The sequence below is a fragment of the Oryctolagus cuniculus genome, chromosome 6 (assembly GCF_051225735.1).
Source record: "Oryctolagus cuniculus isolate XC-2025 breed Fujian yellow rabbit chromosome 6, ASM5122573v1, whole genome shotgun sequence".
NCBI classification, from domain to species: Eukaryota; Metazoa; Chordata; class Mammalia; order Lagomorpha; family Leporidae; genus Oryctolagus; species Oryctolagus cuniculus.
This window is the reverse complement of record NC_142872.1, coordinates 122,363,134-122,506,239: the sequence shown is the minus strand read 5'-3', so window position 1 is coordinate 122,506,239 and position 143,106 is coordinate 122,363,134. Positions and strand designations below refer to the sequence as shown.

The following is a 143,106-nucleotide window of genomic DNA, read 5'->3' as shown; positions in this document are numbered from 1 at the left end:
TGGTTGCCCTTACATTGGCGACCCTAGGACAGTTCATGTGAGATCTCTCCCAGTGAATTCCCAAAGCATTTATTCCAATACCTAAACCCCTGCCCCTAGGTAGCCAGCCAGCCGTCTGATCCATTGGTCTTAGACTGAGCAGACCATCTTAAAGCTTTTGTAGAGAAGTGGAAGTGATTTGACTAAGTCCAGGAATGTTAAAGATGAAAGTAGAGGCAGGACTGCAGAATAGATTGGAGGTGGTAGAAGCGGAGGCCACACTCCAGGCTTTCTGTTAGTAGCAATGACTACAGCAAAGGAACAGAAGTAAATGAACACACAGAAGCTCTACCAGCAGGGAGGTTATGGGACAGGGGGTAGCAATGAATGGATATAACAGAAAAGAGAACGAAGAGTCTGAGATGACCTTGGGCAATAGCACAGTGGTGAATAAAGAGTCAGGAGGCTCAGAGGAGAGGCATTTGGAGAAGGAAGATAACACGTGCATTGTTCACAGTAATTCAGGACTCTGTCCTTCCTTTCCTGTGTTCTTCTTGCTGTATCCCTGTTGGCTTCTCTTCTCTACACTCAGTCCTCCAGCCTACCCTTCTCACTGGCTTTCTAAAAGTCGAGTTTTATTGGATCATTCCGTACATCCAGCCTCAGAGTGGTTTGGGAAATGAACCAGTGGATGGAAGATCTCTCTCTGTCTCTCCTCCTCTCTCTGTAACCCTGCCTTTCAAATAAAATAAACAAATCTTCTAAAAAAACAACTTAATAAAGAGGTCAATTCTTCCCAAATTTATACACAGATTTAATACAATTTGCATCAGAATCCCAGCAAGATTTGTTGGTGAGTCCAGACAAATTTATTCTAAAATTTACTTGGAAATGCAAAGGAGCTGGAACAACTAAAATAATCTTATAAAAGAATAATAATAAAGTGGGAGAAGTCAATCTATTTCATTTCAAGACTTATTATAGAGCTGTGTTGTTTACAGAGTGATTGACACATAGAGCAAAGGAACAGAATACGGAACTCAGAAGCCCACAAAAATATGCCAATTGATTTTCAAGAAAGATGCAAAAGCAATTCAGTAAAGGAAGGATAGTCTTTTCAATGAAGCTCAACTTAAATCTCACATTTTATAAAGAATTATCTCAAATGCATCATGGGCTTAAACATAAAACCACAAAACTTACAAAGCACAAAAGAAAATCATCAGGATCAAGAGTTAGGCAAAGAGTTCTTAGATTTGTCACCAAAAGTATAATACATAAAAAACAAACTAATAATTGGATTTCATCAAAATTTGAAACTTTTTCTATGTTAAATTGCCCTATTATAAGGGTAAAAAGACAAGCTTTAGAAACTGAGAAGATATTTACAACCACATATTTGACAGAGAGCTGATAGCTCAAAGACATAAATCTCTTAAAATTCAACACAGAAAAACAAAACAAAATTAATCTATTTGTTGGCAAATAATCATGTGACAAGATGTTCAACATCATTAGCCGCTAGGGAAGTGCAAACTAAAAACCACAATGAAGTATCACTACACACTCATCAGAATGGCTAAAATAAAATAGAGTGACAACACTAAAAGCTGGTGAGGCTGTAGAGAAACTAAATCACTCCAATAGTGTTTGTGCAGTCACTTTGGAAAATAATTATGCATCTTGTAACTAAAACACAGTGACCAGTGACCATTTCATCCAGAACTGCACTTCCAGGCATGTATCTCAGAGAAATGGGAGCATATTCACATTCATAGCAGCTTTCCTAATAGTAGCCAAAAACTGTAAACAACCTAGATGTCCTTCAGCAAGTGAATGGCTAAATACATACTGCAGAATGGTTTGTATTGAATTAACAGACTACTGATGCACACAACAACTTGAATGAGTCTCCAAGGAATTATGCTAAGTGAAAAAAGCCAAACCCACAATATTACGACTTGAAATGGTACAATTATCTGAATGTAGAACAGGCCAGTGTTTGCCAGAGGTGAAAGGTGAGGGTTGGAAGGAGGAGATGCAGGGGATGAGGCTGTCACTGTAAAGAAACAATAGGAGGGATCTTTGCGATGACGGCATTTTTATACCTTTTGTCCATATCCTGGCACTGATGATGAATGATTATACAGGATGTCACCAGTGGGAGAAACTGGTAAGAGGATACCTTGAGTCTCTCTGTATTGTTTCTTACAACTGCATGCCAATCTCCAATGCTCTCAAAATAAAAAGCTTACTTAAAAGTGAAGCTTTAATTAAAAAAATTAAGCTACTCTTCTGAGGGTCAGAAGTCCAGGCATGGCATAACTGGGTCCCCTGCTCAGGTCTCACCTGGATGAAACAAAAGTTGTTCATCAGGGCTACAGTCTCACCTGAGGCCTGGCATCCTCTTCCAAGATCACTCAGGCTTAGGCAGAGTTCAGTTACTGGTGGCAATAGGATTGAGCTCCCCAGTTTTTTGCTGATTGCCAACCAGGGACATTCTCAGTATCCAAGAGGCTCTCTATGGTTTCTTACCACGTGGCCTTTCCATATTTCCTCTCACGCTTCAAATCACACTTTCTGAACGGGTGCAGGCCCATTCAGGAGCTTGCCTGATAAAGTCAGCCTCACCTGGATGATCTTTCTTTTGATGAACTCCAAGTCAACTGATGAGTAACCTAACTATGGGCATGATAGCCCAGGATAATCAGAGGTTCTGCCTGCACTCACAGTAAAGGGATGACACCTGCCACCACTGTGTACTCACCAGAGGGTGGGAATCTTGGGAACATCGTGGGATTCTGCCTGCCACAGACCTTGTTAGCCCCAGCAGTCTCTTTGAGATAGGAAGAGGCATTTGCTGAGACCATCACAGTGAAGTTCTTGCCTCTGCCCAATCTTCCTTCCTTCATTCCCTATTGATCCCTGGAGCACTCATCGACAAACTGATGGCACATGAATCTCTGCCAGTGAGTCTGTTTCCCAAAGAAGCTGACCTAAGACAGAAGTGCTGCTGTACCACTGAGCTAGACAGTGTGGAGGACAGGCTGCTACACATTAAAAATCACAGCCACACATAGGGCCCTACTGAAGATGTTGACAGGACTGGGGCAGGGGTGGGGGTAGAAGGGTCAAGTCAAGAGCACCACCATATGGGTGGTTGTGGGCAAGCAGATCACTCCATGGTCTTCAGATTGTGCTTGCTGTACATCTTGATGCTGCTTTATCATTGTCATCATCACCATGACTTTAGGTTACCACACATGGAGGACTCTGTCTATTCCAGTAACTGCATGAGACAGTTTATCTTCCCCTGGTGAGTCAGTATATTAGAATAATTAAGAGTGCCAAGCGTTTGGCTATCCTGTGTTGAATACCAGTTTAGCCATTTGGTAGCAATGTGCTTCAGCTATGGAGACTTCCCAAGCCTCAGTTTCCTCATCTATAAAATAGGGTTGGCATCTGTTTGGTAAAATCACCCTTCAGGTAAAAATCTTAACAATGCATTGGACAGAGTAAGCCTTCTCTGAATGTTAGCAATGTTATAGTCTGCTTTTTCTTATGACAATTCTGCAAGAGGGTTTGGATAAGCTCAGGTTCAGAGAGATTATGGAGCTTCTGAGAATACAACAGCTAACAAGTACCAGAGGTAGGGTTTCAACCAAGTTCCTTCTGAGCATGGAGTGTTAGCCTTCACGGTTATTCTGTCTCATTCCACAATGGGGGAATCTATGGGGCTGACAAATCCAACATGGTCATAAGTAGAATGCACAAAGAAAGGAAAATCAGAATACATACCTACACACAGAGCTGTAAAGTCTCCGGGAAGGAGATGCTGGTGAGAGCGGTTCCTGCTGTTCCAGCTGAAGGGTACCAGGTTTCTGCACTGAATCTGTGTATGGTTCTGAGGCTTCCAAAGTGAACTAGTGAAAGTTGGGGTCTTTCTTCTCAAAAAAAGCTAAGCTGGGAGAGGCATTTGGTGCATTGGTTAATATGCTGCTTGGGACACTTGCCTCCTATGCTGGAGTGCCTGCGATTGAGTCCTGGCTCCACTTCCAATTAGAGCTTCTTGCTAATGCAGACCCCAAGAGGCAGAGCTGATGGGTGAATTATTGGCATTCCTGCCACCCGTGCTGGGGACCCAGGTTGAGTTCTGGGTTCCTGGATTCAGCCTGGCCCAGCCCTGGCTGTTGTAGGCATTTTGGGGGTGAACCAGTGGATGGAAGGATTATCTGTCTCTGTCTCTATCTTTGGTCCTTTCAAGTAAAATAAATGAACAAATATATGTATTTTTCAAAGAGCCAGGCTGGGCAATATTTTCTCAGGAAAATGAGATTATCAGTCCATGATCCCTTACCTAAAAGAAAACAAACCAAAACCATTGGAAATTCAGACAGCTCTGAAAACAGAAAGTTTTTTGTATTTCTTTTGATGAAAAAATCTGGTTTGGCCTGGACTGAGGCAAGCCTAGGTGTTGGCTCACATGAGAGGAGTAGTCACGTTTGCTACACAGGTGCTCATGTCCTGATTGGCTGGCTGACTCAGACTCCAGCAAGGCACCAGCTACTATGTGACTTTTCTAAAATCTGACAAGTTCTGAGTTCTAGGACATGTCTGGCTTTCTGAAGATTGCAGATGAGCGCTTGAGGGGAGGGGGGTCTTTCATAATTATTTCTGACCACATGTGCTAATTACCAGAGCAAAGAACACAGACCCATCAGATTTTATTCACGGAGTGAACTTCTTTAAAGAACCTTTATCCAGGAGCCTTCAGAGAAGCCCTGGTTCCCAAATCAGGAAGAATAACAAGCCTCAGGCCATGCATGCTCAGCCAAAGCCCAGAGGTTCTTAGTGACCGCTGCCTGCTCTATTTCCTAGAATCGTGGCTTTTGGCTGCATGCTGTAGAATGGCCCTGCATTGTGTCAAAGCCCGAGCACGATGGTCCTGCTGTGACTCGGAGGTGTTGTGGCATAGAGGACTAGAGGGGTGTGGGTTGGGGAGGAGGTTGAGGCTGCGGACCAAGGAGCAGAAGAAGCATGAATTATGCCCTTCCTCAGCCTCCAGTTCCTTTCCTAGAACCCCTGGGGACAGCAGTCATTCTCTCACAGTATTTTCCATATAATCCAAATGTATAAACTTGACAGATTTTGAATGCATAAACTCCACATAATCTACCCTCCCTTCTTCATGATTTATTTGAATGAAATATAATGCTCAATGAAATATCAGCCTGGTCTTATCTAAAATTACAAGTTCAGAGTTGCCGAGGAAGAGTACTTCTGAGTAAATGGTCTGTGTCTCAATACTTTGGCTGAGTCTATTTTGACATTGAAAACCCCAGTTAGGCACTTTGATGTGGGGCTGAATAGGTGGAACATTATTTTATCACCATTTATTTAGCTGCACTTTGGCAAATGTCAAGTCCAAGTCTGTATATTTGGACTGTGGTGGACAAAATGAGGTCAGCAGCCTCCTGATGGGCTTTCTGTCTGGCTGACAGCACCTCACCGACCTTCACTCCACTAGGAATTGCAGGACTCATAGGAAGGTATCAGATGAATAAGGTTTCTGGTTGCTTTCTTCTCTTCAGGATAAATATCAGAGATCAGCCGACACACAAGATACTTGCACAACTCCAGCTCTAGTGTTTGCTCTAAGAGCAAGCTTGCTGAAAATTTGGAGCATTTAAAGTGAAAACAATCTAAAAATGCTTCCATATTTGGTCACTTCCAAATTTTTCTTAAATTTAGTGTTGGCCGGTGCCGCGGCTCACTAGGCTAATCCTCCGCCTTGCGGTGCCGGCACACCGGGTTCTAGTCCCGGTCGGGGCGCCGGATTCTGTCCCTGTTGTCCCTCTTCCAGGCCAGCTCTCTGCTGTGGCCAGGGAGTACAGTGGAGGACGGCCCAAGTCCTTGGGCCCTGCACCCCATGGGAGACCAGGAGAAGCACCTGGCTCCTGGCTTCGGATCAGCGCGGTGCGCCGGCCGCAGCACACTGGCCACAGCGGCCATTAGAGGGTGAACCAACGGCAAAGGAAGACCTTTCTCTCTGTCTCTCTCTCTCACTGTCCACTCTGCCTGTCAAAAAAAAAAAAAATTAGTGTCCATGCAGGACTGTGTCTCATCCCTCCCCTTCTCACAGATTCTTTATCTTTGGACAACCACACAAATTGGTGATCCCTTTCCCAATACATTGGTAAGAAGCAGGAAGGAAGGAAAAGAGAGTCAGTCTCGTGTGAATTTAGCTCAGTTTTATGAATAAATGGAGTACCTATTCTGCTTAGGTATTAGGGATGCATAGTTGGAATTAGAGTTGGACAGACCACTGATTCTCAATGTAAATGAACACAAGACGCTTGAAGAGCACATGGAAAGACATTCAACTTGACCTTGGAGGAGAGAAGATAAGGGAAAGCTTCTTGGAGGAGATGATAGCTCTGCTAAGTCCTGAAGATGGAATAAGAGTTATCAGGCAAATGGTTGAAAAGAGGTTGAAGACAATGTATGCAGAAAGCAGCTTTTGCAAAGGTTCTGAGCCAAGTGCATGAGAATGATACTACATGTAACTTACTTTTGGATACTTCAGCAAGGACCAAGGGATGTGCGTCAGTTTAATCAGCACCCTAGGAGAGCTCTGTGGGCATGTGAAGCACTCTGATCAGGAAGGTGCACTGTGAACAACCCAAATTGGAAGTCCGCCCTCCAGAGCTAACTTCCGCAAGAGCTGCAGACTCTTTATCTTCCTTCAGCCCTAGAGGGCTTGTTCACTTGTACAATGGATTTAGAAAGGATTTTTTTTGTTGGTGAAATGAATGATGCACAAGATGCTATCACCTGTAGATTCAACCAACTGAAGACCAAAAATATCCAGGAGAAAAACTGTGTCTGTAGTAAACATGTACCTACTTTTTCTCATCGTCGTACTCTAACCAGCTAAGGATACCAACTATTTACAGAACATTTACACTGCATTAGGTATTATAAAAAAATCTAGAGGTAGGTTTTGCATGGGTCATATGCACGTCTTACACCATTTTAGGTGAGGGACTTGAGCATCCATGGGTTTGGAGATCCACAGGGGTCCTAGATCTGATCCTCAGGGATTGTGGATACTGAGGGGATGACTGCGTGTAAGTGGTTAAGAGCATGAAACAAACAACCCAAGCTGGCATGAACAGTGTAAGAACTTCACAAGCTCAACAGCTTGCACCCTGCATAATGGGCCGTGAAGCTCAATTTCCCATCTGGTCTTTCGTGCCACATTTAGCAGGTGATTCTGTTGCCTAATTCTGACAGATAACTTACCTGAGTTCTTCCATTAGAATATTTTTCTCATCATGCAAGGTGTGTATCAGACAGAGCAAAGATTTCATCATGCTTAGGGAAAAAAATGCTTGTGCATGATTACAGTGCCTGGTTATTAGTAAATTTTTATATATAATAATACAATCCTGTCTTGGTCTTGCTTTCAATGCAACCCATGCTTACTCCTTTGCTGGGCAGCTGAGGTAGAGGAGGTCTACAATCCTCATCTGCTGTGAACTGTAGTTGGTTACAGATACCTTGCAAAAAGAACGTAATAACTATCAACAGCCAAATTGGCTGGAATCCCTTTCCTGCAGTGTGGCTCCTGTGTTTGTTTTTAACAGTGCTAGCCAGCCTCTCCTGCTGCTCCTGGGAGGGAGTTATCCAAGGGGGCTAACTCAGCTGAGCAGTTGGAAAGAGCCAAGTTGTATGGAAAAGAGCCCAAGTTCTATCAGAAAGATAATGCCAGTCCCCACAAATCTGCAAGGTGAGGCAAAGACAAAAATCAGAAGACTCTGGGAGATCTGGGAGCAGAACAAAGGGGTGTGAGGCATAGGCTAGAAGGAGTGGGTCAGGACTGAGACTGTGAGCAGCAGGTGACTTTGTCACAGTGCCAGAACATTCTGTGTCAGCTTAAAAGATCCATTCCCAGCTGGATACCCATCAACTATCCACAGCCAAGCCCATTACCTGTTGCTCCTCTGCCTACCTCCCCTAAGTTCACTCTACCACTTATGTTACCTGTTTAGTGAACGGCTTCCCCATTCACTTGGGTATCATCCTGGGTATATCCAGTATCATCTTCCCTTTTTAATCCATCACCCGGTCTAAAACTATTACTAATAAAATATCTCTCAACTCCATGCCCAATGGCCAACAGCCAACCAATCTCTTTTGCTCTGGCCCTCATCATCTATGTTTGGGCCATTGCCATAGCCTATCTTTAGGAGGCCCCTGGCTTGTCTTTCTGCTGCCAGAATCATCCCATCCATTTCTGCTGCCCTTATAAAATACAGGTTAAAACTCACAGAGACTCCTCCCCTGCCCCTGCCATTTTCCCTAGTAGACCAAATTCCAGCCATAGCTTGTGAAAATTGTTTTGATCACAATGGGGTTAGAACTATTAGTAAGACTAGCTTTTGGGCTTGCTTAATGGAATTGTTGGAAATATAGGGTCATGCATCACGGATTTGAATCAGAGACTCAAATGCCATTGGAATTCTTTCTCTTCTCTGTGTGTTGCCAACTTTGTCTTCTCCATGAGCCTACATCATGTCCTGTGGTAGTTTGGGGCTCACCTCATCCAGTTTTACCCATCTTTTTTCCGCCAATTTGAAAAATCCCAAAGAAAGGCCCCTCATTAATCTGGTGTGGATATTGGGCCTGTTTCTAGTCTAAGGAATATGGTTTCGATGGGGAGCATCATGATCGCTTATGCCCCTGGGTGGGTACCAGAGCATGATGCAATGCCAATGTTTATGACAATGAAGGTCCTTAGATAATCCACCAAAGTTCTGGACATGAAGTCATAGCTCAGAATTTCCTGCCTGGTCAGCTAATCCCTGGCAATGTGATGTAGGAATTAAACCCTTAGGCTCTGGAGTTAGGTATGTGGGTTCAAATCCCAGGTCTTCCAATTATTAGTTGTATGAGCTTGAACAATGTGTATAAGTCCAGCGAGCCTCAGTTTCCTGCTTTGTAAGATGGGGAGGGAGTTATAAGGACATCTGTGTGGAAATGTAAGGATACAAGCATTGAGAGCATTTAGAACATAGCTTGGCTCATGGTGTGTGCTCATCAGCTCTTCCTGCTCCCAGTAGCCCTGGCATGAGCAGGCAGACTTTGAAAGGCAGCAGGGCCTCAGGCTACTGCCTGCTGCCAACTGAATGAGATCAGGGTTAATCAGAGGAACAGACTGACCTGATTCCCAGTGCTCCAGCGAAGTGACCCATCTGACACCTTGGAGAAGATAGTGCCAGGAAGAAGAGTTGTTGGCACCTGAAATTCTCCCTGAGGCTGGGCTGAGAGGTCCTCTGGAAACCTTTGCCTCCTTCCCAGAGGACGATGACACCCGGGAGGAAGCCCCTCTTCAGCTCCATGCATGTAAAGCTGCCAGCCTCGTGAGCCACAGCTTGGAATCATCTCTCTATTAAATAATAATTAAAAGGCCCTGTAAAGGGGAATCTGGCTATAATTACCTGACTCATTAAGCTATCTGGTCGAAACTGGGAGGCTGTTTTACTCATGTGGCCCCACTCTGGCAATTTTCACATTTCTGGAATCAGCAAGTGGAGTCTCCCATTTGTGTCGGGTTCAGATTCTAGGTTGTTTGTTGAAATACACAGCACTCAAGAAAGCTCCCACCAAGCAGCTGATCAAAGGGCAAGGCCGCCCCTTTCCTGTGCTGCAAGATCTGAGTCAGTCTTGGAACAGAGAACACAAGGAAGGACCTAGGGACCAGCTGGGCCAGGAATCAGCTCATTAGTAGCCTCTCTGGAGGTGTTGAAATTAAGCAAGTTAAAAGCATATTAGTTTAAATTAGACTTCCCATAAATGAGGAGAGGTGTTTAGATGGGAAGCAAATGTAATCATTTTCTGACGAGGCATAATTCGATAATTAATGGGGAAGTTGTCAGTACAATCTTAAGGGAGCCCCGGGAAATGAAGAAATCTGTCTTTATTAGGGAAAACCCCGGAGAACATGTCACTGGAATTCAGGCAGTTCCCTAGCAAGGTCCTGGTAGCAAGTCCTGATTAGATGCGTGTGTTGGGGCAGTGTGTGCTACCTCTGTGTTTTGTCTTGATTCTCCATGCCCGCCATCTCTCCTAATGGAAATTCAGAGAAGAGATAACACTGCCAGAGTTATGCAGCAAATACAGGTTTCTTCCCACTGCTCAGGAGGGCTGGCCAGGGCCTCCACCCTGCTCCTCGGGAGGGTGGAGAAAGACAAAGCTAACTGACTCCTCGAGGAGCTGGCCAGAGTCTCCAAGCCCTAAAGCTACCCCAGGGCTGTCGAAGCAAACTTCCAGCATCTCTCTAGAAAGGGGCTCCAGACTCCTAGTCGGCCAGAAAAGGAGTCGTTGGGCAAAGTCCTACCAAGGAACCCATAGCGCAGTGGTTAAGGCAGAGATCCTGGAGCCTGAATGCTTGGGTTCAGCTCTCCACTTAGTCACACAGTATTGCTTCATCTGAAGCAAGCACCTCAAGTTTTCCAGTGCCCATATCATAGGGCCATTGTGAGAACTAGTAGAGCCATTCTCTGGAAAGTACTCACCGCAGTGGCTGGCCCTTCGGATCTAATCAGGGTCAGCATTGGCTTTAGCCACCAGCCCATGTGGCTCCTGAGCACTAGAAACATGGCGATTCCCAGTTGATATATATTACCCAGTTAGTGTAAAACATGCAGATTTCAGATGTTGCACAACGAGAGAATATAAAAAGCTCATTGGTAACTTTTATATTGATCATTCATTGAAATGATAGCATGTTGGATATACTATTGAGTTAAAAAAATACATATTATCAAAATTCATTTCCCCTCTATATTTTTATGGTTACAAAAGCACATGCAGTTGACTATCTTGGCTGGTTTCAAGTGTGCAGTTCACTAGAGTGTGTTCCTACTGATGTGAAAACATCGTCAGAATCTCGTGGTTGTGTGACACTGGACCCACTAAGCAATTCCCCATTCTTCCTTGCTGCCTCGGTGGCTACCCTTCTGCTCTCTGTTTCTATTAAGTTAGCTACTCCAGATACTATGTACGTGGGAACATGTGATCTTTGTCTATTTGTAACTGGCTTTTATCACTGAGCATTATGTCCTGAAGTTTCATCAGTATAGTAGCATGTGACAGGGTTGACTTTATTTTCAGGGCTGAATAATATTTCACCATCTTTTTATTTTGTAAGATGGCTCCTAGAAATTTAAAAATTATATTTATATCTCATATTTCTGTTGGATGGTGCTAGGCTACAACCAGTTGTTCTCAACTCCATCATTCCCAAGCGTGCCTTATAACAATTAAGTTGTAACATGCTCTTCATTCTTCTGAAATGAATTTTATAGATAATATAATTTACACACATACTTATTTAAAATCAATATAATGACCGAACTGTAATACAAAGGATAAATGGAAGGAAAGGAATCTGGGAAAAAAATATAAATTTCCACTCATGGTTAAATATGAATACTTAAAAACAAAATATCAGAAGCTTAATGCATATATGGAATCACCATTAATCATGTAACTATCAATTCAGAATAATAGCTCATATTTCAGGAATGGTGTTGCCACCAGAGATGGGATTTTTTTAAGATGTATTTATTTATGTTCATTTTATTTGAAAGAGAGACAGTCAGATATCTACTCTCTGTTGGTTCACTCCTCAAATGCCTGCAATAGCCAGGGCTGGGTCCAGCAAAAGCCAGGAGCTTGAAACTCTTACATGTGGGTGGCCGAGACTCAAGTACCTAAACTATCGTGTGCTGCCTCCCGGAGTGCACATTAGCAGGGAACTGGATCAGAAGCAGAGTTGTCAGTATTGAAACCAGGCCCCCTTGATATGGGAGGTGGGCTCCCAAGCAGCAACTTAACTGCAGTGTCGAATGGTTGCTGCAGGGATGTGATTTTCTAAAATTGAGCAACTCAGTCAAGTTCCTACAAAACAAAGTACAGTTTCCTCTCTACTTATAAATGAAATCCCTGTGAAAATAAGTATGAACTTAAATAGGGGAAAATATATAGGCAAAAATATATAGGCATATACCAAAACCATAATTAGATCCTAGGCTCAGAGAAATCTAGACAGATTTTTCATTTGAATAAATGCCCAATGGAATATATAGAAATTAAAAGGACCTGAGAGTAATTCTTCACTGTGCATAGTGCACTGCAGAGCACCTTGTGTTCCTGTAGTTCCTGTAGACCCATTGTATGCCTGTGGCACCCCCCAGTCACTGCTCAATCCAAAGCTCCCCTCTGTTTCCCAGTGCTCCCCCTTGGAGGCAGTGGAGCCTTGCTGAGAAGCAGCTATACTGGATTGGGAGACACACAGTACAGTAATTCCAGGGGTTCAATATTCACTCGTGGTCCCACCATGCTCTTCACTAGGACAACCCAAGGTCTGTCTTCTGGCCCAGCTTGGACTACTCTCCAGCACAGACTAGATGCCTAGTCCCTAAAGTCCCTCCAGGACCTCAAACCCAACAGACTTGGCATCTTTCCCTTCAAATCCATGCCCTTCCTTGACACTGAGGTGTCAATGTCACCAGTTTTCTAAAGACCAGAGATCTCCCCTCTCTCTGCACCCCCACCATTGACTTTTTATTTTTTTTAAATATTTTATTTATTTATTTGAGAGGTAGAGTTACAGAGAGAGAGAGAGAGAGAGAGAGAGAGAGATCTTCCATTCACTAGTTTACTCCCCAAATGGCAACAATGACCCAATGACCAGAGTTGGGCTGATCTGGAGCCAGCAGCCAGGAGCCAAGAGCTTCTTCTGGGTCTCCCACATGGGTGCAGGGGCCCAAGCACTTGGGCTATCCTCCACTGCTTTCCCAGGCACATTAGCAGGGAGCTGAATTGGAAGAGGAGCAGGACGTGAACCGGCACCCATATGGGATACCAGTGTTACAGGTGGAGACTTAGCCTACTATGCCACAGCACTGCCTCACCCCTGACTTTTACAAACAAATATGGCAGAGTCATCAAAGCCAGTTCTCTCTCTGCCATGGTCTCTCTTCCTTCCCCTGCTTCTTGCTTCACTCATTCGCCCCTTGATCTTGCCTGTTTCTCTGTAGCCCCTCATTACTCTCCCTGATTAATCTGCCACCCTCAATCTACCTTGTCCATCACAGCCTGTGAAAGCCAGAAAGCCACCCCATGACATCAGCATTCAGTTCCTTGCAATCTGATCCAATCTTTCTTTCCAGTTCTCCAGAAATCTCCAGCAAGAGTGCTTGCCTCTCATCTGGGTGGAAGGCAATGCAGTCTGGAGACATAACTTGGAGCAGGATTGACAAGCCCTATCCTAGCTTGCCCTAGCCCAACGTTGGGTTTCTAGACAATCTTCACTCCTTATTACGACCTATGGGCAAGTGACTCAGTTGCTATACGTCTGCTTCCTCCTCTGTAGTGTGAGCATCACATCTGCTTGAAGTGCTGTTACAGAGGATGAATAGAAATGTGTTTGCAAGACACTGAGCAGTAGCCTGGGTGGTGTGGACGTGTTAGGGCAGAGCAGAATTTCAGAAGCAGTGGAGACCATGAGTCCTATCGCCCCCAGTCCTGCACATTCAGCCCTTGGCCTCTCCTGCCAGCAGACATCAAGAAAGACATCAATGTGAACAAGTGTCCAGCTGATGCCAGCCCAGCATGCCTGTGTCTGTGGGTATGGCCACATCAATGCTCAGGCTGTAGCTCCCACACCCCGTGGCCCACCGGCCCTGGAAAGAATCTTGTGTTTTGGTAGAACCTGCCCACTCTTCCCTTCTTGAAAGTCCAAAACATCCATGCAGAGCACACCTGATGAACCCCTGATTTGAAGCCGTGAGCCTCTCAGAGAGGAAAACAGCATCTTACACATCACCCCTTCCTCTGTAGCCCCAGGACTCTGCTGTGTTAGGAGCTGCACCATAAAATGCGACATGAATGAGGAATAAAGACAAGTATTAGAAGGTCAAGGAAGAAATTCCACAGTGAGGAGAGAGGCTATGAGGTCAGTTTCTTCAAGACATTTTGGCATGATCCTGTATGGGGTGGGGGCGGGTGGGGTGGCTCAGTCCTGGGGTCTCATGGCATTTCTCTTCTCAGGGAGCTTTGGTCTTACCAACAAATAGGCAGAGACTCTTACAGGGCAGATTTTGCCACAAATCACCAGATGGAAGTCACAATGAGCTATGGTTTCTGCTGTCTGAAAGTTGAAGACCACCTCGAAGCGCCTTAAGGAGGTGGATTTTTGTCTACCTAATGGTGCCTAGCGTCAGCTGAAGAGGAAATTGTTCTGGCCCGAAAGCCCAAGTGCTGACTTGGAGGCCCCTCCCGAAAAAACATTAGAAGAAAAAGAGCCCATTCCAAAAGTAGTTTCTTCCAAATATAGTATCTACTTGAAACAAAGTTCAACCTTTCTGGGGTTCAAGTTCATTTATTCTTTGCCTATACAACTGCAGCAGCTTCTTTATTTCTAAGAACAAAGGCTTGTTAAAAGCAAAAAAAAAAAAAAAAATGTCTAAAGTCTCCTTGGACATCAAATAGTTCTTCCAAGGAAACCTTTGATGAGTTAAGTATAAATGAGCAGGAAACATACGGATTAGGTTTCCCATACAATACACATGGAGTTAAGAATTAAGAGGAAAAATCTTTCTGGAAAATGTGGTTTGAATCTGGATTCTCCCCACTTCACAAACACTAAGTTAAGGAATATGGATTTTCCTTGTGTCTTTGTTCCCTACCTTAAGCCTCGGGCCCCAGCAGTCATTCCTTCTTTCTAAGGGGTAATGTCAGATAGTCCAAGGCCAGAGAGAGTTTTTAGGTGACTAACACATGGATGAACACATAGATGACTAACGTTTAAGAACCATATAGGGGCCAGCACCGCGCGGCTCACTAGGCTAATCCTCCACCTTGCGGCGCCGGCACACCAGGTTCTAGTTCCGGTCGGGGCGCCGGATTCTGTCCCGGTTGCCCCTCTTCCAGGCCAGCCCTCTGCTGTGGCCCGGGAAGGCAGTGGAAGATGGCCCAAGTGCTTGGGCCCTGCACCCCATGGGAGACCAGGAGAAGCACCTGGCTCCTGGCTTTGGATCAGCGCAGTGCGCCGGCCGCAGCACGCCGGCCGTGGCGGCCATTGGAAGGTGAACCAACGGCAAAAGGAAGACTTTTCTCTCTGTCTCTCTCTCTCACTGTCCACTCGGCCTGTCAAAAAAAAAAAAAAAAAAAAAAGAAAGAAAAAAAAGAAAAAGAACCATATAGCTTTTTCTAACAGACTCTCCTCTCTGTAGATTGGTTGCTGGGCAGTTCAGGAGACCCTTCGCAGTTGGCTAATGCAGCTCACTAACCATGAGTAACTCTGAGCCCTGTGTTTTGGTGAGCTACAAACACCACCCTCTGCTAACCAGATTCTGTGGCTGGAGGCCTCGTCCTACCCTCGGTAGGATTTTACCAGCTGTGGCCTTGATGTGACATTATGCATCCACCACAAGTTAAACCCAGCTGAGAATGTTTTCTTTGAGTCAGCGCAAGCTTTCACACAGTGTAGCTCAGAGATTAAGTGGGATTAGGGATATGAAAGCAGTTGACACAGTGCATGGCACATGGAAGCTGCCGATTCAATGTTGGTTCTGTCTAAAGCATCTGAAAACAGACTCCTGCTCCTTCTGTGCTTGGAACTGCCCTCCTTGTACCACTCTGCCATGGGGGCTCTGGCTGTGAGAAGGTGGCAGCCCTGCTTCCCGGCACTGACCATGCTGGGCAGACTCAGCCCAGTCCAGGGAATTTGAAACTGGCTTACAGAGATTCCTGCCATACAAGCGTGGGAGCTGGGTGGGCTGTGAGTAAGCCACAGGACAGCTACGTCTCTCCCCTCAGGCATGGAAGCAGCCAGCAGAGCGAGCCTGACTCCAAGAGGAAGTGGAATGATGTCGAAGCACAGAGAAATAGAGAGATGAGGGCGTGTGTCCTCCTCCTCCAAGCCAGCAGGAGGGTCTGTCAGTTCCCCACCAAGAATGGGTCTTTTGTTGAGATATGATTCATATACAACACAATTCACCCATCTGAAGGGCACAAGTCAACGCCATACACAAAAGTCAACTCGCAATGGATTAAAGACTTCAATGTAAAACCTGAAACAATGTAACTCTTAGAAGAGAACAGGAGAAAAGCTTCTAACCAATGAACTTGGCAATGATTTCTTGAATGAGACACCAAATTACAGGAAGCAAAAGCAAAATTAGACAAGTGGGATTCTATCAAACTCAAAAGCTTCTTCCCAGCAGAGGAAGCAATCAGCAGCATGAAAAGGCAACCTATGGAAAGGGAGAAAAGATTTGCAATCTAAATATCTAATGAGAGATTACTCTTCAAAATATATAATGAGCTCCTGTAATTTAATAGCAGAAAACCTAATTACCCATTTTAAAATAGGCAAAGGTCTTGAACAGACATTTCACCAAAGATATACAAATGGCCAATAGGTACAGGAAAAGTTCTTCAATATCACCAAACATCAGGGAACTGAAGATCAAAACCACAATGAGCTATAAGCCACACCTGTTAGAATTAGCTATTATTTAAAAAAAAGTGTTGGAGATGATGTGGAAAAAAGGGAAACCTTAACATTTGGTAGGTATGTAAGTTGGTAAATTGATATAGCCACCATGGAAAGCAGTGTGGAGAATTCTCAGAAAATTAAGACTAGCACTACCAAATGATCTAATATAAGCACATATGACTGGGTATATAAACAGAGGAGTTAAAGTGAGAATCGTAGAGAGATGTTCGTTGCAGCATCATTCACAACAACTGAGCTACTGAAACAATCCAAATGTTCATATGCAGATGAATAGATAAAGAACATGTAGGACATACATACATTAGAGTATTTTTCAGTTTTAAAAAATGAAGCACGTCTTGTCCTTTGCAGCAGCATCCATGCTGGGAAGGTGTATGTGCAAAGTTTCCATTATACAAGACGAGTACGTGCCGGAGATCCACTGTACAACACAGTGTCCACAGTTAATAATATTGCACTGTACCCTTGAAAATTTGCAGAGAGGAGCTCTGAGGTTAAGTGATCTTACAACCAGAAAAGAATGTTAAATCAAATATATGTACATGCTTACACACATGAAAGGGACAGAAGGAAACTTCCGGAAGTGATGGATATGAGCAGGTTTGTGGCCTCAGTTGTGGAGATGGTCTCATGGGGGTGTCCTTATCTCCAGTCCCATGAAGTTATATACATATATTTATACACCTTGTGTATCTCAATGATATCCCCAAAAACAGTTTAAAGAATAAAGGGCATAATTCAGTGGTTTTAGTGTGTTCTCAGGTGTGCACAGCCATCACCACAGTCAATTTCATAATAGTTTCATCACCCTAAAAGGAAACCTCAGTACTTTTTAGCTGCCACGCCACCTCCATTACCTCCTTGTTGTAGTCCTAGGCAACCACTTGTCTGCCTCTCCAGAGTTTCCCATTAGGGACTTTTCATATGAATGGAATCATCACATGTGGCCTTTTGTGACGAGTTCTTTCGCTTACACTGGCTTCTTTCACTCTCACATAACGTTCATGTTGTAGCACGTAGCAGTATTTCGTTCCTCTCTATGGCTGGGTTACATTCCATCGTAGGGATGCCCCGTTCGTCTGCCAGTGGACACTTGGGTTCTCCCACCTTTTGCCTCTGTGAATGCTGCTGCTTGAGCTTCATTATAACCAACCTTGAGGACACTATGCTGGGTGAACCAAATCAGTCACAGGAAAACAAGCACTGGACGAACTCACTTCTCTGCACTCTCTAAATCAGTAAAATCCAGAGAAACAGAAAGCAGTGGTTGCCGGAGGCTAGGGAGAGGGGGAGAGGGGAAGTTTCTGTTTAATTGTGATAGAGTTGTAGTTTTGCAAGATGAAAGGAGTGATTCGTATTGCACCACAATATGAATACACTTAACACCACTGAACTGCATACATAAACTGGTTATAATGGTAAATTTCCCGTTACGTGTTTTTGTTTTACCACAATGAAAAAAATTTAAAAACATCTCTTCTTCATTCTCCTTTACTTCTTGGTTAAGGATATTTAAGTCCAGGCCCTGGCCCGTACTGGGCTAGGCACTAACAAGGTGTGGGGCTTGTCTGCAGGAACTCACAGGGCTGGCACCATGAGCCCATTTGGACACTTTCCCCATGCTGTAGAGCACAGAGCAGGGTGAGGGCAGGGCCACTTCCCAGGTGGCCATAATGCATGGCTTGCTTGGTGGCCACCTTGGGCTGACCACACACCAGCTGTACCCCAGCAGGATGTTTCAGATCAGCTCTGACCTTGTCGTGTCTTTTCCGGCAAAGCTAAAACCACCCCCACTTCAATCTCTCCATTTTTGATCATTTACGGTGGATTCCTGTTTATTCCAATCACAAAGGCTGCTAGACCTAGGGGAACAGATTCCATAGGCTTTGGCGCATTATAAGTGTAGTAAGTTAGCTTTATGTTTCTGTAACAAAATATCTAAGATAAGCTACTGAAGAAGGAAAGAATTGATTTCAACTCAGAGTGTTGAAGGCCCATGGTCCGTGGTTGGGCAGGTCCCCTTGGTTCTGCCCTCTGATAGGGACGGAGGATGGCCATGTGGATGGTATTCAGAAGAACGATCACATGGTGAGCCAGGACACAGAGGGAACCGCTGGGCCTGACTGGGCTTACATGAACAGTCCTCTTGGAGAGGGCTACCTTCTGAGAGCACGCCCCTCAGTGACTTAAGGCCCTCTCACCAGGCCACGGCCTAAACATCACAATTGGACTAAGTTGCCACCCTCCCAGCACCATGAACACATCTGCATGTTTGGACCTATATTCTATTCAAACCATAGCAATAGCCAAGAACAATTTAGGAGAAGATATTTTGAAATAAGGAAGCACAGGAAGAACAAATTTGTCCCTGAGCCTCTTACTCTGTAGTCAAGAAACTCTCGTGTAAGTATCAGGTAGATTTATATTCCCTCTGACAACCGTGACAAAGTAATGATATTTGCCCTTTATTGTATACTTACTATTTTCCCAAGGGCTTAATATATGTTATTTGACTTTATCTCATAAAGCTATTTTTACTACCTCCATTTTTGAAAAAAAAAGAACTTAAAATTTAAAAAAAAAATTGTTCGAGAGTCAGAGAGAGAGGAGAAAGAGAGAGAGAGAGAGAGAGATGGTTCACTCTCCAGTGTTCTGCAGTGGAAGCCAGGCACGGAACCCTAAGTGTCCCACTTGGGTGGCAGGTACCCAGTCACTTGATTCATCACTACTGCCTCCCAGGGGCTGCATTTTCAGGAAGCTAGAATCAAGAGCTGCAGGTGGGTCTGGAAATTAGGCACTCTGCTATGGGACACAGATGTCAATCTGCATCTTAACCCTCTGGGCCAAATGCCAACTTCTACTTTTTAAAACATGAGTAAATAAAGTCCCAGAGAATAAAAATCCTAAGAAATAGAACCAAGAGTCAAATCACATTTATATGAGTCCACAGTGTGAATGTGAACTCAACGGACCATATGGACCCTCTGTTATTAGTCTACCAACATTTATTAAGTGTCCACAATGGACATCTCCTCAAAATGGGCTGTAATGGGAACCCCAAAATAGAAGAGAAGGAAACTATATATAGGAAACGGTTGAAGAATTTGTTTAATAATAAACATAAGTCCCACTGCAATACATGTTAATTGGGATTGAGCAGTTAACTTGGAGACATGTGGAGGAGATTAATAAGCAGTCTAGCAGAATCTTTGAATCATGGAATTCCAGAATTAGAAGCAATCTAAGGGTCATCTAATTCCATCTCCCACCCAAAGCAGAGCTCTCTTCCATAATGTCTGTGGAAGTTCCACTGTCAACTTATAGGCAGCTGAACCAGTTCCTTTGTTTTCCAGCTTTTGATTATTATACAGTTTCTATTGTTCATCAGCCAAATTTATCTGTCTTGAGGGAATTCTCCCATTGATCCCATTCTCTTCTAGATCTACACCAAATAGACCACTTTCCTCACCAATGTGACTGGCTCTGTGCACATGGTGGAAGGAAAGTTTATACTGCTCCAGGGCCCTCCTAAACTCCACTAAGGAGTGGAGAGACTTTCTCATCTAAAGGGTGTGAAGCATTAAGGACTAGGAGACATTAAGAAAGTTGTCCAAAGGGCAGGTGCCATGGCACAACAGGTTAAGCAACTGCCTGCAATGCTGGCATATACCAAATGGGCACCAGTTGGAGTCCTAGCTGCTCCATTTCTGATCTAGCTCCCTGTTATTGAGACTGGGAAAGCAGCAGGAGATGGCCCAAGTACATGGGTCCCTGACACCAGTGTAGGAGACTTGGAAGTTCCTGGTTCCTGGCTCCTGGCTCCTGACTTTGGACTGGCCCAGCCCCAGCCCATTGGAGTTTAGGGAGTGATCCAGCCATTGGAAGATCTCTTTCTCTCTGACTCTCCCTCTCTCTCCATAACTCTGCCTTTCTAGAAACAAAATCTTTACAGAAAGAAAGAAAAAAAAATAAAACATGTCCAAGATCTCATAGCTTAGACTACTGGAGCAAAGATTTAAGAATGCATTCACCAGGGCTGGCGCTGTGGAGCAGCGGGTTAATGCTCTGGCCTGAAGTGCCGGCATCCCATATGGGCGCCAGTTCTAGTCCCGGCTGCTCCTCTTCCGATCCAGCTCTCTGCTATGGCCTGGGAAAGCAGTAGAAGATGGCCCAGGTCCTTGGGCCCCTGCACCCACGTGGGAGACCTGGAAGAAGCTCCTGGCTCCTGGCTTCGGATCGGCGAAGCTCTGGCCGTTGCGGCCATCTGGGGAGTGAACCATCGGATGGAAGAGCTCTCTCTCTCTCTCTGCCTCTCCTCTCCCTGTGTAACTCTGACTTTCAAATAAATAAATAAATATTTTTAAAAAGAATGCATTCACCTATTTTCTGTCATACTTATACCCTACTACCTTCCAAAGCCAGGCATCATCAGCATGGCCTTGTCTTCTCTTTAGAGACCATCTAAATACACCCGACTTCTTCAGACTTTCCTCCTCAGGGAACATGTTCTCCAGAACTCTTCCGATGCTGGTCTTTGTCTGAACGTACTCCAATGTGCCCATGTCCCTCTCAAAGTGCAGCATAAGACCAGACTACTGTGCCCCACACAGCCAGACTGTCTTGCCTGCCTTACTTGTCTTGGGAGTCCTCTTGCCCACCCAAGCTGGCTTCACTGAGTTTACAACATGGGTTGCCTTGTCACATGTGTGACCTGGGCTGATCTTGGCATAGCTACACCTCCGAGTCTTTTTCATATGAGCTAGTTTCAAGTTAAATTTCATCTACTCTTTACTTATACCATTGATTCTAATAAGTCTCAGAGGGATTCTGTCGGATGCATTTCTTGAGAGTATTTCAGTGTGTTATATGATCTGTTAACTGCCACTCTGACTTTTAGGTTACCTGAAAAATTTTAAAGTAGATTTTCAGTGTAGTGATGTAAGTCACTGATCAGAATTTTCTAGGACCAGGGCCAGAACCTCAAGGCCTTCCAGTAGAACCGTTCCATGGGGTGGCTGTTTATCATCTAATTCATGATTTTTAGGTACAGTTGTCTACCCAATTGTGATTCCAGTGAGCTATTTTTAACCCCATGTTTCTCTGCCTCCTTCACAGTTTGCACTGTAAGAAGATTTGAAAAACACCTTGCTGAAGTTTGTCTAAAACATCCTTCCTACAAACATGTTCTGCAGAACACTTTTTCTGTGGGGTAATGTTGAATAGGCTTCTTTGTGCAGGACTTCTCAGAGCCTTTAATGTTCTAATGCGCCCTGTGACTCTCCAAGAAGAGCTAGAAATGTGTACTGGGTTTCTCAAAATTGAGGTAGGTGTCTTTGTTTTGTTTTGTTTGATTTTTAGCTTACGTGAGATTTCTGCTCTCAGAATTGCTCATGTGTAGTATTGCTTTGATCTCCCTATTTGAGGGCCTAGTGAACAAAGGACACATTAGCCTTGCAAAACTTTCTCTTAGTGATGTCCAGTGATTGATGCTTTCTTCTATAAGGACAGCCGCAGACCACTCGTCCATAATCTAATCTAGAAACTTCCATGGAGTAATATCGAGCTGTTGATTGGCAGTTTCCAAAAGTCTTGATTCTCAGGGTTTAACCCACAATGACCCTGGAATTCAGCACCAAGAGATTTACTGCACAAGGAGCAGGCAGAGACCTAATATTTCCAGCACACTTAGGGACTGTCTTGGGCTTTGTCTCTTCTGTCCATAAATGTCTGCCTTTTCCAGGTTGAATAGCTTTCTCTTTCTGGAGAATATGGAGATAAAACCTGAATAACTCAGGTTCATGATCAAGGTGGGTTCCTAACACATCCTGCCTCCATCTTTGTGCTACTCACAAAAGGGAGATAGACACCCAGCTAACCTGAGTGTCCCTGAAGATCCTCTTGCAGAAGAATTGCAGAAGGATCTGAATTAGAGGCACACATCATCTAACAAACTCTTTTCCCAGACAGTGGACTCCCATTCTTTTGTTTTTCCTTTTCATCCTATGGATGGTTTCAAAAGCTCCGCCCACCTTCTTTTAAACATCTGCCCCTGGGCAGGCAGTTAAGATGACACCCACATCCCACGTAGGAGTGCCTGGGTTCAAGTACAACTCCACTCCTGACTCCAGCTTGCTGCTAATGCAATCCCTGCGAGACAGCAGAGATGAAAGTGACTGCATCTTATCACCCACGTGGGAAACTGGGATTGAGTTCCCTGATCCTGGCTCCAGTCTGGGTCCAGCCTTGGGCACTGTGGGCATTTGGGGAGTGAATCAGTGGATGGCAGCTGTCTCTGTGCCTCTCAAATAAGGACATGCATTCATTCATACGCACATAAGTTGTCCTCAGGACTTTGGAAACACCTCAGCGCTCCCAGGTTTAGGCACTGCTGATATCCTACCTTTAAGGATTTCTGCACTCTCTTGCAAGCATCCTTGGCTGTGTGCACTCTGTTTCTGTACAAGGGTACTTTGGAAGTTCCTGAAAAATGGGGTTAAAAGATTTATTTTATTGCCAAAATTTTTGAAATCCATGCAGCTTTTTCATAATGAGCATTTTCCATGAACTTTTACATGTCCTGTAGAATTTGGAACTTTTTGGTGCTAGAAACCTCCAGAGAGTGAGGCTTGGTTTTGAAGGTGAGAAATGCACACTGCTGGAGAAGGGAAAAAGAAGCTTGGGGGGAAGGATAAACGTCCTCGATGGTGGACACATTGCCCAGGGCAGGCACCAGAGGGGTAGGGACCCAGAGGTGGCCTGAACCCCAGCTCTGCTATAGCCAGGGGTGTGCTCATGGCTGAATCATTTCACTACCCCGGGCCTCAGCGTTTGACCTGTGAAATGTAGGGGTTCAACAACAGGCTGACTCCCATCCCCACTCCGCGCCCCCACCAGGTCCCCCCCTGGCTCCTCTGCATACGCATGTGTTGCAATGTGACAGTTGCGTCATGGGGACTTTGCCATGCAGGTCATAACCTCCCTCTGGAACTGTTTGCAAGTCAGAAGCTGGACTGCAGATCCTACTTCTTGGAGCGAATCTCTTTGGATGGGAAAAGGGGTGAAACCATGCTCTCCTGTGTCATTTCCTCGGCCATCTTTTACTACTGCCCAGTCATCCGCTCCCCTAGTAGGTGGATGATGGGATTATAGTCTTGCAGAACGGAGGGCCGGCCCCTCCCTGAGGCCGAGTGAGTGATTCATGTTTGGCTGTCCTCCCCAGACAGAAATCAGATGATCACGGACATTTGCTTAGAAAGGAGGCTCTTGCCCATGGGGTGGCTTTCTCAAGGAAGCGCATCATTAAAAAAAAACAGACAGAAACCCACAAGTGCCTTTATTCGGGGATGAAACATTTTGCTCAATGATCCGGCGTCATCGGCTTTCAGAAGAGCCTGCAGTGAGCGGATGCAAGAGGAAGAACGTTTGTGTTCAAAAGCAAAAATAGTTCCCCAAACTAAACCGGTCACAGCGGGAGAGAGTTAGCAGGATGAAAGATAATTAGTTCAGTTTGGGGAGCACCACCAGTGGAAGTGCCTTTTCTTTAGGGCTCTTTTCTCATTAAAGTGGTAACCAGGCCTCACCAGACGTGGAGCAGATGCCAACCCCAGCAGCTGAGAGTCCATGGCTCAGCAAAGCTTAGGAAAACAAAACAAAACAAAGCCAGAGGGACTCCAGGTCCCGTCCGGAAGGCAGGAGCTTGCACGGGAGCTGGCGCTCCTCTGTGAATTGGCAGGTCCCATGAAATGGATCCAGCCAGTGCCCGGTGGAAAGGCCCTTGCAACAGGGGGCCTGCTGCAGGAGAACACTTCCGCTTTGCTTTTGCAACCCGTTTACCATACACCCTTAGCAAGTGGCTCTGGGGAGGGACTGACAAATCTGCAGAGGCCACAGGAGGAGGAAAGGGACCAAGGATCCTACCTCTTCCCTTCTGAAGCAGCCCTTATGGGAGTCTCCTGCATGGATTAGGTTGGCCATGGTAGAGATAAATACCAAGGCCCCAAAGGGAGATTCGCCCATCCAGAGGAATGGAAGTGCCCAGCAGGCCAACTGGGTGAAGGTGGGGTCTGGATCAGGTTGCACCTGAACTCCCAATGTCCCAAGCTTAGTCTTCTGTGCTTGGTGGCACCTCACCACCCAAGCTGGGGCATGACCACTGTGGGATGGGGCTGGCAACAAGTGTCATGGCACAGGGGACCACTGTTCACTGCCTGTGCTGAACCAGTGTGCCGGAATCACAGTGCTCTGGGGTTGGTGGAACTGCCCAGTACTCTGACCCCCAGTGGATGGAATAAATCCCTGGTGTTCTTAAGGGAATTTGGGAGGGGTCAGCAGCCTCTGTGGATGTAATACACTTGCTGCTGAGAATGGCATTGTGGGATTTGAGCAAGTTTTTTAAAAGATGCATTTATTTATTTCAAAGTCAGAGTCACAGGGTAGGGGAGGAAAGCAGGGAGAGAGAGTTCTTCCTCCCACTGCTTCACTCCTCAGATGGCCGCCATGGCCAGCCTGGGCCAAGCCAAAGCCAGGAGCCAGGAGCTGCATCCCAGTCTCCCACATGGGTGCAGGGGCCCACGCACCTGGGCCATCTTCTACTGCTTTTCCAGTGGCATTAGCAGGAAGCTGGATTGGAAGTGGAGCAGCTGGAACATGAACTGTTGTCCGTGTGACATGCCAGTGTCGAAGGTGGCAGCTTTACTTGCTACACCGCAATGCCAGCCCTGAAATTTGAGCAATTTATTGGAAAAAAAAATAGATGTACCCTACTTGAACCTCAAGCAGGTAAAGCCAGCAATACTGGCTCTCTCAGAGGTGGATGTACTGTGAAGTTACTGAGGTTCACACTGTGTGACCCCTTCTCTTACACGGGCCCGGTCAAGACAGCAGCTTAGCAATGGGATCACTTGGCACTTGCTTTTGTGAAAGTTCAGGAGTGAGAGCTTTCTGCTTTGGCTTTCTTAGAAAGGGCCCATAAACTGGCATCCAGGGGAGAAAATCACAGCCTTCTCTGCATCTGGCCAAGCAGGTGCATGGGGGAGGAGTCTGGATGCTTTGGCACCTGCCCCAGACCACGTGCAGATGATCAAGAAGTGTCCTCCGTCACCACCTTCAAAGATGTCCTGAGAAACTGGGAAATGTGGTATTTTCTGATAACACTCCAAAGCAGGGGCTGTCAATTTCTACTGCTGGTGAAAGTCTAACAGGAAAAAGGCAAGCAAAGCCACCGTCACAGTTAAGTGTGCCAGCTGAGGAAGCGGAGATGCAGACCAAGGTGCACTTGCACCCAAGGACCCTGCCCAGGATCCCTGCAGATTTAGAGCCACCTGCATCAGAGGTGTCCCATCCTGGAAGGCTGAGTCTGTGCCTCTGGCCTGTCATCTCATCCAGGAGCATCTGCTGAGCACCCGCTGTGGACTGGGTGCTGGACACCCTGCAGTCTAGCCAAGAGGATCCATGACATACCTACTGTCAAAGAGGTGAATGAGAACACCTGGGAGCAGCAGGATTTCCGCAGGCATCAGGGCCTAGGAGGGCCTGAGTGAAGGGTTTGAGCCTTGAAGGATGAGTGGACTGCCAGATAGAATGCTAGGGGCAGGTGTTCAGCCTTGGCGAAAGTGCAAAGACCCTTGAAGTGTGGTACCCTGAGTGGGCTGTGGGTTGTGGTTCCTCAGGGCTAATAACAGGGCTGTGAGTGTCAACAGGAGCTGCCACTGGACACAAAGCTGGATGGGATCCTGGTGACCCCTCACATGCGGAGGAGTGAGGGCTTTGTCCTGAATTCCCCTGTCACTGGGTATCAAGCCTCATTGCTTCTCTGTATTAGGTCTCTCCAGTCTGTCTCCTCCTCCCCAGTCTAAGGCTGCCTGAGTTCACGTCCCCACCAGCTCCTGCCTCACCTGTCACCATCACTTCCTCCTAAATGGCTCCCTGCCTCAAATGAAGTCATCAGCCCAATGACCACTGTGCACACTCATTGGGTGCTGGCACCAGGGTGCACACTATTCTATGCACTTTTTGAGTGATGCATCTATTCATTATTCTTAACAGCCCTATGAAGAAGGTTTGAGGAAACTGGGGTGCACAGGTGAAATAGCACACAGCTTGTAAGTGATGGCAGCAGGATGTGAACCAGGAAAAAGTCTGGTACACAAGCCCAGATTCTCCCACTATCACCTCTCACTCACGTAGAGTGATCAAGACTTGCATGCTGGACCTGGATTTCCTGAGTCACTTATGTTTTTTTTTTTTTTAAAGATGTATTTATTTATTTGAGAGGTAGAGTTACAGACAGTGAGAAAGGTCTTCCTTCCGTTGGTTCACTCCCCAAATGGCTGCAAGGGCTGGAGCTGTGCTGATCTGAAGCCAGAAGCCTGGTGCTTCTTCCCAGTCTCCCATGCAGGTGCAGGGGCCCAAGCACTTGGGCCATCTTCTACTGCTTTCCCAGGCCATAGCAGAGAGCTGGATTGGAAGAGGAGCAGCCAGGACTAGAACCAGTGCCCATAAGAGATGCAGGCGCCGCAGGAGGAGGATTAACCTACTGCACCACAGCGCCGGCCCCTCCTGAGTCACTTATCTTCCTCAACATTCTTGCTTCTCCAACCAAAAAAATGGGGCAACACCACTGAGGATCTTGTGAGGAGCAAATCATGTAATCCATGGAGAGCTGCAAGTACTGTGCCTGGCATAGTTAAAGGAAGTGTTAGCTTTTTAATGCTATTTCACCAAGTACAGCAGAACACATCACTGACCAGTCACATCAGCAACTCAAAGACTGGAGGGCAGCATCCACATATTAAATATAAAGAAATTTATTGGAAAACCTAAATATTCTTTTTCTTTCTCCCAAACGGTGCAACCAGGCAACCAAATATTTTCCTAAAGAAGATACAATGAACTGTTTGCAATGATGTTTTAAAATCAAGGGCTGGCATAGGACAGATGGGGAATGTGGAGGCAGGTGCATCTCACATACGGGATAGATTTTTGTTTTTGCCCTTGGGCCAACTGTATTACACCCATTTTGGGTGAGATTTCACACAATGCCAACAGGCTCTGAAGTCAAGTTCCTGGAGCTGTGCTTATATCTTTGTTCTATACTTAAAAGGCAAGTCTGCTGTTTACATTGTCTGAAAAACCGGTGACAATTCAATTCACAGGCCCACAATCACATTGTGGGGCATCCACATTCCAGGGGTCCGATTCTGTCACTTCCTTTTGTGTTCAACTTGCAAACCTTAGTGCAAATATGAGGCTATGGTTTACATGTTCTCTGTGTGTTCCAATTGGGCTTCCCTCCTCTGTTCAAGTTTCTAAGAGGTTCCTAAGCAGAAATTTCGGGCAGAGACACAACACTGTCAAATGGACCCAAAGCTGAGGTTATCCAAGTGGCCAAAGCATGCACATCGAGCCGGGTGTCTCTGGAAGCCACAATGGCCCTCTCCTTCAAGGCCTCTGTCGGCTTGGCTATTCATGCTCAAGCTGAGCCTGGCGTTTTGTGAATCAAATGTGGTCCCGAGAAAATGACAGGAAGACACAGAGGGGGAGTGTGTGAGTGAATGAATAGGTGCTTGTGAGAGTCTGGATTTCTGTGGGTGGAGCGGTTTCTGATTTCAAACATCCTGTTCTCACACACACGAGGCACACCGCTCCTCCATCAGCATTCTTCCCTGACCACACCAAGAAAAACGCCACGCTAGTGACTGTAACAGACGCTCCAGCAGATTCGGGCTGTTAGAACGGTAGCTTGGGAACTTTGAGCCCTGGGTGTTTTTTCAGCTTGCACCCATCATTTTGAGCTGGGAAGAGGCCGGGCTTAAGGGGAAAATGCTGAACACCAGCACCACAACACCAACCACTGGCTTCTGTGGTCTGAGAGTTCCAGCGGATGGAATTCACACGGCGACCAGCGGCTCCTTCCCACCTCGGCAGAGCAAGGGGCTGCTGCTGCCCAGCTTGTGGGACCTAAGCCGGGGGCTGCCCGCCCACGGGAACCAGAGCTTCAGCCTGTGCCACCCTTGGGTCTTCGGGGCAACTGTGGGGCTCTGTGTGTACCACCAGCAACAGCCACGAGAGCTCTGTTCCCAGTGAGCGAGCAGAACCCCGACTGATCAGAGCGGCAGGAGGAAGAGTTCCACGGTCAGACCAGGAATCTCCTCCTAGAAAGTTAAGATCCCGGGCTTGCAAGGTGAGAACGCTGGGAATTGGTCTGGGTGAGAGCAACCAGGCTGGTGAGTGTGCGAGAGTCCTGGTCACGGTCATCTCCCATTGCCCTCTGGGAAGAGTGGCATTTCAAAGTATCTGACCGGTGAGTCATCACGGCAATGCTATCTTTCACTTTGGAAAGACACTGTATCCCAGCAGGACGTTTTGCTGTTATCTGTTCTCCCTAGAAATACAGTGGTGGGGTGTGGGGCGGGGAGGACCCAAGCCCTTAGAAATGAAAGCCATATGCAGCCAGTATTTTTTAAAAAAATAACCCATGCAGGCCACTCCAGTATCGCCAACCGTAGGAATTCGGTATTTATAATTTACATTCTTTCCCATACTCCGCTGTGTTTCAGATGTGACGAGCCGAGGTTTATGGCCCCACCAGATTGTAAATCACATTCCTGAGGGCACAGGGAGCTGCTCCAGGGGTGAGGCACTGCCTCTGGACAGTCTGTAGAACGCCTCCAAACGTCAGGAAGAGGACCCACATGGAGACGGACCTGAGCTCAAGTGACGGCACCTCAACTCATCGGAGGCCCCAGAAACAGAGGGATGTGGAGGCCAGAGCCTGGGTTGGCACAAACAGGAGAGACACTCCGGGTGGACGGCAGTCGCTCCCTTCCACGGCGCTGGCAAGCAGCCGGTCACGCCCAGAGCCGGCATCTGCAGAGTGGCTTGGGGCTTAGCCACTTCTGAGAGTGCCAGCAGCTGAGATCAGGGTCTCCTTCCAGGGAGGGGGCGACAAAGGTGTGGGATGTCCCCCAGGAGCTGGCTCCTCACCCTCACCCCGCCCACTTGCCAGCTGCTCGGGCTGCCAGGAGGGAGGTGGGTGGGAACACCCGGGGGCTGAGGTCTGGCTGTGCACAAGATCAAGCTTGGAGAGAGCTTGGGCGCTGGGTTGATGTGCCCACCGTCTGCGGCTGTGTGCTCTGAGGTCAGGCACTCAACCTCTCCCTAGCTTCATGTTCCCGGGATGTGAGGACACCACCACCAGCTCATGGGCTCCACGCTCGCATCCGTGAGGGGCTGTCCATGGAGGGCCTCTGGGACATACACCCCACTCCCGCCCTGCCCAAATGTGGCTCCACCCTGCACTGGCTGGCGTCCAGCTCAGGAGCAGAGCAAGCTTTGCGCTACTGCAGCCACGAGGCAGACTCAGGGGCAAGGCGAGGGGGCTGCCAGGGCCCCAGCCAGGGATCTTTTGAAAGTTCTAGTCCCCCAGAGGCCTATGTCTGGGACGCCTGCGGGCAGCAGCACTAGTGGCCCTTGTCCCCCCACTCCTGGGCTGGACTTCATTCTAACTGAAGGTGGAGGAGCCTCAACGTTTTGAAAGCTGGAGACGTTCTTAAGCCTTTCCCAGGGAGCCCTGTAGAAGACCCAGCCTGTCCACAACGCACGCAGTGGGACTGGCCGGAATCAGGCAGGGCTCCGCACAGCCAGGCTGACAGCCGGATTCCCAGTACAGCGTGTTTCGCAAACCCTGCCTGCAATTTCACTCTGTAATTAGGGCTATTGTGTGTAGCCTTCAGATGTGAGGATGCAATATTTTGGTTCTTTAGTCTCCAATTTAAGAATTATTTTAAAGGCAGACAAACCTCATTTCCTGTTTTTAAAGCCCCATGAGTCCCCTTTACTCAGCATCCAGAAGGCAGCCCACGCCCCGCACCCTGGCCCAGTGCTCAGGGGGCTCTCAGCACACCCTCCACCATCGCAGGGCAGCTTCGGGACCTACAGTTGGCAGGCCCTGGGCTTGATGTCTTCAGAGCGTTCCAGTAACAACATACAAAACCTTAATAAACTGAACATCCAAGCATGAGGCTCGGTAGGTTAAAGAGGTGGGGTGGCTGCCTGCACCGGCTCCAAAGGCAAAGCCCTGGGGCAAATTCTCTTTTCTGAATGATGTTCCTGTGCTCCCCAGGGGTCGACTGGATGGATATACTGTCATCCTCTGCTTCAAGAGGGCAACAATGCTGGAAGCCTGGGAGCCCTGTTCCCTAGGACCAAGGGTGGGAAGCTTGCCGGCCACCCTCCTCTGTCCAGCAGAGGGTGCTGTCCACAGAAACAGGTCTTCAGCCAGAGTCTTGAAGTGGCCTAAGGCAGAAATTAAGCTCCTGATTCCTGGCTTTGGCCTGGCCCAGCCCCGGTCATTGCAGCCATTTGGAGAGTGAATCAGCCAATGAAGACCCTTCTCTCTCTCTAGGACCTTTCTCTCTCTCTGTCTCTCTCCCTCTGTCTCTACCTCTCTCTGCAACTCTGCCTTTCAAATAAAATTTTTTAAAAAATCTTATCTTTTAAAAATACTGTGACAGTTAAGTATCCTCATAGGCCAGGCAGCTTCACAATTCCACCCAGCAAGTTCCAAGGGAATATGAGGGTAGACAAAGTCACAGACAGAACTTCTGCAAGGGGCCAATGAACATCAGAGGTGAAGTTTTTTTTATAATTCAGAATTCCTAAAAGCTAAAAAAAATTCACTTTTTTCCCTTTTCTTTGGTAGACATCAATGACCAATTCTTTATTTTATAAGGAATTTTTAAAAATTAGAGAAGCAAAGATAGAAAGAGAGACACAGAAAGACCGCATGCTCTCATCTACTGCTTCACTCCCCAAATGTCCCCAACAGATGGGCAAGGCCAAAGTTGGGAGCCAGGAACTCAATCCAGGATGGGAATGCCAGGAAACTGACAACTTGAGCCTTCACTGGTGCCTCCTGGGGTTTGTGTTAGCAGGAAGCTAGAATCAGGAGCTGGAGGCAAGTTTCAAACGCAGACATCCTGATACTGGTGTAGATATCTTAATACTAAGCCAACCACCTGCCCACCAATTCCTTTAAATTCAAAGGTAGCAAAATAGCCATATTTATTTATTGCAGCAAATGCCAGAGTTCAATCTAAAAGCCATCACAATCTTTGCCTGTGATAGTCCTACCATCAGGTCTAGATTATAATGCGGTAAGGGGAAATGTTATAAAAATGTCATCATTACAGGTTTGCAGCAAGTGCAATTGGTCTCAGCGTTACCAGTGCTGGCCCTTGCAAAGAACAAATCTCAAATGCAATCCTCGAAACGTGCACACACACGCAGGGCAGAGGTTCTACGATGCAAGGAACACTGATAAACAGAGAGCTGGTCCTCCTTACATCCTGACTTCAGTCCTATAAACAGGAACTATACCTATCATGGTCATCCTTTACCTGTGGGATTTCTAGCTGTCATCACGCTAAGATTGATTAAAAAGAAAAAGGTGTCCCTGATAAAGACGGTGGTGGGCCCTGGAATTCCATAGCAGTCACTGAGCACAATCCAGAGTGTGGAAGTGAAGTGCCCTGTGTTTAAAGGGCTTACTTCCATCCAGCTTCCAACGGTGGTGTTTTCTGTCCCACTCTGCATGCGGCAGCCTCGTCATCTGTGTCCAGCCTATGTCTTTTCAGTCAGCTAAACGTGAGCTAAGTGCTCCCCTAAACACTGTGAACGGCCCAGGCTTGACGAAAAGAGGGCACCGCTGGGGGATGCTGCCCAGCACGTGGCTTCAGAGGCAAGACCGACAGGGCTGGGCCTCCTGTGTTCTGCAGCACGCTCTCTCTTCTTTCACCTGGGCAAGGACTTTATTCACGAGCTTCCTACAGACCCCTCCCACCCCACCCCACGGAAAACACGACTGGCATTTGTAGGCTGTCTTGCACCGTCAACATGTTTAAGTGGTCAATGAGATGTCGCAGCACTGCTGTGGGAGTAGTTCAGCCAAGGACCCTACCAATTGTGCAAACACACATAGGAAAAAGCATGGGAGGACTGGCAAGACCCAGAGTGACAGAAAGGGAAAGTACCTAACACTCAGTGCAGTGTTTCCTAAGGAGAAATAGACCCAGAACATTCTTCTTGCTTTATGCCTATAATGATCTCTTTTAAGAGACAGAGGTTTGCAAATGGGGAACTTGAGATAATTTACAGTCGATGACTTGGAATCAGGTTCTATTTCTATCCGAGTGAGCCCCATCCCCAGAGTCGCTGTAGGACACAGTTGGGAAAAGCAGGCCAAGTCCAGTGGTACAGTTTCCAGAGGGACTGGCAGCTGTGGGTCTGGCCAGCCATGGGAAGGCTGGTTTTGTAACCGCTGTAGTCAAGAGCTCTGATCGAAAGGGGAAAAAGAAAGTTTCAACTCAGAGAAAGAGCACGGACAGTAATCTGAAGACTTTCCCAGCTGTTTCCTACAAAGCCAGGGGGATAAACACTGTTTCTCACACTGTGCTCATCACATACGCCTCAGTAATATCAACTGTGGCACACGCTAAACAGTGCTGGCCTACATGCTGGCCTTGGAGAAAGGACATGGGCAGGCGTATCAGTGGACTGGACAGGCATTTCAGCACACCAGGCCCAGCTCTCCCCGCTCTCCCAGTGGTTACTTGGCACCACTGATGTGCCAGAGGCAGGGTGAGGAAGGAGGTGCAGAATATGATGCACCTGAGATGTATGTTCAGAAAAGCAGGGCACAGATGCAAACGAAACATACTCACTTAAGGGCATGCTTGTGAACTGCACCTCTGTTTTAAAAAAGCCTTTTTGAGGGGTTGTAGAGGCGCAGGCAGGTGTCTGAACCATGTACCTCTTAGCCTGTCTTCCACGTTCACACAGATGGGTGTGTCACGCAGCTGGGCTGCATGGCAAAGCTCAGAGCTCGGGCCCATTCCCTTCCTTGGGACATAGACCCAGCCACTGTGTGGCGTCGCCGCCACGACACGTCCGTCCGGCTGCAGGAGCAAGTTGGTGGGTGGCTCAGAACCACATGGTGGCTGAAAGCACAGGATGGGACCCCAGATTGGTGTAATTCAATTAACCCCTTCAACTTGGAATTCTTTCGCAGCCAAAGACAAACAGACGCTTCTAGGGCCAAAGATTTCCTTAAAGGGAGAAAAGACATTGACAGCTTTGTGCTCTGTGAAATGAGGGAACAAAAGGGCTGCTTTCAGTGGGTTTATATCTGTAAGCTAATCAACCAGGCACTGGCCACTTGTTGGATGGAAAACAAATCCCACTTGGTCACCATTATCACAGCAAAAAACAATGAGCATGTGTTCTCCCGTTAACTGTTTGGGAAGGTTAGGAACTGGACATATGCGGCTGAAAACCCTTTAAAATACCTATTATTTTGCTTTTTTTTCTCTTCACCATATAAAACAACCATATGTGCATATTATCCTAGAGTTTCTTGCAAAATACAGAGATTGCTTACAAACAATGGAAGACGCCAGTAAGACATAAAGAAATGAGCAGCTGATGGAGACAGACCTTTGACGGGCTTGCGCGTGTTTTATTGAAAACAGGAATCCATCAGAGGTGGTGAACTACCGGGGAGAGTGTTCCAGAGCATGGCACGCATGGAAGGTAATACTCACCAGCACCTCACACGGGACTAAAGACAGTGTCAGCTGTAACACACCAGGGAAGGAAAACAGAGCGAAGGTAAAAGGCACCTGGCTGGGGGAGGAGCCGTGGTGTTCACTGCCCCTGTCACAGGTTTGCTTTTGTGCATGGTGGGTCAGTCTGGACAAGTGACATTTGCAACGGAACGAAATGGGTTCGGATGTGAAGCTCAGGTTCCTATGCAGGCAGCCAACCCTTCCTCAGACTGCAGTGCACCTGCCGCGCGGCAGAAGGTCTTCAAAGGGGGGCTGAGGTTGCTAGACAGGAACGCAAGAGCGCTCCCCCTTCTCCTCTCTAGATTCAAGGAAGGGGAGCCCTCCCCCAGTTTCAACAGTGGCTTCTGAAGGCTCTTAAGCATCCTAAACTTAAAAACAGAAACAACAAAATAAAAGACAGAAAAATGGCCTGAACTTACACAAACCAATCATATGGAAAGGCAGATTCATAAAAATAAAAACCGGTGACCAGTCCATTAACCGTCCAGTTAACACCTTGTCTCAACGTAGGTGTTGAACGGCACCCACAACACAGAGCAGCCCGCAGCTGCCCTTGGCAACACTGAGTGAAGAGCTGCCTTGTCCGCCCAACACACGGCACTGTTCCCGGTGACTGTGTGCCAAGTGCTGAAGTTAGGGCAGACCCTAAATTGGCAAAGGACCCCAGGCAAAGATCCGCCTGCTGCGGCCAGGTCTTTGGGAAACAAGACTTAACGCTCTTCACACAATGACCCCCCCCACCGTTCCCGCTCCTCTTCTCGTTGGCTCTGCGCGTCCCGACCTCCTAACGGGGAGATCTAAACGAGTTCTGCTTCCCTCTCAGTTCTAGGCACTCTCTGGGACATCTTTGATTAACCAGGGTCTTTCATTTCTTTCCAACTCCGTTGGTGACTTTGGACTTGGAATGCCGATTCCGTCTTCTGGAAGAATGGCTCTCATTGTTGCCTGAATGCTTGGGTGGGCTGTCTTCAGAACCTGGCCAAAGGAACCAGAGCACACAGTCACCCTGGGCTGTGAGGCCTCTGGAGCTCGTGCCCGGATGTGTGGTCTCTAGTCTCGGTTGCCACAGGCCTGCCAGCTGACAGCGTGCTCTTCCCTGGTACATGCACTCCCTCTAGTGGCCTCCTCGGTACGTCAAGGCCAAGCGCATGGACACCCAGCACTAAAGTAAGGCAGCTGAGGGGCCTTGGTGTTTAACAGCCCCACGAAGCCTGGGTGCGTCTTGAAAAATGCGCTCAGCCCCCCTGGGTAGTGAACATGTGCTCGTGGGGATGAGGGAGGACTGGAAGTGGGAGAGCAAACAAGCGAGGCACAAACGAAGGACAACGAAAATGTGAGCCAACGGGCATCCTTCCCACCTCTGCAAGCCAAGGGTGCGTTCCCTGGGTCTCCACACCTTGACCCGGGACACGCCAGGGTTCCTAAGCCTTAAACTGGAAAGGATTCTTGACTTGTGGCATTAAAGAGGGTGCAGGGCCTCTATTCTTTGATCTCAAAGCCGTCTTTCCAAACCAGGCTTCTGCTGCCCTGACGTACAGACCGGGGGCTACACTGCAGCAGCAACATCGGGCTGGCTCTGACCTCACACTGGGGCTGGGGTCAAGCCCATGGGTTCCCTGCCCCTGGGCTCTGCCATGGAACATCTCCACCTAGGAGTCGCCTGTTAGTCCAAGGGGTTCTTTTGCTGGAGCCTTTTTCCCTTTCTTACCATTTTTTTTCTTTTTACTGATCCATTTAGCTCCACCACTGCTTAACTCTTTCCAACAGAGAAACTGGGGGTGCCAAGGCCTAGTCTGGAAGGGGCTGAGTCTACCTAACACAAGTCTGGGGAGCCCCATGGCCCCTCTTACCAGCATTCCACATTGGGACACCCACCCTCTCCTTGAATGGGGAGAAACCAGCCCCAAAGGGTGGCGGGGTACCTCAGCATGGTGCACACTGCTGCTTCCCGGGGCAGGGAGCTCCAAGCTTAACCCCAAAGGAACTCAGCAAAGCAACTTCTGAGCAACTCGGGCACACCAACTCGGGCACTCAGCACTGCCCCTGGCCGAGCTTCCCAATCAGCTTCCAAGAACTGACCGGGAGCCACTGGCCAAAGGAGCCTCCTTGGGGTCACTGGTGCACAGGCCTAGTGCTTTAAAATAACCACGTGACCCAGATCTCTTCCAAAATGCTCCCTGGGGCAATGCCTCTCCCCCTACTGCGCTGCCTCTTAAACCAGAGAGGCTTTTCCTCCTGGTGCACAATTCCCTCTGACGCTCTTCACTGGCAATGAAAGCCAAGAGGAAGCGCATCCCCACCAGGGGGCTCGGGACAGCGCAGGCCTTGGCAGGTTTTCTCGCCTTGGGAAAGGCAGGGCCACGCAGAACCTCGGCTTACAAAGCTGGCGTCTCGGGCAGACCCTGCGAGCGTTTTGTCTGTTTCTTAACGAGTGACAGGAGACGTGGGCTGAGCAGCTTGGAGCTCCCACGAGGCCTACAGGATAGACATTCAGAGGACAACACTCCGAGTCCCAGCCTCCTTAGTGGGCCTGCTGGGGCAGAGGAGCCAGGAACACTTTATAAACAGAGCAAGAAACAGGTACCTTTTGTACCTTTCCCGTGGTGCCAGGAGATGTCCGGGCTGTAGGTGCTGTCTTCACACTCTGAGTAGGTCTGGGGAGAGAGAGGCTTGGTGAGTGATGCTATTTCCAGAACTGCCCGGGAGGGAGCAGGGCTGGCAGGGTGGGGCAGTGTGGAGGAGCCGGCCCTGCCACGGGGCTGGGATCATCACGAGCAGGAGACAGAACCGCACGCTTCTGGTCTCTCAGCCAGAAACACAAGCCTCTTCTGCCAGCGGACGCAGAATCAACCTTCCAGAAACTGCCTTGCCATCCTTACGCTAAAATTACAAAGAATGGGCAAAAGCAATATTTTTACTTTAAAAAAAAAATACGGCTGGGAAGACGGCAGTGCCGGCATCCCATATGGTGTTAGTTTGTGTCCCAGATGCTCCACTTCCGATCCAGCTCCCAGCTAATGTGCCTGGGAAAGCAGCGGAAAATGGTCCAAGTTTTTGGGCCCCTACCACCCATGTGGGAGAACCAGAGGAAGTTCCAGGCTCCTGGCTTTGGCCTGGCCCAGCCCTTATCCTTGAGGCCAGAGATGGAAGGTCTCTCTCTCTCTTTCTCTGTATCTCCCTGTCTCTGAAACTCTTTCAAATAAATTAATAAATATTTTTAAAAAATGGGGACACTGTTGTTGCACAGTGGGTAAAGCCACCACCTCATCGCTGGCATTTCATACGGGTACCGGTTCATGTCCTGGCTGCTCCACTTCTGATCCACCTCCATGCTAATGGCCTGGGAAAAGTGGCAGAAGATGGTCCAAATGCTTGGGCCCCTGTACCCATGTGGGAGACCTGGAAGAAGCTCTGGCTCCTAGCTTTGGGCTGGCCTAACCCTGGCCATTGTAGCCATTTGGGGAGTGAACCAGCAGATGGAACATCTCTCTCTCTCCTTCTCTCTCTCTCTCCCTCTCTCTCTCTGTCTCTCCTTCTCTCTGTATCTCTAACTTTGAAAGAAAGAAATCTTAAAAAAGAAAACAAAAAAGGAGGGTAAAAATATATTGTCTTCTGTTTTTTCCTTTCTGCCTTTCAAAAAAAACTGCTATTTTTTTTAAAGATTTTTTTTTTTCAATTTGGAAGGCAGAATTATAAAGAGAGAGAGAGAGAACTCTTCCATCCACTGGTTTACTACCCAAATGGCCAAATGGCTGGGGCTGGGCCAAATTGAAGGCAGGAGCCAAGAGCTTCTTCTGGTCTCCCACGTGGGTGCAGGGGCCCAAGCACTGGGGCTGTCTTCCGTTGCTTCCTCAGGCTTGTTAGCAGGGAGCCAGACTGGAAGTGGAGCATCCAGGACTCGAATCAGTGCCCATATGGAATGCCAGCATCACAGGAGGAGGCTTAACCTGCTATGCCACAACGCCAGCCCCATACAATAACTCCTTTAAAAAAGGAGTCAGGTGTTCGGTGCGGCAGGTAAGGATCGGACTGGGATGCCCTCATCCCGCACTGGAGTGCCTGGGTCAGGGTCCCAGCTCTGCTTCTACTTCCAGCCTCCTGCTAACATGCACCCAGGGAGGCAGCAGGTGATGGCTCAGGTACGTGGGTCCCTTCTTCCCATGTGGGAGACCTGGATGGAGTTCCCAGCCCCTGGCTTGGGCCTGGCCCACCTCCAGCTGATGCAAAACTTTAAGGAGTGGACCAGCAGCGGGGAGATGTCTCTGCTTCTCTGCCGTTCAAGTAAACAAAAATAACAAAATTAAAAAGAAAATACCGACAAACGGATGAGGGCAGTGACAAGCAGGGCAAGCATCCCGGCATGGGTAGGTTTCCCTAGTGGCCAGGCTGAAGGAGACCCACAAGCACAAGCTCCGGTGAGCATTTAAGGGGAGGCCAGCTCTGCCCACTTCCGTACCTTCTCCCGGTGGCCATAGTGCTCCGCGTACCAGACCATGCCGTACAGACACAGGAAGGTGGTGAAGGCCTGGAAGGAGGAGACAAGCACAGGGTCATTGAATGAATGGAGCTGAGCAAAAACCCAGCTCCCAGAACCTCAGGGTTCCCACTGGGAGCCGTCTGGGAAGGCATGACACGTTCCTGCCACCTGCCCACGGAGCTGGTTTCAAAAAGGCTGGGTGTGGCAGAGATGAGTCCCTGAGGGACGGCAGGGGCTGGAATGGGGGCACGAGCCCAGAGTTTTTGACAAGGGTGACCCTGAGACCACAGCCGCCACCTGTGACTCCGACAGCACTGTGGTGCGGAGGCGACAGCAGGAAACCCTTTTGTTACAACTCTGTGGTCCCATTAAAGAGGACTTGGGAGCCCCCACACCATTTGCGACTTTCCTGGTGGCTCCTCGTCCCCCTGCTGTGAGGGCTCAGGGTGGGGAAGAGTGTTCCCAAGCTCAGTCTGGGCCCCGGTGGCGCCTGCCGTGTCGTGGCACAGCTCGGTGGTGCACTGTTGCCCGTGCTGCCAAGGGCCCGGCCCTGACCTTAGCTCTTGTTGCTTTTGTTCTTCTTGTTTAAGTAGATAGGGAAATCAAGGGAAAATAAAAATGCTTGGTCAGGCGCCCAGGGAAATGAGAAGGCCTGATCCATGTGTGCCCAGGGACAGGGGCAACCTTGACCCCTGGTTTACACTGCCCACCTGCCTTGCGCCACCGCCTAAATGGTCCCGATTCAAGAAAAGACAAGTATATCCAGATACACCGCACACAGGATGGGGCTACATCCCCATCCACTCATTGTAAATTGGAAATGTGCTTTGTACCCCTAACCTATTGAATGTCCTCGCTTGGCGATGCAGTAGGGCGCTTGGCTATGTCCCCTTGCAGCCTGGCCGCCTGGCTCCCTGGGAGCTGTGCTGGCTGCCGCTGCCCAGCACGGGCAGGGAGGATCATACGGAGTAACACTAGCCTGGGAAAAGATCCACATTCAGATTCAGGTCCTTCTGGACCGTCCTCGCCAAGTTGAAAATCGTCGATGGGATCACGGTTGAGTTGAGGACCGTCTATACGAGAATCTGGAGTTTCAAAACATGTCAGGGAAAGCCCCTGAAAGCTGGGGAAAGTCTCGGGCTGCCACGGCTGAGTGCCAGTGGAGGGAGGGCGGAGGGTGTAAGAGAGCAGGCCAGGACCGGCGCCCAGCAACAGTCTGCACTAAGTGTACAGCGATGACTGAGCCGCCTGCTCCCTCAGGACACCTTGCTTTAGGGGCCCATTTACAGCAGGCGGTCCTGGCTGGCCAGCGCTGTCTCTCCCACTGTGTTTCCGGTGGCAATCTGGACACCTGTCATTTACCTGTCACCTCACCCCAAATCCAGGTGCAAACTGGCTGCATCTACAGAGATTCCAAAGATCAAATTGACCACCAGATAAATCAGCAACAAATGAATGTATTAGAGTTATAAAATGGAAATTACTTTTTTTAACCTTGAACATATTCTTAATATTTGGATAATTTCTTACATAAAATGTGCCATTTTTATGACATGGAGAGTTTACAGTGTGTAAGCCTCTCCCATGCATTGGGTTCTTTACAAAGAGCAAAACAGGCCTCCCTGAATTTCACACAGTGGGGCCGCATGGTTAGGGTCCCCCTCCTAAACCTGTGCTGGGGGGAGGGAAGCTGGTCACTGCACTAGACTGCCATTGTGAATTCTGACCACCAGAGGGCAGGCACCCAGGCTCTTCGGTTCTGCTCAGGCCCGGGAGGGCAGGAGTGGCCAGCTGTGGCTCCCTTCAGCAGCCAACAGCAGCAGGCAGAGCTGGCTTTGCAAGAGCCAGGCAAACACTGGCAGGTGGCAAGGACAGATGCTTATCGTCACAATCGCCACACAAAGGGCTCATCGGGCTGCCAAACCTCTCACTTCACCTGTGGGGAGAGAGGCCCATTTCACACTTGTCCCAGGAGACAAAAGCCAGCAATTTGAAGGTTTGCAATCGCACCTGCACCTGCTGAGAAAGCCAGAGCCCATACACACTTCCAATGTGCAGACTGCACCGAGAAAAGGAAAGGATGTGGGACAAGAGCCTGGCAGTCCATGACCAGCACGGGTGTGGCAGCAGGGAGGGCGGGGCCCTGGCTCAGCTTCCACATCATGGCAAGGAGCACTCACTACCCTGCTAACCAGGCTCTCTGCTTCCACCTTAACCTCCAGCTCGGTGCCCATCTCTCACCCAGCAAGGGGAACCATCAGGGGCTGTTTCTCTGTTGAATAAGTTCATACTCTCCTGGGTGTGAGACCCCTCCTGCTCTTTTAACAAAGGCCATGAAGAGGAAGAAATGCCAGGACCCATCTCCACCCTTCTCTGGTCAGTAAAGGGGCCAGGCAGCAGGGATCCCTGAGCCCGCCCAGCCAGAGTCTCATCAGGGGATTCTGTCTGTCTGCTGCTGCCCCAGCTTCTTGAGCACTGCCACTCCACGGAATGCATCCTCAGGCTGTGTCTCTTGCTGAGGTTCGCCCCTTACTCGGAACCTAATCCCAGCTTCAGCCGTGCCCTCCACATGGACAGCCAGGGCCTGAGTCTCTCGTCTCCACCGATGACCAAGATGGCCTGGAATCCCCAACGGAACAGGCTGCATCCCCTTATAAGCTGGAAAGTCCTTCAGAGCGCAACCCTCCTGACCCAAACTCACGTCCTGCTTCACCGGCCTTCTCCTACAACCCCCACTCCGAGTCTAGGAACCTTGGAGTCACCCTCGGGTCCCCTTCCAGCTACCACAGGGACAGTGGGGTCCCGCTGAGTGGACCTCTTAACCAACTCTCACAGCCAGTCCTTTCTCTGCATCCTCAGTGCCTGTGCCCTGGTGGAGCCTCAGTCACTGGTGACCAGGACCTGCCACACCCTCTGACTGCACCGCCCCTGCCAACTGCCTTCTAGACACCCCCACGCTCCAGGCTTCCTCTAGGAGACACAGGTCAGACCACCCTGTCTTCCCATGTGAGGGGTTGGGGGTGCAAACACACCCACGAAGCCCTCCCTAAGCAGTTGGCCCCATCTTCCTCCTCCTGCACGCAGTTCTCTTTACTCTCGCCCCTCAAACAGGTTGCCATCCTCCTGCACTCTGGGAACCCTGCACACGCTGGTCCCTGAGCCCGCCCAGTGTTTCCCGTGCACCAGGCACCATGCTCGAGACAGTGGGGAACACCAGGATGAATGAGACCTTCTCACTGTGAGCAAGAAGTGCAATGCTGAGGAGCCAGACAAAAGTCATCGCACTCGGGTCGGGACTCGCAGAGTTAATGCACCACGTGTGACCGGCCAGGAACAGGCAGTTACCCACCTGCCTTGGAGCTGGGGGTACTTCTCACGAGGGACAAGATTCTAAACTTGGTCTTGGGGGCTAAATTTCCCTAGGCAGGGATGGCAGGAAAAGTTTTCGGATCAAGTAAAGGATACATCAAAAGTCAATACAAGAGATACCTGGAAGGATGACTTGTTTAGGTAACTCAGCAGTTTGGTGCAGCTCACATGTGGAGTATGAGTGTGGATGGATTTGATGGAGTGTTCCAGAAAACAAAGGCCCTAAACACATAAGCAAGACTTCCCAGGTCGGTGCTGTGGCTCAATAGGCTAATCCCCCGCCTGCGGCGCTGGCACACCGGGTTCTAGTCCCAGTTGCCCCTCTTCCAGGCCAGCTCTCTGCTGTGGCCCAGGAAGGCAGTGGAGGATGGCCCAAGTGCTTGGGCCCTGCACCCCATGGGAGACCAGGAGAAGCACCTGGCTCCTGCCTTCGGATCAGCGCGGTGCGCCGGCCGCAGCACACCGGCTGCCGCAGCCATTGAGGGTGAACCAACGGCAAAAGGAAGACCTTTCTCTCTGTCTCTCTCTCTCGCTGTCCACTCTGCCTGTCAAAAAAAAAAAAAAAAAAAAGACTTCCCAATTCATGTGGCACGTTTTATTGTGGGAGACAGAACCTTCTTCCTTCTAGATGTTTCCTTTTGGGTTGAGGGAGCCGCACTACTTGTCTCCACCTTTCACTGCTCCCTGGGTAGGGGATGTTATCTTATCTGGCTTGCGGCATAGAGATTAGGAAGCTGGTATTTCCTGTCTTTCCCTCTGTGCTGTCAATGTTCAGGGGCAGGCATGCACACTTGAACACACACACACACACATACTGTGGGAAGGCCTGCTTCCTGGGGCTGGAGGGTGGCTCATTCTGGAGTTCACTGGTAGGAATCCGCCTTACTGTTGTGCAAGTACAGTTCATACCGAAAAACGTGGACTCTCGGGAATTAAGATGCTGCTCAGATCTCCATATTCTTCTTCTGCCCTATTTATGTCTTAATTATACTTAAAATTGGGTGGGGAAAAAAAGATTCCATTATTTGGTCTCTCAATCCTCCAACCCCAGGGGATGATTCTAAGTAGCATAAAGAGACTCAGGTCTGGATTTCGGAGGTCACTTTGGCAGCTGTGTGCAGAATGGACTTGAAGCAGAAATGCAAGAAAATATGGCATCCAGACAGTCTCGTGGCAGCGGAACTGCAGAGGGAGAGATGGAGCTGAGCTACGCTGCTCAGTTAACAGAGCTTGGCCACCACTGATTTGAAGAGAGGGAGAAGAGCCAGGTTTTTAGCTTCAAAATCCTGCTCACACTTGACCTTCACCAACTCCCCAGCTTGTCCAGTGCTCCCTCTGGTGGCCACAGCCTGATGCGCACATCTATTGCCATCTTCATCGCGTATCCGCCTCCAGGGAGCAGTGATGAACAGTGTGGGCTCTCTAGCCAGATTATCTGGGCTGGAGGCCTGGCTCAAGGACCTCTTTGATGCTGGATGAGTGAGTGAACCTCTCTGCACCTTTGTTCCCTCATAAATAAATGTGGGATAATAAAATGTCTCATATAGCATCAGGGTCACAAGGACAAATAGTGACACAGCTTTGCCCGGGGTCTGGTGCACAGCGAGCCCCAGTCCACCGCTATCTGTGTCCCTGCAGCACCAGGTGCAGCCCTGAGGAGCACTCAACAGGTGTTTTGTGAATGAGTGATGGACTGCACTGCCCGGGAGTGGGGGGAGTGGGGTGCTAACTGAAGGGGCCAGCTCATGCCCTCAGCAAGTTCCCGTCACCCAGAAAGGAGGGCAAGTCACAACTCAGCCACACAGGAGGCACAGGCGAAATGTCAGCAACACAACACAGAGAAAGTCTCTTTAAGTCAGAGGGAGGGAGACTGCGGGGAACCCCACAAAACTTCTTGGATCAATGGTCTAAGACAACCTCTCTGGCCAAAGATGTGGGAAGGGCAGCAGCAGGCAGCCCCGTGATGTGCCGTGAGAATGGCCGCCTGCCACATCTCTGGTGTTTGGTCCACCTGACACTCTCTGTGACGTGTGGCTCCATAACGCCAGTAAGGACAGCACCCACCTGTGCCCATGCAGCCAGACCAGGCTCCAAGCCAACCTGAGGTGCACACACCAGAGAGACATCCAAGAAGAGCCCCGGCCAGCTCTCCCCTGCCCCCCACAGCTGACACGCTCCCCCGGCCAACACAGTATATATACTCTCAGTGGCATGGAAACATACTCTGGCACACTCATTCTGTAGTTTAAATACAAAGGAGAGGACTATTCCCTTTCGTTGTCCAAGAAGAGACAGAACAGAACAGACTCAAGGTACCCCGGCACACTGTGAGAATTTCTTTTTTTTCTTTTTCTTTTTTTTGACAGGCAGAGTGAATGGACAGTGAGAGAGAGAGACAGAGAGAGGTCTTCCTTTTTCCGTTGGTTAAGCCCCCAGCCGGCGCACCGCGCTGATCCGAAGCCAGGAGCCAGGTGCTTCTCCTGGTCTCCCATGCGGGTGCAGAGCCCAAGCACTTGGGCCATCCTCCACTGCCTTCCTGGGCCACAGCAGAGAGCTGGACTGGAAGAGGAGCGACCGGGACAGAATCCGGCACCCCAACTGGGACTAGAACCTGGTGTGCTGGCACCACAGGCGGAGGATTAGCCTATTGATTAGCGGCGTCGGCCAACTGTGAGAATTTCTAACAAGTAACCCTGAAAACAGATACTGGGAAATGCAATAAAAGACTTGACAAATACCAAGTTCGGTCTTGCCAAAAAAAAAAAAAAATCCGAATCTCATGAAGCCTCTCGATCTAATTACCGATTTAGAAAATACATAAAGGACAGAGAAGTATGCTAAATTACAGGACAGGAAGAATCCAACTGTGGGAGAATCTACAGGCCAAAAGAGCAAGTTTCTTTAACAAATACATGGCAAGGAAGACAGAACCAGAAACAGAAGGAAAGCCTACGGATTCAAAGAGACTTAAAAGACAAACCAACCAATCACAATGAATGGGTGTTGATCATCCTACATAGCGAAAAAATATGAAACTTCAGAAAAAAATTCATAAGTTAGACACTGTACATATTTGCTAATATTAGGGAATGATTATCAATTCTCTTTCAGATGCAGCAATGGTATGACAGCTGCTTTCAAACAAAGGAACATTCTCATCTTTTAGAGCTACATCCTGAGGAACGAAGGTGGATCTGCTTTAAAAATAACGCAGAGTGAGGACAGCAGGCAGGGTAAAAAAGGAAACAAGATCGCGCGATGTAAGGCTGGGACTCGATGACGGGCACATGAGGTGTCACCTATTCTAGCGGCAAATATGTCGGGAATTTTCTATGACTATAAAAAAGGCCCAAATTCACTTTCTAGACCAAGTAAAGACTCTTCAGCATAAATGTAAAACTGGGACTTTTCTCTAAGATAATAATGTCAAATGATTAAATTAAGAAGGGCAGTCCGGGATCTGGCTTCATTTAAAGATCGAGGGAAAAGCCCTGGGACAAGAGAGGGAGGCCTAAGAGATTTCCCCTCTTCTTCCTTCCCTTCAGGGAGAGCTCCTCCTACCCAGGCGAGGGTTGTAATGTTGTGCCATGGGGCAGAATTCCCCTCCGAATCATCTTCTATCGCCTGTAAGTCACCGTCTGGTCTGTCCTTTCGTACAGTGCCGAGCGTGTTAAGATGTGTGAGGCATGATGATGAGATGAAGGAGCAGCGTTGCAACTGTCCTTGTCCCTTCACAGCAGTCTTTAAATGCCCAGCACGTGTAAAGAAATTCCCGTAGGTGACATCAATGGACATGAGGTGCACCTGCGGACAGCACGGTCTTTCTAGAAGGTGACCTAGTTCAGATGCCAAGTGGTCATCTGTGTTTTGTTCTTGAACCATAGTCTGACAGCCAACCTCAGGTTATTACAAGTAGAACATCGTTTTGTGGATTTCTAAGGAAGCTTCATTCACAGTGTGTGTGTGTGTGTGTGTGTGCGTGTGTGTGTGTGTTTTAAACAGACACCATGGGAATTTAGCCAATATCCTTGAGCAAAAAGGAATGACTTACCACACAAAGAAGCCAAAGCACAACATAGAGTATCTGGGTCTTAGAGAAGAGATCTTGTCCAAATTTTATGCAAACAATAGCTTCCAGGAAACCAATGACCCTGTTAGACAGAGAACGACAGGTCAAATATTCACTCATCTTACCCGAGCATTTACCATGCCAGAAATATGCACGATTGAGCCAGAAAGTTCAACTCACCCCAAGATTTTCGTCCCCAACACTGGTAGGAGGCGTCCCACAAGATGACTTTGTACTAACCCGCTGTAGCTTCTTCAGAAATAAATCAACAGTTTTGCCTCTCGCTTCCTCTTAGAGACCCTCAACTGCTGGTGGTAACAGACATCACCCAACACGGGGTCCCTGTTCCCACCTGGGGAGGTCCTCACTCGGCCTCCAGTGGACACTCTCCAGCCCAGCCCAGCACCTTGGCAGGGAAGTGTCTTCCCCTGGGTGAACGCTGGCTGTCTTGGGCTGGCAGCTGCCTCCTGTAGCTTTATGCAAGGGCCCTAGCTCTGACCACTCAGGGTGAGTTTCAGTGTGGAAGGCAACGGCTGGCAGGGTGGCACAGGGGGTTAAGCTGATGCATGGTTTGAGTCCTGGTTGCTTCACATTTGATCCAACTCTTGCTAATGCCCCTGGGAAAGCAGCAGACCATAGCCCAGGTACCTGGACCCCAGCCATCTACTTGGGAGATCCAGATAAAGTTCAAGACTCCTAGCTTCAGCCTGGCCCAGCCCCAGCTGTTGTGGCCATCTGGGGATTGAACCAGCAGATGGAAGATTGATGTCTCTTTCTCTTTGTCTTTCCCTCCCTCCATCTCTGCCACTGCCTTTCAAATAAATAAATCAAATCTCTAAAAAAGAAGAACTTAAAGGAAGAAATACATTCCCTCCTAGCCTTCTAAAAATGTTTAAATAGCCCGTTTTTGTTGACAACATAAATCCTTTATCCTCTCTTGATCTGTAAGCGATTTTGCTAAACACAAAAATGTTAAAACACACACACATTCTCTCATGTTTTCCCCATTTGATCAAACTATTAAAGAAAAAAAGCTACTTTTTTGTTCTTTTGTTTCTTCACTTATGAATACAAAAATCAGGCCTGTATTCGGGTTCAGAGCTTGAAGGCAAAAACGGACGAGGCAGGGGTTGCACCGTGGCTGTGAGATCCCGAGGACAGGGTGGGACTACGGACTTCAGACAACGCCACCTTCGGGTGCCTTGCTTGAGGATCCAGACAATCGGGATTGGTAGACTCTCACAAGTATTCTCTGAAAAGGCCTCAGTGCCCCTGCCCCCTGGCACACACACAGGTCACTGCCATCAGGAAAGGTCGAAGGCCTGGAATTAGAACTACGGCTGCACAGCAGGAAAAGCCAGGCTCCTTCATGCATCGTTAGAGGCTTGGGGGCTGTCTTCCCTTGCAGCCCCAGCCAAACAAGGGTCAAGGAGAAGGCCTGATTCTGCAGACTGCTGTCCCCTGACAAGGCACGGCACATGTGAGAAAGCACCATCGCAGCCGAGGAACACAGTCAGGCTTTCTTCACTGGAATCCCGAGGCCCAGGCCACGGCCCGGCACGAGACGGCAGGTGATTGTGCGGTGCGTCCAGCCTGCACAGTGAGGCGCCTACAAAGCCCCTTATCTCGTCTGCAGCTGGGACTTGCAGAGGAACTCCCACCAGAGAGTGCTGGCCCCAGGAGAGAGGTGTCACCACTGACCTCTAAACCACACAAAACACCCTAAGCTCAGCATGAAAGATTTCTGGATATTCCACGTGGTCTGAGCCCCTTTTGAAAAGCATTGTGATCAATGGACTAGAGCAAGCTGGTCATGTGTTTAATTAATACTCTGTACACACACACACACACACACACACCCCAAAACAGCAGTTTGACAGAACCAGGTATACTCTTTGTTAAATGAAAATTACAGGTCATGGTTTTAGACAAAGCTCCTGTACCATGTCCCAAACAGGCTAAAAACAAGAATGGAGTCACTCGTGCCAACATTCAACATCACCAGTCTGAAACTAGGCAGTTTCTTTGACCTTCTGAAAAATCATGATTAGAGAGAGAACAGCCAAACATCCCAAACAGGCCAGTTTCAATCAGCACGATAACAAAATTCCCACTCCTTAACCCTTACACACACACAAAAGATAACCTGAAATAATCTGGTGTTAGCCAGTCAGCTATGTCTCCACTGTTCCGTTCCCTGTGACCTTACACGTAACTGAAATGACCAATCTGCCCTGCCCTGTCTGTGAAACTACCTCTGCTCAGCTCACTCGAATGTTTACTCTATGGCATGAAGTGTTGTTAGAATATGAGATGCAAAGTGAGCCCATGAAGAACTTGTGATTTTGTCCTCTGTTAGCTTACTCTGCTGTTTCCACTCTACTTCACCTTAAGCGAATGCTGGTCAAGGTCCACTCGACTGGCTGCACAGTGCCCTGAAGTTTATTCTAAGGACCACTGCTTTTGAGTCAGAAACTTCAGGACATGATTTGCTCCCACGTGTGGACACGTCTCTCTGGGAGGGTGACAGATGAGCAAGAGGAGGAGGAGGCTGGGGTAGGCTGTTTGGCCAGGGTTGAGATGCTGGTTGACACGCCCACATTCCACAGCAGAGTGCCTGGAGCCAAGAGTGCTCGCTCCACTCTTCATTCCAACTTCCTACTAACGTGCACCTTGGGAGGCAGCAGACCATAATGGCTCAAGTACCTGGGTCCCTACTACCTGCACAAGAGACCTGGACTGAATTCTCCTGGCTTTGGCTTGGCCCAACCCCAAGCATTGCAGACATTTGGGGGAGTGAATCATTGGATGGGAGCTCTCTCTGTTTGTTTGTCTGTCTCTCAAATAGATAAAATACATAAATTATTTTTTAAAGGATCCAGCAAGGGAGCCAGCTGTGAGGTTATCTGGGATTGGAAAGGCTCAGGAAGGGGCTGAGTGAGGGAAAGAGCTAAGCTGAGGTCGGAGGAACACAGAGTAACGTGAGGGCCGCTGCAGAGCTTGGGTTTTATTCTGGGGCAATCTTCCAGAGTTTGGAGCAGAGTGTTCAACACAACTGGATTCACACTGTGATGTCATCTTTCCAGCACTGGGAGATGGCAAGGGCGAAAGCTGGCAGGTAGTGCACTAACCCAGGTACCAGGACCCACAGAGGAGCTGTGGGGATGAGAAGCAGTGGGAACCGGGGGAAGCATCAAAGCCACCATCAAGGCCACTACCCCTGCTCTTATGGTGGCCCCTGTGGGGGTATCCTAATCAATAGCACCCTTCAAAAGGCTGCAAGATTCTAACAGTGCCCACTTTGGAGTCGAGGCCAAAGGCTCCAGCCTACTGGGAGCCTGGGTTGAGGTTCTCAGCTGAGAACTCACCTACCTCCTCCTACCTCCTCATTCCCTTTACTCAGTTCAAGTTCAAATCTCTCTGACCTTTCCCAGGATGGTGAGCTGGCCAAACTGTCATCTTGCGGAATTCAGCCAGCACCAAGACTCCCTCTGATGTCTGCAGCCATCCTTATCTCGCTTCAGCAGGTTAAAGGACAAACTTTCAGGCAGTGAGCTGCTGGCTTCTGCACTGGAGGCTCTGGATCTGCTGACTCACACAGGCTCAGCTCCACAGGATAGGAAAAACGGATGGTGTTACAGAGGAGCCAGGGCTGGGGAGCTCCTCCGTGAATGGAGCAAGACTGCACAAGCAGGGTCATTACACAAAGTGGGGGCACAAAGGCTCCAGGACCACACGTGGACGCTGGGAGTACAAGCCGAGCCTGAGAAGCAGAGACAGAGCTTCAGTTTGCCAGCAAAGCCTACTCTTGGGTACTAAGGTTGCACCAGGAGGCCACCTGGCAGCCTGCATCTCACTAACCCTGTTCTGCAGCTGCTTGAGAACTCACTCCTAGGGCCACTCAGAGCCAGGCAGGCCACCCTCCTGCCAGCTCAGAGCTGGCTCCCAACAGTGCAAACGAGACATGGATCCATAAAACACAACCAGTACACACACACTCACCTGGGAAGCCAGGAGGCGCTGAGTTATAGAATGAGGGCTCTTGTTTTGATTAGGGGGAAGTAAAGGCACTTTCTTTTTTTTTTTTTAGAGGAAGTGAGAGTCTGGCTGGGCCTTGACAAACTGATAACAACTGCAGCTGTGCCCAGGATACTCTCTCCCAGAGAAGCTGGCAAAGGAACAGGGGCCGGGGTGCTGGGGCAGATGGAGAAGAGTGCCGCAGGGTCTCCGCCATTCGAAACTTTCTGAGCACCCCCGTAACGCCATAGGTAGCAAGATCCATACCACAAAAGCCTTGTTTCATGCACAAAATTATTAAAAATACTATATAACGTTCCCTACATGTATAAGGTGTTCAGACCCAGGTCCCATCCCCAAGATGTCTCACTGCAAATAAAGGCAAATATTTCAACCTCTCTCCACTCTAAATCCCAAATCAGAAACACTTCTGGACCCATGCATTTCAGATAAGGGCCACTCAACCTCTCTATCTACCAAGGTCATTTGAAGAAATGGAATCACATGAGAAAAGACTGTACAGGAACTGCCAGGGGTTTGCGAGGTGGGTAGGGGTGTCAGTGAGGATGGACGGACAGACAGACACAGAGACAGGGTGAAGGGGCAGAGGCAGGCCAGCGTGTGAGCATGGTGGGCAGGGCAGGGGAGGCTGGCTTGAGGCTGCGAGATAACAGGCGGCAGGAGGGCGGGGATGACCCAGGAGTGCGGGGGGGGGGGGGGGGAGTGTGGCTGCCAATGTCTACCCCTCTCGATCTCTCCCTCCCCAAGTGACCCTTTGTGCTTGGGTGCCACTTCCAATGATGAGGATCTGTAGGAGGGCATGAAAGTGGGGTTTGGGGAGAGAGGTGGGAGCCAGAAAAGGTAACAGAGCAGTAGACGGGAGCAAATCCAGGATGGAGGCTACAGAAGGAGGCGGGAGAAGGCGGAAGGGATGAGGGCAGAGACCAGAAAGGGCTGCAGAGAAGAGCTGGGCAGGCTGCGGCTCTGCGGACGGGCACTCGCGGGTGGGAGGCTGGGTCCGCCCTGGGCCCTCAGGCCCAGCCCTGGACTGTCAGAGCTGACTGCTCCCTCCCCCCAGCCAAAGCTTGGCCAGCCTCCTGCCAGGACCATGGCACAGAACTGCTTTTCTTGTTTAAATTGGAATGACAGTTTCTCAGAAGCACAGGAGCTCAACTATAATCAGGGCGATGCAGACAAAGACAACATAAACCGCACACCTGGGGAATGTGCTCCCATCAGCCCGGCCCCAAACTCCCGCGGAGCTGAAGGAACACACGTGACCTCTAAACAGGGAAGGGGCCCGCGTGTCCCCACCACAGCTTTCTCCCTCCCTGGATGGAGTCCCAGCTCCACAGAGAGGTGTGGTTCAAGGGCAGGGGACAGTGTGGTAAGGCAGTACTGAGCTACGAGGACATGGCAGTCACAGAAGGAAAGTGCCTCCCCCAACCCCAGGAAAAAAAGTCACCAGCTGGGAAGAAGATTCAGGTCCAGGGGCCCGTTTGACCTTTGCCCTGCCCCCTCCCATCTCCCCCAAAGACCCACTGTGGCGTTCCTTCTCTTCTCTCCACACCTTGCTAAAGCCGGGGCTCACTCCAAGCCAGACGGTGGCTGCTAGTTGTCAAAGCTAGAAAGCTGGCCGGTGGAGTTATCAAAGGAAACTGGACACAGAAAGGTTTTATGCTGGGACAGGAAAGGAAATGAGGGCCACAGGGAGGTGGGGGTGGGGCAGAAAAGGGAGGAGGTGGCCTGGTAGGGGGATGGGAGTGGGGGCACCGGGGTGGGGGGCGGCAAGCACTCAGAGAGAGGAGTCTGGAGGCCCTGCTCCTGTGCCACTCCCAGGCCGGTCTGTGGACAGTGTAGACTGACTGTGTGGACGTGTGCTCCGGGCAGGAGGCGGTTCTCATCATGTTCAGGCCCGTGGGTGGGTATACTGGGGTGATTTCTTAACAGGGATTTGTTGTTTTTTTTTTTTCAGCACAGTGCACTGTGTCTCACAAGGGTCATAAATCTTGTTATTGTGGCCCTGGGAGTTCTCCATTCGCAACAAAGCACGCAGAAGAAGTGGAAATCATCTTTCTTTTGCATTTCTGTTCTTTTCATCCCGGTCAACAAAGCAGGACATTCAGGGGAGGTGCTTTCTACCACTCTGTGGTCACACCACCTCTCTCTGACCCCTCAGGTCAGGGGATACAGTTCCGTGGGAAATACCCAGTCCCGGGAGGAATGAGAACCTCCTGGGGACTTCTGACAGCCGGGAAAGGGCACTGTGAGAGGGAAAGGAGAGCTCAAAGGCAGGATGCGGCACTTCCTCTCGGCCCACGTCCTCCAGCCGAGACGCAGAAATCTGGTGGATGTGCGCCTGCTCCCTCTTGGACATTGCTGAAGTAAGGAAACCTAAGCCACACCATCACCCCTTTAGCGGCAATCACCCATGGGCAGGAAAATCAGCTTATGCCACAGAATTGATGGGGAACAACTGACGGTGGCCCTTTGTCTTCTGGGGATGGGGAGGTACTTGCTAAATCTCACTTGATGGTCTACATTCTTATCCTATTGGCGACCTCTCAGGATCTGGAATGGGAGCTGACACACACACACACACACACACACACGCTACTCATACGCAAATGCACACAAAGCAAATGCTGGGAAGGAATGACATCAAAATACCAATGGCTACTGTCTCTGAACGGTTGACTTCTTTGCATGATCTTTAGTTTCTCTGATATTCTGACTTTTTAATCCACCTGCATGCAGTACTTTTTAAATGTTAAAGTTTAAATGTTAAAGAGTTATTCTCTTTACCCATTGGAAGTAGTAATTTCTTTTCTACTGTGCATTTTCTTTATACTTGTTTATACAGTCATGATCAATTCAGAACCTGGCTTAGGTCTAGGGGCTGAGCTTGCACAGATTTGCCGGGCATTTCTAGAACATCAGCGGCTAAATGGAAATTGTTGATGCTGTTTAAGCAGAAGAACTACTCGCCTGACATTCTGGAGAGGGTCTCTCATGTTTAACAGTCAGGGGAGGGGGCCTTACACTAAATAATCTATGGTCCCTTTTAAAACGTTAAACAACAGAAAGTTAAGATGTAGCCCTTGAATCTCTACCAAGACCGTAGATTGTGACCATATGACTATGTGTTACTTCTCTCAAGAACAGTAAGATCAGGCTGGCTTAGAGCAAGGAGCTATTGCAAGGGGTCCTTTTGGCATGAAAGTAACAAGAACTGTGGGCAAACACACATGAGTTTGATGTCACCTCAACTTGAGGTCTCTAGAGAGGAAACTGGACCAGTCCATTTTCTAATTTATTTTATAAAACAAGGTCTCTGAGTTCTGTGTAGAAAATATCTTCTGATTTCCTTTTTTTAAAGTAGGGTACAGTTTCTATGCCCTCTTTTGATCACTTGCCAAATAATGATTCTTTACTTAAATCAGAAAAAGGAATGTTGAAAAATAAAATATGTTGGGGCAGGTGTCTGGCACAATGGTTAAACTGCTACTTGGGAGGCTGGCGGGTAAAGCTGCTGCCTGCAGTGCTGGCATCCCATGTGGGTGCCTGTTCAAGTCCCATCCAACTCATCCACTTCTGATCCAGCTCTCTGCTATGCCCTGGGAAAGCAGAAGGTGGCCCAAGTCCTGGGCCTGTGCACCCGTGTGGGAGACCCAGAAGTAGCTTCTGACTCCTGGCTTTGGATTGGCCCAGCTCTGGCCATGGCAGCCATTTGGGGAGTGAACCAGCAGATGGAAGACCTCTCTCTCTCTCTCTCTGCCTCTGTAACTCTGCCTTTCAAAACTAAATAAATAAACCATTTTAAAAAAGGTTGCCACTTTGGATGCTTGTATCCCATACCGGAGTGCAGGAGTTTGAGTTCCAACTCTGCTTACTCTCCAGCTTCCGGCTAAAGTTCACCCTGGAAGGCAGCAGATGGCTCGAGTACTTGGGTCCTTCTACCCATGGGAGACCTAGAAGGAGTTCTAGTTTCAATCTGGCCCAGTCCCAGCTGTTGATGGCATTTGGGGAGTGAATCAGCAGATAGAAGATATTTCTCTTTCTCTATTTCAAATACACAATTTTTAAAAAAGATAGTTAAAAAAAAAAAAACAAACCCTAAACTTTGTTCACTTACCTTTATAGGAAAACTACACTGAAAGGTCCTTAACACGGGGTCAAGAAATATGCAGAGAAATTTAGGGGTCTAAGTGGCTCTGAACCTTCCCCAGTAGCAGATACTCACCCGAACACCCAGCACTGTGTTCCTACGCGCTTGCACTGTGTGTCGGTGAGGTAGGCGTAGTACTGCCTGAAAGAGCAAAGTGGGAACTCACTGAGGGCTTCTGGAAGACCACAAGGCAAGGTAAAATTAAATCACGCTGACAGAGTGAGCCAAGAAAATGTTCTTCCTTGTCCCACATGCTCCAGCTGCCTGGGCCAGTCCGGTTCAGGAGACTAAGAGCCGGGCCTGTTGAAACACTCCCAGAAGAGATTCAGAATGGGAGTGAGGCTGGAGGGAGGGGAGTGCAGGGTGGAGAACCAGGCAGTTGGCAAAGGCAGTCTTTATTCAGCCACAGATGCCCACAGCCCTGAGCCAGTTCCAGGCTCTCTCCCTGGAGGGGATGGCACAGGTGAACTCCCTGGCTCGTTAACTGTCTCCCCTGGCACTCTCCAGGACAAAGGCTATTGTTTGTAAACAGGCAGGAAATACATATGTCTTCAGCTTTCAGAAACTGGAATGGGATCTCAGCTGCATCTCAGGCCAGTGACTGGAGATGTGATAGAGAAGGCTGGAAACAGGGCGCAAAGGCTGATGGCAGCACTGTCTGCAGGAACCAAACCTGAGCCACAGAGACCACTGACATTTTTCCAGTTGTCACAGCAAAAAGTACAAAGGACAGATAAAATTCATTTCAATAATGCCTATATTTCTTGAACCAAGGTTTATATCAGTACAGTAGCATGCCGTAATGAGGTATGTTGTGTGGAATGTGCACTAACTCTGAAATCTGGGGTGTGTGGTTTACACATTCAGCACATTTCACTGCGAAGAGGCCACATCTGCAGTGCTCCACAGTCATGTGGTGAGGACAATGTGGCTCAGAGTCTCATGAGCACCCCAAAGCTCCATCCAGCCCTGCAGAGGCAGCACCCGGCCCAGCTCTTGGTGTGCAGCCCCAGGCTCCTTTGAGGATTTGATAAAGGCACAGACAACACACACGTGTTGCACTGAAGCTCATCTACAACCACTCCCTCCTTATCCAGAACCCCAGTCAAGAATCCTAGCTCAATACAAGGCAGGTTTTCCCCTGGCTTCATATTTTCATCACCTAATGGTTTTACCAGCTCAGTTCTGTGTACCCTCTCTCTGCATCCATCCCTTTTTCTTGCACGTTGTATTATCAGATGAAACGAACGTTCACTCAAGTATCTTCTAAGAGCAACCAGGTTCATGCAAAAGTCTCATCAAAAAGGAAGCAAATGGAGATGTGGGGCATATGATTTATCCATAAGCCCGTAAGCTTTCTCATGGGGGGCTGCCCTTTGCTGACGGGGTTGGCTGTATGAAATCTGTGAGACCAGGTCCATCTTGCAATGGACTTGTCAACGCACCTTCCTGCATGAGACTGTCTCAGGTAGAGCAACAGCCCTGCAGGTGGCCAAGTTTCAAACGGAAAACAACTGTGTAGAAATTTACAGGTTAGGGCAAAAACTTTGAGACGCTGTCAAGAGTTCCAAAATGTCAGATTTTTTTTTTTGTCTCTAGTTTTTGTTGAGAAATGTTTGACAAAATTAAAATTTCATGAGACATCAGATGTGTCTTGCTATTTTGTTTCATATGAAGAGATTTCTTTTCTGTCTTATTCACTTTGTTGATTGTATCTAGTTTTACAAAAGAGCTGCTGCTAATCTCCCCTGAGAATAACTGTGAGGGCTCAAATTAAGGGACATTTTAAATGAGGAAGGGGCCCACCAAACCACTGAGGGAAAATGGCATTTAGGGAATGGTGGCTTTAACAGGCCAGTGGCCTATGAAGTTTCAAAGGGCTGCTGTCTCCCCCAACTGCTCCTTTCTCATTGGGCTCATAAGGAAAAAGAGGAGACAAAATTTTTGCTTTAATTCTACAGGACTTGCACGTGTCTTACTCGGTTTGCTCATTCCGGATCTGGGAAAACATGCATACGTATATATGTGTGTGTATAATTATTTTGTGCGTGTGACAATGAATATTTACAACAAGAGGAGCTGCCTGGGGGTCTGTTTGACCAAGGTGCATATCTAGTCTCCTTGGCAAGGGAGGCCCTTGACCTGTGTGCTTTGCAAGCACATGAGAAATGATGGACTAAGTACTCCTGCAGTTTCTGTAAAGTTAACTCTCTTAACTGCTCGGTTTACATGTGTATCTTTGGCAGCTCTCTGGTGTTGCTACTGCTCAATGCTGCAACTCCACGTCAGTGAGGAAACCCAAGTGCCATTGCTAAATGGGGAAAATGAAATAAATGAAAACAGTTTGCTTTGAAACAACATCTCACAGAATCCCTGCAGCCCAAGGGCCTTTATACCCACTGTAAGGACACTTTTAAGAGGAAATCAGCTTCTTTGGGTTTGGAAAAAATCAGTAAAATACCATATTTAAAAATAACATCACTTATGACTTGAATTCTACCATAAAACTTTTGTGCTTTCCAATGATCTCACTTTAAAAAAAAAAAAAAACTCAGTGTCCAACTCCTTTTCTTTTTTTAAATAGGATGTGAGCAGGGGAAAAGATCAGCGGTGAAAAATTAATTAAGTGGTCAGAAAAAAGTGAGTAGCACTATTGGTGTGCTGTGGATGATTCATTTTCTTCTTTTAAAGCCCCAATAATGTTCTGAGGTCTAAGCACAAAGCATTTCCTTCATACTTAGAACATTCAGGAGGCACGATTCTATAGAATGCGATTTTCATGGACAATCTGCCAGTGGCTGTGACTTCCCTTCTGCCAAGCAGGGGGAGATAGAGCAAGTTAATATCCTCAGATGACAGTCAGGTGGGTATAGAATTACCTCACTGTGGGAGCCGTGATGCAGCCAATAAAGAGAATCCTACACCAACTTAATGGGTGGCTGGCTTGGAAGACAAAGATATGTTTCAGGAAGAAGGTATTCAACTCAGTCAGCTGGAAAAGAAGGAGAAATTAGTCAACCTGGTACTTCATGCTAAGCCATAATCATGTTCCTTAAATAGACATTCTCAAACTAAAAGTAACTGGTATGTTCCAAGCATTTTTGGAAAATATATGGTGCTTTCCAAGGCTACCTATTCAAATGAATAACAGCCGGTACAGCATGAGAACAAACCAACTGGTAGTGCAGGGGTGGTGGGAGGGGTCCCCAAGGATTCCAGGCACCAAATCTTTTGCCATGTTTACTGGTTTGCATGAGTGTCACTTGGCTTGTGTGTGATCCCTGGAACACTGGGAGACAAATGAAGTCATACAAACAAGTGGGTGCCATGTGACACCCAAGTAGCCTTACAGAAATCAGGGCAGGTCTAAAGAAGTCTGGCCATGGATAAAGTAAACTCATCAACACCACAATGAAGCTGAAGATACACCTCAGAAAACGACGGTGTATTTCTGTAGCACACGCCTGGGACAGGGCAGATCCTCCACTAAAGACAGCACTAAAGAGCGAGTATGGAAGCTTGGTCCAAGTTTTTCCTAGGGGCAGTGGTAGTCCTCCCTGAAGTTAGAGTCCCGGTGCAGTTCATCACGAGTAGCCCTTAGCAGCACAAACAGCTCTGCCCAGAGCCCAGCTCCAGCTCACAAACAAGGGGGTGAGACCATGGGAAGGTCACTGTGCTTGAGATTTTGAGAGCACACTACATAGACTGGCAGGTCCATTTCCATGATATAAAATATGTATCATTTTCCCACAGTGTTGACTTCAAGGATAAGAAATTAAAAATAGTCCACCTATTAACACCACAGAGGGAGAGCTGATCCTGGCCCAGTGCTCAGAGCCATAGGAAAGGCGTGCTCCACAGAAGGCTAGGAGGTTCCTCCATGGGAACACAATGGCATCTCTCCTTGGTAAAGCCAATCATTTGCCTTTCTAATAAAAGAACACTTAAACCTTCCTTGAGGTTTGCCCTGATAAGGCAAAACTTAATCCTGATCCACTCACAGGCCCATTCTTATAAACACAGGTGTCCCTTGTTATCCGTGGAAACTGGTTCCAGAACACCCCACAGATACCAAGATCCATGGACATTCAAGTCCTTCCTGTAAAATGTGCAGTATTTGCATATAACCTATGCACATCCACTTATATACTTGAAATCATCTCTAGATTATTTATAGTACCGAATACAACATAAATACAATGTGGATAGTTGTAGTACCGCATTATCTAGGGAATGGTGATGAGAGAAAAAAAGCCAATCCATTTTAAGTACAGGTGCAACTTTTTAAAAAGTATTTTCAATATGCTGTTGGTTGAATCCACAGATGTGGAGCTGGCAGATACAAAGGGCCGACTGTGCTGACTTCCCCAAACCACAGTGATTACAGAACTATTCACACACCCTTCTGTACTGAGGTGGGCATTATATTCTCCATGTATGGCCAGGGAAGACTGACTGTCTTCAAAGTGACATCTGCTGATCTTTTCCTTATGTTGGGAGTAGTTTGGCACTTTTGTGTCCAAAATATAATTTCTGATGACTCTGAAAGAGCCTTCAGATACAAGCTGATTTCCCTTAGTGAGTCGGCCAAAGTTGTGAAACCACCAGGGACAGGAGACTCAAACCAAAAAGGCTGTGTCTAGAAAACAGAGATGGTGGACCATCCTTTGCCAAGACCCTTGGCTGTCTCCACTACTTCCACCACAGAATGTGCTACACGTGAACCACGGCTGTTATCTGCCAGGACAAAACTCTGTAGGACCCAACAGCTCCACAGGGCTCCAGGTCTCCCTGGCAGCAGAGAGCTGGGTTAGTGCTCTAGAAATCACCCAAAATGGTTACAGCTGGAGCACAAGTGGAACCAACACGCACTGACTCAGGAATGAAGGAAAAGCCTTCTCATTCATTCCTTTGGTCTTGAAAAATGACCGTTCTAAAGAGCAATGCAAAGCTTAATTCATGGGGTGATGGATGCTACCACGGCCACTTTCAGGGAATTTAATCTGCTTCTACTTTGTAACTCAGAGATCCATATTTTAGCATTTCTTCATGGATGTAGCAAGACCTTAGGTAAAATAACATCACTTTGATTCCACAGGCCAGCTGCAGAAGATTACAGGGAGCCAAGCATCTCGTTGGTGAGCAGCAACTAACATTAACTCTGAGTGCCTGGAAGGCTATTATTCTTTGTCCCCCCACCCCAGCCCTGGGCTTCTAAAAAGAATACCTGCCAGATGATCATGAATAGGTATATTCCGGCCACTCTCTGGAAAGAAGACTTGGGATCAAACCATCTAACATAGGTCCAGCTGGCGGGCGTGAACTGCAGCACGGCTCGTTTGATCTTGCCGGTGGTGGTGTGGATGTCCCTGCCGTGAAAAATCCAGAGACATAAGGGGCAACAAAACAGGGGGAAAACTGCATTTCTGATTGTTTAACACCTGCACTGAACAAGAAGTTTCCTTTGGATCCGAATAATCTCAAGCACAGGTCTCTGTTCACAGGTGAGAGTGAGAGGCACAGACTCAACAGGGAATTTCAACCGCAGCACTGCTGTCATCATGGTCAGGGTGCTGCTGAGCTGGGAGAGGTGAACTGGTGACAAGAGCAGGAGGCTTCACAGACAACAGCCTGGCACCAGCCCAGGAGAACGTGGCCGCCACTAGGGGTGCGATCCCCACCCACTGCTCGCCCCCCGACGCCAGGTGTTTGGGTAAAACAGCACATGCCCCATGCTGCTGGGGTCGCCCACATTATATCTTTACCTTTTTTTCTTTTCCAAAGAAGTGGGCAGTGTGGGCTGACGAGCAGTGGTATTTAGCCTTTCTTAGTTTTAATCCTCTAAATCACTCAAAAAAGTTTCCCATGCCTGTGAGGGAAACCAGCGGTCCCACACTTAGGTCAGAGAGGACACCAGGCAGATGCAGGCTGCCCTCCCCAGCCTCAGAGCTGGCTGTGGACTCCAGCACTCTCGGACCAGTACAGGAGGGCCGAAGTTCAAAATAAACGATACTAACTTAATAACTGATGAAGAGTCTTTAATTCAACAAATATTAAGGACCTCATGTCTCAGCCACTGTGTAATTGTAGGCCTTGTGTTCTGGTGGGGGAGGGGCAAAGACAAGGGCAGGAAAGCAGGTCAGTTCCTCCGGCCACCTGTCCATCAGCAAGGGTGTCCTGTCTATTTTGGCACAATGGCAACAAAAATAGAGGCTACCCAAAAATAAACAGTAACTATGAAGGCCTATATTTTTTTTAAATGACAGAAGTACAAGGAAAGACCTAGAGGAAGATGGGAATAAATGGAGATATAGTATGATCCAGAATCAGAAGATTTAACATTGCAAAGAGATAAGGCCGGCACTCGGCTCAGCAGTTCAGATGCTGGTGAGCCACACTGGGGTGCCTGGGTTTGATTTCCAGCTCCAACTTCCTGCCAGTGTAGACTCTGGGAGGCGGAGGTGATGGCTCAAAGTAATTGGATTGCTGTTACCCATGTGGTAGACCTGGACTGAGATACCTAAGCTCAGGTTTAGTAATTTTCTAGCAGCAGATAAATTGTACCAGGCTCTCTGATTCCTTAAACATTGCCAAAAAGTCTCCCTATTTTCACATATTTATGCTTCAAATTCAACGTCAGAATCATTCAAGATATCAGGGAATGGACACACATACATTATAGGAGAGAGCACAAACTGGTATACTCAATTTCTAGGAATTTATTTACCAAAAAAAAAAATTGTATACAAAATATATATTTAAGAATGTTCACTCTAATCTTTATAAAAATGAACACTTTGAAACAACTAAATGAAAAAAGGAATTGTTAAATAATTTATGATTTATCTGCATGTTAGGATATACAAATATTCTTTAAAAAATGTTTCAGAAGAATACTTTGATATATTAGTTCAAGTTTAAATGCAATAAAAAGAACTGCTTCTTTCACCATCTCTAGCATTGCTCATTTGCTCTAATAATGGCATGCTTCTACCCACAAATGGGGAAGCAACCGAACTAAACAGAGTTCAGCCATGACGGTGGGCAGTGTGCACAGCCCTCCTGGGCAGCACACAGAGGCTGTGCAAGTGAAACCAGAGAGCCAGAGACAGCATCTGGGACAGGCAACAGGTGACTGAGTCAGCGAAGAAAAGGATGAGCAGCCTGGCCAGGGAGCACAGGTCCAAGCCCTGGGAAACAGAGAAAGGAGTGTGTGCGTGGACACGGAACATCAGGGTCCTGGGTGGGCAGGGAGGAGGGGACCTTGCCTACAGGACACCTTGTCTGTAGACCATGAGAGGCCACCACAGGGCATGACAGGGTGAATCTGATGCTCTTGAAGAGACCACTCAAGCAATGGTGTGAGAGGGGCTGGAGGGGATGACTGGGGACAGGGGATGAATTAACCCAGGGATGGGAGTCTGAATGCAGGTAAACAGGTGGGGGTGGCTTTGAGAAATAATTTCAATCAAGAGGGTCTGAGGACCCTCTGAATACAGGGGATGAGAAAGGAAACTGTAAATGGTTTAGCGTTTTCTGGATGGATGCTTGAAATCAGGTTGAGAATCACTTGTGACTCTTCATGACTAATGTGGAACTGGTGCCTCTCCAGGAGGTAACCTACACTCTACAGCAATCTACAGCGCTGTGGCTGGGTCCACAGGGAGGACAACTCACTTGAAGCTGGCCCAGTGGTACGTCCGCATCTCTAGGAACCGGCAGACGACCATGCCCAGCCAGATGCCGCCGCCGTTACACAGCAGGATGTCCAGGATGACCTGATCCCACCAGCACTCCGCAAAGTTGGGCAGGAGATGCATGAAGAAGAGCTGAGGAAAACAAGAGACCAAAACTGGGTGCCCCGCAGGGAGGCACAGTTCCTGTCATAACACAAGTGCATTGGCTGCTGACATTGTTTCCCAAATGTATTAAAAAAACAACAGTAACAGGCTCTGTAATCTGGTCATTTTTGAAAATTTTTTACTTATTTGAGAGGCAGAGATCGGGAGAGCAAGCTGCCATCCACTTCCCAAATGGCCACAACTGGGAGCCAAAGCTGTGAGCTGGAAGGCAATTCAGGTCTCCCATGTGGGTGGCAAAAATGCAACTACTTGAGCTATCATTTGTGCATCCAAGGGTCTGCTTCAGCAGGAAACTGGAGTTAGGACCTGGAGTGAGGTACAGAACCCGGGAACTCTGACATAAGACATGGGCATCTTAAAGAGCATCCTAACCACTAGGCTAAACGCCCACCTCTTGTTCCTATTTTTTACATCCTAAGACGGTTTTGCAAAGAATACTGATTCAAACAGCTACTCTATTTTTTGACACAGGACTTTAGAGAAATGGTAGCCCTTCTTTAAAAAACAGCAATGAATGACCTTGGCTAATGACTCTATGACAAGAACGCAGGAGAGGACCTGAGACAAGTTTTCATAACTGACAACAAAGCATTGGCCAAATCCTGAAAATGAACTGCCTGAGGAGTCAAATTGTGCATTTAAGAAATATTAAATGATACTTGGGTCGAACAATGAGGAAATCATAAAATGCTGAAAGGGTAGCTCTGGGTCACAGGATGTAGGCAACTGATAGCTTAATAAGAAGTCTCACACTAACTGATTCACAGCAATGCCATCTTTTATATTAGGTGTCCCTGGTGTGCATGAAAATGAAGGGTGTTGATCTCAAGGGGAGGGGTCATCTTTATCCAGATTCCCAGAGGCACAAAATAGGCTAAATGCAAATGTTCCAAAGGTGACCTAAGTGGAGTACGATGGGGTTGAGGACAAAGCAGATTCCTTCCAACAGAAGGCAACTGGAGAAGGGTCTGGAAGCTGGGCACACTGGAGTGGGAACATTAGGCCAGGAAGGACTGAATTCAAGAGAGAGATCTGATGAGGAAAGGGGGATGGGGAAGACGTAAGGTAGAAGGGGAGTCTCCCTGGGAGATCATTCTGTCCTATACAGAGGGTGCACCACCATGTCTGGAGCAGCATGCCCTGCTGTGTGAAGGCCAAACTGAGAAACTGAAACTGCAAGGGCAACACCGGGCGTTCTCTGGAAACAGACAACCTTGCAGTGACAAACCCCTGAAGACAGATGAAAAACACCACAGGGTTAAAACGATACCCAAGGAAACGCTTTGTAAGCTACAAACCAATACACAAACATGAGGAATTTGTGCGATGGGCCTGCTGCCCAGAAGCTACAAGGGCAGCCACTGTGGCTGCTGGCTTCTGGCTGCTCTCTCCCAGGACAGGTGTGGCGCAGCCCTGGACACATCCTCGAACTCCAAGTCACGAGGTGGAGTCTCTACTCTTGCTCTTGGATGGGAAGAGGGACGTGGCAGCAGGAGACAAGGATGTCTGCAGAAACAAAGCTATGCACGAGGGTGCAGAGTGCATCCTGCAGCCCCAGGAGCCTTCTGGAAGGGTTGCAGGTTCTAGGTTCTAGTGAGATGGGTCCCGGCAGGTGGAGTCTGGGAGCCAGGGGCCATGTGTGTCCATTCGCTGTAGATCTGCAGAGCATCTGCCATGTGGAAAGTAGAGTCCTTGGGTTTGGGACTGTGGAGACATGGCCCTGCCCCCTCGAGGGTTAGTGGATGACAGAAAAGAGATTTATCAAGTATCTACTAGCCGACATGCATCTCAAAGGAGACAGCACAGGCGCTCCTTTCCAGGTGCCTAAGCATGCAGCATTCCACAGGAGAGTAAGGCAGACTTCCTGGGATAGAGCCCTGGAGAAGAGGGAAGAGCTGGGAGGAGGGCTCCTGGTGGGAAGAACATGAGGTCTTTGAAAAGTAAAGATGGCTGGGGCAGAGGGGGCCAAGGCAGGCAGAGGCTGCAGTGCTGGGATTGGTTCACTTCAGGGCTGGCTCTGTCTGAAGAGTACTGGACAAGTACAGAAGAGCTCTTAGGAGGAGGAGGACTTGATCTGGTGCAGGTCTAAGTCTCTGGCAATAGACAGTGTGAAGGGAGACCAGCACTTCGGATGAGAGAAGGCAGTGGGAGAGACACAGTGGGAGCAGAGGTGTGAAACCACTGCAATGGACAGCCAGGGTGCATATACTTTAGCAGACTCTCCAGGACCTGGGGAGCACAGGACACTGGAGCAGGAGAGAAGGGACAGCACAAAGCCCAGTCTGCAGGGCGAGACAGGAGGAAGCGAGGCCAGGTGCCTTGCACAAGGTCATGCAGCGGAATTCCCAGCATGAACGTGGCATGGGCTTCACATCTGGAATCCAATGCTAGTTCATCCAAGGGAACAAGGCTCTGAGCTCTGATTCCCTCATCAGAACAACGGGAATGTACTGCCTGGTCTTTCCTGGCTTGTGATGAAGATTTAAGATGACATAAATAAAGTGTTTGGTCCCAGTGCGGATGGATGGAATTTTGCACCTTCAAAACTCATAGGTTGAAGTCCTAGCCTCCAATACCTCAGAATGGGAACTTATTTGGAAACAGAATCATTGCAGATGTAATTAGTTAAGATGCTGTCAGAGTAGAGCAAGTCCCTGATCCAATGTGAGTGGTGTCCTACTGTGAAGACTCAGACATGTACACAGGGAGAGCGCCGTGTGAACAGGAAGCCAAGGAATGAGAAAGAATGCCAGCAAACTAGGAGGTCAGAGAGAGGCCTGGGACAGAGCCTCAAACAGTCCTTAGAGGAAACCAAAGCTGCTGCCACCAGGACCTCAGACGTCTAGCCTCCACGTTAACAGATGCTTTCCTCAACTGGCATACTTCTCCAGGATACAGGACACTGATCGGCATCAAGAAATAGAATGGCAGGGCGGGTGTTTGGGGGCAGTGGGTTAAGCCACGTACATCCCAGATCAGAGTGCTGACTCGAGTCCTGGCTACTCCATGCTATGGATCCAGCTTCCTAACGTGCTAGGGAGCAGAGATGATGGTCCCAGTACTTAGGTTCCTGCTGCGCATGGGAGACCAGGATGGATGAACTTCCTGGCTCCTGGCTTCAGCCTTGACCAGCCCTGGCTGTAGAGGGCATTTAAGGAGCAAACCAGCAGATGGAAGATCTCTCTCTCTCTTACAATCTCCCACACCTCTCTATCACTCTGCCTCTCAAAAAAATAAATAAATTTTTGGAAAAAAATAAAAAGAGAACAAAAGAAGAGAAAGAAATAAAAAGAAATATATTGGCACACGGCCAAATTCTGTACCCTGGAAACAAGTATGAATAATATAATGCTTGAATAATAATGCATTAGTTCTCAAAAGTCCATCTTGCTAATCCTTTTCAAAAGCACATTTCTTTCATTAATTACCTGAGCCCCACTTCTGATCTCTGTTTGTGGAGCTGTATTAGGAACCAGTTTTCAGCTACAAAATACCCTGGGCACCCTTGTAATTCCTCAACACCCAATTCTACTTCTCTCAGATTGGAAACTAGGGAGCAAATGAAGATTCCCTCTCCACCATCTTTTGTCTCACCTGTGATTCTAACTTTGCTCTTTAGCTTTGTTTCATTTGTTTCTCTTCCAGACTTGTGGGACAGAAGCACACTTTATCACATGAACACAGAGGCTATGCTTTTGTTTCTTAAAGGGAAGAGATTACAGCATTCGCCAGTGCCTCAGCACTGGAGAACGGATTGCCTGTTCCCGCTTACGAACTGTGTGCCTGTATCGTCCAGGGAGCCCCTCCCCACCATGCTGCTTACTTCGGTCAGTTCCCAGGTGATGCTGATTGTCCAGCACAGGCCGTAACTGCGGATCAGCAGGGCCTTCATGGCCCAGCCCCAGAAGTGCCCAAATGCAAATATATCGAAGTGGCTGACGATGCGCTCCCAGGTGATCACGTGGCAGTTCACGGCGTACTCCTGTTTAACAGAAACGGAAGCCATCAGCGACACTCTCAAAGGCAACTCCATTCCTTCTGACTGTGACTGAAAGCATGGATAGGGCCTTGACAACTGCTATATGTCCTACTCAACTAAAAAAAATTGTAATGGATCTTGAGGTAAATGGAGCAGTATTAGAATTTACAAATCAGAACTGCTTTCTTGTGAATTCCAAACGCTGAGTTAATATGAAAAGCAAAATAATTTTACAAAGGCTCAACACATCTTGAGAAGTGGCATCACACAGACCACGCTGTCCGATCACAGAGCAACTAAGAACCAGGGATAGAAACAAGAACAAGAGGTTAAAACACAGTTCTAAATGCCATGGTTAAAGAAGAACTCATAATACAAAACATTTTAAGAACCGAGTGATGACAATAAAAATACTACATATCAAAACTGATAGGATGGAAGTTAAGCAGGTCTTAGAGGTAAATGTACAGCTCTGTACAGCCTTAAATGTTTACACTAGAAAAGAATGAAAGTTGAATCCTTCAACTTCGCAAACTGGGAAAAAACAGAGTACCTCCTCTTCCAAAAATACAAGAGTACTTCAAAGTGTTTGTGAAAAATTTGAATTAAAAATTTATTTTGGTGCAAAAAGTTTGGAATTCCATGTATAATATTTTCATAGTATGCATTTATCATTCACTATTGAAGATTCCTATACATGAATTTCAAAATTTCTGCACCAAAATAAACTTATCTTTTAACTCCATTTTCCATAAACTTTCCGAAGTATCCTTGTAGATCATAATTTACAAATACTACATAATTTAAATATTAATATTATAAGGCTTTTAAGAATCTTGGTTCCATTTCTAATTTTTTCAAATATGATATATAGGAGCTGGAGCTGTGGCATTGCAGGTAAAGTTGCCACCTGCAGTGCCGGCATCCCATATGGGTGCTGGTACGAGTCCTGGCAGTTCCAACTCTGATCCAGTTCTCTGCTAATGTGCCTGGGAAAACAGAGGCAGATGGCCCAAGTGCTTGGACCCCTGCACCCACATGGGAGACCTGGAAGAAGCTCCTGGCTCTCATCTTTGGCCTGGCTTAGCCCTGGCCATTACAGCTGTTTGGGAAGTGAATCAGTAGACGGAAGAGAGCTCTCTCTCTCTGTCTCTCTCTCTTTGCCTCACTGTAACTCTGCCTTTCAAATGTGTAATAAATATTTTAAAAATACACATGATATATGGAGAATTTATAAATTTTACATTTAAGTATAGAACAGTTATCATAACTATATATGATATAACATTATTCAGGAACCTCTACATTTCATATCCTTTCTTGCCAAAAGTAATCACGCAGAAAAGTAATAAGATTTGGAAAATATCCATCAGCAGGCTGGAAATACCCCATTAACTGTAATCTTTTCAGATTCTAGAAATGATGCTGGTAGCAAAAGAGAGACCCAGTGCTTCCCCGTCTCTCCTGAAACTCAACACGACAGATTGCTTTCCCAGATAAAAATATACTTCAGCTTTCAAAGCTGCAAGGACATTTTCTAAGAGATCTACTTTTTGAGCAGCAGTGTGATGCAATATGATGACACGTAAGTGGGAAATCTGGAGAACAGAGGATAAAATTCAATAGGGCTAAGTCCGGATAAGGCTTAAAAAATCAAGCTGCCCTGCCCTGGGGTGAAAATCCTCCCCAGGACTCTGCAACCTGTTTTCCTGCGCAGAGAAGCCCAGGCTGGCAGGGGGAGGCAGCCGCGGGCTGGGGCAGACTACCCATGAGCATCCACACAGTGGCAGTCCCAGCAGCCCTGAATTCCTCAGCCAGCCTGCCCTCTTACTTACTCTGGGGCACACTGCATAGGGGGAGAACAGGAAGGGCTGAGGCCTGTTTCCAGACAGCTACCCTTAACATAAGCATCGTGGCTTTGGAGGCCTTTGAACCCTGTGAGACTACTTCTAGGCTTTGATATTGGGGTGGGGCGGGGCGGGGCGGGGCGGGGGGAGCTCAGAGTTCAGGGAATCACCTTACCTTTAAATTCCATTTTTCATGAACTTTTTGAAGCTTCTCATATGATTCAAGAATCATAAAGAGCCAAAGGCATGTCTCAGCATTATGATTATGAGTGAGCAGACCTGCCAAACAGCACTTTTTTTTAAAAGATTTATTTATTTATTTGAGAGGCAGAATTACAGACAGTGAGAGGGAGGGAGGGAGGGAGAGGGAGGGGGGGAGGGAGGGAGGGGGGGGAGGGAGAGAGGGAGAGGGAGAGAGAGAGAGAGAGAGAGATCTTCCATCTGCTGGTTCACTCCCCAAAACAGCTGCAATGGCCAGAGCTTGGCCAATCCAAAGCCGGGAACCAGAAGCTTCTTCCAGGTCTCCCATGTGGGTGCAGGGGCCCAAGCACTTGGGTCATCTTCTGCTGCCTTCCCAGACCATTAGCAGAGAGCTTGATCAGAAGAGGAACAGTTGGGACACGAACCGACGGCCACATGGGATGTCGACGCTGCAGGTGGAGGCTTAACCTACTACGCCACAGTGCCAGCCCCCAAGCATCACCTTTGAAAGACGCTAAGATCTGGGTCTTGAAACTGCAGATAGACACTGACCTGGAACCAACCACTGGGGATTGGTTCTAGCACCCCCACAGGAACCAAAGCCCCTAGATGCTCACATAACATGGTACAGAACCTACATACAACCTGTGCACTCTGAATCAGCTCTAGGCTTCTGATAGTACCCAGAACAGCGCAAATGCCATGGAAACAGCTGTTACACTATATTGTTTGGGGAAGAATGACAAGGAAAAAAGTCCGCATGGCTCTATACAGCTGTGTTTCCCCCAGGGGATATTTTCAATCTGCAGTTGGCTGAACCCCCAGATGTGGGCCCCAAGGATAAGGGCTGACTATAATGCAGCTGGTGATACGCAGGCAGGTGCAAGCCCAGGAATCAGTAGGCGTCACCTAGAGCCAGAGCCAGTAACGGGGCCGAGGGACCACCTTCCCTGGGTTGTCCATGGGGGCTCCACTACTCCCTCACTGGCCTGAGAAGTAACCACGTATGAAGTCCTATTTGTTTTACTTCCCCACTTTTTCCTTTCTCCACCTCACTGTCATTATTATTTCATATTTAGACATCTTCAATGGCTTTCTGAACTGTGAAATGGGTCAGGTATGCAAAAAGGTATAGATCGTGCTAAAAAGCACCCAGGTCGCCATCTCCAGCTTAAGACTATGGGGATTTCTACCTGATCTCCTTGCAGCCACTTTGCTTTTTGGAATCTATTCTCTACAAACAAAGCAACCTTCAAAATCATGTCAGATCATTACATGCACATGTGCATACTTGCACACGTGGGCATGTATGCATGTGGGCACATGTGTAGTATACATGTGTGCACGTGTAATTTGGGGAAGGGGGTGTGTTGCGTTACATCCCAGTGCAGAAGGATCTCTAGGATCACATGCCCTGGGCCTCTGACACTACTCTCTCTTGTCTTTGCGAGGTGGTGATTTTGGAACCTCTTTTGAATCCTCTTCAGAAATTATTTGCCTCCAGACAGCACGGGGTTTCATTCGCCCCCTCAACCATGCAGAAGCATTCATGTGTCAGGCCTTATCTTGTGCAAGAAGTTTGAGGTTATCCGACGGGCAGCGGAGGACAAGTCCGCCTACCTGGTTTACTAAAACCAGCTGCTCCACCGAGCTGTGACAGGAAAACACTGCTAAGTCTTTCATGTTTGCAAACTCAGACTAGAGGTTGGGGTATTACTGATTTACCCCCTTAAATGTCCACACAGACCATGCAACTCCTCTGCTTATTCTAGATTTCCATGGCCTTTCACTATGCTTAGAATAACTTCAAAGTCACTCCAGTCGGCCTGGCCCTGCCAGCCTCCCGAGCCTCAGGGCCAGCTCTGCCTCCTGCACACCTTAGCTCCTGACTGATGCCGGCTCCCCACCACCAGGCTGCTCCTTGTACCTGAGTGGTGGTCTCCACCCCCAGCCTCACTTGCCCTGGCTAACCGCCTCTCACTTTTCCATTGTCAGCTTAACCACCTGCTCTGGGTGGCGCCTTCCTTGACTTTCCAGACTAGACCAGATCTCTGATAAGTTCTGACATCACCCACTCCTCTCCCCTACAGCAATGCAACCACATGGAATGATCACACTTTCTGGATTCCATGACATGCCTTGTTCTCACTGTATTATTTTGAGAATTAGGATGAATATTTAAACATATTATAATATATGGCATTTTAAATGGAAGATTTTCTTTTTCTTTCCTTTCCCCAAGGATACACCTATAATTAACTGATGGTGCATCTTAAAACTGTTGTTCATCTCCTAAAGCATGATCAATTTTTTTTTTATTTATTCATTTGCCATGCAGAGAGAGGGAGGGAAGAACACCTACCCTACGGTTCAACCCCCAAATGCCTACAACAGCCAGGGCTGAGCTGGGGCCAGGGCCAGAAATGGGGGCTGAGAACTCAGTCTAGTTATCCTGTGGCAGGATCTCCATCACATCACCGCCCAGGATCTGCTTCTGCAGGAAGCTGCAGCCAGGACTCAAACCAGGCACTCCAGTGTGGGATGTGGGCAGCCCAACCACCAGGCTAAACATCTGCTCCCACAATTAATCTTAAGGTTATGATAAGAGATCAGGAGTGAGTGTTGTGGTGTAGCATGTTAAGACACCCCTTGGGGCCAGCACTGCAGCTCAACAGGCTAATCCTCCACCTAGCGGCGCTGGCACACCAGGTTCTAGTCCCGGTTGGGGCGCCGGATTCTGTCCCGGTTGCCCCTCTTCCAGGCCAGCTCTCTGCTGTGGCCTGGGAAGGCAGTGGAGGATGGCCCAAGTGCTTGGGCCCTGCACCCCATGGGAGACCAGGAGAAGCACCTGGCTCCTGCCTTCAGATTAGCGCAGCGCACCAACCGTGGCGGCCATTGGAGGGTGAACCAACGGCAAAAGGAAGACCTTTCTCTCTGTCTCTCTCTCTCACTATCCACTCTTATCCACTCTGCCTGTCTTAAAAAAAAAAAAAAAAAAAAAAAAAAAAGGACACCCCTTGGAATATCTGCATCTGTATCCCATACTGGAGTGCTGGTTTGAGTCTTGGCTATTCCATTTCCAATCCAGCTCCCTACTAATGTGCCTGGCAAGCAGATGATGGCTCAAGTACCTGAGTTCCTGTCACCAACATGGAGACTCTGATGGAGTTCCTGGCTCCTGGCTTTAGCCTGATCCAGCTCAGGCTGTTGTGGTCATTTGAAGAGTGACCTAGCAGATGGAAGATCTCTTTGTCCTTCTGTACCTCCTGGGCAAACCAAGAGCTACCTGGGAAGCAGTTCTACCACAAAGATTGAACTGGGATCTGGAATCCCATGCAGCTCTACACCAACTTCCACTTTACAGGACATGCAGGCGGAGAGACACACACATTCAATGACAACTACAAACCCAAACTACAAAATCCAGATATGAGAAACCCAAAAGAAAAAAATATATAGTTTCCTCAACAAACTCTAAGGAAAAAAGAGAGGTGGGGCAAGGACAACTAATCAGGAGAGATTTAGCAGATCCATTCAATACAAGTGTGGGCCTCGCCTGGCTCCTACTTTGAATAAATCAGCTGTTAAAAATACTTACCAGGTAACTACGGAAATGTGAGTATTGACTCCATGCTGTTAATTGTGAACTGGTTACAGTGAAAAACAAGTCCACATATTTTAAGTCGTAAAGTCTAAGAACTGCTTCAAAATAATCCAGGTCATGGAGAGTGGAGAATGAAGTAAGATAGTAGGGATATGTTAATAATTGATGCTGGGTACATGGGCCCTATAGATTCTCTCTACTCTTGTGCATGTTTAGAATTTTCCACAGCAAAATTAAGAAAAAAGTTTTGAAGTGGTCTTTGGGTTTAACAGGCCACAACGAAATTCTTAGCTGGCCTTCTCACAGCCTCTAAGCACCAAGAGGACAGCCATTCCCAACTACCACCAGCAGGCTGTCTGTCAAACAGGGACAGCTGAGACCCAGCTTACTACAGAAGGAGAAGCAGGAAGAGGAAGAGGAAGAGAAGAGGGAGGAGGGGAGGAGGGGGAGAAGGAAGAGGAGGGGGAGAAGAGGGACGGGAGGGGGAAGAGGAGGAGGAAAAGAAGAAGGAGGAGGAGAAGGCAGCTGCTTCAGACAGCCCATCTTACAAACGAAGTGTACTTTCAAAGCTTGTCTGAGGCTTGGAGCACATATTTCTGACCCAAATCCATATTTTAAAGCTTTCCAGGTAAACCTCTAATAATATTTCATTGTCTCCCCAGTCTGATCTATAACATTAGCTCTAAAGGAGAAAGGGGGTGCAAGTTCCAGGACCAGCTGCAGGCAGGGACTAGGCCATGAATGAAGTAGGCTGGGAAGGGGTGGCAGCCAGTGGGGAGGAACTCCGAGAATCAGGGCACTGCAGGCCCCCTGTGCTGGATGAAGCAACTACTCCTTAACAAACCCAACGACACCAAAGGCGTTTCTCTAGTCTTCAGTGAACGCCCAGGAGCCCCAGAACTGTGAAAGGTTACTTTAAGGAAGTAAAAAGTGATTAAGGATGGAGAAGCCATAACTGTAGAAGCTGCAAATAGCTTAAGGTCTGTTTGGCTTGGCAAGAAACAACTGGCCAATAGTTGACGACTAGATTGTAAACACCAGCTTCAGCTGTTCTGTAGTTTTGACATCTGGTTGTCCCTGTGATGTCAAATCCCCAAGGAAGCTGGATGTAGGGAGCAATGTTTAATTCAACCTCCTCCCTCCGGCTGTGAGAAATGGCTCAGCAGAGACACAGCAGCACATCCACCTGCCGCTTGTCCTACGTGAGAACACAGCCGCTCCTGTTCAATGACCCAAGAAAGCCGTCTGAGAAAATATGAGATTTGGGGTAACGTTGTCCCAGCTTCTACTGCAGAGGCATCACAGCACTTCTTATTGCACTGTATACTGGAAGCACGGTCCACACGAGAAACAGCTGTGGAAGGCGGAGAGATCCAGCGGCTTGTACTTTGACCAGGATACTGACTGTCTTAAGTTTGTCTTTCTTGCCCTGTAAGATCTGAACACCTGACATGCATGCGCGAGGCTTATGTGGACTAGACACAGAGTGCCCCACAGTGCCTGGCATAGCAGACAACCCACAGTCAGCCCCTGCAATTGTTCTCACTGCTGCCATGGGTTCTTTATCATCAGCACCACAAGCTGGGAAGACCCCTCTGCCACTCTCTCCTTCAGAGTGAGACATCCGAAGGCAGACTTTTCTCCTGGTCATTTATCATTCTCAGCATTCTTACTGTTGCTTTAAGTGTGTCCCTTTAAAAAGCTAAAGATAGGGGTCAGCACTGTGGCACAGCAGATAAAGCCGCCACCTGCAACTTCGGAATCCTGTATAGGTGAGGTAATGGTTCAAGTCCCTGCTGCTCCACTTCTAATCCAGCTCCCTGCTAATGTGCCTGGGAAAGTAGCAGAGGACGGTCCAAGTTCTTGGGCCCCTGCCACCCACATGGGAGACCTGGATGGAGTTACTGGCTCCTGGCTTTGGCCTGGATCAGCCCTGGCCATTGAGGCCATTTGGAGAGTGAACCAGCAAATGGACTCTCTCTCCCCTCCCTGTGTCTCTCCCCCTCCCTTTCACTCTGCATTTCAAATAAATAATAAATCTTAACTAATAAACCAAAACTCTGAGCTACAGAGTCTGGAGAGCTTCTGGTTGGCAAAGAAATCCAGATGCAGGGAGGGTGTTGCACCCCAAATGCACAGGGACAGAAGCTCCTGCATCTGGGTCCCTTCCAGCCTCATTCCATGTACCTGTTCACCTGGCTGCTCATCTGTGTCCTTGGTCATACCCTTTCCAATAAACCCACAAATGTGAGCATCTCCCTGGGTTCTGTGAGCTGTTGTAGCAGGAAGAGTATTGTGGGAAGCCCATTTGTACCTTGTTGACAGGAAGCATAAGTGACACGCTGGACTTGTGATTGGACTTGTGAATGGTGTCTTGTGGGACTGTGAAACCTGACGTTACCTCCAGGCAGTGAGTATGAGCCCTGAAGGGACTGAAAGGGCACCCAGCTGTTGTCGGGAGTGCTGGAAAACGGTGGGGAAGAACCCACATGAAGAACCCGCTCGCCTGGTCACAGAAGTGCTCACTGTCTTTATCTTACTACAAAGGGAACAGGGGAGCGAGTAGTTTGTCCAAAGTCTTACAGCCAACACCTGCTGGGGAGACAGAACCCAGGCCCCAAGCTGTGCACAGTGTCCCTCCTCATCCTCACACACCCGTTCACTCATGAGAGGACAGAATCTCTTTGCCTGCGTCATGTGTGCAAAACCCTACAATTCAACACCTGCCCAGAGACCTGGCGCTCAGCTAACTCCATGGGAAATACGGCAAAAGAACATGAAAAACCTGACGTGTACAACCTCCCACGCCCACGGCCTGTCACCAAGCACCTACCATGATATCTGCTTCCCTGGTGGCGTAGCGAAGGTTTGGATCCAGCCAGTACATGAGGGACTTCACCTGCTCGAAATTCAGGAAGAGCAGGAACACCAGGAACAGGAAGTAGAGCACACTGAGCCCTGAGTGAGACAAACACAGGTTCAAGGCAGGGACAGAGCCAACTGTCAGACACACAGCCCCTGGTAGAGGCAAACAGCTTATTACAAAAACCAGACACAAATAGTGTCACATAGCCTGTTGAGACCTCTGTGGCAGCTGTTTTGGATGAGGGAGCCTGAACTATGGTCCTAATTCAGTAAGGCTGCCTGGGACCGGAAACATGGGCGAGGCACGGGGCATGCAGATAGGGACAGAGCAGGTAGCACTAAAGTGACAGGTAGGGCTTGCAGGCCACAATAAGGATTTCAGATGCTATCTTAAATGAGGAAATAAGATATTCCACATAATATTTTATGAAGCCAACTGAGTAAACTCACAGTAGACAAGGCTGGGTGTAGACCACCCAGTCTAGAGGCTGCCTTTGTACTTCTGCTGGGAAGTGTGAGGGGGCCTGGGGGCCTGTACTCCATAGTAGCCCTCGCAGCATTATTTTAATTGCTATCCTAACAATTACTCCATGTCATGTAAAAATAGAGAAATTAACAATGCACTCCATGAAGAAAAAAGCTTGCGCACTACATTCAGAAAGATTGGAAATCCAATCACCAGGGGCTTTGCCATTTCTTTTTGTTGAACATCTTACAATGAGAATGATTACATAAGACATCTGGACACTAGGAAACAAATGACCTTGAACCACAGCACCCCATCCAAACTTGGCTCAGCACTAATCTTCAGGAGCCACTCCAGAGCAGAGTACATCCGGGCCTGGAACCAGTCCACTGCGAGCAGCATAGCACCAGGCCTTCCAGCTGGGCCTCTCGCAGTGCCCGGGGAGCTCGGGCAAGGCCCAGCAGAGGGGTGCCTGACCCAAGCCGAGCACCTCAGGGCCCAGGGAATGCAGTTTTAGGCACGTTGGTATTTGCAGTTATGCAATCGACCAGCTTTATAAATTTTCACCTTAGATGTCATCCACTATGGCTTTTATTGTTTTTAAATTATGATCTTTTTGAAATAATGGAGATAGAGAGCAAGTGTCTCTGGCACAGGGGTTCTGAAGTGGAGTCCCCATTGAGCTCTGAGGTCTGTGAAGCCCTGAAGAACACGTGCAGAATGGTGCGTGTGAGAGAACACCTGTGTGTATCGGGAAGGATTATCAGAAAGCTCTCAGGTAAGAAATCAAACTGCTCAGCAGATACAATAGATCGCTCAAAATAGAGAAAAACAAAAACAAAAACAAAACCCTCAGATGTTCCTAACCGGCTGAAGGTAACTTAGAACTTTAGGCAGCAAGATCAAGGCCATGGGATACAGTCTGCACAGCCGGGAATTGCTTATTACAAATGCCAGTGTGATCCTGTCACTCCTTCTGGAAAACCACTCCACAATAAGGACTTCCCACTGCCCTTCACGCCCAAGCTCCCAGCAGCCCTGTGTGGCCATCTGGGCCTCACTCAGACCTCCTCTTCTCCTTTTCCCAGGGTCCACTGCACTTGGGCCCCACTGGCCTAGAAGGCGGAGTTCTTTTGAGCTGTGGGGCCGTGTGAGCAGGGGTCCCGGAATGCTCCCAGCCAGGGCCCTGCAGGTGTGCTTCCCTCCTGGTGTGCTAGCTTCAGACTGAGTGTCACTCTCTTCAGGCCTCGCCTCGCCACTCAAACTCCCACCCTGTCACTGTACTCCCCTGGTTCCAACTCGCTAGCCACGCCTGGCGTGACAGCTGGAGTGTTCCGATTAGTGATCTGTTTCATCATTTGTTTGCCACACTGTCTTCCCTCCCCGACTGGAAGGGTGGCTCCAGAGAGTGGGCTCCAGCATCCCCTGCCCCCAGTTCATGGCCTCAGGGTTCCAAGCAGCCAATGCCACAGCTGAGTAGCCCCTGAGCAAAAAGCTCACCAACAGAGAGATAAAAGAGTTACCTATGATCTCTGAAGGCTGAAAGAATAATTGGTAACTTTCAGCAAATATCAATTTTTAGAGTTCTTTCACATGTTTACATAAGATTACATCAATACATTCATTTACTTACATGTCTTTTTTTTTTTTTTTTTAAGGCACAATGAAGCCAGTATCCAAAGTTTTAAAGATTGATTTTAAGCCCATTGAGGCAGCTTGGCTATTTGGACTACAAAATCAGGTAAAACTCAGATACTCAATATTCACGTTTATCAATAACTGTGGGTCAGATTAGGGCTCCTGGGCAGAAGGCTTCTCCCTTTTCCATGTTGCTTCCCACTCATGACACTGGCAAAATGAAATGCTGGGCTTCTATTCCCTCCTGGATGCTGACCAAACGTGCTGAGGACGCACATGGGCTTGTACTAGCAAAGGGACATGAAGGTGCATAAAGGGAAAGAAGTGCCGTGTGCTGGGGTCAGATCCTCTGCACACAAAGAACAACGGCACTGGGAGGGCGGGGCGGGGGGGCAAGGAGAGGGTGCAGAGGAAACAGTGAAACGGTTCACAGGTATGAGAATTTAAGTCATGGCCAATGTTTTATTTTCAGTCTGAGGATTTTAATAGATGTATGTTGGGGATCCCCAAAAGGAAAAAGCTATCAAGTTTTAACTGTAGAGTGGAAAACAAAACTGCACCAATGATACACAGGAAGATGGATTTTTAAGAGGCAGACTATACTTTTACGTCTACTGGAAACTCACCAAAAACCATTCGCCATAAGGCTGGATGGGGCCGAGTAAATGGACCTGCAGACAGAAAATATTACACAGTTAGAACAAGCTGAAAGAGCTGGCTTCAAACAGAGCCGAGACGATAGCTCAAGAGAGCACTGCTGATCTATACACAGATAACAAGGAAGAGCTGCCTCTTTTTTGGCTACATAAATGCTTGATGCTAAAGACTAGGTGGAAATGTTTTAACCGCATTGTAAATAAAGACTGTCCCCATAACCATCACTCTGCACAATACAGATTTTTTTTTTAAAGCTCTGTCTTTAGAAGTCAGAACATAATTTGCCAGGGAAACAATGTTGCAATGGTGAGTGGGCCACCAGGCCTGCTTTGGACAACACAGATCATAGCTGCCCCAGGGACAGTGGACAGCTCAGTGGGAGAGGGAGAAGGAGAGAGACACTGAGAATGAAAGAGAAGGGAGAAACACTGTGTTGTGAAAGCAAGTAGGGTGGGCAGTGAGCAGGAAACCCTATGAGCAATGGAACACGCTAGTGCATGGCTTCTGACCATGGCTGTGGCAGCACAGTACCTTTTACATGGCAAGCCCGTACAGATAAGGGAGCAGGTTACACACCACTGAAGCAAAGGTTTCCCAGGTCAAAACTTAACTGTGACTACAACTGATACACCAACGTTTTCTCTTCTGTGCCATTAAAAAGAAGGGGAAGGCAAGCTCGGCCTTGTATCTACGGAACTGATTTACCAGTAACTGGAGTTCCAGATGTAAATATGGAACCCACAGCTGGAGGGTGCACCTGTCCTGTCTGGGGCTGCACGTACCTTTTGAACTGCAATTCCTACATATGGGGAAGTTCCATCATTAGCAGTCTCATACTGCTAGGACATGATGCCAGATTTTGTTTCCCAGTCTCCTCTATAGGTAGGGCTTGGTCTTCACTTGTCCCTGCACCATCCTTGACCCCTTGAATGAGTGACAGCAGATAGACATCTACAGGGCTCCTCCTTCTCTCTCTGCACCCCACCTCCATCTCTGAGTGCCTCACTCCCCACTCTGCCTCTCAACTGACCAGCAGGGCCGATTGGGGGCTCAGTGGTAGAAATCCTCAAACTAAGGTGGCACCAACGTGGTGGCAGTGGCTGTTCCATTAGAGTCCTGGCAGAAGTGACAGTGGGGCAGAGTACGGCCAGTGCTGGTTGGAGTTTCCTGTTAGACTACTCTGAGGTGGTGTCTATCCTTAAGCACAGCCTGGGGCCTAGAGTCCAAGCCCTTCTTTGAGTCCCAGGAGCCAGTCTCCCTCCTCCTTTAACAGGTTCTTTAAGGAGCAGTTGGTTTCTGTGGCCTGTAACCTTGAATCTTGTCCGAGGCAAACATTACATTGTAAATCTTATTCTGGAATTCATTCTAAAATTGTCTCTTTTTTTTTTTTTTTTAAGATTTAGTTATTTATTTGAAAGGCAGAGTTACAGAGAGAGAGAGGGAGAGCCAGAGAGACAGAGAGAGCAATCTTCCATTCACGGGTTCATTCCACAAATAGCTGCAACATCCAGGGCTGGGCCAAAGCCAGGAGTTCCATCCAAGTCTCCCATGTGAGTGCAGGGGCCCAAGTACTTGGGCCATCTTCCAATGCTTTCCCAGGCACATTAACAGAGAGTTATATTGGAAGTGGAGCAACCAGGATTTGAACTGGTGCCCATATGGGATGCCGGCACTGTAGACAGCGGCTTAACCTGCACACGAGATGGGCCCCCTATGTGTTCTTATAAAGACTACAAACATATTTTAGGGGCAGGTGTGAGACTTACAAGTTAGATGCCTCTGTCCTGTAGTAGAGTGCTCAAGTCCAAGCTCCACTTCCTGATTCCAGCTTACTGCTAATGTATACCCTGGGAAAAGCAGGCGAAGTACTTGGGTCCCTGTCACCCACACGGGAGACCTAAATTGTGTTCCTGGCTCCCAGGTTCAGGTTTGGCCCAGCCCTGACCATTGTAGGCATTTGCAGAGTGAACCAGAGAAGGGCAACTCCCTGTCTCTCTGCTGCTTCTCAAATAAATTAAGATTCTTAAAACAAAAACAAAAACATATTTTAACTACTTTCTTTTGACCAAATTCACAATACAGGGTGGTCACAGTAGTACAGCAGGATAAGCCACTGCTCAGGGTATCTGCCTGCCACACTGCAGTGCTCGCGATCATGTCCCACCTCTGCTTCCAATCCAGCTTCCTGGGGGGCAGCAGATGATGGGTCAAATACTTGAGTTCCAGGTACCCATGTAGGAGACCTGGATGGAGTTCCTGGCTCATAGCTTTAGCCTGGCCCAGCCCCAGCTGTTGGAGGCATTTAGGGAGAGAAACAGGAGATGGCAATTCTCTCTCTCACCCTCTCTATCACTCTGCCTTTCAAATAAAGAACTACAACTGGAACACAACACAAATTCTATACTATGACTCTCCTATATTATGACAAGTTTCACCGCCCCCACCCACCATCCAAACACATTCAGTTCCTGAGTTTAGACAGCGACATCCCCCACGGGGAGCTCGGTTCATGAGATTCTCCTTTACCCAAATGCACCTGGTTCTGAAGCTCTGGGATGCAGAAAGTGAACACTCAAATGGCAAGGAACTGATCAACAAGCACAGCCAAATCTGGGCGACTTCTGAGTTCCGACGGTGAGGGTTTGGACAGGAAGGAATGCCTATTTCCCCCTTCAACCAGCTGGGTCTTTCTCTGAAAGTCTATAAACCAGAATCCCCTTCCCCATACTGACATGGCTACTGCTCATCAAAAGTCATTGGGAAACTGAGGGCTGACATTGTGCCATCTCTTAAGTGATCTTCCTTACTGGGGTTAGGCAATGGCTCCCTCCGCCCTTTTTTTTAAATAAAGATTTATTTATTCGAAAGGCAGGGTGACGAAGTCAGAGGGAGAGACAGAGAAAAAGATATGTTCCATCCACTGGTTCACTCTGCAAATGGCTGCTGCAACAACCAGGGCTGGGCCAGGCTGAAGCCAACAGCCAGGAACTCTAACAGGGTCTCCTTGTTGGGGGCAGGGGCCCAAGCACTTGGGTCATCTTCTGCTGTTTTCCTGGGTGCATTAGCAGGGAGCTGGATCAGACGTGGAGCGGCTGGGACTCTGACCGCAGCTCCAAGATGGGATGCGGAGGCAGCTTAAGCCTCTGCACCCCAACGTCTGCCCTAGGGGATGTTTCTTGGTTTGTTGCCATGAATGATTTCTGAACTATGTCTGGCTTGCGAATATTACTTCAGTGCCATTAAATTGACCTCTCATAACATGGGATCCTGGCACTCTCTGAGGATTTCATCTTTTTTTCTAAAAAAGATTTATTTTCTTATTTGAAAGTCAGAGTTAAACAGAGAGAGAAAGAGAGGCAGAGAGAGAGAGGTCTTCCATCTGCTGGTTCACTCCCCAATTGGTCGCCATGGCCAGAGCTGCGTTGATCTGAAGCCAGGACCCAGGAGCTTCTTCTTGGTCTCCCACATGGCTGTAGGAGCCCAAGGACTTGGGCCATCTTCTATTGCTTTCCCAGGCCATAGCAGAGAGCTGTATCTGAAGTGAAGCAGCTGGGACTCGAACCGGTACCCATATAGGATGCTGGCACTGCAGGCAGTGGCTTTACCCCCTATGCCACAGTGCTGGTCCCAGGATTTCATCTTCTAAGGTCTAACTCTAAAATTTTAGGACCTATTATGTGGCATGCACCAGAATTCTATGGCTGATCAACACTTAAAATCCCACAAACGGTGCTACAGGGGAACAGCCAGCAATGCTCTCCTGGACACTCACTGTGCACCAGGCTAAGGAACAAGTCGCCTCGCTTGACCTTCCAGTTCGCCTGAGGCTCGGTGATGAGGGTGCCACCACCATGCCCACTTCACAGAGAAGGAGACTGAGGCACGAGGAACTTGCTAAGGGGTCCTGAGGCATGCAGGAACCCCCCTATCTGGTGGTCTACTCTGTCTCTGGGCAGAGGCTCCTGAGGAACATCTGTGTGCTTTCCTACATGCTCTGCCTGAAGTGGGCCAACCCAGGGGGACAGGAGGGCACAGGCAGGAGGCTAATAAGGCTCTGAGACAGCTGGTTTAACGTTCAGGAGATCAAGGGGAGAGAAACCAGCTAAGGGTGTTGAGGGTTGGTGCGACAGGAGAGAGGGGGATGGTGAGTGGCTTACGGGCCTCTACAACATGGAACTAGCAAGCAAAGTCAGGAAAGACAGGGGCGATGTCCTAGAGACGTGAGCCAGGGACTGCTCTGACCCAGGCTGAAGGGGACCACTGGCAAGTTCTGCCTAGAGATGAGAGCTGAGGCCCTGCATCAAAAAGCCCTATTCGGTAGCTATCTGCAAAACCCAACACAGGGTGTGGGCATTGGCACAGTGGTTAAGACACCCACATCCCACACTGGAGAGCCTAGGTTGGAGTCCCGGCTCTGCTTCCCATTTCGGCTTCCTGCTGATGCGCAGCCTGGGAGGCAGCAGGTGACGGATCGAGTCACTGAGTTCCTGCCATCAGTGTGGGAGACCCAGATGGAGCTCTACACTCCTGGCTTCTGCTTGGCCCAGTTGTGGCTGTTACAGGTATTTGGGAAGTGGCTCAGTGGGTAGAAGACGCTTCTCTTTGTCTGTCCTTGTCTCTCTGCCTCCAAAGAAAAAATGAATAAAACCTTTAAAAACCAGTTTGGCTTTTACTTCACTCCTCAGCTCTGCCTCCCCTGAAGGTGTGAGGCATCACAAGTGCCCACCACCGCCTTGCGAGCAGCCCTGGTTTGTCTCACGTAGTATTTTAAGAAGTGCATTCTGGCCGGCGCCGCGGCTCACTCACTAGGCTAATCCTCCGCCTTGCGGCGCCGGCACACCGGGTTCTAGTCCCGGTCAAGGCACCGGATTCTGTCCCAGTTGACCCTCTTCCAGGACAGATCTCTGCTGTGGCCCGGGAGTGCAGTGGAGGATGGCCCAAGTACTTGGGCCCTGCACCCCATGGGAGACCAGGATAAGTACCTGGCTCCTGCCATCGGATCAGCGCGGTGCGCCGGCCGAAGTGCACCGACCGCGGCGGCCATTGGAGGGTGAACCAACGGCAAAGGAAGACCTTTCTCTCTGTCTCTCTCTCTCACTGTCCACTCTGCCTGTCAAAAAAAAAAAAAAAAAGAAAAGAAAAAAAGAAGTGCATTATTCTAAGAGTGTTACGCAGAAGGCCATCTTTACCATCAGATGGAGACATTGCTGAAAAAAAAAAATGCTTTTAAGTGCAGGATGAGGCCAGCTCTTTTCCTGTGTTGTGAACCCTGACACCTAGGCCTCTCAGATCACCCACCCACTCAGTGACTCCAGTCTTGGTCTCACCTTTGAGGATGCTAAGAGTACACGGGGAGGTGCCACAGGGCAGTCTCGTGCTCCCCAGCCTACCTACAGCTTCCTGTGGACACCCCTGCTCCCTGCTGTCTGTGCCTCTCCCAGCCATGCCACTTTCCCAGCAGCCTCGTCTCACTGCTCATAGGAAGCTGGTTCTCCTCTTCTCCCTCTGAGGACAGCTACGGCTCCCAGGATTATTAGGAGGGCTCATGCTATGGTGGGCTTCCCACGGGAGTTTGTGCTTTGATTCTGATCTGCTAACAGCTGTGTGGAGGGGTGGGCCTTTGGATTAGAGGTTGATACCACAAGGGGTGCATACCTCCCATGTGTGGAATGCTTGGGTTCCAATCCCAGCTTTGCTCCAGATTCCAGCTTCCTGCTAAAGCATGCATACCATGGAAAGTAACAGGTGACGATGCAAGTACTTGGGTGTCTGCGACCCATGTGGGAGACCTACACTGAGTTTCCAACTCCTGGGCAGTTGGGGAATGAACTAATGAATGGAAGGTCTTCTTGTCTGTCTCTCTTGGCCTCTCAAGCAAAAGAAATAATGGGGTTTTGTTTTTGCTGCTGTTGTTGTATGGAACTGGGTGGATCTGCAATTAGGTTACTTATGTTCTTGTTCTTGATGACTCAGGAGAAGTGGGGAAGGTGTGTGACACAAAAACAAATGCAGCTTTCTTCTGGACTGTGGCTTCCTTGTAGAGCAGATTTGAAAACTACAGCTTTTCTTTTCTCTATCCATCCCTACATCTAGAATACATGATTTTCAGTCAGATACTAGAAGCAAGCTTGAGTCCATGAGCAATGGACACCCAGTGTCTTTGGCATGAGAAGAGTTCGCCTTTGCAAAAGGACTTCAGAAATTGGAAAATATCTTGCTTGACTCATAGAAACAGCTGCTCCCATGAATCATTATGTTTAAGAGAATGAGCTTAGGAAAATCAGAGGGACCTGGTCCAACAGGTCCAACGCATTTGTATCCTCAGGCAGGAGGCACAGGCCAGCTTCTCCTTCTGCTTCATCTCTTGATGGTTATTCTAGTTTAATTTCTTCTAGGAAAACCTTAGATAGGCAGAGAAAACGATCTCCAAACAAATTCCAAACCTTCGGAAGATTTTTGTTTTAACAAGAAAAAGGAAATGAAGCAGGAGCTAGAGAATGGGGAACACAGGAACTTTCTCTTTTTTATTTAGAGATGGGTGAGCCTTCCGGATCAGTTTCAGACATCAAGGACACAGGAACCCAGGAAGACAACAAGGAGACGGGGGCTCACACGGAATGAAACGCTCAGGGAAATCCCACAATACTAGCATTTGCTCTCCTCATGATACCTTAAAGAAGTGCTGAGGAATGGGCACTGTGGTACAGCAGGTTAAGCTGCCGCTTGGGATGCCCACATCCCACGCTAAAATGCCTGGGACACAGTCCTGCCCCCGCTTCTGTGTCCTGCTCCTGGGCAGCAGCAGGTGATGGCCCAGTGCTTCAGACCTTGCCACCACGTGGGAGATCTGGATGGAGATTCTGGCTCCTGGCTTCATCCTGGTCCAGTCCTGACTGTTGCAGGCATTTGGGGAGGGAACACAGTAGATCTCCCTCTCTCTCTCTCCACCTCTGCCCCTCTGTCTGTGGCACTCTTTCAAATAAATACATACCTAGAGAATTTTTTTTTTAAGTGCTGAATGGGTTTCTCTTGCAGATAATGGAAGCAAGAGGGCTAATGCTGTGATCATGTGTTCACTGAGATGCTACTGTAGACCAGGCACTGGAGAGACAGATAAAGCCAGGCTGTGCAGGCATAGCTCCAGGGAGCCCTCCCAAGAGTATACCAGAAATCTGCCTGTTGAAAGAAATCTCACAGCCAGCTGGAGGCTCAAACAGGTTTCTATATTTCACTGCAGGGATGTAGTGTGGTAGTTAAAATTATACTCACATTTGAGGATCAGTTGCCATAATGGGATAGGGGTAAAGCATCTAGGGAAAAAAAAATTAAGAGAGCCAGGAAAGAACAGAAAAGAAGAGAGACAGGAGGACACAACAGCAGGGAGAGGAAGTGCGGCTGGCCTCTCAGTCCTCTCCTTCGCCTGCTCTGCCCTCTGGGCTGCTCCCTCTGGCTGCGTCCAGAACTGAAGAAAGGAACCTGGGGTCCTAACCCTGCCGTGTACTCCATGCACCATCACATGAAGTTCTGAGTGTCCACTCCTCTCCCATGTGACTCACGGGGAATTCGAAGCGATCTTCTCAGTCCCCTGTTATTCTTCCAGTCAACAAATCCTACCCACTGGGTATCTACTCGTGCAGATGCACCAGAGAAAACGGTTCCCCTGGCCTTGCTAGACACTGCCCACCACACTGGTCATCAGGACAGAGAGGCCCAGGATGAGCACAACGTGTTGCACATGGCCAAGGAGAAAGAGGGAGGAGCTGGGCCTGCACGGGCCCCTGGACCGTACTACCAGCCAGCCCGGGAGCAGGCCTCTTTGAGAACCTGTTGTGTAAGAAAGCAAACATTTTCCTTATTGCTTAAACCACTTTGAGATGGGTTTTCTATTACTTGTAGCCAAAAGCATCCACACTGTTATAAAACCCTATGGAGAAAGTCAAGGGCTTTTGCTGTTGTTTACAGACTCTGCAGAAAGAACCCAGGGCCCCTTTCTGTTGGGGTTGACCAGCTCTCCCACGTAGATGGCCTGGGGGAAGTCACGCCTCTGACAGTAGACACATGACAGGGGACACAAAGCAAACTTGGGCCTCCCCGGGAACAGGCGGGCTGGCCTTTACTAGGTCAAGGAGAGATGCGCTGAAGTTGCCAGAACAGAATCATTCAGGCCTGCTGCACGCTGCAGGCACGCCCCCAAAACTGCCTCTGAAGGACAGGGCACGTTGCAGGCTGTTTCTCCTTTTCATTTTCATTATTTAATTTGAGAATACGTGCCAAGGGTTGGGGGAGGGAAAATACAGTAACAAGACTGGAGCAAGCCACCAAGTGGCAAAGTGATGCCGGGAAGGCCTGCAGTCTGCACACTGGCTCTGGGTGGGGAGCACACGGCTCAAGGGCGCCCTGCCCCAGGGGTACCCTGCCAGCTCCCCCATCTCCACTGGCACTTCCCAAAGCCATTCATAACTTAAACACATTCAACAACATTCTTTCATATGGAGAACTTAGAGTCTTAGCAATCATAAGTAAAAGGTAACTGACTAAGGAAACACACTAGGTAGATACAATGTGTTCTCCAGGAACACATGGCTTCAGAAGACTTGCTCCAGTTCCTGCCCTGGTGCTATGGTTTGAATATGGCTTGTCCTCTGGCAAACTCATGCTGAAATCTGACTGCCATTGCGGTGCTGGTGGGAGGTGAGGCCTTTAAGAGGTGTTGGGGTCATGAATGTGGCCCCTAGGGACTGGGTTAATTCTCCTGGAAAGCAATGAGTCCTTGCTCGCAAGGGCCTGGATGATTTACCCCCAGAGTAGACCGTGATAGAGCAAGGCTGCCTCTACATCTTGTCTCTTCCACGTGTGCTTGTGTAAAGCAGCTCAAGGCCCTCACCTGATCCATCTTGGACTCCCCAGCTTGCAGAACTGTGAGCCAAAATCAACCTTTCTCCTTTAAACCATCCAGTTTCAGGTACTTTCTTACAGCAACAGAAAATGAACTAATACGCCTGACTGATGCCCAGATCCCTACTACTAGCATATTGCCCTCCACCGTCCCCTTCTATACCTTTCTGTAACTTCAGTTTTACCACATTCTGCCTACAGACGAGTGGGCGGAGGGGAAGGGAAGATAAAGCAGGAACGAAGTAAGAAGAGGAGAGAGAAAGAAGATTCAGATCAGTTTTCTAGCTTGTACCAGTCACAGTTGGGCAACAGAGGAAGGTAGACTCAACCCCCATCCAACTTCTCCAGGATCCAGTGCCCACTAGGTACAGGTCAACTAAACCCCACTCTGGGGAAAAAGAAAAGCTGGAGGCTGACAGGAAGGAAGGGAAAGGAAGAGATGGAAACTTCTTATATAGGAAGACAGGGCTAAAACACATGGCAATGAACCTGATACGAGACACAACCAGAAGGTCACCAAGGGAGGAAACTGCGGGGGTGGAGTCCTAACAGCAGGCTCCTGGAAACAGCTGTGAGACCTCCAGGGACAATGGAGGGCTGGGGGTTTCAGCTTTCTCACCAGTAAACTGAGCAGGCTGAGCCACACCAGCTCCGGGGGCCCTCCCTGCTGGGCCAGGATCATACAACCAGGATAAGACAAGCACAAAGACAAGCTAGCTTCCCTTTTGTCTTCCCAAGATCAAAACGGAAGCACAGTTCCACCATCACAGGCTGAGCAGGGTAAGTCAACTTTGAAGATTAAAGGACTTCATTAGGGAATCGAGGGAAAACCAGCAGAGATCACACACAATATTCCGTCAAACAGATTTAATCCTGACCTTTGATATCTTAAGCAAAACATCTGGTGATGAAGCCCCACGCCTCAGCTCCCACTAAGGCTTCACCAAGGGTACAGCTGTAAAACCATGGCTACTGAGACACTCTCAGCCTTCCAAAATGGCTCTGGGCTCAGAAATAGCAAGTTATAAAAATGAAAATGAAGAACAAAGAAGAAACATTCAGGGGCCTGCATTGTGGCACAGCAGGCAAGGCCACCGTCTGAGGCTCCAGCATCCCATGAGAGTGCAGGTCCACTTCCGATCCAGCTCCCTGCTAAATAGCCTGAGAAAGCAGTGGAAGATGGCCCAGGTGCTTGGGCCTCTGCCACTCACGTAGGTGACCTGGATGAAGCTCCTGATTCCTGGCTTCAGCTAGGGTCCAGTTCTGGCCATTGTGATCATCAGGGAGTGAACCAGCACATGGAAGATTCTGTGTGTGTGTGTGTCCTTCTCTCTGTGTAGTTTTTTTCAAATAAATACATCTTAAAAATAAGAAAAAGAAAAAAAGAAACCTTCAAAGCCATGCAGAAGTAACCCTGAGAACCAATCAACCAATAACACAGCCAAGGAAAGTGATACCTCCAAGAATAGACTGGGTGCCTTTGGTTGATCTGTTTCCTGACCATGTACGGGTTCCACAGTCTGCTTGACTAACAGGGGGAGGAAAAAACAGATAGCACAGGGGACAGAGGAAGAAAAGGAAAGTAGGAATAGAGGGGATGGACCAGTGATGGTTGTGGTGTCCACTGATGACTGAGAAGTAAGGGGTCCAGAAGGCAGAATGGCTGAGGGAAGGCTGGCACACAGGGACTGCCACCTGCATGGTCACCGACTCACTTCCCAAGCTCTAAAATCTCCCCGGGGCTCTGGAGGTGATCTGCCGTGTGCTGACACCTGAGGTGTGAGGGAGTGCACCATCCTCCCATTGTGAGCTGTATTCTTAGGCATCCTTGTAGAAAGTGGGATACATAATGTCCAAGCAAAAATCTAAAGAGTTTGTGTGATGGAAAATAGCCAAAAAATCTGGCTTAGAATTTATTATTATTATTATTATTATTTAAGAGAACCTATGTATATTCCCATCTGCTGATTCACTCCCAAAATGTCCCCAGTGGCCAGTGGGCCGAAGCCAAGAACTGGAACTTAACCTAGGTCTCCCACGGGGGTGACAGTTACCCAACTACCTGAGTCATCACCACCACCTCCCAGGGTGTGCATCAGCAGGAAGCTGGAATCAAGAGCTAGAGCTGCATCAAACTCAGGTAGCCCAGTGCGGGACAGGGTGTCCTAAGCAGCAACTTAACTGCTGGGCCCAACACCGGCTCCCATGAAAGCTGTTTGATGTTGGGAATTTATGTGGCAGGGTCAGTATTCCTTTATTCCATGACTTTATCACACAAGGTTCATCTTGCCTGAACACCTCAATCATTGTGCCTTCCCAGAACCATCAGAGTCATGGTTTTACTGGATTATGTTAATAGCAAAAACCACTATGTTCTTATAAACACAGCACTACTTAAAAGAATTAAATAAATAAAACTCCATTGCCACCATCTTGGAAAGAAGGGAGGCCTGGCCATGGAATGTTTCTGGGGTAGTATTTGATGCCACTCACGCTGAGCTTTTTATGTTACACATCTGACTCCACTAAACAGCACAGGAGGCCATGGGAGACACACATCTTAAAGTGTGATGTTCCCAGGACTGTGGTGTAGCAGGTAAAGCCACCACCTGCAGTACCAGTGTTCCATATGGGTGCCAATTCAAGTCCTGCCTGCTCCACTTCTGATCCAGCTCTCTGCTATGGCCTGGGAAAGCAGTAGAAGATGGCCCAAGTCCTTGGGCCCCTGCACCCACGTGGGAGATCCGGAAAAAGCTCCTGGCTCCTGGCTTCAGATCGGTACAGCTCCGGCCACTGTGGCCAACTGGGGAGTGAACCAGCAGATGAAGACCTCTCTCCCTCTCTCTCTGTGTAACTCTTTCAAATAAATAAATGAAATATATATATAAAAAAAAAAAAAGCCTGTCACAAGAGAACAGGAGAAAATGACTTAAAAAAAAAAAAGTGTGATGTTTAAAATCTGAGTAGGGCCCATGCAGCTTAACCTGTAAAAAGAATGGAACATTTTGCAATATCATTAAGACAAAAGAAACAGGATACTAGAGTAAGCATTTAGAAATGGTTACAGAGAACAAAGAAAGAATATTCTATGGAAAAGGTACTGAAAGGGAGAAAAAATAAAGCACTTTATATGAGGGACAATTCAGAGGAGAGGGAGGAATCGTAAGTGTGGTAGAATCCCAAACGTTTTTTTAAAGCTTTGCCTCACTCTCTGTATAATCATAATGGGGGTAAAATTCACAGTAATAATTGTTTAATTTTTTCCCTGATGATGAAAATATCCCAAATGCATCATCAGCAAAGTTAACTGTAATAAAAGGTCACTTGGGAGGACAAATAATTTAAGTAATATTCATTATAGCCCTCAGCAAAAGCGAGCAGTAACTCAGCAATAACCGGGCACTTTATGACTCAGCTCATAATAACAGAAACAGCTACAGAAAGAGTAACGGCTAATTCTGAGAGCTTCCATTTCATCACTGTTCACAGCACGCTAGGATGTGCACGTGGTTTGTCTTCCAAGGGTTCATGTGTTGGTAGTGTGGTCCTTGGTATGGGGATGCTGTGATGACGGAACATGTAAGGGGTGGGAACTATACAGAGGTCACAGGAAGCACTGCTGTCTCTCAGGAGGAATTAATGTAAAGGAATAAGACTGGGGCCTGGACCTGGGGCGCAGAGGGTTAAAGCCCTGCTCTGCAGCGCTGGCATCCCATATGGGTGCCGGTTAGAGTCCCAACTACTCCAGTTCTCGTCCAGCTCCCTACTAATGCACCTGGGAAAGCAGTGGAGGATGGCCCAACTCCTTGGGCCCCTGCACCCATGTGGGAGACCCAGAAGAAGCTCCTGGCTTCAGATCAGCTCAGCTCCAGCCATTGCAGCCATTTGGGGAGTGAACCAGTGGATGGAAGACGTCTCTCTCTCTCTCTCTCTCTCTCTGTCTCCACCTCTCTCTGAAACTCTGGCTTTCAAATAAATAAAATAAATCTTTAAATAAAATTAAAAAGAAACAAGACTGGCCTCTCCTTAGTCTCTCTGGCTTCTTGTCTCTTGAGGGGATCTGTCTGTCTTGCACGTGCTCCTGCCACAGTGTCATTTGCCCTGATGTTATGTAGCCCAGCGGCCCTTGGGAGAGCCCACAAAACACTGTTTGGACATTCAGGTTCCAGAACTGTAAGCAAAATAAAACTGTTTTCTTTATAAAGTACTCAGCCTTGAGTATTTCATTATAGCCCTGGAAAACAGACTAATATAGAGTTGATATGCATCAACTTAGTTAACCCTTATGACAGTCCTTGTCTGCTCTCTCCATGGAATAGAAGGGGAAGCACTCCTGGAGAGCCTCCCAAGGGCCACAGGGCTACAAAGCAGGATGGGTGGTCAGCCTTCAGAACAGTGCCACTGACGCTGCAGAACATTCAAACTCTTACAAACAACTGGGTATTTATTTATTTGATAGGCAAGGAGACAGAGAAAGAAGGAGAGAGAGGGAGAGAGGGAGAGAGGGAAAGAGGGAGAGAAGAAGAGAGGGAGAGGGGGAGAGGGGGACAGGGAGAGAGGGGGAGAGGGGGAGGGGGGAGAGGGAGAGAGAGGGAGAGAGGGGGAGAGGGGGACAGGGAGAGAGGGGGAGAGGGAGAGAGGGGGAGAGGGGGAGGGGGGAGAGGGAGAGAGAGGGAGAGAGGGGGAGAGGGAGAGGGGGAGAGGGAGAGAGAGGGAGGGAGAGGGGGAGAGGGAGGGAGAGGGCGAGAGGGGGAGAGAGGGAGAAGGGGAGAGGGAGAGGGGGAGAGGAGAGAGAGGGAGGGAGAGGGGGAGAGGGAGGGAGAGGGCGAGAGGGGGAGAGAGGGAGAAGGGGAGAGGGAGAGGGGGAGAGGAGAGAGAGGGAGGGAGAGGGGGAGAGGGAGGGAGAGGGAGGGAGAGGGAGAGAGAGGGAGAGAGAGGGAGAGAGGGGGGGAGAGGGAAAGGGGGAGAGGGGGAGAGGGCGAGAGGGGGAGAGAGGGAAAGGGGGAGAGGGGGAGAGGGCGAGAGGGGGAGAGGGGGACAGGGGGAGAGGGCGAGAGGGGGAGAGGGCGAGAGGGGGAGAGAGGGAGAGGGGGAGAGGGAGAGAGAGGGGGAGAGGGAGGGAGAGGGAGAGAGAGGGAGAGAGGGGGGGAGAGGGAAAGGGGGAGAGGGGGAGAGGGAGAGAGAGGGGGAGAGGGAAAGGGGGAGAGGGCGAGAGGGGGAGAGAGGGAGAGGGGGAGAAGGAGAGGGGGAGAGGGAGGGAGAGGGAGAGAGAGGGAGAGAGAGGGAGAGAGGGAGAGAGAGGGAGAGGGAAAGGGGGAGAGGGGGAGAGGGAGAGAGGGGGGAGAGGGAAAGGGGGAGAGGGGGAGAGGGAGAGAGAGGGGGAGAGGGAGAGAGGGAGAGAGGGAAAGGGGGAGAGAGAACACAAGCTCCCATCTGTGATTCAATCCCCAAATGCCTGCTATAGCTGGTGTTAGGTTGTGACTCCATCTGGGTCTCCCACGTGGGTGGCAGGGGCCCAAGTTTGGGCCATTACCATTACTTTCTCAGGATCTACTTTAATAGGAAGCTGGAGACAGGAGCCTGAGCTAGGAATTAAACCCAGGTACTCTAATGTAGGACTTGGATATCTTTTTTTATTTTATATTTTAAGATTTATTTATTTGAGAGAGTGAGAGAGGTGGAGCCTGTGCTGTGGTGCAGCGAGTTAAAGCCCTGGCCTCAAGTGCTGGCATCCCATATGGGCACCGGTTCTAGTCCTGGCTGTTCCTCTTCCCATCCAGCTTTCTGATATGGCCTGGAAAAGCAATAGAGGATGGCTCGAGTCCTTAGGCCCCTGCACCCATGTGGGAGACCCAGAAGAAGCTCCTGGCTCCTGGCTTCGGATTGGTGCAGCTCTGGCCATTGCGGCCATCTGGGGAGTGAACCAGCAGATGGAAGACCTCTCTCTCTGTCTCTAGCTCTCTCTGTAACTCTGTCTTTGAAATCAATAAAATAAATCTTTAAAAATAAATAAATATATAAATAAAGAGTGAGAGAGAGAGTGAGAAACAGAGAAGAGAGAGATCTCCCATCTGCTGATTCACTTCCCAAATGCTCACACCAGCCACAGTTGAACCAGGCCAAAGTCAGGAAGCCTGGTACCCAACCTGGGTTGCACACATGGGTGGTGAGGACCCAAGTCCTTAGAGTCATCATCTGTTGCCTCCCAGGCACATTGCCAGGAAACGAGAGAGGAAGTAGAAGAGCCAGGACTCAAATCAGCATTCTTTAACAGGATGTAGGCATCCCAAAGGGCAGCTTAACCCACTGCTCCACAATACCCACCCTGGGCCTCAGCATCTGAAGCACTAGGCTGAACACCTGCCCCTCAGGTTCCTCTACCTTCTAGATGTTCTTCTAGATGATTTGCATCTCAAAAACAAGAAAGGGGAGAGCGCACTGGAAAAACATGATAACACATCATCACATCACTTACCATTGGGGAAAGCTAACACGCTGATGATAAGGAAGAAGAAAACGACAGACAGGATGCCCCTCCAGATGTTGTCTTCTGGAACAGAGTCATCCCTGAAAACAGAAAAGCAACACTGAGTACTGACTTCCAGATCTAAACAGTAAACCCAAAGGAGCAAGACTTCCACAGACACACTAGGAGACCACTGATTTTATTTTGCTGAACAAAATTATTACATACAACGTCTTCCTACACACTATCACTTCCTAAAGTCAGACACTCTCCTGTTAAAGTCCTGTAGTTATGAGAAACAGTCGGCAACCTCGCACACCAGCATACATTCTCTTCTGACAGATGCCTGAGAATCACTGTTCTTTAAATAGTCAGAAGGTAAGGTTTAGTCTGCAGGAAAGTTGTCTGGTTTGAAGAATAACTGAAAATGACCTTCATGATGCAAACTGTGGCAAAAGAAATTTTTCAGGACTCAGGAAGCATAACATTATAAGGAAGAAGACAATACAATGAGATTACATAATCAGTTCTTAAAAATGGGCACTTGGCTATCTAAGCAATGTGAGAAGTTAAAAGAAAACAAAACACAAGGTTTAAAAAGCAAAAGAATGGTCGAGAAAGGAGGAGAACCTTGTTCCTCCTGTGCCTTGTCATTTCCACTGTATTGCTGCATCCATTCCCTCCTAGACCCCAGGGACTGAAATGACCCCATTTGTTGGCTCACGTAATCCATCTTCCCCATAGAAGGTAAACTTCTGATACAGGGAATTATTCAATTGTATACTCTTAGTCTTCCACAAAGGCACTCAGTATGTATTTATGGACTGCATATTGATTACAGAGAACATTTATTATATAAGACCAAGTACAGTTTCCCAAATAGAAGCTTTCTCAACATTGAAGTGGGAAAGAAATAGGCTTTGACAGTTTACATTAAAAAGAGAAGAGTCTAGTGATGCAATCAGGGCTCAAGAGAAACAAAAGAGAGCAAAACAGAAATATAAGACAGCAAGAAAACTTTCTGAATTATTGATAATTATTGAGAAGCCGAGAGGGAAGTTCAGTGTTTTAAAAAACATAGGATAGGCAGACAGAAAACGTGTTATGGAACAGAATAGAAGAAAATATTTTAGATATAAAGAGACTAGTAGCAATGAATTTAAAATTAATACAAGAGGCTTTTTTTTTTTTTTTTTTGGACAGGCAGAGTGGACAGCGAGAGAGACAGAGAGAAAGGTCTTCCTTTTCTGTTGGTTTAGCACCCAATGGCCACTGCGACTGGTGCGCTGCAGCCGACACACTGCGTTGATCCAAAGCCAGGAGCCAGGAGCTTCCTCCTGGTCTCCCATGCGGGCACAGGGCCCAAGCACTTGAGCCATCCTCCTCTGCCTTCCAGGGCCACAGCAGAGAGCTGGACTGGAAGAGGAGCAACTGGGACAGAATCTGGTGCTCTGATCAGGACTAGAACCCAGTGTGCCGGCGCCGCAAGGCAGAGGATTAGCCTAGTGAGCCGCGGCACCGGCCACAAGAGGCTATTATTTATCTCTGGAAAGACTGCAGTGAAAGAATTTCTAAACACAAATATATTTTTTAAAAGATTTATTTTATTTGAAAGGCAGAGTTACAGAGAGAGGCGGGATATACACTGAGAGATTTTCCATCTGCTGGTTCACTCCCCAAAGGGCTGTGACAGCCAGGGCTGGGCCAGGCTGATACCAGAAGCCTGGTACTCAGTCTGGGTCTCCCACGTGGGTGCAGGGACTCAAGCACCTGGGCCATCCCCCGCTGCTTTCCCAAGCACATTAGCAGGGAGTTGGATTGGAAGTGGAGCAGCCAGGACTTGAACTGGCACCCATATGGGATGCCGGCAGTGCAGATGGTGGCTTAATCCACTATACCATAACACCAGCCCCTCAAAACACAAATATTAATTACTACTGAAGAAAAAGAGATTTTAAAAAATCTTAGAATAAACCGAGCTTATGTAGGGAAAAAAAGTCTAGAGCATCAAATCACGTGAAGAGGCATGGAATGAGACAAGACCGAGTTACCTAGGACAGGACTACATCCTAGGGTGTTGGTTTAAATCTGCTTAGGCAGCTAAATTGCTTCACCCAATTAAGTAATTTCCAGACTGTAACAGGACTGAATAAAGGCTCTGAGAAGAGAGAGCATACAATGTTTCTAGCATCATTATACCACCAAATACCACTACAAACCAATGCTGTTAACTTCATAGACCACATTACAAAACCAAACCACAAGGAGCATGCATTGTGGCACAGTGGGTTAAGGTGCTGCCTAGGATGCCGGCATCCCATATGAGCACAGATTTGAGTCCTGGCTGTTCCACTTTTGATCCAACTTCCTGGTAATGCACCTGGGAAAACAGTGGAAGACAGCCAAAGTACTTGGACCCCTGCACCCATGTGGGAGACCAGGATGGAGTTCCAGGCTCCTGGCTTTGGCCTGACCCAGTCCTACCATTGTGGCCATCTGGGTAGTGAACCAACAGATGGAAGATCTCTTTGTCTCTGTTTATCCCTCTCTTTCTGTTGTTCTAACTTTCAAAGAAATAAAATAGAGCCGGCGCATTGCGCAGCGGGTTAACACCCTGGCCACCATCCCATATGGGTGCCAATTCGAGATCTGACTGCTCCTCTTCCAATCCAGCTCTCTACTATGGCCTGGGAAAGCAGTAGAAGATGGCCCAAGTCCTTGGGCCCCTGCACCTGCGTGGGAGACCTGGAAGAAGCTCCCGGCTCCTGGCTTCGGATCAGCACAGCTCCAGCCACTGCAGCCAATTGAGAAGTGAACCATTGGATGGAAGCGCTCTCTCTCTCTCTCACTCCCTCTCCTCTCTCTGTGTAATTCTGACTTCAAATAAATAAATAAATCTTTAAAAAAAATAAATCTTACCAAAAAAAAAGATCATTTGCCCCTTCTTTCTGTGTCTCTCCCTTTCTCTGTAATTCAGCCTTTCAAAGAAACAAAATCTTTAAAAAAAAAAAAAAAAAAAACCCTACAGAATCAGGCAGACTTCCAGCCAAGGGCAATTCTATTTCAATAGACACCTAAGAACTGAATGTTTGCCCAGAGGTTATGAACATGGCCCTAAAAATGCCAGCCTGATCCTGGCCAGGTCCCTTCAATGGAGTTTGGCTCAGGCAGGGAAGTCCCACATTCGGTTTCCAGGAACACCAGAAACAGAAGAATGGCTGCATGTGGGGGAACACACCGTCCTCAGGGGAGACCAACATCACCCTTCTGATACTGGTAATGACGGGGACAATAATAATAGCTCCTGCTTATCAAGTATCCACCATGTGCCAGGTACCCAACAGGCAGTTAACATTATCTCTGTCACAAAAAAATGTACCCTATAGGGTATTATCTGCCATGTGGGGTTACAAAGATGTATAAAGGTTCAGTAACTTGCCCCAGGCTGCATGGGTTAAGAGGTTGCAGGTAAAGAGGCTGCAGATGGCATTCAAAATCAGGTCAGCTAGACCCTGATAATGAGGAGCCTTCCCCAGTGCCAAGCTGCCTCATGAAAAGATGATGTCACTTCAAGACAGGCTCAATCAGTCTGACTCATGCTAGAGGCAAAGCCTGGTTACAAGCGACTTTAATAAGGCACACAATATGGAAGGCACAAATTGAAAGCAAGGCTAAAATTAATACATACTGTGTGGAAACAGAAGGATCAGTCCAGAACCCACACTTTACACCAAAACATATCCTGGATGACTCAAAGAGTTAAAGGTTTAAAAAAGAGAAATTACTAGGAGAATGGGAGGGAGAATTAAAAAGCAAACAAACAAACAAAATGCCAATGAGTTCAATGGGGGAGAAAACTTGCTCAAGTTTAGACGCAAAATCTAAAAGTCACAAGGGAAAAGCTCAATACATTTGCATGGTAAAGAAATCAGTAAGGAAACCAAAGGAAAAGTGATAAACTCAGAAAAAAGTATTTGCAACACTATAAATTCTAATGCACAAAGGCATTTCCTCCAATGTCAATTAACAGGAGGAACAACAGGTGTATGTGGAAAACATAAATACAGGCAGAGGAGAAGAGACTGTTTAAAGAACAGGAAATCCAACTGCTCTCAGAGATATGAAAAGATGCTCAACCTCACTCCTGGTAAGAGATAAACAAAATAACTAAGTGAGACCATTGTGTAAATCCACCTTATTGACAAAGGTACGACAAAGGTACAATGTAATGACTGAACTGCTGTGGAAATCTAAACACTACTTTCTTTGATCCAGCTGGTTTTATCCATTATAGAACAAGCTCCTCCAGGATACACTACTTTGCTGGTGTAGTATAAATTTAAACCACCTTTATGAAGGGCAATTTGGCAATATATTAAGTGCACAAATGGACATGCCCTGTGACTCAGACTCCCACTTCTGGGAATGTGTCTTTCAGATCTACTCTTAACTTATGCAAAAATGACACATGCACCAAGTTGCTCACTGCAGCATTACGTGCGTGTAAAAGACTGAAAACAAGTAAATGCTCACCAAAAAGGGATTGATTGATTAAATTATGGTCTTGGCAGGTGTGATGGTACAATGGGCTAAACTGCCATTTGGGGCCCCCACATTCCATATCAGAGTGCTGGTTTGAGTCCTGACACCTCTGCTTCCAATCCAGCTTCCTGCTAATGCATCTTGGGAGGCAGCATATGATGGCTCAAGTACTTTGGCCCCTGCCACCCATGTGGGAGACCCAGATGGAATTCTAGGCTCCTGGTTTCAACCTGGCCCAGTCCTGGCCAATACAGACATGCAGGGAGCCAACCATCAGATAGAAGATCTCTAACTCTGTTGCTCTGCATTTTAAGTAGGTGAAAATAAGTAAATAAGCACTACAATAAAACTTAAAAAATGAATTATAGTCCAGTCTCACAAGGGAAAACAAAGCAACCATAAAAAGAATGAAGGAACTTTTCATGAATTAACTGATTCAGAATAACTTCAGAGATATGAAGAAATCAAGGAAATTGTACAACAGTGGCTATAATAAGCAACAATTTGCATACAAGCGAGGATATGTATGGACATACAAAAGGCACATAAAAAGTTCATGGAAAACAGAATTTAAAAATAAATTTATTTGGTGTAAAAATTTTTGAAATTCACTATTTTTCCATAAAACACATTTCCATTATCTTTTTAAGACCCCTTAAACGCATGAATTCCAAAAATTTTTGCATCAAAATAAACATCATTTAATTCAATTTTCCATAGACTTTTAAAAGTACCCTCTTGTAAGCTGTAATTTATGCTGCAAAGAATGTCTCTGGAAATCTATTACCAAATGATGACACTAGATATCTCCAAAAAGGAGAAATGAGGGATTGGCGAGAGTGTGGCAGGGAGACTTTTCACCACACACCCCTTTGGTATATACTGGATTTCAAGCAATATAAATATGTCACTCTTTTTAAAAAATTAATTACTATTTTATTTATTGACTAGCTATGGTAAATTACCAAATCAGTCTATTTAAAATCAAAATGCTTAAATATAGCACTGAATTTCTTTTGAAAAATGTTTATTTTTATCTACTTGAAAGGCACAGTGAAAGCGCGAGAGTGGGAGAAACACCTTTTATCCATTGCCTCACTCTCCCAAATGGCCAGGCCAAAACTAGAGGCCCAGAGCTCCATCTGGGTCTCCCACATGGGTGGCAGGGGCACAAGCACTTGAGCCATTATCCGTGACTCCCAAGATGTGTTAGCAGGAAGTTGGGACTGAAGTAGCCAGGGTTTGAATTGGCACTCCCAATATAGGATGCAGGAGACCTAAGCTGTGGCTTAACCCGCTGCAACAATAAAATTGCAATTTTTTAAATTCCAAGCAACTGTATTAGAAAGAGGGGTTCAAACGGATGGTCTACTATCAGATGGAAAAAAAGGTCTGGTAGAAAATCTGAAAAAAATAGCTGAGGATCCAAAAATTCAGCAGTTTTCCATGTGCTTAATTAGAAAACAAAATCTATCCTAGATGGACAGTGAGGTCTTTAGCTAAATTGAAAATATACAGTACAGGAAGACCAAACTCCAGCAGTAAAAGATTGTGGGGTGGGCTGGTAAAGCTTACGAGGAAATCTGAGTTATCGGACTTTCTAGGCCTCAGCTTCACATTCTAGATGCGTTCTCTGAGCCTAGAGTATGTAGCCTTGGCACACAGAAACCTCTTATAAGTGGTGAGTGCACAGAAAAACAAAGTGTGACAGACAATACTTGTTGAACTCAAAACAACCTGAGCACAACTCAGGTTGAGTCCTGGTAAGGGCTGCTGTGAGTCCGTTCTCTCCAAACTCCAATAATCCATGCACACACACACACACACACACAGAGGGAGGGAGGGAGGGAGGGAGGGAGGGAGAGAGAGACAGATCTCCCATCTACTGGTTCACTTCCCAAATACCCATAACAGCTGGTGCTGGGCAAGGCCAAGGCCAAGGCCAAGAGCTTGCATCTCAATCCAGATCTCCCACATGGGTGGGCAGGGATACACATACCTGAGTCATCACCGCTGTTTCCAGGGCAGGTATTAGCAGGAAGCTGGCACCTAGGCACTCACACCCAGGCACTCTGATTCAGGATAAGGGCCTCCCATGTAGAACTCTACCAGCTGTGCCAAATGCCTGCCCCAGAAAGATATTCTTCATCTATAAGAATTGTTTCTCATTAGCCTGAGAAGCCAAAAAAAAAAAAAAAAAGCCCTACTCCAGGTGTCTGCATGTGACTGGCCCTTTGCTGGGGTTGTCCCAGTCTCCTCCGGCTCTGCCAGGATACTGTGTGGTTCTCACTTCTCAGGGAAGATCATGACTTGTGGATGGGGCTGTCTAGTCCTCATCTCAACTTTTCCTGGCCTCAAGATTTTTGGCCAACTAAAACTTTGCTTTCTGACAAAAACAACAACAACAAAAAGATAGAAAAAGAAAAGAAAAGGCTTTTAGCTTTTCCGGGCTATTTCCTGTGTCTACTGCAGCTACTAACAAGAAAGCACCCAAGTCTTTAGTGCTCTGAACTTGCAAAGAACTTGCACAGCTAGTCTTTGAACTGTTCCAGGGTTCTGTGGGGACAGACAAGGTGAGCGTTACCTTTGTTTCAAGGATGAAAACGAAGCTCTTGGTCTGGCTCGCCCAGTTACACACATCCAGGCAGAGTGAAGCCAGTGCCAGCATCTGTGGAATGCTGATTCCAGCCAAGGTTGCCACATTCGCCAATAATGACACAGACATACAGGCAGAAGGAGGCTAAGTCCTCTTCCCTCTCTGCTAACCCCCGGAGGTACACCTGTGCCAGAATAGCTCAGACCACAGTCAAGATACTGAACGTGCAGCTTAAACTAAGACTGTAGTTTCAGCTCGCCAGGACACACGTTCCCCGAAGGCACCTTTGGTGGCCAACACCGTGCTGGGCACAGGTAGGCATCCTCAGTGTACTGGGTGGTGGGAAGGAGCAAGATGATAGAGCAGAGTGGCCAGGAGGCTCCACTGAGGGGATGAGGAGTCATAGGATCCACTGACAGCGACTTTCCTGTCCCCCTGTAGAGGGTTAGCTAAGAAGGCCTATTGAGACCAGCAGCAAGTAGCAAAAAGCCCAATCAACTTTTCAGACTCTGAACTCCTTCTGTGGAACACTGCTTCAACTAGTAAGGGGAACTATCCAAAGAGACCATGTCCTAAAAAGCAGTAAAAGTTAAGCAAAGCCCTGAGTTTAAATAAAAAAAAAAAAAAAAAAAAAAAAAAAAAAAACCACACACAAAGGCTGCAGGGAAATTCTGTGCTGGTTTAATATCTGACTACAGCTGTGGCAATTCCAGGAAACCAAGGCAAACTCCATCTACCTGCGCTCCATTTTTCACTAAGGCTTTCTCCCTTGGGCCAGGCAGACAGGGATATCTAGCCTTCATCACAATACCTCAGCTTCTAGGTTAACTGTCCCTCCCCCTCCCATCTTCTCCTTCATTACTTTTAATACGGGCCCCTGAAATAGAGACATATAAGGTGGGGTTTAGGAGACCAGTCACTGTTAAGAATCCTCTTTCCCAGTGGAAACTTAATCCTGGGTTACCCGTAGACAGATGTTAACTAGCGTCGGTATTATCTTTCATACCACACCCATTCCATGTAATAGTAGGTATAATTCTTGTCAAGGAGATCAGCCGGGTAGCAACTAAAAGAGGAGAGGAGAGGAGCGATACCTCTGAAAGTCCTTCCAGGATAAATGATTTCTTAATTCCATTTATTCAGTGTTCACTGGGTACCTTCCTGGCATGGGTAAGGTATCAGGCCACAAGGAGCTGACTTGTGAGAGAAACGACAGTAAAAGGTATGTGAAAGCATGGAAACATTTCTCCCTCCATACTGCGTGGCACATCAAGAAAGCCGTCTGGGAGGGGCACGATCCACACGGATTGTGAAGGATGCCCTGGGTTTGTGGGCGCACAGGAGGCCCTGGAGGGTGCGTTCCAGTCACAGAGACAACAGCTCTGGGTGCTGGGTCAAGGGCTGGCTGGGGCTGCTGGGTGAGCTGTGGATACGTGGGGGAGGAGAAAAGCTGGAGAAGTAGTCTGCTCTATGGAAAACACTTTAGAGCCCAGACAGCTCCTTCCTCCAAAGGGTGCGCAGCCAGGGAGTGCCCCCAAGCAGAGGCCAGATGGGATCACTGTTTTGTCCTAAAGATCATGAGGGCAGCAGTGAGGGGCAGACTGCAGGGAGCTGGGAAGTATGCTATCCCCAACCACTGGTGCACTTCCCAAGTGCCTGCAACAGCTCGCGGTGGGCAAGGCCAAAGTCAAGAGCTTACATCTCAATCCAGATCTTCTACATGAAGTGAGCCAGGCTAAGGCTTGGGAAAGCAAAGAGGAGAACAGCCCTGAAAGCAATCAGTACTCAAGGAGACCTGTTGAAGAGAAACCAGGAGGTGAACTCCGGGATGTCAGAGACCTAGGCTATGTGGAACAGGCACTGTTGGATTGAACGAACAGAGACTCCGGGGCTAAGAAAGAAGCCAAGGCTCCCTGGACTAGTCCTGCTTTCTGAATTAGCTGAGACTGAAAAACTGTTAACTTCCCTACAGAAATCTGGGGCAAATGGATTATATCACAGGAGAAATGATGTGATGTCTGGTGACAGAGTTTTACCTAGACTGCAAAACACAATTATTTAAAACAAAGCAACCTGAATTAAGGCTACATACTACAGAGGCATCTGAGAGACAGCAATTCCTAGTTATAAAATCTCTTTGGGACTTTAAGGCACAATTGAACCCAAATAAATAAAGTGCCTATTCACTAAGAAGATCCCAAAGAAATACCTGGCATGTTTCACCCTTTAGTAGATTTATAATCTTATTAGAGATACAAAACACTAGAAATTAGTATAAGAAGAGGTATACAAGATGATTATTTAAATTTAATAAAAATATGATTCCAGCCGGCGCCGTGGCTCAATAGGCTAATCCTCCACCTTGCGGCGCCGGCACACCGGGTTCTAGTCCCGGTCGGGGCGCCGGATTCTGTCCCGGTTGCCCCTCTTCCAGGCCAGTTCTCTGCTATGGCCAGGGAGTGCAGTGGAGGATGGCCCAGGTGCTTGGGCCCTGCACCCCATGGGAGACCAGGAAAAGCACCTGGCTCCTGGCTCCTGCCATCGGATCAGCGCGGTGCGCCGGCTGCAGCGGCGGCCATTGGAGGGTGAACCAACGGCAAAGGAAGACCTTTCTCTCTGTCTCTCTCTCTCTCACTGTCCACTCTGCCTGTCAAAAAAAAAATAAAATAAAATAAATTTAATAAAAATATGATTCCAATAGTAAGTGGGGAGGAGAAATGTTAGATGCTTGATATTGTTGATGTCAGGGAACAAGGACATCCAGGGCTTCTGTTATTGGGAAAGCAGAAACACGATGCACATAAGGAAATAGGACCAAGGCAACTGAATCAGCAGCATCAGGAGATGTTTGCTAATGGGAACTTAAGTGGTAGGAAGAGAAAGGACAGGGAAGGCTGGCACATAGCCAAGAGCCAAGCTACACGAAAGGCCAGAAGTATGGCCCAGTGATATGAAGAACTGGAGTTCCAAACCCAATAAGGAAATGCAGTTAAAACCATTGTTAACAAATAAGTAAGAATAACTAAATCAAAAGCTGTCCATTTCCCTGTCCCACCTGTCTCCTTAGTGCCCTATCAAGAAGAAAGCCAGTGTAGATAAACTGACAACCACGTAGGTATGGCGACCTGCAGGAAAGCACTCTTCTCTAGGTTTTTTGCTGGACAAGTGCTAGAACAGGCACCACCACGTAATGCAGGTGCTTCTTCAGGACAGGTAGGCCTCCATGAATGTGATTTAACAGATTTTAAATCTAAAGCTCAAGTTTTTTTAAGTTAATGCCATCCAATATTTCCACATTTACCATCCTCTGGCAGCAGAGTCAACAGGAGGGCACTGCAGGAACTGTCACACCCTGAGCTTGAGATGAAGGCTTCCCTTGGCCCACTTCCCTGCACAAACTTCCAAGACAGGCCAAAGCATCTACTTTAAAAAAATTAGGCAAAATGAGTTTCCTCAAATCTTGGGAAAATGATTAGGGAGCATCTGGCTTAAACTATGGTGATAGGGAAGGGGAGTTTTACAGCTATGGCTTAACAGTGAGTTGGCCTACTTGCTAACAAAAGAACTACTTGACAAATCCAAACTTGTCTCAGACTTCAGTGCAAGGTGTCCAATCCTCACAATCCTAAATTCTTGCTGGCTGTCTGCATATGGGACATTACTCAAGTTCTGTTTCTTACATACTGGGAATATGACAACCCAAAAGGACTCATTCTCTGTTCTCTCAGACATCTGGATTTGCTAAACAAACTTGAAGCCATACAAGTATTTTAAAGTTTTCCTGAAAGAAATACACTGAACAGTTACTCAACTAAAATCCTTATAAAACAAGTACACGGTAATGGATGGAGATGATTATGAATGAGCATAAAATGAATAATTCTCATTAAAGAAGTCATTACTTTCAATCTTTATGGAAGAGGATAGAGCTATCACTGTAATGTTCCACTTAAAAGGGTCACAAATCAGTATAAGAAAAGGAGCAAGATACAGTAGTACTAATTCTATCAATGGTGCTTATGATTTCATACAAGGAGAAACTTGTTATTAACTGGTTCTTGATAATGTGATTTTTGTCTCTTTACAAAATTAGTGGAAGAAATAAAATTGTTATCATTTTTTGAAAGACCAGTCTGAGGTTCAAATTATGATTTTTCTATTACTCTTGACAAACTGTTAAGATTCATATTCATTTCTATCCTCTCACTACTGCAATATATCAACTGCTTTGGCAGAATACAGTATAAAAGGGAAATTCCAATAGAAAATGACTTTCTGTATTAGGAGAGTGGAAGAGGGCTCTACTTTGAAAGGGCTTAGAATAAAACTCGAGATAAAGGTTAAAACAGATTGTTCATTTTTGCTTCTCTATTTTAAAAAACAATACCAAATTATTTTTCTAGTTTCCAAAGAATCTCCCTCACTGATTCCATCATTGCAAACCCAAACATTAGACGAAGTTAAAATGAAGCTAATGTGAAACGGGCATGCGTGCTATTCGATGTCCATTTTCCCAATGCCTCTTTTTCTCAATTACAGAGCACAGTACATAGTCTTTCAATAGGAAATATGATTTAGAAGGCATTGGCATACAATGAAACCATAGAGCAACTCACGACTACCACAGCACTTAACATTTGCCATGCGCTGAGTTTAGCACAGCTCATTTAAAAAGATTAATTCTCGCAACAGACAACCCAAGGAGGTATTAGTATTTTCATTTTTCCTACAAATATGGAAACTGAGGCTTAGAAAAATGAAGTAGCAACATAGCTACTAAGTAGTAAAATCAAATGACATTATCAAGTAACTGAGGGTAATGTCACCATAATTAGGGACAATCCTGATTTCTCTCCAAAGTTAGAAATATCAGGGGTCTTCAAAAAGTTCAAGAAAAAAATGTGTTATTATGAAAACAATCTATGCTTAGATTTCAAAAACATTGTGTACAAAAAGAAACTTGTATTTCCATGTTTCCCGAAGGTGGTCAGATAGTGTGGGAAGGTCTGGTCTCACTGTGCTACACAGCATTTGCACACTTCACTAGACCAGTTGCAATATCACTCAGTCATTAAAGAGAAAGCAATTGCTACCTCTCCCTCATACCTTCAGGTAGATTCACACACACAGAAACACTTGCATAATAAGAACCAAGAGTCAAGTGGATTATGGAGATAGGGAGCAAATGTCATGGGGGACGAAATCCATTTCCTGCAAAGATGAAGGACTCAAGTGTGTGCATGCAGGTATATGGGACAATTCATTCTTTGTCATCCAATGCTGTCCCACAGGTCACACTACATTTACCATCCTTTAACATATCTCCCATTACCACTAACCATTCCCTCAGGCTTGTGACCACCAAAAAATACCCCTACACATTTTCTGCTGATCGCTGGATCAAACAGCTGGGAGACAAGTAACTGACATAATTGTACATCTGTACCACCTACTGGGTTAGTTTTTAAGCCATAATGGTGCAGTAAGCATGACTTTCCTTTCTCTAAGGAGGTTCATTCAGAAAACAGAAATGCAGACATAGCAAAACCATGTGTGTTCCATTATGAACCAGTGGGGAACGAGTTCCCTCGGTTGCACCAGATGGGCCCCGGCAGAGGGCCACAGAGTTACACCCTGTGGCTGTCCAGAGTTGGGTTATGAATTGCTTGGAGCACCTGTGTGTGTTTTCAGGCTAAGAGGGTTGTGTTATGTCCTGTGAGGTTTAGGTATTTACCATGCAGCAGGCAACATGGTAACTGGTAACTGCTTGACAAAGCCTCTTCCTTGCATGTACATTAGGGGTGTGTGACATCACACTGTGTGACATGCGGTGGGCTGGTGTCTATGTAGCAGCGTGCACAGGAGGTGATGGGAACTGGGTTGGGCAGGATGAGAAAGGTCTTCTGCGATGTGTGTCTGGAGCGGCAGTTTGTGGTATAGCTGGTATTGTTTGAGGCTGGGGGAAGGGTTGTGTTGGATGATTGACGTGCAAGGCATATGGGAAGCGGCTGCACAGAAAGACCGTGGGGGTGCACCTAACCTGTGTATTATTTGCGCGTGGCAGGTAATGCTTAATAGTGGAGGAACTGCACTGGAAGGGATCTAGGTTGTGTCCTGGGCCTGTGGGTGGTGCGTGCAGGAGCTGTGTAGTGGGGTGTTTTCTGTGTGGAGCGGTGTGTGCAGAAAGTGGTGCGTACCGGATGATTCATCCGGTGTGCAGGGTAGAGACCGGGGCTGGAGGGGACGCACAAGAGGGGGCCCTTGTGATGAGTGGAGTGATGCTGAGTGCTGTGGGGGTGGGGTGGGGTGCGGGGGTGACCGTGCTGGGTGACCCGCGTGTTCCTGGTGCGGCCGGAGGTGCTGCATGGGCAAAGTGGTAGTGACGGGCAAGGGTGGGGCGCGGGCTGGGGGGTGGGCTGGGCATGCAGTGGAAGAGCTGCGTGGGCGGCGGGTCCGCTAGTGTGCGCGCCGCGCTGCCAGTCAGCTGCCTACTCCTGGAGCCACGCCGGGCCACCTTCCCCAACACCGCCCGCCCCCCGCCTCTTCCCTTCGCCCTCGGGCGCGGCCCAGCCCGTCTCACCTGGTGAAAGCGAAGTACATGAGGCTGACGATAGTGAAGCTGAGCAGGGTGATGGTGTGAGGCCGGTAGAAGAAGTCGATGGTGATGTCCTCCACTTGCTGCTCGTTGATCATCCGGAAATGCATCTTGTAGTTCACATCATCCTTGCTCAGGGTCCGGCTCCCCACGCAGGACGCCATGGCCCGCCTCCCCGTCCTGCCGCGGAGGCTGCGGCCCCGGCCCGCGGAGGCTGGGACCGCGGGGAACACGAGCCACAGCGGGCGAGCAGCCGGACGCCGGGGCCGCGTCTGGCGCCCAGCACAAGCTGGGAGCGCAGGGAAGGACAGGCGCGGGAGGGCGGGGTCGCGGCGCTGGCAACGCGACCTCCGGAGAGGGGGGCGTCGTCGGCCAACAAGCGGCTGGCCCTCTGGCTGGGCTTCTCTAGGCCCTCCCGGAGCGTACAGACTCACAATGCACGGAGCACGAGGAAGAAGCAGCACAAGCAAGGCAGCCGCGGCCTCTGGCGGATTCTTCCCTGGCTCATAGCCCGCGGCGCCCCACCCCCGCAGGCCTGAAGATGGTTTCGCCCACTCCTGCCGCAGCTCACGTGGGCCAGGCAGCGCCGCGGCGCCGGGGCCTGCCGGCTCGCGAGCGGCGTGCAGGGCGCCGGGACTGTGCGCGCGGCCCGGCGAGCCTGGAGACCACGGCGGGACTGCTCGGGGGCATAGGCCCCGCCACAGGTAAAGCGGGAGCCTCCAGGCGCGAGGGGCGCGCCCGCTGGGTTTCGGGTCCCAACCCCCGAAGTCCAGGCCGCGCTCCCAGGCGTCACGGCCTTGAGGCCCCCTCTTCGTGGCCCTGTGGTGGTGGTGGTGGTGGTTGGGTCTGTGTTGTGTTTTCCTCTAAGCTGATGTGAATAAAACGCAACCAAATTAGCGCGCTCGGCGAGGGACGCAGAAGCAGGTCCCGCGTGTAGACGGACTTAGCTTCCTGCGGAAACTGGGTTTGAGGAACTAAAACTGGTTAAAAAAAAAAAAAAAATAGCCCAAGGAGGGCAACAGCATTATCTGAGAGCCCTTTATTACGAAGCCACACTTAACCCCCTTGCGTTTCCTGATTTCGTTTATGAGGCCCACAGAGGTGGAGAGAACTCTTGGACCCTCGAAAGGCGATCGCTTGCAGTGTCAGCTCCCGTTCCTAGCGAAGAACCAGGCACGCGGTGGAGAACTAGTGTGTGATAGTGTCGTGAACTTTAGAGTTCTGTGGGGCTTTTTCCTTTAATCTTCCTGATGAAAGGGTCGTGATAGAAGAGTCCCCCCGTTAACTCTTGGCAGGGCGTTTATTCACTTCTGCAAATGCCTTACCCGCTTTTGAACCCGCACTTGTGTTGGGTTTCTGTGCAAGGCTCTGGGCCCCGGGAGAAAGTAAAGTCACAGGGGGCTGAATGAGACCCACTCCTACAGTGAGTCTGATTATGACGGATGTAGAGACAGCCCTGAAACGGTGAGCTAGGGAAGTGGGTGCACTTGTAAATACCAATGGAAACATCAACAGTGGTATGGTATGGACAGCAGTCTTCTAATGAATATGGAGCATTTAAAGTGAATCTGCCTGCTGTGCAGAAGCCATTAATTTGTCTGCAAAGACTTCGAAGTGAATTTGGGATTGTGGGAGTTTGCTTTAAGGCGGGACGTGCTTAGATAAATTTACAAGTCTAAAATGTTAGAGCTGACAGGAACGTTTAAGAGTAATCTTATTGTCCTCTGAATCTTTAAAATCGGTGATGGGGCGGTGGTGTTGGGTCAGTGGGTTAAGCTGCCGCTGCAACGGCTGGCACCCAGTAGAGCAGGGTTGATGCTCCATTTCTGGATCCTGCTCCCTGCTAATGCGCCTGGGAAGACAGCAGCCGATGGCCCAAGTGTTTGGGCCTCTGCCGACCCACGTGGGAGACTAGATGGAGTTCCAAGCCCTGCCTTGAGCCTGGTCAAATTCTGACCATTAGGGCCATTTGGGGAGTGAACTTGATTTCTCTCTCTCTTTCTGTTATTCTGCCTTTCAAATAAATAAATAAATATTTTTTTAAAAAAAAGTTGTCATCTGAAAAATGGTTCCTGAGCTCCCAACCTGGGGTTCAGCACGCATTGTGTTAGGCTACCACAAGAAACTTAGTCTTGACTAGGTGTCCTGGTTGAGAGCTCTGGCTTCCAGTTGGTGCCCTTGGGGCTGCTGAGGGAAAACTGACAGACTTGGAGGCTCGGTTCCTACCAACATCTAACAAAAGCTACCCATCCCACCAGGTTATCGGGTTATCGCTGAGTACTTACTTCCTGTTTAAAATCATTTCAGAATGAAAGCCAGACTTGTACTTGTATAAAGCCCTCTGAGCAAATGTCCTAAAACTACAAATCTCCAAGAGGAGATTAGACCCTCAAGTATTTGGTATAATTCAGAGCTTAAGGCAACCTAAATTCCACCATGTAGAAAAACAAAGCAAAAAGTTGTATTGAATAATGGATTCTGCAGAAGTCAATCATCTGGGCTTGTGTTGTAACAATAATAATGCTACCATTTAGTGAGACTTTGTTTCCCATAGATTCATCTCCATGCTATGTTTTGTTCTTTTTTTAAAGATTTATTTATTTATTTGAAAGAGTTACACAAAGAGAGAAGGAGAGGCAGAGAGAGAGAGAAAGGTCTTCCATCCGATGGTTTACTCCTCAGATGGCCGCAATGGCCGGTGCTGCGCTGATCCAAAGCCAGGAGCTTCTTCCAGGTCTCCCACGCGGGTGCAGGGGTGCAAGGACTTGGGCCATCTTCTACTGCTATCCCAGGCCATAGCAGAGAGCTGGATCAGAAGTGGAGCAGCTGGGTCTTGAACTGGCATCCATATGGTTGCCAGCGCTTCAGGCCAGGGTGTAAACCCACTGTGCCACAGTGCCAGCCCCTCCATGCTGTGTTTTATGTGGGTCATTTTATTTAATGTAAGAGTATATGCATCCAATTTACCTTTCCAATTATCTGGCTGAGTATAAAATTCTTTCACATTACTAGACTTGAACAGCAACTTTTTCTGATAAAAATCTTTTGGGAAGCAAGTACCTTTTAAGTCAAGATATATGTGTATTCCTTGCTGGTTGCCTGTTTCTGTAACTTTTTCTGCCTCTTCATTTTGCTGCTACTTTTTACCTTTTCTTTTTGAAGGCTTTTCTTTTTCTTATTTCCTACAGTGAACCAAAATTGACAAAGCTGATTTTGTTCAGTTCCCTTTTGAAGAACAGCTTTACTTATGAGATAATTGACAGTGTTTAGCTCTGGGGATAAAGCAAGAAAGACTTTCTGTCTTGCGTATAGCAGAGATAATATTTTGATGATTCATTTAAGAGAGGATTTTGCTTTTTGTTTTGACTAACTTATATCCATAAAGTGCGTATGAATAATTCAGTGTTATTTTTATCAGCAGTCTGCTTCTAAAATGTCCTTCAAACCAATTTTCAAGAACATTTATTTTGTATCACTGTATTCTCTAAATGCTTAAGTTAACAGATTGAGTTCCACTATGATTTGAATATTTGCAGATTTTTTATTTCTGTTTTAAATGTTTGTCTTACACCAGTGACTTTGCTTTTTTTTTTTTTAGCTGTAAAGCCTATCTTTATTTTTCTGGTTCAGAAGTTCCTGTCTTTTGGTTTGTAACTGAGACTGCTAAGTAAATTAATTTTTTTGATGGTTATATTTTTCCTTTGTAGACTATTGAAAGAAAATGGCCCTCTCAGCCCAACAGGTACCCAGGTGGTTCAACACTATTAAACTGAGTAGCTTCATTAAAGCTGCCCAACTCAGGAGAAGTTTCCCAAGGCCAAGAAAAATACCGCTGTGTGGCTTTTCTACTCAGCTACCTATGTCATCTGACATTTGCCTTCTCCACCGGGGATTTAAGACTTATAGGACTTCCTCCTTGTGGAATAGTTCCCAAGCAACCAACTCTAATAGGCAAGAGAACCATTCTGCCCAAAGCGCTTTGCTTCCTTCCGGGATTCAACAGTCACAGAAGACACAAAAGCTACCCATCTTGGATTCTGAGCTGTCTCCTGAAGGTAATTCTGAGCTTTCAGAAAAGTTCCTCGTGCCTCACTTTAGTCATTGAGAAAGACCTATTTACACTCTTCTGGCCCTTTGCTGGTCATATTTTGTACTAGGCAGGAAAAAGAACAATGCCAGTTCTATTCACTTACTTCTGTTAAAAAACTTTTTTACAAAGAAAAAAAGGTTGAAGTGGTTGAGGGTTAATATGTATAAGATGTTATAAGGCTTTATTATTTAGATTTTTTAAGAAAAATTGTCTCATGATAATTAGTCTTATTAGGATATAATTTGTCTCAAGTAAAATTCATCTAAGGTACATAGTTCAGTGGATTTTGACATGGGCATTTAGTTCAATAAACACCGTCATGACAGTGAATAGAGAACAGTTCTGTCACTCCGTAAAGTTTCCCTGTACTGCCTTTTAGTCAGTCTTCTCCTTCCTGTGCTTCCTAGCATAGGAATACAGTATTTCACAAGTGAGGTGGTACTCAGTTAAGTAGGATAGGAAATAAAACTGGAAGGGGAGGCTGAGAAGAGATGCAGGCCTTAAAAAATGAGAAAGGGTAGTGATTAGAGTGAAAAAGATAGAACAAGATACACCGTCCTGATTCCTTAGCTTACAGTAGTTTACAGCTCCAAGTGTCTTGTATACATTGTTTGATTTTAAAAAACATTCTCTTAGTGAGAGACTACAGGTGGGAGAAACAATGACAAAAGTCCTCTGAAAGACCTGTTTTGAGAATAACTTGAGAGAACTTGGGAACACGATGATTTTAACCCCTGAAATGTGGACTGTTGAGATATGCTGTACTTTTGGCCAACCCAGTCCTGTTCTTGAAGGTCATTTGATCTTCAGCATTCTTACCTGCTAATTAAAATGGTAGGAAAACAGTTCTGCACCTTGAAACCTACTAAGAAATTTCATATCTTTGAGGAGCAGTGGTTGATCTTTCTAAATATTCCTAACCTTACCTCTTTAGGAGACAAAATATTTTTGAACTTCTTAAATGTTTGATTCTGAAATGATCTAGATATATAACAGTTATAAGAAACAAGAGAAGAAGTGCTTTTTGCAGAAATTGTTTTAAGTGTGGTTATTGAACACTAACTTGCCTCTTTCCTTCCTCCTGGCTGACTTCAAAGGACTGGACGATTTGCCCCCATTGTCCCCGCTGCAGCCCATCCCCGAAGAGGAGGCTGTTCAAATTATTGCAGGCTCCCCACTGCCCCCGCTTTCATTCACTCTTCGAGACTATGTGGATCATTCTGAGACTCTGCAGAAGTTAGTGCTTCTAGGTAAGTTTGACTAACCGAGAAATGCTTCCTGCACACACTCTTCATTTGCATTTTTGCCTTTCTAAATTAATATTTTAATCTTTATCAGAGTAGTACATGCACATGAACAAAAGTCAAATACTGTGAAAAGACTTGTGAAAAACTTGACGTCCTGCTTCATCCATCCTGACCTCTATCCTGTTCCCCACATGTAATTATTTAACTTTTATCACTCTATTTGAGTTCAACTCTACATTTTCAAGTGCTATAGTTTGTTCATCAGTTTTGTTTTAAATTTTAATTTTTTTTTACATTGCATAAGGTTTTTATACATGTTTTGACTAACATGTAATAATTGTTCATAGATATTTATGGGTTACAATGTGATATTTCAAGATATTTATATACTGATCAAATACAGTGTTTAACATTTCCATGTCCTTATCATTTGCTTATGTTTGGAATTTTGAGCTTCTCTTCCAGTTCTTTTTTTTTTTTTTTTTTTTTTTAAGATTTATTTATTTATTTGAAAGGCAGAGTTACAGAGAGGGAGAGACAGGCAGAGGCAGAGAAAGAGAGATCTTCCATCCACTGATTCACTCCACAAATGGCCGTAACAACCAGGGCTGGTCCAGAGTGAAGCTGGGAGCCAGGAGTTTCATCCAGGTCTCCCACGTGGGTTCAGAGGCCCAAGGTTCTTACTTCACTCCTTGCTCACTTCCACTGTAGCACTGATGATAATGTATTGTAATTCTTCACTCATCTATCCTTATACAAAGCTACCCAAACATTACTAAAGTCTTCAGAAATATCTAAATATGCATATATACGAATAACTGGAATATGAGGATGAGAAGTAAAGTGACATATCCCACGTGAGAGATACAGATAAAGGGTTCTGTAAATTAACCTATGTATTCATCAGTGGATGAATGGATAAAGAAAATGTTCTGTATGTACACAGTGGAATACCATTCATCCTTCAAAAAGAAGGAAATCCTGTCATTTGCAGCAAATACAGATAAATCTGGAAGACATTATGCTAAGTGAAATAAGCTAGGCACAGAAAGACAAATATTGTGTGATCTTATTTATTATACTGGTGGAAAGTAAAAAAAGTCAAACTCATAGGAGCAGAGAGTAGAATGGAGGTTACCGAGGGTGGGGGTAGGGCAGAGATGGGGAGATACTGATAAAAGGGAACCAAGTTTCCATTAGGAGGAATAAATTCTGGAGATTATTGTGCAGCACGAAGTCCGTAGTTAACAATAATGTACCATATCCTAGAGAATTGCCAAGAGTGTAGATGTTAAACATTCTTGAGCCGGCGCCGCGGCTCACTAGGCTAATCCTCCGCCTTGTGACGCCGGCACACCGGGTTCTAGTCCCGGTCAGGGCGCTGGATTCTGTCCCGGTCGGGGCGCCGGATTCTGTCCCGGTTGCCCCTCTTCCAGGCCAGCTCTCTGCTGTGGCCAGGGAGTGCAGTGGAGGATGGCCCAAGTGCTTGGGCCCTGCACCCCATGGGAGACCAGGAGAAGCACCTGGCTCCTGCCATTGGATCAGCGCTGTGCGCCGGCCGTGGCAGCCATTGGAGGGTGAACCAACGGCAAAGGAAGACCTTTCTCTCTGTCTCTCTCTCTCAAAAAAAATAAAAAAAATTTATAAAAAAAAAAAAACATTCTTACCAATAGCAAAATAGTAATCATGTGAAGTGATGGATGTGTTCATTAGCTTGATTTAATCTTTCCGCAATGTGTATATATTCATATATCAAAACATCGTGCCATAACCCATAAATGTGTGCAATTTTTAAAACTCTCAAAGGTGAGAGATAGATGGTTGTTTGCTTCAAGGAGAGCCAGTCACGTTTCCTTTCAGAATGGTTTTCCTAGCCTTGTAACAAGGGCAAGCACTGTGGGTGAGACAAGTGAACTCAACACATAGTTCCTACCTTTAAATAAATGTACGTACAGCTTTGGCCTGTTTCACGCATTCCTTCTTCAGTATGCTGATACTTCAACAGATTTCTTAGCAGTAATTTCGGTGGGGTGGACTTTGGCCCTTGTTTACCTTTTCAGCTAATGCAGCAGGTGATGGCTCAAAAAATAAAGTTTTTTAAAGATTTATTTATGTATTTGAAAGGCAGAATTACAGAAGCAGAGAGAGATCTTCCATCCTCTAGTTCACTCCCCAAATGGCCACAATGGCTGGAGCTGGGCTGATCTGGAGCCAGGAGCTTCCTCCAGGTCTCCCCAGCAGATGCGGGGGCCCGAGCACTTGGGCCATCTTCCACTGCTTTCCCAGGCCATAGCAGAGAGCTGGATGGGAAGTGTTGCAACTGGGACTTGAACCAGTGAACATACAGGATGCCGTCATTGCAGGCAGCAGCTTTTACCCATTACGCATACCACTGACCCCACAAATAAAAATTTTTAAAAAGTAACAATGACAGTAACTTAGCGAACTATGATTGCTTTGTTAGGCAGTGTTTTTGAGAATCCAAGTCCTAGTCCTGCTCAGCTTGCTTTTGCAGATCGCTTTTCTGTCTCTTTCTCCGCCTCCTCTGTGTTCCAGAAGTCCGTCCTTCTATGCACTGGGGCTTCTACACCAGCTGGTTTCTGAGCAGCTTCAGCCAGTGGGGGATACCTGCAGGAGAGAGGACAGAAGTGCCAGCTGGGGGTGTTTTTCCCTTTCCCTGCCTTCCTGGGGTCCTGTAACTGCTCGCTCCATGACAACGGCTCCTCCTGAGCAGCCCTTTAATCACTTCCAGCTCTTTCTGGTCCTGATAACGCTTAGTCTGTTCAGTCTCCCAGTGCTATGAGAGTTCTTGTTTTGCCCTTCAGCTCATGCCACCATATAGAGTCTCTTCTTGAAAGTCCTTCTCATTGGAACTTTAGGGCAGTTTCTGTTGCCTGCCAGACCTTGATTGATCAACTCTGTGTAACCGTAATGCAAAACAATGATCGTCTTTGTAGTTACCAAACTGATGAGATAAAGCCCGACTACCAATTGCCGAGAGGTTAGATTATGTATTATTCATTTTTATATCCCCACTTTTAGCAGAAGTGCCTGGTCCACAGCAGGCGTTCAATGACTATTCAAGTTAATGAAACGGTGAGTGAGCCCAAGTGATTTGTACTTGGAGCGGTGTGCTCTCCTGATGAGATTCTGCTCTCCTGTTGCTGGTGAAAACCAGCTTTTCAGGCTTTTTGTTGCAGCACAGTCAGGGTGTGACAGCTCATGCTGAGCATGGTGCTTCCACACATGTGCACTATAATATTTAGTTAAATTTGAAGTCTGGAACCTTTATCTTATTCTAAAGTACCTCCTCCCCCATTCATTTACAGATTTGGGGGGAGGGGTTGGTTTCCATCGTATTTATTTATCCATTCAATAATTGGATGTATTTTTCTAATTTTTAAATGGCAAGGGAACCATATCTAGTTGTTAAAAGTACAGTTATTACAAGAAAAAGACCTGTTATCTCTTCATTCCCAGTTTCACCTCCCAAAAGTAACCACTATTACCAGTTTGTGAACGCTTTCCTCTATATAAATATAGGGAATTTCAAAAAACTTCTGGAAAATTCACATTATTTTTAATTACATTTTTCTGTGAACTTTTTTAAAGCCCCCATTTGTGTATTTATGTCATATGGAAAGCCATACATTAGCTTTATATCTTTCTGTAGTTAAAATTAATACTTTTTAAATTCTGTAGCCGGCGCCGCGGCTCAATAGGCTAATCCTCCACCTAGCGGCGCCGGCACACCGGGTTCTAATCCCAGTCAGGGCGCCGGATTCTGTCCTGGTCGCCCCTCTTCCAGGCCAGCTCTCTGCTGTGGCCAGGGAGTGCAGTGGAGGATGGCCCAAGTACTTGGGCCCTGCACCCCATGGGAGACCAGGAGAAGCACCTGGCTCCTGCCATCGGATCAGCGCGATGCGCCGGCCGCGGTGGCCATTGGAGGGTGAACCAACGGCAAAGGAAGACCTTTCTGTCTGTCTGTCTCTCTCTCACTGTCCACTCTGCCTGTAAAAAAAAAAAAAAAAAAAAAAAAAATCTGAGTTATTTTCTAGTAAAAGTGAATACACATTTGGAATCTTACTATATTTGGTATTAATTTTTGTATAAAATTGAGAAATTTTAGTTTTGTTCAGAAATCTCCTATTATATATATTTTTTTAAAGATTTTTTTATTTATTTGAAAGGCAGAGCTACAGAAAGGCAAAGGCAGAGGCGTAGAGAGAGAGGTCTTCTATCCACTGGTTCACTCCCCAAATGTCCGCAAGCTAGGCCAATCTGAACCCAGGAACCAGGAGCTTCTTCTGGGTCTCCCACATGGTTGCAGGGACCCAAACACTTGGGCCATCTTCTGCTTTCCTAGACCATAGCAGAGAGCTGGATCAGAAGTGGAGCAGCTGGGTCTCGAACCAGTGCCCATATGGGACACTGGCACTTCCGGCTGTGGCTTTACGCACTATGCCACAGTGCCAGTCCCCCATTATATTTCAATGAATAGTCTTTCCTCCCCCATTAATTTGGAATGCCATTATTAATGTATAGTTGATTTATAGTCTTTTTAATTTGAAAGTGAGAACAATATAAGTGGGGGGGTGGGGGCAGAGACATTCATCTGCTCAGTTACTCCCCAAATGCCAGCAAACAGCCAGGGCTGAGCCAGGCTGAAATCAGGAGCCAAGAACTCAGTCCAGGTCTCCCATGTGAGGGGCAAGAACCCAAGCAATTGGACCATGATATGCTGCCTCCTATATACATTAGCAGGAAGCTAGATGGAATCAGAGAAGCCAGGACTCAAACCAGCACTGTAATATGAGATGCAGGCATCCGAAGTAGCAATTTAACCTGCTGTACCACAGTGTCCACCCTCAACACCTGTTTAATGCCAAAAAATTTGGATGCAGAATTATGTTGAGATATAATAATATTTGAGTTGTAATGATTATGATACTTTGTTTTTCTGGTTGTGAGTACCATTTATAAATGAATATTTTGGGGCTGACATCATGGCATAGCAGGTAAAGCCTCTCCCTGTGGCACCAGTGTTCCATATGGGCTTCAGTGTGTTTTGTCTGTTCCACTTGTGATCCAGCTCCCTGCTAATGGCCTGGGAAAAGCAGTAGAAGATGGCCTAAGTGTTTGAACCCTGTCACTCACATTACAGACTCCAATGAAGCTTCTGGCTTTGGCCCAGCCCTGCATGGCTGTTGCAGCCACCCAGTGAGTGAACTCAAGGATTGAAGAGCTCTCTTTCTTTGTCCCTCCCTATCTCTGTAACTCTGACTTTCAAAATAAATAAGTCTTTAAAAATCTTTTATTTATTTTATATTGAAGACTACAGTGTTGTCTCTAAAACTCAGTTTGAAAGTTAAGTTTAATAGGAAGAAAGATTTTTTTTAAGAATATGAAATTTCAGGGCCAGTGCTGTGGTGTAGCGGGTAAAGCATCTGCCTGCAGTGTTGGCATCCCATATGGGTGCCAGTTCAAGTCCTGGCTGCTCCACTTCCTATCTGGATCTCTGCTATGGCCTGGGAAAACAGTAGAAGATGGGCCAAGCCCTTGGGCCACTGCACCCATGTGAGAGACCCACAAGAAGCTCCTGGCTTCAGATCGGCACAACTCTAGCTGTTGGGACCATCTGGGAAGTGAACTAGGGGTTGGAAGAACTCTCTCTTTGCCTTTGCCTCTCTGTAACTCTGCCTTTCAAATGAATAAAAAAATCTTTAAAAAAAAAAAGGAATATAACATTATCTTCAAGTATTTATTCTTACCATCAGGGATAAGCCTTTCCTTTTCATGTTTTATTGAATTAAATAAAATTAAAAAGTGAGAGAATAAAATGCTTAGTTTTAATGAAAATTTTGAATTACAAGTTACTTTGATTCCTTGCTAATTAATGCTGAAATCTAATTATTCTGTAACCAAAAAAATCTTTTAAAATAGCAACTCGGTTTTTTCTCCTTTTTATTCTCTCTCTGTCCTGCTTCTGGTTCACTGAGATTATCAGGATTATGAGGACACATGAAGGGTGGAAGTGGTGTATGTTCTGCTTTATTGTGTATTTGAGGGCTGTGCCTGTTCATACCACTCACACATTTCTTGGAATCCTTAAGGAGCTCGTCTCTGTCAAAAACTTAGTGATCACAACAATGAAGAAGGCATAGGATCATATTTATTCCTTCCATAAAGGGGATCATGGGCATATTTGTAGCTAAGAAAATGATTAAAACTTCAAAGAAAGTCAGTTTATTCATAGGGCTTGTTACCCTGCAGAATTGCTTGTTGAATCATAAAGGGGCGCTCTTCAAACAGTATTCCTGAAACAACAGATAAAAATGATGGTCCTATGTTTATGTAACTCAATGGATTTGTCTTTGGGGAAAATTATCCAAAAGCTCTATTTTCTTCTATAATTGTCTTTGAAATAAATACAGTAATTTTATTTTGATTTGTTTTTATTTCTGCAACCAATTTTAAAATACTTAGAAATACCTGGATTCTCCTTTAGATAGGTCATTCATCTCCAGTAATTTCTTGTGCTAATGGGTATGAACTTAAATGGCTGAAAGACATTATCTTCCAATGATATTTATAATTTATTATAGGAGTGGATTTGTCCAAGATAGAAAAGCATCCAGATGCAGCCAACCTCCTTCTGAGACTGGATTTTGAAAAAGACATTAAGCAAATACTCCTGTTTCTGAAGGATGTGGGTATAGAGGACAATGAGCTGGGAACATTCCTCACTAAAAATTATGCCATTTTCTCTGAAGACCTTGAAAATCTTAAGACCAGGTATGCAGGGCTTTTGGGATGGTTCACACATAGCCCGCGAAGTGATTGTGGAGGAAATACACATGTTAGTTATTTCTGACATCAGTGCTGCACAAAGATCTCCCAAGATAATGAACTAGAATATGATTTGTATTTGTTAGGGCCTTCTTTGATCCAACTAAAGTATTTAAAACAGTTCTTTTATTCATGTTTCAATTTATTGCTGAGCCAGTATTTAACTGCTTCTGTTCAATAGAAATTGAACAATTTTTTTTTTTTTTTTTTTTTTTTTTTTTTTACAGGCAGAGTGGACAGTGGGAGAGAGACAGACAGACAGAAAGGTCTTCCTTTGCCGTTGGTTCACCCTCCAATGGCCACCGTGGCCGGCGCATCGCGCTGATCCGATGGCAGGAGCCAGGTGCTTCTCCTGGTCTCCCATGGGGTGCAGGGCCCAAGCACTTGGGCCATCCTCCACTGCACTCCCTGGCCACAGCAGAGAGCTGGCCTGGAAGAGGGGCAACCGGGACAGAATCCGGCGCCCTGACTGGGACTAGAACTCGGTGTGCCGGCGCCGCAAGGTGGAGGATTAGCCTAGTGAGCCGCGGCGCCGGCCTGAACAATTTTTTCTAAAAAAAAAAAAAAAAAATCCATTATCAGATGGCCAAATTATCTGGGAGTGCACTTAAAGATATGAAAGCCGGATCTGGTGTTTTTTTTTCCTCAGCCAATTTTTAACAGTAGACATTTAAAGTTCTCTTAGCAAGTTACTGTATAATTTGCTTTAATTTCTGTAAATTGGCTATTTTAGTTATTCCTTTATTCTTTAAAGAGCACTTTCGTAAACATCTTTGTACTTCATTTAACATTCAGAAAATAATTGAATCTGAGTGTCAGTATAGTGAGATGATATTGATCTGTGAGCTAAGAATCCTGTTAGGCTTGAGAATACCACAGAGTCTCTGTCCTTAGGTTAACATTTTGAATTCATCATCACCTTCAAATCTCTCGAATCAATCGATATTCTCAGCTTCACCGCCTGCAAACACTCTTCATCCTGTCGCCCAAATCAGAGAGAGGTGTTGATATTAACTTGAGCTTCTCCTCTTTCGGCATTTATATGTACTAAGTCATCATGTCCTATCACGTCGGTCTTTGTATGTCTCTCAAATCAGACCATGCACTTCTTTTAACCTTCACTTTGAATTCTTTGCCCCAGGTTCCTGTCATTTCATAACAAGATTACTCTCCTAATTTGTCTGCCTCTTATCTAAACACACACACAAATACCACACCAACACTCAGCTGTCTCCACTTAGCTGAGCCTCGCTAAGTTTCAGAGAGCTTTGTTAATTTCTTGAAGTTTTGTAATCAAATGCCTTTTATTTGAATTAGAAGAAAATTGACCAAAAATAGCATCTGTGTTTAAGATACTGTTGAGATACCCGCAGCCCCTAGTTCCAGCTTCCTGCTAATGCAGACCCTGGGAAGCAGGGATCATTGGCTCAAGTAGTTGGGTTCCTGCCAGCTACATGGAAACCAGGATTAGGCTGATGCTCTTGACTTCAGCCCATTTGTTTCTGGGTACATTTCAGGGAGTGAACTAGTGGATGGAAGATATCTCTGTCTCTGTTTCTCTCACTCTCGCTCTGCCTTTCAAGTAAATAAAAATGTATTTATTTTATTTAAGATAAATTTATTTAAGATGACTATGAACAACAAAGATTAAGTATATACACACATGAATATCAACGTTGTTGGGAACATCTTATGCTGGATTTACATTTACACATCTTTTTTTGTAAATTGCTTGTACCCTTTGCTGTTTTTTTAATTGGGCCCTTTTCTTTCCTTTTTTGCTAAACATTCTTTTAGATATCGAGCAGATTATTTCTTTCTCTGAGACAAAGTCTTGCACATAGACTTTCCAAGTGGTCACTTGTTCCTTGACTTTGTTTATAGTGCTTTTTGTCATACACTTAGAATGTTTATGAAGGCAGCTTTTCCTCTCATGGCCTCTAATGAAGTTCTTTAAAGGAGTAATAGTTGGGGCCAGCATTGTGGCAAGTTGAGCCTCTGCCTACAGTGCCAGTATCCCATATGGGTGCTGGTTCAAGTCCAGGCTGCTCTACTTCTGATCCAGAACCCTGCTAATGTGCTTGGGAAAGCAGTGGAAGATGGCCCAAGTACTTGGGCCCCTGTACCCATATGAGAGACCTGGAAGATACTGTAGGTTCCTGGCCTCAGCCTGGTCTAGCCCAGTCATGGTAGCCATCTGGGGAGTAAACCAGTGAATGAAAGCTATCTTTCTGTATTTCTGCCTTTTAATAAATAAATAGTAATAGTTATTTGATTATAAACTAATGCAAGTTCTGGTACAAAGTATAGAAATGTCAGTAAACTAATTGTAGGCATGCCTGAGTTCACATCTGTTTTATCATTAATTACCTAAGTGATAATTAGCTTGTGACCTAACACAAGTTATTAACTTGTTTGAATCAATGTTTCTTCCTCTGTAGGGTGGACAGTTTACCTGGCTCACAAGGTTTTTTTTTTTCCTGTTGTGAATTAAGAAAGATAATATCTTGGTATATTTTAGGCATCTAATAAAATACCATTCACTATGTTTTTAGATTTAAAATAAATGTTATTTTACAGTCAAACTTGCTATATTTTACTACCCTGTTTTGGTTGCCAAAAACTTAGGAAAATTTCTCAGTTGTTAATAAAATACCTTTTGAAAGACTGTTGTAAAAATTACTTATGAAAATACGTAATAAATGTACTAATATAAAGGATTTTTCTAACTCACAACCATGGTTTAAGGTCTTTCTTTGTAAGAAGAATTCTGAATCTTTTATTTTCCCACTTTGTGTTTTATCCACTGTTAGCAAAAATAAATGAAAAAACTTGAACAGAAGCAATTTTACTTTTTCCTAGCAAGTAGTAAAACACATTATCGGAAAAGAGAATCTACTTGTTACTGGGTTTCAGAATTATTTTCTATTTGCATGCAGAAATGGAAACCATTATAGAGTTGGGTAGATGTTTGGTTTATTCATATTTATATCATTATTACAGAATATTTGTGTTTACATTTTTTTATGGAGTGGGAGTCTGTTTAAAAATAATTGTCACTTTGGAGAGTAGTTTGCTGGCAGGAGACGTTTATCATATTTGTGTGTATTTTTGTTTATTTCTCCAGAGTGGCCTATCTTCAGTCAAAAAATTTCACTAAGGCAGATATTGCACAGATGGTCAGGAATGCTCCATTTTTGCTGAATTTTTCAGTGGAAAGACTGGATAACAGATTGGGATTTTTTCAGAAAGAACTTGAACTTAGTGTGAAAAAGGTAAAGAAATGGAAACTTTGAACATTTCTATGTCAGGTACATTCAGTAACTGTGACATCTCTTGGGCTCACAGATGCCAAGCCTGTAGAAGTCCAATAAATGCCTGGCATTTTCCATACAAAAATGAGTTACCTTGCTAGATTAAACATAAAGCTGCATAACTTTGTAACATTCCAGCAAATTGATTCCCTACATTTTGTGTTCAATATCTGTTTTTTCCTCACTTTTTGTGTCAAGTTTATGTATTTCCAGTGTTGTTACTTCTCTGTTTGGGTCATATTTTTAAATTTTAAGTTTGTGTTCCTAGAAATGCCTTAGTTTTCCAAAGTAGTTAAGTATGCACCTATAGTAATAATGGATTGTTTTGTTTATGACAATAGACGAGAGATCTGGTAGTTCGTCTCCCACGGCTACTAACAGGGAGTCTGGAGCCTGTGAAAGAAAATATGAAGGTAGGACAACTTTGAGCTTTTTGCAAGATCAACTTTTTTCTTTGAGTGTTTAGGTTCTCTGCAGACACCAGATTTTGCTGTCATCATCTTAAAACTAGATTTTTAAAGAAGTCCTTTCTAAAAAGATAGAAATGGAAATTACAGGGCAAACACGAAAAGCAGTGTATTTCAGGTAAGGATGTTATCTCATGTTGACCAGATGTTACATGAGCAAATCACTTTGTGGATGCTGCTACCCATAACCCCCGCATAACAGTACAGGTGCATGAGCAGCACCGGGCAGCCCAGCATAAGGGTCTGTGTCTCAGGGAATTTGGGAGGCTGGATCCAGATGACTTTGTTGTGGGGAGTGGCAGCCAGCAAATTGCTCTCCTTAACACTGGTGCCAATTCCTAGCTCTGGCTCTATCACAGAACATCCGAATACTTCACTGCCCTTCCTCCAAGAGATTAGTATGAAGCCAAGAACAGCTGACTAGTTGGTAAACAAAGCCGTGGTAGTGCAGTCATGCATTAGTGCTTGGACAGGTTTACTATGTGAACATCACAGGCCTAGGTTGTATAATCTACACACCTGGACTGACTAGAATAGCCATCCTTGTGAATGCAGTCTGTCACTGCCTACAGTGTTGGTAAGTGGCACATGACTGTATTTGAAATCATTATGAAAGGCTCATTTTCAGAGGTGCTGAAGTAATCAGAGTCATGCAGAGATCTTCACTGAGCACCTGCCCAAGCAGTCTAGGCGATTGTTGCTGCTTTCATGGTACTTAGAATCCTGTGGGCGTTAAACTGCACAGTGACCAGATCAGCAGCCTTGTGGGGGAGCATAGGCTACTAGGAAACCACATGGAGAGCTTCACTCATACTTGGGTGTTTAGTTTTATCATCTCCGTGTGGAACGAGGGCATGTAGTTGTTCAGGGAACATGGTCCTGAGTATGTCTGGGAGCAGAATCTTAAAGGCATTTGGAAAAATCTATTGCCACTCATGGAAAAAGGATGTATTCGTCTCTTGAAGGGAGGAGAGAACATCCACTTTGCTTATGGCCATGTCCAAATGCTGATGGAGTCTGTGGTCACAAAAGGCATCCAGAGCCTTGGCAGCCCATGGCAAGAGCCTCGGTGGTCACTGACGTCATAAATAAGAGTGTTAATTGTTAAAGGAACAACAGGAGTCACTGTGCACTCACTCCCCATGTAGGACCTCCGTCCTCAATGAGTTGTTCTATGAAGATCGACCAGAAATCTTGTTCTCAAATTGTACTCTATATGTTGTGTGTGTGCATGGGTGCAAACTGTTGAAATCTGTGCTTAACCTGGAGTTGCTCCTATGTATATAAAATCAAACTAAAAATGAACCATAATGAAAAGGAGATGGGAGAGGGAGATGGGATGGGAGTTGGGGTAGGAGGGTGGATATAGGGGAAAGAATCACTATATTCCAAAAATTGTATCTATGAAAAAATGCATTCATTAAATAAAAACTTTAAAAAAAAAAATCAATTGACAAACAAAAAATGTGTTGCCAGTCCATTAACTGACTCGCCCTCCTCTGTCCAGCAGTGTTGGGGTGATCAGCACCATGATCCTCTTGCCATGCACAGCTCATTCTCAGCAGAGGGTTTGGAACTTGCCTCACCCCAGAAACAGGAGGCTATAGTGTCTTGAAGGCATCAATGTGGCTGTCTCCAGATTTTTAAATGTCATTATGTTGAAATTTAAAAGAATCAATGTGTCCTCTGGCATAGCACCAGAGTAACTATTTATGTTCATGACTTAGGAAATTTACTTTCCTTTAGGTTTATCGTCTTGAACTTGGTTTTAAACACAATGAAATTCAACATATGATCACCAGAATCCCAAAGATGTTAACTGTAAATAAGAGGAAACTCACCGAGACTTTTGATTATGTGCACAATGTGATGAGCATTCCCCACCACATCATCGTCAAGTTCCCACAGGTAATGCAGCTCACAACAGTGTGAGGGCGCTGTTCCCTGCTTTCAGACTTGCTATGCAGGTGCAGAGTGCTTCCGGACACATCTGCTCCTGAGAAGAAATCCACGATGAGTGTGTGTGCATGTAGTACCTACCTCTTCCTAGCTCTGCTGGATAGACTGAGCCAGAGCAAATCCAACATAGTCTTATCTTTTTAAATTTAAAATAGATCACTTCTCTTGAAGGTCCTTTCAGTACTACCCTTTTTATTCACAATCTGTCTAAATCCATGGATTAACAAGCCATAGTGATGTTATCCTGTTGAAGCATAGAAAAGTTCCAGTTTACCATTATGCCAAAGCCATGTATTTTCAAATGAATTGCTTGTGGTCTTTACCTTGTGAGTGACATTACCTGCTGTTCACAGGAATGTTAACTCTTAGAACACTGCCGAATCGTGAGTGCCTAGAACTAGACCTGGTGCTCAGCAGGCACTCAGTAGGTACTTGTTGAACAAATGAATGATTGCATTCCATCAAAGTGACCCTTCTTTCCAGTTCGCCTTGTGAATAGGCACTCAGGAAGTGTTACTGAATAAATGACAGATTGGATTTCACTGGATTGATCCCTGTACTCTACTCGCAGGTGTGCTCCTATTTTTGTTAACAAAGATGGACAAAAATATGAACTTAATATAACTCTCAGATCTAGATTGCATTTGGCTAGTTCCTTCATTTATAGCGATGTTTATTTGCCTGTCATAACTTTTCTATGAATGGGCTCTTATATTTTGTTTGGTTATTTTTTTAAGCCAAGAGTCACTGCATAGCAGCCATATTTAAGATAAACAACACCTAAAAGCTTCATTATCAGTAATAATGTGGCAAAGGGAATACAGTTACAAAGAGAGACAGAATAGCATGTAGTTTGTTTCTGCAGGGGCAGAAAAAGATGTTTTATTCCAGAGGCAAACCAGCTCCATCTTGACTTAGCTAGCACTTCTACTGTGTTTTGCTTTTTTTTTTTTTTTTTTAACATTTATTTATTTTACTTGAGAGGCAGAGACAGAGAGAGGTCTTCCATCTGCTGGTTCACTCCCCAAATGGCTGCAATGGCTGGAGATGGGCCAATTCAAAGCCAGGAGCCAGGAGCTTCTTCAAGGTTTCCCACACTGGTGCAGGGGCCCAGATACTTAGGCCATCCTCTACTGCTTTCCCAGGCCATCAGCAGGGGAATAGACAGGAAGTGAAGCAGCCAGGACTTGAACCAATGCCCATATGGGATGCCGGGACTGCAGGCAGATGCTTAACCTACAACAGCGCATTGGAGGCCCCTCCTTTTTTTTTTGGTCACTATTTCAGAATACTTGTCCCCCATAGCGCCCCTTCTGAGCGACCTGTTACTTGGTTTACATGTAGGTGTAGGCAAGGACGCCTAAGGTTTTGTGCTGTGTGCACAGAGTTCCCAGTGGTCTGTAGTACAGCCTGAGGAAAACTGAAAGCCATCACAGGAATGGGGCCTCACAGCTCTCATGCTTCAGCAGTTTCCTGCTCTGCCTTCCTTCTTGGAGCGGGTTACAGGAACGTGGCTTACTTCTGAGTCTTTTCTGAAGTTGGTACCAATCGCTGTATTCCTTAGGAGATTAACCTGAGGCAGACAACACATACTTTCCTCTAGTTGCTTTCCAAAGAGGTCAGATTCATTTCATAATTTTTATTCTATCTGGGGAGCAGGAATTCAACAACAACAAAAAGAACTTCACAGATTATGAAATAATCAGTTTTCTGGTGACATGGATCTTAATCTAGAACACTGGTTCTCAAACTTGACAGCTATCAGAATCATCTAGAGGCCTTGTTAAAACAGATTTCTGGGTCCCACTGTTGCAGTTTCTGACATAGTTTGGGGATAGGACCTGAGGATTTGCCCTTCTAACACACTCTTCCCTGTCTCTGGCGTAGTCAGTGTTTGTCACAGCATCACCTTTAATTATTTTATCATGCTTCTGTTTATTGGTTGTGAGTCCCTTTTTCATCATAGATTTCTTAAGTTCATGGCTTTAAATCATGTGGTGTCATATTTACTGAGCATGTGGATAAAAATTCTATTTGTTAAGCTATTTAGCTAAGTAAACATTTTAGTTTTTCCTATTTGTTTTAAATTGTTTTTTTTTTTTTCTTTTCCAGGTATTTAATACAAAGTTGTTTAAAGTCAAAGAAAGACATTTGTTTCTTACCTATTTAGGAAGAGCACAGTATGATCCAGCAAAACCTAACTATATCTCTTTGGACAAATTAGTATCTATTCCTGATAAAATATTTTGTGAAGAGATTGCCAAAGCTTCAGTCCAGGACTTCAATAAATTCTTAAAAACTCTTTAGTTTTTGATGAATGTTAAAATGTAATATTGTAACATGAATGTATATTTGAATAAATTAATATTTTAAATAAATGCCTCAAGTCTCAATTGGTACTGGAAAAATTTTTTTAAAGATTTATTTATTTAAAATACACAGGGAGAGAAGGAAAGAGAGAGCTTCCATCTGCTGGTTCACTCCCCAACTGTCTGTAACAGCCAGGTCTGGGCCAGGCCAAAGTCAAAAGCCAGGAATTCTGTCTTGCTCTCAAATGGGTTGCAGGGGTCCAAGGATATGGGCCATCTTATGCTGCCTTCCCAAGTGCATTAGCAGAAAGTTGGATTAGAAGCGGTGGAACCAGGACTCAAATTGGCACTCCAGTATGAAGTGCTGGCATCACAAGTGGTTGCTCAACCTGCTGAAGCACAACAGTGGCCCTGGGAAACAATTTCTTGATAAATATTAGGGTCTACACACTCTTCCATACAAGTTCCTAGTGACTTAATTCTTTTTTGACTCAACCATCTAGGAGAGAGCCAAAAATATAACAAGCTTAGGGAGAGAAAGTTGATCTACTTGAGGCACACATACTCAGAATTTTCCATGGTGAGCTACTAAGGATCAGGAAGGAGGTGAGGAAAGTAGTTTGAGACTAAGTAGAAGGAATGAGACTAAGCAGACATGACAAACCTTTGACTTACAGCCAGTAAGCAAAGATTCTTAATATGATTTGGTCACTTTTCTCCTCATTGACCATGTATTATCTTGGGTAAACAGTTCAGCCTCTGACTTTGTAAAATGATGCATCATGACTTGAGTTACTTGCCTTGAGACCCCCACATTGGGTAGACTGTTAACATGGATGGCTCCCAATGGAGCCCGGCTGGTATCTGCACTCTTAAGAAGTCTCTCACACTGACTCAGGGCCAGGGTGAATTGGCCCATGGAACATTATCAAGCAGAAGCTTGATAAGCACTTGCACATCTAGGCATGTCCCCTTGGAACCCAGCCACTCTAAAGAAGTCTGGTTACCCTACTTGAGACGTAGGTATAGAGTGATGCCTGGCCAAACCCCAGCCGTTCCAGCCACGCTAACTGAACACCAAATGGAGTGAAAGCTATTTTAGATAGTCCAGCCTCAGCAGACACATGTGGACAGAACTATCCAACTGGATTCAGAATTGGGAGAAATCAACTGTTTTAAGCCACTAATATTAGGGGTAGCTTGTGCAACAGAGGTCTGTGGAGTCCCTTAAGATACCTTGTGGGAAACTAAGTTTGCAAGTGGTCAGGGCCTGGTATAGTAGCCTTTCTGTTACTTATTTTATTCATGCACTCAAAGTAGCCTTTCTGTTACTTATTTTATTCATGCACTCAACAGGCATTTGAGTTCCTAGAACACTTGTGAGAGGAGCGTACATACGTGCTTTCACAGTTGGTCCAGGAGGAGGTCAGGAAAGAAGAAGGAACCGCTGGGATTCAAGGGATAGAAGCATCTGCCTGGTCTTCCTATGGCGCAGAAGCTCATCTTGCCTTTCGGAACACCCTCTCATAGCAGAACAGCCGGCTGTTCTGCTGTAATCAATGATCCCCAAACTTCAAATAATTTAAGACCACAAAAGTTTTTTTTTTTTTTAATTTATTTATTTGAAAGAGTTACAGAGAGAGGCTGAGACAAACAGAGGTCTTCTATCCACTGGTTCACACTCCAGATGGCTGCGACAGCTGGAGCTGTGCCAATCCAAAGTCAGGAGGCAGGTACTTCTTCTGGGTCTCCAATGCGGATGCAGGAGCCCAAGGACTTGGGCCATCTTCTACTGCTTTCCCAGGCCCTAGCAGAGAGCTGGATCGGAAGAGGAGCAGCCGGCACTAGAACCGGCCCCCATGTGGGATGCTGGCGCGTCAGGCCGGGTCTTTAACCCGCTGTGCCATAGCACCAGCCCCCACAAAAGTTTCTGTTGCATACATATCTCTTGGGATTTTAAGAGGGTTCTACTCCATCCACATCATCTTTAGGATTGTTGTATTCTGTGTCTCCACTGCAACTGCAGGGTTCCAATCACAGAAGGGGAAGGACTGTGGCAAATTGCTCTTAAAAAATAAATACATTCTTGCCAAAGCATTGCATAGCTGTGCCTAACATTAAAGGGGCAGAGAAGTGCAAATTCTATCCTGGGCCAGAAGGGAAGAAAACCAAAAACAGCTTTTGAAGCCACACCAAGGACTATCAGAAGGCATCCAGGCTCTCCAGGATTAACACCTATAGGGGTTGGATTTTGCCACAGTCCTGTGTATGATTCCTTAACATAGGGTCTTCTTTCACTTGCTGACTCAAGCTGAAACTGAAAGGGTGTGGAGGAGGAGAAAATATATTGAGTACCTGCCCTTTGCAGTGTGTCAGTGTATAAATATATCTACTTTTTCATGTCTTGAGACCACTTTGGGGAGTGTAGGCTGGAAGGCATAGTTCATTAGCTTTTAGTGCCATGTGCAAGGCCAACTAATACAAGACATTGTGGCAGCACAGATAGAAAGGGGAGAAAACAGACTTTTAAAATTGGGAAGTGATTAATGCCATTAAATCTAACATTTCAAATTTAATAAGAGACAGTTTTGTTTGATGTCCCAGGTCTCAGCTTCATACTGGGAGAGACATTGTTGGTGGGTGGTGGTGGGAGCTCACTGTTGTACTAAACACCCCAATTGCTCTCTGTTACTAAATTATTATGCCCCATATTTTAAGTCTTAGACCTTAAAAATGGGCAGATTTATGTGCTTCTTTTATCTTAAAATATGCAAATTCTACAAAACCTGTACATCTTAGATTTGACTTTTTTAAAAACTCATGTTTTAAAAGCCCTACTTCTTTTCTAAATGTTTATTTGAAAGGTAGAGGTACACCTGCTGGCTCACTCTCCAAAAGCAACAACAGCCAGCGGTCTCCCTCAAGTGTGGCAGGGACCAAGGTGTGTATTAGCAGGAAGCTGGGACTCCAATCCAAGCTCTTGGACATGGGATGAGGGCTCCCAAGCGGCTTCCCAACGGCTGCGCCAAACGCCAGCCCCTTAGCTTTAACGTCTTTCCTGAACTTAGACTGAAATGACTTGATTTTTTTTTCAACTGGAGAAACCGAAGGCCCAGAGAGGTTTACTGTTTTTTTTTTTTTTCTTTTCTGGATTAACATGTAGTTCATAACCCTAGACTTGAGCGTAAGACTTCCATTACAGACTTTGAATTACATAAGAAATGTTCCGTAAAACGTGCGGCGCACGGCCTGACACAAAGGACTCAATACCTCTCAAGGTTTCACGGCTAATAAGTAACAGAACGTGAAATAAAGCCCCGGTCTCCTAACTCCTTGCCTATGCAGTTTCCCATCAAGCGACAAGGAAAGAATCACAGAACGCGAGATCTAATGCACCTGCGCAATACAAAGCGCAGGGCAGGTGCCTACCGCCCGCCGTCAGAGCTGCGCCTGCGCGAGCGTCTCCGTCACCTCGCGACGTGACGTAGGCGCCTGCGCCCTGGGCCCAGAGCGTCCTCTAGGACTTACCCAGAAGGCAACGCTTTGCTCTCGGGTCAAGATGGCGGGGAGGCCTGCTGGTAAGTGAATGACAGGGGTCTTAACGTGGTGATTGTCGCTGCGTTCAACCTTTTGTTCTCGTAACAGCTTGCTCTTCTTCCTCTGCCTTCGCTAATTGGCAAGGGTTTGCGGCATGACGGAAGGCGGCGGCTCCAGGCCAGCCTGAAGGACGTGCTTCCCCCACCCCGTGCTGCCCCTAAACGGGGTTTGCCTGGAGGACTGGGACGTGGTCCAGCAGGTGAAGGTGCCCCGGTGGCTGTGGCGGCCCTGGACTTCCAGCTGCCGGTGCTGGGCAGTCCTTCCCCTCGGCCTTGGCGAAGTTCAAGGACACAAGGAGGTAGTGGACGATTTCGTACCAAAGAGAACTGAGTACTTGCCGTGAGCCTAGCGCGGGCATCCGCGTGAGCTCGATGCATTCTCGCCTGAACTAATTGGAGCAAAATGACCCGAGGAAACAGGATTGGAACCTTCACTCCCCGCCTCGTGCTTTTCACTAGGGATCAGGCAGCTAAGCAAAGGTTTCGGATGACCTTGGCTTATCTGGAACGACAGCTTGATCTGTAGGTTTGGAGAAATTTGTATTTATTGCAGGCACAGAACAGACACGTTATTATGGAATAGAATGCAGAAATCGCTGGAAGCTTTCAAACGAGGTGCGCATCAAGTAGCGGGTGGTGGTGGTGGTGTGTGTGTATGTATGTATGTATGCCCTCTGCCGGTATATATTAATAAGTACTTAAAAAGAAAAAAAAGTCCCCTTATCCTTATCCCCAGTAATTGTCAACCATTCGGAAACAGATTGCCCAGTAAATCTGTTAACCTGTATGATACTGAGATTTGGGGGATTGGGAAAGATATTTAAGAATTCATTATTTTATTAATTTGACAGATATTAAAGGAATCTTGCTAAATTCAAGGCTTTCTGCATCTGTGTTGTGTTTGGGAACCACACAGACCTGATCTTACCTCTCACTACACAGCTCTGACCCTGGGTAGGATGGCTTCTGTAAACCTGCTTTGTCTTGAACATTGTGATTAAACCAGTTTCATGTGGGGAAGGCAAATAGGACAGCATGGCACAGTGTTCAGAGTATCAGTCACTGCTGTCAACATTGGTGAATGTGTTTACAAATGATTTGTCTTCTACAGTTGTTTTAGGTCATTGACTCTTTGATACTTGTATTTCTAGAAGCAATTTTATACATCGTTTTTAATTTTCCAGGGGATTTACCAAGCCACATAATCCATAACATACGGAGTAGGAGCTAGGAGGGGTTGGAGTGAAAGAAGAGTTTGCTTTTCTTCCTTGATATGGGACCAGCCGTAGACAAAATTTTGAAAGAAAATTTAAACTTGCTTAACTTCCTCTTGTGTAGTACATTTCTCCTATGAACCTCAGGCGCTACCACGTTGTCCTTTGCCCCTACTGAGTTACCTTATGAGGCTCAGCCCTGTTTCCCAAAGAGTTTTACATGACCTATTTTTACTCACTTATTTTCAAATATCCATCCATTTCTCTGGTGATAAAATAGCTACCTGGGAGGAAAATAGACTTTACTAATCCATATTAACGCTTAAATGACCAACTCATGGTTTCCAGCACTCTCCCAGAAATACATCTGTGTTTAAAGAGGATGGTCAAGTGAAATAATGGCAGTGAAGAATAACTATTTTAGGGAGTGAGGGTCATTTAGATCTGCCAGCCAGGGAATGTTACTCTCTTTTCACACAATTCCAGCTCCTGGAGAGCACGAATTTTACCAATATTTCATGTAATCTGTTTCTGAAACTACGTGTGCTAGAGACATTTCAAATCCCTTTCCAGTTTTCCACCTCTCAATTATGGTGGCAGCAGGGGGATATAGGGCACAGGATTTTGGACTGTGAGAGACCGGAGAGCAATTGTACCTGTGGATACTTTGTACTTAGACTTTATATTTGACTTAACTGTTTTCTCCTATGATTCGCCACTTAATTTTTACCAACAATCACTTTTGTACATAGATAGAATAGACAGTTCTTATCTACAGTATATAGAATATAAAGTTTGAAAAGGAAATTCTGTCCTATGCTGTGTTTATATCCTCCATCAAAGTAATAAAAGTACTCGTTGCAGCACCTAACAGTATGACAATTATCAGTTGCAGCATCAGGTCGGTGGCTGGATGGTATTCGAAAATGGTATTACAATGCTGCAGGATTCAATAAACTGGGTGAGTTATCCGTGCTTTCTGTCTCTGATTTTTCTGAGAGCAGTGCTTTTGTAAGAGCATTACTGGTTCTAGAACAATAGTTGTTCTCATTATATCAGAAGGTTTTAAAATTAGACCATATCTCATTGTTAATGTTAAATCTGCTCCCATTTTTTTTTTAATTCTTTTGAGAGGAAAAGGATGAAATCCTTCAAAATGTTTGATGTGGAAATGATTCATTTGCCAGGACATTTTCTTCATTATGCTTTCTTTCTCGCAACTCTACCACTTAAAATTTTAAGCTTTCAGTTGTATAAACATTGACTTTAGATGTTTCAAATATGAAAATTTCCTCATACCTTTACAACTAATGATTCCTGAACTTTTTCAGAACTTTATAATTTTCTTTTTTTTTTAAATTTATTTATTTTTTTTATTATTATTTTTTTATTTTTGACAGGCAGAGTGGACAAAGTGAGAGAGAGAGACAGAGAGAGAAAGGTCTTCCTTTGCCGTTGGTTCACCCTCCAATGGCCGCCGCTGCAGTCGGCGCACCGCGCTGATCCGATGGCAGGAGCCAGGATCCAGGTGCTTTTCCTGGTCTCCCATGGGGTGCAGGGCCCAAGCACCTGGGCCATCCTCCACTGCACTCCCTGGCCATAGCAGAGAGCTGGCCTGGAAGAGGGGCAACCGGGACAGAATCCGGCGCCCCAACCGGGACTAGAACCCAGTGTGCCGGCGCCGCAAGGTGGAGGATTAGCCTATTGAGCCACGGCGCCGGCCAGAACTTTATAATTTTCCATGGACTTTATCTTTTACTTGATGAACACTAGTTCCTAAGCTTCGTTTTGAGATTCTTTCATACCTTGATCTCAGATCTAAAATACAAGAAAGTAGAAGTGTGGTTTATTGATGTGAGTTTAGGACTAGGTGGATATTTTAAGTATTTCTTTAAATTGGTTTAGATCAAATGTGAATTTTGTGATGGTGGATTTTAGGAGATTAATAGTGCTTCAAGAAATAACCCAGGGTGGCTGTTTGGCCCAGTACTTACGATGCCAGTTAGTGGGGGCAGTATTATGGTATAACAAGTAAAGTCACCCTCTACAGATGCCAGTTAGTGTCCTGGCTGCCCCACTTCTAATCCAGCTCCCTGTTAATGGCCTAGGGAAAGCTGTGGAGGATGGCCCAAGTCCCTGGGCTCCTGCTACCTATGTGGAAGACTGGAAGAAGCTCTTGGCTCTTGGCTTCAGCCAGGCCCAGTCTTTGCTTTTGAGTCCATCTAGGGAGTGAACCGTGGATGGAAGACCTCTCTTTCTCTGTCTCCCTGTATCTATAACTCTGACTTTCAAACAAATAAGTCTTTAGAAGATGCCACTTAGGATACCTACATCCCATATTGGAGTGCCTGGGTTCAAGTCCCAGCTCTGCTTCCCATTCCAACTTCCTGCTGATGTATTCCCTGGGAGGCAGTGGATGATGGCCCAAGTGATTGGGTCCCTGCCACCCATGTGAGAGTTCTGGATGTGTTCCCAACTCCAGTTTTAGCCTGGTGCAGACCTGATGGTGTTGGGCATTTGGAAAGTAAACCTGCGAATGGGAGAGCATTCTTTCTATTTCTGCCTTTCAAAAAGTAAAAATAATAAATTAATTAAAAAATGATCTATTATTTATGTGAAACACATTGGGTTTCCATTATACCTGTTGATTTGAGCTCTTGTTGTTTCACCCACATCGTAAGATGTGTCATATCTTGCTCATTTTTAAAAAAAATTCCTGCTTTTTTTTTAAGAGAGGGATTAATTTATTGTTTTTGAAAGTCAGAGTTCCAGAGAGAGGGGGAGAGACTAAGAAAGAGATCTTCTATCCACTGGTTCACTCCCCAGATGGCTGCAATGCCAGTGCTGGACCAGGCCAAAGCCAAGAACATCACCCAGTCTCCCACATGGGTGCAGGGACCCAAACACTTGGGCCTCTTCCACTGCATTTCCCAGACCATTAGTAGGGAGCTGGATGGGAAATGGAGCAGCCAAGACACAAACCACTACCCGTATGAGATGACGGGTGGTGGCTTTACCTGCTGCACTACAATGCCATCCCCAAAACCCCTGGTTTTTGAGATGTATATTCAATCCAACTCTTGTTTTCTACCATAGGATTAATGAGAGATGATACAATACATGAGGATGAAGATGTAAAAGAAGCCATAAGAAGGCTTCCTGAGAAACTTTATAATGACAGGGTGTTTCGCATTAAGAGAGCACTGGACCTGACCATGAGGCATCAGATCTTGCCTAAAGAGCAGTGGACAAAATATGAGGAGGTAAAACAGCTTCTATGTATGTGACAATGTTGGCCAATAAGGATTGAATGTTAGAAACCAGAGAAGCATATTTACTAATGTAGTGTCAAATAAATATATTTTTGACAGCCAAGTTAAGGTTAGTAGAGTGTTAGCTCCGTTTTAGAGAAAAGCACATTGAGACTCTCAGGGGAGTCACTTCCAAAATCACTGAGCGAGTCTTTAATATAAAGAGCCAGGGCCATTGTTCTCCTTCCCTATTCTGCTTCCTGCTGAGATGAAACGCTGTTGATGTTCATATGAGCGGCCTGTTGGGTGGCCCCTCTCAGAAAGGACTCCTGTGATGCTGACACTCCCTGACCTGTGTTCAGACCACTCAGAAGCCTATGACACTCATGTACTTTCTGCTCCCAGAGAAAACCTCTCAGTACCTGTCAAGGCCATGTATTACATTATGCTTGTGATTTTTACATTTTGAAAAACAGATGGTTCTTAATCAGGTTGGGAATAGATGAAGTTGGAAATAAAAAGCAATTCATCTTGATAGATTTCTTTGATATATTGATTGCTTGGGATATGTCAGTATGTAATTGTAGGATATGATTCTTTTCATTTTATTTGTTCTTTAGGATAAATTCTACCTTGAACCATATCTGAAAGAGGTTATTCGGGAAAGAAAAGAGAGAGAAGAATGGGCAAAGAAGTAATCACATATTTGAAAACTGTAGATACTGCTGTCCTTGTGTATTTTTCCAAAACTGATTAAAGCTGAAACACAACTTAAAGAATTATTTGGTCTGCAGATGCATTACTTTACATAAATGTCTATTGTAATCATTGTTGGACTTTGTTAAATTCTAGACTTTATCCTGAATAACTATTGAATTCAGATATCTAACAATTCTTTCTAAACTTCTAAGATATTTTTAGTGTTTTAATGGACAAAGACAATTCACCCCCTAGTTTGCTAGGATTGGGAAGCAGCCCCTTAACCACTGCTCTCCAAATAGATTTGACATTGCATCCTGCTGTTTTAAAAGAAAGAACACGCACTCCTGTGTAAATATAGAATAGAGTTCTTCAGGAAATTCATGGAAAATACATACTATGAAAAAAATGCATGGATTTCAAAATTGTTTTTGCACCAAAATAAACAGATCTTTTGATTTATTTTTCCATAGACTTTTTGAAATTTCACCATATTGCCAAAATATTCTCCAAGTGGATTATATTAATACAAAAACTGTTGGCAATGTGTGGGATTCAAATTTATGAAAAATTCTGAGAGGAAAATAACTGGAGCACTGAAATACTGGGTGGCTCTTGAATGAGAAATCTAATTGGTTATCTATAGTTAGGTTTGATAGAAAAGTGTTATTGTGTAAAAGTATTTATTCATCAGCTGACTTTTAACAGATACTCCCTTGCTGACATTCCCTAGTATGTACCAACGCTTTATCAGTTTCTCTGATTTGTAATAATGTTATTAATGTAGTTCAAATTAATTATAAAGTCAAATGACAAAACATTAGAATGTTAAAGGAAAATTGCTTTTACCAGGAACAAAACCATTATCAAATGAAGATCTAGCTATCTGGAACAAAAGAAAATTGACAAAATTTCAGGGGAGGTTTTTTAAAAAGAATATCCAAGAGAGGGTGTTAGGACATTTAATGAGGCTTTTTAAAAAAGTGAGTTCAAGGGCTGGCACTGATGTGGTATGGTAGGTGAAACCATTGCCTGCAGCACCAGCATCCCATATGGGTGCCGGTTCGAGTCCTGGCTGCTCTACTTCCAATCCAGCTCTGCTATGGCTTGGGAAAGCAGTGGAAGATGGCCCAAATACTTGGACCCCTGCACCTAAGTGAGAGACCTGAAAGAAGCTTCTGGCTCCTGGCCCAGTTCCAGCTGTTGTGGCCACCTGGGGAGTGAACTAGCAGGTAGGAGACCTCTCTCTCTGTCTCTCCCTCTCTCTGTAACTTGGGTCTCAAATAAATAAATAAATCTTAAAAAAAAAAAAGTTCAAAATACATAAGAAAATCACATATTATGAAAAGAATGCATGGATTATGTAATAAGAATTGCAAAATTATTCTAAGAGCAGCCACCATTTTATTCAGTGGCTAATATCAGGCATTGTGCTCTATAGTCATTGGTCTAATAGCAATGTGGTTAGACAGGTACTAACACTAAAGAAAAACCGAAGTAATACTAGAATGGCAGCAGTAAGCAAAGGTGGTCTTGGGTTCTCCTTTTCTCTGATACTTTTTTTTTTTAAATAATTGAGTAGTACTCACTTTTGTAATGGAAAAAGCAATAGCAGGTATTTATGTTCCCAGTCCAAAAGCGTCCTCAGGTAATAGAATGAATCCCTTCCCTTGCATGAGCCCTTGTGCTGAGGGTGCTTAGGCATGAAATGGTTTTAAGATTGCACAGGTTTTCTAAAGCCTTTTAAAGAGTGAATCAACACTGAAGCGCAGTGGGCAAGCTCTGCCTTTGAGATTGCTCATTACCGCTGTGTTTTCTAGGACAGGGAGGAGGGAAGGCCCCCTCCCCTCCAGAGGAGATCAAATTTCCTTGATGTTTTGAAGCAGAAGATCAAGTCATATCGTGACAAGATTTCAGTATAGTCCCCTTTGACAGAAGGAAGCTCTTGTTTTTACATACTTTTAAATTTTTGTATCTATTTTGCAATCAGATCTTTTTTTTCAATTTTTTAAAAATTTTATTAGACAGAGCGAGACAGAGAGAAAGGTCTTCCTTCTGTTGGTTAACTCGTCAAATGACCGCCACGGCTGGCGCTGTCCTGATCTGAAGCCAGGAGCCAGGAGCTTTCTTCTGGTCTCCCACATGGGTGCAGGGCCCAAGCACTTGAGCCATCCTCCACTGCCCTTCCGGGCCACAGCAGAGAGCTGGACTGGAAGAGGGGCAGCTGGGACTAGAACCTGGTGCCCATATGGGATGCTGGTGCCGCAGGCAGAAGATTAACCAAGTGAGCCATGGCACCAGCCCCAGTCAGATCTTTTAATCTACTGATTCAATCCCCAATGGGTGCAATAGCCATGGTGGGGCCTGGTGGAAGCCCTGTGGCCAGAGCTCAGTCCCAGTTCTCCCACATGAGTAATATGGATCCAAGTGCTTGAGCCATTGTCTGGTGCTTCCCAGGGAGTGCATTAGCAGGAAGCTGAACTGGAAGTGGAACCAGGACTCATACCCAGGGACTCCGATATGAGATATGGATGTCCCAAGTGGAGTCTTAACTGCTGCCCCCAAAGCAGGCCCAAATCCTCTCTTTTTCTAAGTATTTGCATGCTCAGAAAATTTCCTTGGCTAGAACTCCCCTAAAAAGCTCTTTTAGTTCAAGATCACTTTTGCAGGAGTCTGGCCCATTCGGGAGACATCAGATGTGCATCTTTGGGGCTGGCGCCGTGGCTCACTTGCCTAATCCTCCACCTGTGGTGCCAGAATCCCATATGGGTGCCGGGTTCTAGTCCCGGTTGCTCCTCTTCCAGTCCAGCTCTCTGCTGTGGCCCGGGAAGGCAGTGGAGGATGGCCCAAGTGCTTGGGCCCTGCACCCGCATGGGAGATCAGGAAGAAGTGCCTGGCTCCTGGCTTCGGGTCAGCACAGTGCCAGCCATAGCGGCCATTTGGGGGGTGAACCAACGGAAGGAAGACCTGTCTGTCTCTCTCACTGTCTATAACTCTACCTGTCAAATTAAAAAAAAAAAAAAAAAAGTGCATCTTTATAACAAAACTGGAACTGGGGCTTCTCAAACCAGAGCACTACAAGCTATATGGAAAGAGGGGTGAGGTGGAAATGAACTAGGCACTGAGCCTAGTAACCACGCTTATAAATGCAGTCAACATGTAAAGTACGCTACAGGCTCTGCTGAAAGATGGGCGACAGAACTGACCAAGGTTGAGATGGAACAGGAAGAACCATTGAACTGTCCACCTGCTGAAGGCAGAAAGTGGCATGTCAGCCGGCGCCGCGGCTCACTAGGCTAATCCTCCGCCTAGCGGCGCCGGCACACCAGGTTCTAGTCCCGGTCGGGACGCCGGATTCTGTCCCGGTTGCCCCTCTTCCAGGCCAGCTCTCTGCTGTGGCCAGGGAGTGCAGTGGAGGATGGCCCAGGTGCTTGGGCCCTGCACCCCATGGGAGACCAGGAAAAGCACCTGGCTCCTGGCTCCTGCCATCGGATCAGCGCGGTGCGCCGGCCACAGCGCGCCGGCCGCGGTGGCCATTGGAGGGTGAACCAACGGCAAAGGAAGACCTTTCTCTCTGTCTCTCTCTCTCACTGTCCACTCTGCCTGTCAAAAAAAAAAAAAAAAAAAAAAGTGGCATGTTAGTAGGGCAACCTCTGATTTTTTGAGTTCCTCTGAAAGCTGACTGCATGCTTAGACTACACCATTTGATCTCCTAAATGAGATCACGTATGCAGAACTTGTGTCAAGTTTTCCTTGAAAGTCATATTATGGTTTGAACCATAATGTGAGTGGCCCTCAAAGGGCCATTGTTAGAGGCTTGATCACTAGAATCTGATGGTAGTGGATTAAAGATGGAACTGAATTTGGTTACGGTGTGTGAAGGTGGGGCCTTGGAGAGTGGCTGTTCTTGAACCATGTAAATCTCTGGATTATGAACCAAAATAAACTCCTTCATAAACAGCTTCTTTCAGGTATTCTATTTTAAGTATTTGAAAGAGAGCTTGCATTTGCTGATTTATTTCCCAAGTGGCTTCAATGACTATCAAAGGCCAGGCCAAAACCAGGAGCCAGAGCTTTTATCTGGGTCTCCCACTTGAGCCATCTTCTGGTGCTTTCCTAGCAGAGAGCTGGATGGGAAGTGGAGCAGCCAGGACTCAAACGGGTACTCATATGGGTTGCCGGCATTGCAGGTGGTAGCTTAACTCGCCAAGCCACAATGCCAGCCCCCTCTCAGGTATTTTGAAGTAGCAAATTGCTGACTAACACACCATAGAACACTACATCAATGTTTTATTTTTTTTTTCTTTTAAGTTGAACCAACTCCATTCTTTTTGTTATTTGAGATTTGTTTGAAAGTCCAAGCAAGAGAGAGCGAGAGATCTTCCATCTGTTGATTCAGTTCCCAGATGGCAGCAATAGCTAACGCTGGGCCAGGCTGAAGCCAGGAGCTAGGAACTCTATCCACATGGGTTGCAGGAGCCCAAGTATTTGAGCCATTTGCTGTCTTCCCAGGCACATGAGCGGGAATGCTGAGTTGGAAGCAGAACAGCTGGGACTTGAACTGGTACTCTGATATGGGATGCTGGTGTCAAGTGACAGCTTAACCCACGTGCTGCTCATGTTTTACTATTAAACATCATGTAATTGTTCTCTTGTTATGAAGAATAAGATAGAAAGCAGAGCTAGTATTTGGCATTGAAAAAACAAAGTGAATGAGTGACAATTTGTTAATGTGTCAGTGAAATTTTTTTATTTGAAAGAGAGGGACTTTGTGTTACCAAAGCTGTCCTGTTCAGAAACCACCACGAGAGTGACTGCAACACTCAGGCTTGCCAGTGCTGTGGACAGAACAGGACAGTGCTTCACAGCTCTTTCTGGGTCTGCCTGCCCAAGTCAGTTCATTTGCTTGTGGTGGAACTTCACAATAAGACTTACCCTCTCCATGCCTCAGTTTCCTGGGCCATGAAGTCGGCTAATGACAGAACGTATTTTAACGAGTTGTTGTGAAGATTGACTGCGGTGAATGTCAAGCACTTAGAAACACCTGCTGGCACATGGTAGGTGCCACACACGGAGGGCTGGCTTCATGTGAGTGACCAACTAGTAGCGGAGGTCGGAGCAGAGCCTCTCTTTTTCCCTTCCATTTCCTCAATTGCGCTCTCACGCCTGGCCCATTCCCTTCCCCTGGAGGTCTGGCTTTGAATGAAGTACCCATCACCCAACATGAGAAGAGGAACTCAGTCTGTCCAACAACTTTGCCATACTAAAATTTTGCTGTCTCCTTGTTTTGCCTTTTGGATTTAGCCATGTTTTAAATGTCCCACATTGTGAGTCCTGTTCATTTGCTTTGTACTGATTGCAAATTTCTGATATCTATTTTTCTTATTCAAAAGTTTGAGATTGATTTGAATTTTGAATATATGGCTTCCCTAGACCTTGGAAGAAAATAGATTTGTTGATTCTGATTTGGTCCATGTTCTTGTTTGTCTATATTACCGTGCTTTGCAATTCCATTCCAAAGATGGACATGTGGCTTTCGTTCATGGTAGGAACACACTATGCGGTGTCACTCAGCCTTTATGTTATCACTGTGTAGGAGGCAAATAAGGGGTGGTGAGGCCTCAGACCCCCAAATGCTGGCTATGGTCCTAATTCCATATCACACTGAAATGTTTGATTATCCTGAACTGAGTTCTCATGGCCTCAATGTTTATGGTACTTCAAAAAGCTCATGGAAAAATAGGATTAAAGGTAAGTTAAAGAAATTTTAAAATTTAGGCCGGCGCCGCGGCTCACTAGGCTAATCCTCCGCCTAGTGGCGCCGGCACACCGGGTTCTAGTCCCGGTCGGGGCGCCGGATTCTGTCCTGGTTGCCCCTCTTCCAGGCCAGCTCTCTGCTGTGGCCAGGGAGTGCAGTGGAGGATGGCCCAGGTGCTTGGGCCCTGCACCCCATGGGAGACCAGGAAAAGCACCTGGCTCCTGGCTCCTGCCATCGGATCAGCGCGGTGCGCCGGCCACAGCGTGCCGGCCGCGGCGGCCTTTGGAGGGTGAACCAACGGCAAAAGGAAGACCTTTCTCTCTGTCTCTCTCTCTCACTGTCCACTCTGCCTGTCAAAAAAAAAAAAAAAAAATTAAAAAAAAATAAAAAAGAAATTTTAAAATTTATGCATGTTTTTTTCACAGTATGCATTTTTCGTGAACTTTTTGAAGATCCATTGTCTGTATTGATATCAATTTTTTTGCACCAAAATAAACTTCTAATTACATTTTCCACTAAACTTTCGCATACCCTTATATATTATGCTCAGTCAATGGTACCAAAAGGTAACTGAGTCAGTTAACAGCACCTTTGCTTGTTTTTAAATTCCAGAATCTCAATAAACTCCAAAGTGTAGGTATTGGTAATTATTTCATATAGCTGTTTACTTGAAGGACTCCCTTTTAAAGCATTAACTCCACACTAATGCTGATTTGCTAAGACCTCAGTAGTAAGAATAAAAACGGGCCAGAGCTTAAAGTTCCTGGATCTGTGATAATCCTTCCAAATTCACAACCAGGATGGTATTTTAAAATACAGACATCCTGTGTGTGGCTTTGAAAATAGCTAAAGTACTTGGAATTAAAAAGTTAGGTGAACATAAAAACTGGAATGACCAAATCTTTGACCTATGGTGGATGAAGAGCAGATGGGTTTGCACTGCATGGGAGTATGTATTCTAAAAGCTACGGTTACAAAGGGAATGAGAAACGAGAAAACATTTGAGCCACCTGTAGCAGAACAAGGCTTGAAATACTGCCACTAGGTGGCGATGCACTACTACATTATAACCTCGAGGTAGTCCACACCATGGAAGATTTATCCATTCTGTACCCACACCAACTGCCTCTCCTTCATTTTTCAGGATGACAACACCTTAGAGGTTTATGACCATCAGGAGAATTTACTGCTAAGCTATATACTGATGTAATGAAATCTAATATAGGCTGTGCAATGAGTTATGAGATGTTATTTAGTTTCAGGATTTTATTACTTCAATCAGTTATGACCATATTTCCTTTTATTTGATTGCTCACTCTTTAAACATACCAGATGACTATATAAGGAACACCTAATAAAGTCCATAGATGTTAAAATATAAATGTTTTAATTTATTTGCCATAATTTGTTTAAATTCTGGTTATATGGGTGTTCCTATTAAAGCTGTAACATGTTAGAATCCGAGATCTCAGATCAGATGGTGCCTCTAAGTTATATTTTGCTAGGAGATTTTATTGTATTTATTAGCAATTGAGCAAGGAAGAAGAACTGAATCATACAAGGTAGTTAATTTTTAGCATAAATACCAGAAAGCCTGTTAATATTAGAGAAGTTTATGACAAACTATTTAAATTGTCATTCTGGATTCTAACTATATCTCCTTCAGTTAAAAGAATGTATTATTTGTTTAACTTTGTATTTTAATATATTTGCCCATTTTTGCATAAATGCCAAAAATGTCATTTTAAAATAAACCCTTGTGAAACTTCTGATGACATTATTCAATTAAATCATTGTTCTGTTAGTATTCTATTTTTAAGAAAATTTTATACATATCTATGAA

General features: G+C 46.5%; 3 protein-coding genes across 6 annotated transcripts; 2 read left to right on the top strand and 1 right to left on the bottom strand.

Annotated features, from left to right (window-relative positions):
- Window positions 1-34,067: 34,067 nt before the first annotated feature.
- On the bottom strand, window positions 34,068-107,005 carry PTDSS1 (phosphatidylserine synthase 1). Of its 2 annotated transcripts, none has more exons than XM_070075329.2 (13): window positions 106,496-107,005; window positions 92,787-92,878; window positions 77,386-77,430; window positions 74,624-74,748; window positions 65,983-66,141; window positions 61,975-62,126; window positions 59,525-59,666; window positions 57,177-57,289; window positions 54,373-54,438; window positions 46,095-46,194; window positions 38,654-38,722; window positions 36,782-36,851; window positions 34,068-35,172 (listed from the first exon to the last, which is right to left on the bottom strand). In XM_070075329.2, exons 1-13 carry the CDS (start codon window positions 106,672-106,674, stop codon window positions 35,063-35,065), a joined length of 1,422 nt encoding a protein of 473 aa, XP_069931430.1. In that variant the 5' UTR covers window positions 106,675-107,005; the 3' UTR covers window positions 34,068-35,062. The 2 variants fall into 2 exon arrangements, with proteins under 2 accessions (XP_069931430.1, XP_069931431.1); XM_070075330.2 differs by having other exon boundaries at window positions 36,791-36,851; window positions 106,496-106,977.
- A 93-nt stretch (window positions 107,006-107,098) lies between these two features.
- MTERF3 (mitochondrial transcription termination factor 3) lies at window positions 107,099-126,814 on the top strand. Its single transcript, XM_070075331.2, has 8 exons — window positions 107,099-107,214; window positions 110,218-110,565; window positions 111,698-111,850; window positions 118,453-118,642; window positions 121,824-121,971; window positions 122,352-122,423; window positions 124,224-124,385; window positions 126,549-126,814. Exons 2-8 carry the CDS (start codon window positions 110,232-110,234, stop codon window positions 126,741-126,743), a joined length of 1,254 nt encoding a protein of 417 aa, XP_069931432.2. The 5' UTR covers window positions 107,099-107,214; window positions 110,218-110,231; the 3' UTR covers window positions 126,744-126,814.
- A 3,461-nt stretch (window positions 126,815-130,275) lies between these two features.
- On the top strand, window positions 130,276-135,588 carry UQCRB (ubiquinol-cytochrome c reductase binding protein). Of its 3 annotated transcripts, none has more exons than XM_051844649.3 (5): window positions 130,276-130,323; window positions 130,895-130,956; window positions 132,445-132,516; window positions 134,652-134,818; window positions 135,427-135,588. In XM_051844649.3, exons 2-5 carry the CDS (start codon window positions 130,926-130,928, stop codon window positions 135,502-135,504), a joined length of 348 nt encoding a protein of 115 aa, XP_051700609.1. In that variant the 5' UTR covers window positions 130,276-130,323; window positions 130,895-130,925; the 3' UTR covers window positions 135,505-135,588. The 3 variants fall into 3 exon arrangements, with proteins under 3 accessions (XP_051700609.1, XP_089192475.1, XP_002710750.1); XM_089336349.1 differs by having other exon boundaries at window positions 130,427-130,956; XM_002710704.6 differs by lacking the exon at window positions 130,895-130,956.
- The last annotated feature ends 7,518 nt before the right edge of the window (window positions 135,589-143,106 follow it).

Bases quoted from the DNA above. Each gene is read 5' to 3' on its own strand.
- PTDSS1 (XM_070075329.2), bottom strand. From the start codon at position 106,674: ATGGCGTCCTGCGTGGGGAGCCGGACCCTGAGCAAGGATGATGTGAAC. The intron at 77,431-92,786 runs GTAAGTGATGTG...TTCTGTCTGCAG, and splicing joins CGTGTTAGCTTTCCCCAATG to GTCCATTTACTCGGCCCCAT. The intron at 59,667-61,974 runs GTGAGTTGTCCT...TTTTCACGGCAG, and splicing joins TACCACTGGGCCAGCTTCAA to GGACATCCACACCACCACCG.
- UQCRB (XM_051844649.3), top strand. From the start codon at position 130,926: ATGCAGAAATCGCTGGAAGCTTTCAAACGAG. The intron at 130,957-132,444 runs GTGCGCATCAAG...GACAATTATCAG, and splicing joins GCTGGAAGCTTTCAAACGAG to TTGCAGCATCAGGTCGGTGG. The intron at 134,819-135,426 runs GTAAAACAGCTT...TTTGTTCTTTAG, and splicing joins AGTGGACAAAATATGAGGAG to GATAAATTCTACCTTGAACC.
- MTERF3 (XM_070075331.2), top strand. From the start codon at position 110,232: ATGGCCCTCTCAGCCCAACAGGTACCCAGGTGGTTCAACACTATTAAA. The intron at 110,566-111,697 runs GTAATTCTGAGC...CTGACTTCAAAG, and splicing joins TTCTGAGCTGTCTCCTGAAG to GACTGGACGATTTGCCCCCA. The intron at 122,424-124,223 runs GTAGGACAACTT...ACTTTCCTTTAG, and splicing joins CTGTGAAAGAAAATATGAAG to GTTTATCGTCTTGAACTTGG.